Source organism: Malaclemys terrapin, chromosome 2 (genome assembly GCF_027887155.1).
Source record: "Malaclemys terrapin pileata isolate rMalTer1 chromosome 2, rMalTer1.hap1, whole genome shotgun sequence".
Lineage (NCBI taxonomy): Eukaryota > Metazoa > Chordata > Testudines > Emydidae > Malaclemys > Malaclemys terrapin.
Window position 1 is genome coordinate 75,467,405 of NC_071506.1, and position 144,179 is coordinate 75,611,583.

General features: G+C 41.1%; 2 protein-coding genes across 10 annotated transcripts; one reads left to right on the plus strand and one right to left on the minus strand.

The window, feature by feature from the left end:
- The first annotated feature begins 4,784 nt into the window (after window positions 1-4,784).
- Window positions 4,785-118,637, plus strand: TRAPPC8 (trafficking protein particle complex subunit 8). Of its 9 annotated transcripts, none has more exons than XM_054018457.1 (31): window positions 4,785-5,128; window positions 22,632-22,826; window positions 25,474-25,557; window positions 34,492-34,581; window positions 36,977-37,151; window positions 38,438-38,591; window positions 39,835-39,922; window positions 45,080-45,339; window positions 47,398-47,513; window positions 49,653-49,803; window positions 51,324-51,424; window positions 52,216-52,321; window positions 56,070-56,201; window positions 62,323-62,547; window positions 68,462-68,570; window positions 73,047-73,241; window positions 73,463-73,593; window positions 75,040-75,111; window positions 75,598-75,724; window positions 78,852-79,009; window positions 79,646-80,088; window positions 83,011-83,155; window positions 86,237-86,333; window positions 87,273-87,341; window positions 87,478-87,518; window positions 98,314-98,493; window positions 100,727-100,828; window positions 110,250-110,297; window positions 113,369-113,514; window positions 115,912-116,001; window positions 117,535-118,637. In XM_054018457.1, exons 1-31 carry the CDS (start codon window positions 4,972-4,974, stop codon window positions 117,767-117,769), a joined length of 4,422 nt encoding a protein of 1,473 aa, XP_053874432.1. In that variant the 5' UTR covers window positions 4,785-4,971; the 3' UTR covers window positions 117,770-118,637. The 9 variants fall into 9 exon arrangements, 8 of the variants coding, with proteins under 8 accessions (XP_053874432.1, XP_053874433.1, XP_053874434.1 ...); XM_054018458.1 differs by having other exon boundaries at window positions 45,083-45,339; XM_054018459.1 differs by lacking the exon at window positions 110,250-110,297.
- A 10,707-nt stretch (window positions 118,638-129,344) lies between these two features.
- On the minus strand, window positions 129,345-133,158 carry CATSPERD (cation channel sperm associated auxiliary subunit delta). Its single transcript, XM_054019149.1, has one exon. The coding sequence runs from the start codon at window positions 133,156-133,158 to the stop codon at window positions 130,771-130,773; it is 2,388 nt and encodes a 795-aa protein (XP_053875124.1). The 3' UTR covers window positions 129,345-130,770.
- Window positions 133,159-144,179: the final 11,021 nt, after the last annotated feature.

A 144,179-nucleotide genomic window follows, 5' to 3' on the forward strand; every position in this document is an offset into this window, starting at 1 on the left:
TGCCATGGAATTCACTATTTTGCTACAGTCAGGTGTCAGAAATTTTGTTTTCTATCTCCTTGCCCTGCTGGGTCCTGCTCACAGCTGCCTCTTGCTTGCTGCTATCACCACAGTCACAATGAGAGTAAACTGGATAAAGTGCATGTTCCCTGCACTATTCCATGGAGGTAGACAGCAAGTAGTTTGCCACCCAGAGATCGAGAACTGGAGTCCAGCTTCCAACCAGATAGGGGAGAAGAAAGAAATGTAGGCTGTGTAGTGATAATGTACAAACCAGGTAGCCTGGAGAACAGCACAACTGTTGAGCCTTGGGGAATCAGGGAGATAAGTGCTATAGCTGGCTACAAGAGCTGAGGCTCAAGAAGTTGAGTAGTGCTGCCTGGTGAGCAGAAAAATAATCCCATCCTCAAAAATAACCATAGTTGGAAACAATCACCAAAATATTGATGTCAGTGTTTTCACCTATGAGTGACACCTGTGTGTTTTTGAGGGACTGTGGGTGAGGGAAGATGGAAACAAAGGAACACTGCTGTTGAAAGTAAGGTTGCTGCTGTGAAATTTAGGCATGGTCTCAGGGGCGCCAGAACGGGGGACACCAAGGGGCTATGGCCCCCCCACTTTTTACTCTCCGTAAGGGCGAGCAATGGGGGAAGGGGGATCGGGGGAAGAGGAGCAAGTGGGGGACAAAGTCTTGGTGGGAGAGGCGGTGTGGGAACGGGGCCCTAGGGGGAGAGGCGGTTCAAGGGCAGAAGCTTGGGGAGAAGGGGCGGCACGAGGGCAAGCCCTCAGGAGAATGGGCAGTGCGGGGACAGGGCCTCGGAGGGAAGGGGCGGGGCAGTGGGGCCATGGTTTGGCTGCTGTTGGCCCCATGACTTCTAGGGACCTTCTGCCACTCGTGCCTGGTCTATATTTAAAACTTGGATTGAAGAAGCTACAGAAGCCAGGGAAGTGAAAAATCCACACCCCTGAGCATTGTAGCTATGCCAACCTCTGGTGTAGCTGTAGCTAGGTTAACAGAAGAATGCTTTTGTCGGCCTAACTACCATCACTCAGTGAGGTGGAGTTCCTACAGTGAAGGAAAAACCCCTTCTGTTGCTGTAGTCTGTGTTTACACAATGGGATTACACTGGCATAGCTAGAGCACCATAGCTATGCCGCTGTAGCGTCCATAGTGTAGACATGGCCTTTGGAAGTTGAGATTCTCATGTAATCATATGACTCCAGTAGTGGAGTTTATGGAAAAACATGAAATATCATGTGACTTGCAATAAAATCATGAGAGTTGGCATCACTACCATGGAGTACCTCTCTCCCACAAAAGAGAAAACCTCCCCTGTGAGTCTTTGTTTCTGAAGCTCTTAATAAAGCCAGGTGAGTAACAGAAGTTTTGGTACTCTGGCAATTCAAGTCAAACAGAAAACAATTTTTAATTATTCCCCCCAACCCCCCGCAAATTGAAAAGTTTTAAAAAAATGTTTCTGGTTGACTGAAAAGTTTTGTTTAGACAAAACTGAAATGTTTTGTTTTGATGTTGACCATTTAAAAACATTTTTGATTTTCTAAAAATAAAATTCAAGGAAATTTTGAAACAAAAAGTTGTTTTAAACCAAACTATCAAAATCTTTAGGTTTTGAGGTTTTTCTAACTGAAACCAGTTGACAAAATCAACACAAATTTGCAAAATGTTTTGATGTCGCCAAATGTACATTATTTGCCAAAAAAGCATCAGTGAATAATTTCACTAAGCTCTCGCAGTCAGCATTGTGGGTCACAGTGCTTAATTTTGCCTTGTGCCTCTGGAGCCAATCATCTCTGTTGATGTTCTGTTTGGTTCAGTGTGGTGTCCTGTTAAACCCACATATTCTGTGGGATTTCCTGGTTTGCTCTCGGTGTGCTGTCCGCTGGGGGCTGGGTACTGTGTGATGCTTGGCGTAGCATGAATCACGTTGGGAATCCCCTGTATGCGTCTCGGGAATTATGTTCCTTGGCACAGGAACTGTACACAACTGGCTGTTTCCCTGAACCCTGGGAGCTGGGGTTAGTGTGTTTGGCTGGGCATGGAGTCAGTGCTAGGTTTACAATGGCGCCATGGAGCCGGGCTATGCTCAGAAGGGGCCTCAGCCTGCTCTGCTTGCACTGTGCCCTGAGACCCAGCGAGTCCACTGGCTCTCCTCCCCCTGCCTTCCGCCCACCACTTGATCCTCTCAGCCTGCCTGCTGGCCAGCTGAGGGCTCCTCTCCACCTCTTGGCCACACCCACCGGCTTCTCTCTGTCTCCTGGATGGACCCCAGTACATCTTCAGCTCCAGGCAGTCTCTGCTTCCTATCACCTGTGGGGCTCCACCTGGCTCCGTGGAGTTGAGCTGCCTGGCATAGGTGCAGAAGCCTGACCAGTCTCGGCCAGTTTGTTGGGGACGACAGTGTGAGGGGCTTGGCTGAGTCCCTCAGGCAAGTGGGTCCTGAGGGAGCCCGACAAGGGCAGTCCTTGGCCTGGATGATTGTGGCACTCCTGAGGGGCAGGAGCAATTCACCGCCCTGGGACCTGCACTGGCAGCGCAGCCCAGCTGTGACGGGTTGGATCACAGAAACCCCCTTGGGAGCTGCCACCCGCTGTGCAAAGACTACCCCTGCTTCTGCTTTCCCTGCCAGCTCAGGACTCCAGCACCCTGTCTTGCTGAGCCAGACACTCCTGTCTGGCTCCAGACACAGATCCAGGGTCTGAATCACCTGTCCCAAAGCTGCAAGTTTACCTGAAAACAGCTCACAGTAGTGTGCTTGTCTTTAGCACTCAGATGCCCAACTCCCAATGGGGTCTAAACCCAGATAAATCCGTTTTACCCTTCATACAGCTTATGCAGGGCAAACTCATAAATTGTTCGCCCTCTATAACACTGATAGAGAGATATGCACAGTTGTTTGCTCCTTCAGGTATTAATACATACTCTGAGTAAATTACTAAATAAAAAGTGATTTTATTAAATACAGACAGTAGGATTTAAGTGGTTCAAAGTAGTAACAGACAGAACAAAGTAAGTCACCAAGCAAAATAAAATAAAATGCGCAAATCTATGCCTAATCAAACTAAATACAGATAATCTCGCCCTCAGAGATGCTTCAGTAAGTTTTTCTCAGACTGGACATCTTCCAGGCCTGGGCACAATTCTTTCCCCTGGTACAGCTCTTGTTGCAGCTCAGGTGGTAGCTAGGGGATTCTTCATGATTGCTCCCCCCCCCTCTGTTGTCTTCCCCCCTTTATATATCTTTTGCATAAGGCGGGAACTCTTTGTCTCTCTGGTTTCCCACCCCCTCTCACTGGAAAAGCACCAGGTTAAAGATGGATTCCAGTTCAGGTGACATGATCACATGTCACTGCAAGACTTCATTACTCACTTGCCAGCACACACATATACAGGAAGACTCACAGGTAAATACAGCCATCTGCAGACAATGGGAGTCATCAAGATTCCAAACCATCATTAATGGTCCACACTTTACACAATTACAATAGGCCCTCAGAGTTACATTTTATATTTCTAGTTTTAGATACAAGAGTGGTACATTTATACAAATCAGATGATCATACTCAGTAGATTACAAGCTTTTCAATGATACCTTACAAGAGACCGTTTACATGAAGCATATCCCAGTTACGTTACATTCACTTATTACCGTATTTTCTCTAAAACTATCTCAGTTACATTATATTGACTTATTATCAAGTTTTTATAAAACCATATAGACTGCACAACGTCACAACTGGCAGCGCAGCCCAGCAGACAGTCGCCTCGCGGAGGGCCAATGAGTCTGGCCAGGAGTGGATCTCTGGAGGGCTGAGTGGGGGTGCCAGGCTGTGAGAGGGTGGGAAAGATCTGTGTGTGCTGGGGTACTAGGGAATGGGGGTTCTGTGTGGGATGCTGGGCAATTGCTGTGGGGCTTTGGGCAGGGGGGCGCTAGGCAGAAGTGGTGGTGTGTAGGGCGCTGTGCATTTGTGGCAGGGCCTGGGGTGGCCCTGGCCATAGGAAATCCTGGGGGTGTTCTGGTGTTGGGTGGGGGGATGTGTGGCACAGCATGGGCCCACCCCTGAGGGGAAGGAGCAGGCTGGTAGCACAGGGCTGGGCGGGCCATGTGCATCTGGCAACTGCCGATTTGTAAATAGTGCCTTCGCACTGGGCTGGGTGGAGCGGGGCTGCCCCTTGCTACGGAGACCAATCTCCCCATGTCACACTCCACTGCCCCCATGGGAGCCCACAAATCTGTTTGGCACAGGGCCTACAAAAAGTTAAGCCAGCCCCGCATGCAGTCCCCTGGGTGGCTGAGGGCTGTGCCTTTGGTCGAACATGATGCCCCCCAGCAGGTTGGGGTTTGCACATTTGGCTGGGCAGGTGCCCCCTGGCACGTTAGAAGCTGTGCATTTGGGTGGGCACTGTGCCCGCCCCGGCTGGTTGGGGCTGGACACGGTGCACCCGGGACCGAGCGCTGTATAAGGAGGTAACGCGCCCTCCGGGGTCGGTGGGGGACGGGGAGCTCAGACGGGGGTGACAGAGGAGGGCGCGCACGAGCACTCAGCCGCGCTCGTGCTGGCACCCCGACAACGAACGCGCGCGGCGTCTGACTGTGACGCGTGGCCCCAGAGCGGCGAGAAGTTTCGCTTTGCGCGCGGGTCCCCCGCCGTTCCACTTCCGACCCCAGCCTTCCGCTCAGCTGACGGCCCCAGCCCCGCCCCTACCTTCCACCTCATCACGTGAGCGGTCGCGGAGGCTGCCGGGATCGGGCTGTAGTCTCGGTTCAGGCTCAATATGGCGGCTCTGGGCGAGCGCTGAGGAGCAGGCGGGGTAGATTTGGTGGCGCTGGGGGTGCGTGTGGCCCTGTCCCGGCCGGAGCGCTTTAGCCGGTTCGGGGCTGAGGGAGCAGGAGGCGGCGGCGGCCGGGCGGGAGAGCGGCTGCGGAGCGGCGCGGGGCCTGCGGCGGGGAGATGGCCCAGTGCGTGCAGTCGGTGCAGGAGTTCATCCAGGACTCGTTCGTGCCCTTGGTGGCCGCGCTGTGCAGCGAGGAGGCGGAGAGACTCACCCGCAAGAACAACCTGGGCTTCTCCGAGCTGGTGAAGCCCTTCTGCCGCCTCACCTCGGAAGGTCTGTGCCGGCAGCGGGTGGGACGGGGCTTGTTTACATGGCAGCCGGCGGGGCGGGGCAGGAGAGGGGAGCTGTCACTTGCACCCTAGGCCTGGGGAGGGTATTGGGGGCGTCCTGCTGCCGCGGGCCCGGCCGAATTGTACTTGTCCTGCTCGCCACACCGCCGTGCGCCCCCGGGCCGGGGCCAGGAGATGCGAGCCCCTCCCTGTCCTTGGCCTTAGCGGTTGCCGCGGAACAGATGCAGATCGGGGCAGGTATCCCCGAGCCCGGCTACCGTGTCACGCCGGGGGAAGGGGCGACTCGCTTTTGAGGGACGATTTCCAGTCAGTCTTATTTGACCTGGGAGGTGGGGGGAGGAGACCTCCTGGATGTGGGGCTGCTCCGGGGAGTAGCAGTACACGCAGTTTAGAAGTGACTCTCTTTTCGCGGGGGGGAATTAACCCGTGAAGTTCTTTATTTTAAATACCAATATAGTGAAATCTCGCTTGTTCAGGTTTTCCCCAGAACGTTTGACATCCCACTTACTGCAGTATATGCCTGCAAACTTCTGGCAAGGCCCGTTTTAAAGGAACAGTGATTTTAAACTGAATGTCTTTTTAAAGTTCAGCTCATGAGGCAAATTATAGGTAGCTCTGCAGCATTTAATATTGGTTTGTTTTCTAAGCAGCATCAACTGGACTGAGTTTTATGTCAGTTTCTTATGGTGGGAAAAAATTACAGAAGTTCAGGCAAGTCAAGTTCCTCAAAATACTTCTTGAATTGCATCTGAGTTACTTTATAAAACGTTTCAGTGGATTCTACCAACTTGAAATCTAAACAATTTAAAATGTTAAATGTAGTTCCATGCGTTACACCTGCCCTGAATTCACCTGCCAGTCTTTGTTTGCAACCATATTTTTCTGCTTTCAGAAATATTTCCTCCCTCTTTTTGTTGCAATATGGAAAAAACTCTCAAATTACAGAGGAATCTGGTTGATTGGAAGATGACAAACAAAATGTGCATAGCAAACACAATGTGCGAAATATATTTTTTTTCTACTGTCCTTTAGTTGTAGCCATCTTAGGTGTTGTAATAGTAGTAGGTTAAAAAGTGTGTACTTTTTTTTAAGGAGAGGAGCAGCAAATGTTGGCCTCCTCCAACCCACTGCTATCCTTTGAATTTCTCACAATTGCCAGTAAGCAAAATTGAAAGTCAAACTTGTATCAGATAAATTTACATTTAATTTTTCTAAACTAAATGATCATGCTGGACCTTATTTGCTCTTGGGTTTGAGACATCCTGGTCTATAATGACAAAACTGTCTGATACATATCACATAATTTCTAGTACTTCTTGCTCTATACTTCAAGACCAAACTGTGTATCCAAATGTGTTAGCATTTTTATTATAGATACAATTCTTGCCAACCTTTCATTAAAATAAAAATCATGCCAACTTTCCAGGTTTAATTGAATACTCAGATTGTTGCTTAAGAAAGCCAAAAGAAATATGTGCAGTTTAAGGCTCAACCTCCATCTCTGTATAAACAATCTGTGGGGTTACACAGGTCATAGAAATGTAGGACTGAAATGGACCTCAAGAAATCATCTAGTCTGGTTCCCCCAGGCTGAGGCAGGCCCAAGTAAACCTAGACCATTCCTGGCAGGGGTTTATCTAACCTGTTTTTAAAATCTCTAAGATGGGAATTCCAGAACCTCCCTTTGAACCCTATTCTAGTATTTGGTTAGGTTAGATAGAGGGAAGAACTTTCTAACTCTCCCTTGCTGCAGATTAGGCTGATACTACTTGTCCTATCTTCACTGGGCATGGAGAACAATTGATCGTTGTCCCCTTTATAATAGACCTTAGCATAGGCATCTATACTTGGAGCTGGGGGCTGTGATTCTTGGCGCAGGTAGGCGTGCTCATGCTAGCTCTTTTTGAGCTATCTTGCTAAAAATAGTAATATAGCCGAAGTGGCAATGGCGAGCAGCAAGGAGGGCTAGCTTCCCCGAAATCGTATGCAAAGGTCCAGATGGATTTGTACTCAGGGTGACTAGCCTGTGTCGCTGCCTGCCACTGTCCATTCTACAGTGTCTACGCTACTGTTTTTAGCATGCTAGCTTGATGAGAGCTAACATGAGTGTATGTAATCGAGCTCAGAATCACATTCCAAGCTCCAAATGTAGATGGAGCCATAGTTGAAGATTATCAGGTTTTCCCTCAGTCGTCTTTTCTCTAGACTAAACATGCACAGTTTTTTAACCTTTCCTCATAGGTTAGGCTTCTTAAACCTTTTATCATTTTTTGTTGCTGTCTTTTTGGACTCTCTCCAGTTTGTCTGCATCCTTCTTAAAGCGTTGTGCAGAAAACCAGACATAGGACTGTGTGGGACAGTTACCTCCTGTGTTTTAAATATGTCAGGAAAGTTTCAGGAAAAGTTGTAGTGGACAACTAGGGAAAAACTTTGCTAGAGGAGAAGTTTCTTCCCAATGTCTATCTGGTTACACTTGTCAGAGGCAGAAAGATTTAATTTCTTAACTTTCTGCAGCCTGTTAATAGATCCCAGGATATTAGCCATATTGACAGTAGCATCACATGGTTGGCTTATAGTCAACTTGTAATGCCCTTTAGCCCCTAGTTTTTTTTTGTTTTTTTTTAAATGGAGGTATCCTATCTCCTAGAACTGGAAGGGACCTTGAAAGGTCATCGAGTCAAGTTGAGTCCAGCCCCCTGCCTTCACTAGCAGGACCAAGTACTAATTTTGCCCCAGATCCCTAAGTAGCCCCCTCAAGGATTGAACTCACAATCCTGGGTTTAGCAGGCCAATGCTCCAACCACTGAGCTATTCCTCCCCCTCATTACCAGCAGTACTATTTTGCCTTGCCAACTATTCTCCATTTTGTATCTATTTGATTTTTTTCTTAAGTGTAGTACTTCGTACTCTTTTGAATTTCATCTTGTTGATTTTAGACCAATTTTCCAATTTCAGTTATTTTGAATTCTAATCCTGTCCTCCTTAAGTGCTTGCAACTCCTCCCAACTTGGTATCCTCTGCAGATTTTATAAGCATACTCTCCATTCCGTTATCCAAGTCATTGATGAAATTGTTGAATAATAGTGGTCCCAGGACAGACTACTCCAAGACCCCACTAGATACATCCTCCCAGTTTGACAGCGAACCATTGATAGCTACTGTTTTGAGTACAGTCTTTCAGCCAGTTATACATCCATATTATAGTAATTTAATCTAGATCACATTTCCCTAGTTTGCTTATGAGAGTGTCATGTAGGCCTGTGTCAAAAGGCTTACTAAAATGAAGATATATCACATCTACTGCTTCCCTCATCCAGTAGGCCAGTCAAGGAAGGAAGCAGTGCTGGTTTGACGTGATTTGGTTCCCTCTTGTACCAGTTGTAAATGTTCCATATTTTTCTAAATGACAGCTATTAACTTATTCTGTAGTCAGTGACGTAAAGATGCTGTGTTTGTGACTTCAGTTACTACCTGCTACTTTTGTTGGTGTCTATATAAACATCCCTATTTACTCCATGGCAAGGTGGAACTGAATTCCAAAGCAATGTTTATTTTTATCTGAATAAAATATCTTCAATGCTCCGTCAAAACACATAAAATTATGGCTCATAGTTGAAGACTTATTTGATGACTTTTGAGGATGTTTTCTCCAGGCACCTTGGCTCCATTGTCCAGGCTGCCTGATTCCAAACTTCCTGTGTGTGTCAGGGAAGTGAAGAGTTTGTAGCCACTTCCTGTGGCTTGGCTCTCTGGGCTTTGGCTGCTGTATCTTAATTCAGCTGACCACACACTCTGGCTGCAAGTTGACTCCTGCTTTAGTTGCATGGAAAATACAGGGAGTACACACTATAGTTAACTCCCTCTTGTGGGGAACGCTGGAGAGCAAGAGGCAACTGCAAATCAGGGAGCAGAAAATGTGATACTTGATACTTAGCTGTGGCCAAATGGAGAGTTCTGTCTATGCTATGGCATAGCTATGCCTCCTGTATCTATGCTATCTTCATGGTCCTAGCCCAGGTGGCTATCCTGAGCCATTTCCTCAGTGTCCATACTGCTAGTTTTAGCACCCCAGCATGAGGGAGCCTGTCTGCTAGTGTTGAGAGGCTAGTTCCCAGCTGCAATCTAGGCACACCCTTATTGGCAGTTAAATTGATGCAGCCAATTTGTAGCTTGATTCTTTTTAAGATTAATTTATTTACTGAAAAAGTGTATTCCTACTTTACAAGGGCTTGTCTAGATGGGGAAATAGCCCACAATAGCTATTCCTCAGTAGCTACCTGTGTGAATATTCTTATTCTGAATTGGTTTAAAACCACACAAAGGCACTCTTAGTGTGGAATAAGTGTCAACTTGGGGAGTTAATGTGGAATAGCTGTTGTGCTTTGGATTCACACTATAGCTTATTTTGCAACAGCTTTACCCTGTGAACAAGCCCTTGTATAATAGGAAGATATGAACTGCCATACTGGACCAGATTAGTGGTTCTTCTAGTGCAGGGATCGGCAACATATGCCATGCGTGCCAAACATGGCACGCAAGCCGATTTTGAGTGGCATGCTGCCGAGGTCCCGGCCCTCAGCCCCCCCCCCCCCCCCGCCCACTGCTCTCCCCTGCTGGGGCAGGAGGCAGACGCTTGGTCCTGTGGTGGCCAAGCTTCCCCCCTCCCCCGCTTCTTCTCCCAGCGTGGTGCTTTCCTGCCCCTCCTTCTCCTTCCTGTGCCGATCAGCTAATCGCCATGGGGAGGGGGAGCGGAGCCGAGCAGAGCCGAGTGGCAGCGTGCTCCCTGCTCCATAGAGGAGGCAGAGAAGAGGTAGGGACAGGACCTTGGGGAAGGGGGTGGAACAGGGCATATCCCTTCCAGCCCCCTGCCATGAGCCGCTTAGGGCAGGGGGCTGGGAGCATCCCCACGAGCCGAGCACCCCAGCCCTCTGCCCTGAATCCCCCCCCCACACACACCCAGCCTTCTGCCTTGCACCTCCACACATCCCCATCTCCCTGCCCTGACCCCTGAACCCCCCCCCAGCTCTGGGTCCCGGCTGCTGGCCCCTTGCCAGCTGGCGTCCCGGCCGCAGGCCCCGCTCAGCCCGCTGCCAGCATAGGTGAACAGAACCCCAGGCTGGCAGCAGGCTGAGCAGGCTGGTGGCGTAAGATCAGCATTTTAATTTAATTGTAAATTAAGCCTCTTAAACATTTTGAAAACCTTGTTTACTTTACATACAACAATAGTTTAATTATATAATATAGACTTATAGAGAGAGACTTTCTAAAAAACGTTAAAATGTATTACTGGCACGCGAAACATTAAATTAGAGTGCATAAATGAAGACTTGGCACACCACTTCTGAAAGGTTGCCTACCCCTGTTCTAGTGCCATATGCTGTTTCTGACATCAGCCTGTACTAAGTACTTAAGAGAAAGTTTCAGGAAAACTTGTAGTGGACAACTAGGGAATAATTTTGCTATGGGGAAAGTTTCTTCCTAGTGTCCATCAAATTAGCACCTTGCAGAGACGGGAAGAAGTGATCCCTTAACTTTTTGTATCCTGTGTAATTTATACTCTTGTATATATAAATGTCTATTCCTCTTTTGAATCTTGCAAAGCTATTGGTTTCAGTGATGATTTGTGGAACTCATGAGCACAAGTTAATTATTCATTGTCTTTATATAAAAAAAAAGTTTTCTTTAATCAAGTTTAAATTTGTCACCTTTGAATTTCATCAAATATCCCATTTTATTATGGAAAAGAGTAAATATCAGTAGGAGTCCTCAGATTATTTTCCGTATCCGATTCAATATTTTGTATATCTCTATCGTGTCCCCTCATAATTGTTTCCTAACTGAACTGTTGCAATTTCTTCAATCTTCATTTGGAAGCTTTTTCATGCCTCTGATTGTTGCCGGTGGCTGTCTCTGAACCCCTGATTTCTGCTGTATCTTTTTTTGAGCAAGAGTAGCCAGAGCTGAATATAGTATTTCAGGAATTAATATGAAAGTTATTGGCTATTTCATGCCATGTGTCATTTCAACTTATGGGTTGTTGAACACTTCTACATTCTGAGCGGAAGTTTTAATTGACCTTTTATTTTTATTTAATTTAATTGACCTCTGATTATTGCCTGATAATCAAAAAGTCACCTAGAACAGTGACATCTTAGGGTACATCTACACTACAGGGGGGAGTCGATTTAAGATACGCAAATTCAGCTACATGAATAGCGTAGCTGAATTCGACGTATCGCAGCCGACTTACCCCGTTGTGAGGATGGCGGCAAAATCGACTTCTGCGGCTTTCTGTCGGCGGCACTTACTAGCACCTCCGCTGGTGGAGTAAGAGCGCCGATTCGGGGATCGATTGTCGCGTCCCGATGGGACGCGATAAATTGATCCCCGAGAGGTCGATTTCTACCCGCCGATTCAGGCGGGTAGTATAGACCTAGCCTTAGCTACCTGCTCCAAAGAGTTTACTATCTATCATCATGTTATCTGTTTGTACTGTGCCTAGCACAATGGGACCCTGATCCATGTAATACAAATAATACCTTTCATAGAAGTATGGCTTTACTTATAAGATAAAATTATGAAGAATAAGTCTTATATATTTGATGGTTCTAAATCGCTGAATTAGAGAGGGAAATCTAAAAGGGAATCTTAAATCTCTCAGGTCCATTATTTTGAGTTTTTGGTATTTTTGCACAAGAGCTCTCTCTTTGTATGTGTATAAAGCTCTTTTACAGTGAGGGCCAATACTGTTTGAGATTCTTGAGGTGCTACTGCAATACAAATAACTTTTATACAAAGAAATGACAGATTTAGATACTACTCATTTAGTTTTACTTTGTCTTGTACTGTCTTTATTCTGGACTCTGGCACCCCCAATTAACCACCTGCCGAGGATTAACTACTCTAATGTGAAATCTCTACAACATGTATAGTCACTTATTTAATATACGGTAAATTTGTAGTATGGATTTTTGTCTATAATTAACATAACCCATAACAACAGGCCTATCAGAAAATAGGCTCTGAGAAATAGTCAGATTTGCGATGGTAGAAAATCTTAAGCATGGGTTCAAAGCATTTTTTACAAATGCTTAAAATCTTGGAAAAATCCTTAAAAATCCTAATTCAGGGTTTGATCCCATGGACAAGTTTTACATGAAGGAATTGATTTTGTTGCCCCAATTATCACATATTACCTTAAAAAAAAAAACCCTAATATTCTGCAATAACTAGAAGATTTAATGAAAGTGTGACTTTTTAAAAAATCTTCCTGAGATAAGACATTGAAAACATGCCATGGCTTTATATTTGTTGCTTTCAGGCTTATTGTTAAAGAACCTTATAAGAGGTATGGATAACAGCTACAAAATGTGTTTTGGTAATGTTTCTGTGTGTTTTGGTAATGATCAACACAGACTTGTTTTGTAAAGCAAATGAAGGTGTATCGTTTAGATAAATGGCACTGTAGGTTCTTCTTCGAGTGCTTGCTCATATCCATTCCATTAGGTGTGTGCGCGCCGCGTGCACGATCGTCGGAAGATTTTCTACCCTAGCAACACCGGCGGGTCGGCTGTGGAGCCCCCTAGAGTGGCGCCTTCATGGCGCTGAATATATACCCCAGCCGACCCGGCGCCCCCTCAGTTCCTTCTTACCGCCCCTGACGGTCGTTGGAACTGTGGAGCGCTGCTTAGCTGTTCTCCACTCTCCCTAGCTTAGTTTGTTGTATCACAGTTATAGTTATAGTTATAGTTCTAGTGTTTATAGTTAAATAGTTAAATAGTTTAAAAGTTGTTTTAGTTGTTCTAAGTAGTTCAGGGGATTAAGGGGGTCGTCTCCCCCTTTCTCCCCCGGCCGCGGGGCCGGGCTCATGCCCAACGCTCCCGGCTTCAAGCAGTGCGCCTCCTGCGCTAAGCCTATGCCCACGAGCGACCCGCACGACTCCTGTCTGAAGTGCCTGGGAGAGTCCCATCAAACAGATAAGTGCAAGATCTGTAAGGCCTTCAGACCAAGGACCAAGAAGGAGCGGGACTTTCGGCTCCGGCAACTCCTGATGGAGGCGGCACTTAGTCCGGACGCTCCATCTACAAGTCAGGCCCCGGCACCTAGCACCTCGGTGCGCAGTGCCCCGGCGGCACCGGCTATGACGACCACGCGAGTGGCGTCAGACAAGCCTCCCCGGCACCGGACCTCGTCGGCACCGCAAGAAGTGCCTCGGCGCCGGTCATTATCCCCGGGGCATAAAAAAGCCCATAAGACGGGGACATCCGTGCCGAAGACGCCGGCTCCCCAAGTGCCGGGGGTAGAGCCGCGTCCGCCGGTGGAGCACCGGAAACAGGTGCCTCCAGCACCGTCGACTCCGGCGCCGAGGCCGTTGAGTCCGGTCCAGATAGCGTCTCCACCGAGACCGGCGGTGATACAGTGCCTCCCGTCGACTCCAGAGACCTTCGCGGCGGCGAGAGACTTAATAGCTCTCACGGAGCCGGCACCGCCTCAACCACCGGCACCGACTGCACCGTTGACTCGCCCGGTCCAGTCGAGGGGGAAACCTGCCTTGATGCGCCCTCCATCGCAAGGGCTGGAACCTCGGCACCGATCCAGGTCCCGAAGCAGGTCCCCACGCCGCTCGCAGTCCCGGCACCGAATATCGCCTCGGCACCGGTCGTACTCGCGGCCAAGATCATCTTCGCGGCACTGCTCTACGTCTCGGCACCGATATGATCGTCGGCACCGATCAACGTCGAGACGTAGTTCTCGGCACCGCTACGGTCGACGCTCGACGTCGAGAGGCCGCTCCCGGCACCGGGCATACTCCAGGTCCTCGTCGAGGTCCAGATCCGGCTCCCGGCACCGACGAGGTCATCGGCACCGATCGATGGTCCCGGCACCGTTCGCCGGCACCGCGCAGAGATAGATCATCTCCGGACCGGTACCGTGCGGCACCACAGCACACGGGGATCGTTTCATCTCTCTCGGAACCGCCATGGCCGTCAAGATCGGTGTCTCGCTCCTCGGAGGAGCTGTCGAGATCGGCATACCCCCCTCAAGGGCAAGCCGAGGAACGGAACTTGGGCCATTGGCAGGAGTTGGCAGAGGACCACTCCCATGGACCATCTCACTGGTCATTTTGGACCCCGTGGGCGTACCACCAGGAGCAAGGGGCTCCAATACCATCGACCTCTCGCTCGGGTCACTCGGTTAGAAGGGCCCCAGAATCCACCATCTCTCGACCTCCGCCAGGGGGCATGGAGGCTTCCGTGTCCACGCCACCTGACACCATAGACCCGAGTACAGGTGATGCTCCGGCCCAAGAGCAGGGGGATCAGGACCCCCCCTTGGATCCAGTACCACCGGAGGCGTCTTCCTCCTCCTCTCCGGATGAGGCAGTGGCGGGCACTTCATGTACGGGTCCCCCTCCGATAGATCTTCGGGCTCACCAGGATCTCCTGCGTAGGATGGCCCGTACTATGGACCTGCAGGCGGAGGAGATAGTGGAAGTACAGGACCCTATCGTGAACATCCTCGGAGCGGATGCCCCATCGAGGGTGGCGCTACCCCTGATCCGCACGATACAAACCAATGCGGATACGATATGGCAAACTCCTGCCTCTATCCCACCCACAGCGAGAGGGGTGGAAAGGAAGTACTTTGTCCAGTATAAGGACTACGGGTACTTGTATACCCACCCCCAACCGTGTTCACTGGTGGTGGCATCAGTGAACGCACGAGAGCGCCACGGCCAGCAGGCTGCAGCGCCTAAATCAAAAGAGGCTAAGCGGCTCGATTTGTTTGGCCGTAAGGTTTACTCAGCCGGAGGGCTGCAACTTAGAGCGGCGAACCAACAGGCGCTATTGAGCCGTTACAATTTTAACTCCTGGAACTCTATGGGGAAGTTTAAGGAGTTGATTCCCCAAGAGTCCAGGGAAGAGTTTGGAGCCATGGTAGAGGAGATTAAGAAGGTGGCTCGGACCTCCTTGCAGGCCTCCTTGGACATAGCAGACTCAGCTGCGAGGACCCTGGCTTCGGGTATCGCTATGCGGAGGATCTCCTGGCTTCAGGTTTCGGATTTGCCTCCGGAGCTGCAGCAAACCCTACAGGATCTGCCCTTTGAGGGACATGGATTGTTCTCGGACAAGACGGACTCTCGCCTGCAGAGCCTCAAGGACTCGAGAACAATCATGCGCTCCCTGGGGATGCATGTTGTGGGCCCTCAGCGCAGACCATTTAGGCCGCAGCCTCAGCGCTTCTACCCCCCCCCCCGCCTCGTCAGAGACAGGACTCGACCCGGAGGCGAGGGCGAGGTGGTAGAAGAAGGTGGGCCGGCCCTCAACCCGGCCAGAACCAGGGGCCACCTAGACCACCTTCAGGCCCCAGGCAGAACTTTTGAAGGTGCGGTCGAGGACGGCGCCCCAGTCATCCCCCAGGATCCAGCCCCCTCCTTTCAGGATCGTCTCTCCCACTTCCACCGCGCTTGGTCCCTTATAACTTCGGACTGTTGGGTCCTCCGCACGGTGGAGAGGGGATACGCTATCCAGTTTTCTTCTATCCCCCCCTCCCACCCCCTTCCCCGTCCCTCTTCAGGGACCCTTCTCACGAGCAACTTCTTATACAGGAGGTTTCTATGCTCCTGGCCATGGGGGCCATAGAGGAGGTTCCGATAGAGTTAAGGGGCAGGGGATTTTATTCCCGTTACTTCCTGATCCCCAAGTCCAAAGGAGGTCTGCGGCCCATCTTGGACTTGCGCGGACTCAACAAATTCGTAGTAAAGTTGAAGTTCCGCATGGTCTCTTTGGGGGCCATTATCCCTTCCCTCGATCCTGGAGACTGGTTCGCCGCCCTCGACATGAAAGACACATACTTTCACATCTCAATTTACCCACCTCACAGACGTTTCCTGCGATTCGTGGTAAACGCGGTGCACTACCAATTTGCAGTCCTTCCCTTCGGCCTATCCTCGGCCCCAAGAGTGTTCACGAAATGTATGGCTGTCGTGGCAGCGTACCTTCGTCGGCAAGGGATACAGGTGTTCCCGTACCTAGACGACTGGCTGGTACGCGGTCGCACCAAGGAGCAAGTTCAAGCTCACGTCCACGAGTGGTCTATCCGTCCGGACATCATACATTCCATCTTCCAAAAGTGGGGGTTTCCCCAGATAGACCTGTTTGCATCTCGAGACAACAGGAAGTGCCACGTGTTCTGCTCCCTACAAGGTCGAGCTCCGGGCTCCCTCTCGGATGCGTTTCTCCTTCCCTGGAAAGACCACCTGTTTTATGCCTTCCCTCCGTTTCCTCTGGTCCACAAGGTACTGCTCAAATTGTGCAGAGACCAGGCACAGGTAATTCTGGTCGCTCCAGCGTGGCCGAGACAACATTGGTACACCACACTGTTGGAACTCTCGGTTCAGACACCGATCCCGCTTCCGTTGTGTCCGGATCTCATCTCTCAGGACCACGGCCGGCTGCGTCACCCCGACCTGCAATCACTCCACCTCACGGCGTGGCTGCTCCATGGTTCACCCAGGCAGAGCAGCAATGCTCGCACTCTGTCCAACAGATTCTGCTGAGCAGTAGGAAGCCCTCAACACGCACCACATACCTGGCCAAGTGGAAGCGGTTCTCCTGTTGGTGCGAACAACGAGCCATGTCCCCGTTGCAGGCACCCATTCCTCTCATTTTGGAATATCTCCTCTCCCTAAAACAGCAGGGGTTGGCGATATCTTCAATTAGAGTTCACCTGGCCGCTATATCGGCCTTTCACTCAGGGGAACTCGCGTCCTCGGTATTCTCTAACCCGATGGTCGTTAGATTCCTCAAGGGCTTAGACCGGATGTACCCACAACAACGTCAGCCCGTTCAGACGTGGGACCTCAACCTGGTTCTCTCCAAGCTCACAGGTCCTCCATTCGAGCCACTGGCCACCTGTTCACTTTTGTACCTATCCTGGAAGACAGCCTTCCTTGTAGCCATCACCTCAGCAAGGCGCGTTTCTGAATTCAGGGCGCTTACATCCGAGCCCCCTTATACAGTTTTCCATAAGGATAAAGTGCAGCTTCGTCCACATCCTGCCTTTCTCCCTAAGGTGGTTTCTCCTTTTCATATCAACCAGGACATCTTTCTCCCGGTCTTTCATCCCAAACCACATGCCACTCGCCAGGATCAACGTTTGCATTCCCTGGACGTACGAAGGGCCCTGGCCTTCTATATTGACCGCACAAAGCACTTTAGAAAGACGACGCAACTCTTCGTTGCAGTGGCCGACCGAATGAAAGGCTCACCGGTCTCCTCACAACGCCTATCCTCCTGGATTACGTCTTGCATCCGGACTTGCTATGACCTGGCAGGTGTCTCAGCACCGCACCTCACCACTCACTCCACGAGGGCCCAGGCTTCCTCGACGGCTTTCCTGGCACAAGTTCCGATCCAGGACATTTTGTAGAGCAGCGGTTTGGTCATCAGTCCACACATTTACAGCTCACTATGCACTAGTGCAGCAGTCCAGAGACGATGCTGCTTTCGGATCAGCGGTTTTGCACACAGCAATGTCTCACTCCGACCCCACCACCTAAGTTGGGCTTGGGAGTCACCTAATGGAATGGATATGAGCAAGCACTCGAAGAAGAAAAGACGGTTACTCACCGTTGTAACTGTTGTTCTTCGAGATGTGTTGCTCATATCCATTCCAAACCAGCCCCCCGTCCCCACTGTCGGAGTAGCCGGCAAGAAGGAACTGAGGGGGCGCCGGGTCGGCTGGGGTATATATTCAGCGCCATGAAGGCGCCACTCTAGGGGGCTCCACAGCCGACCCGCCGGTGTTGCTAGGGTAGAAAATCTTCCGACGATCGTGCACGCGGCGCGCACACACCTAATGGAATGGATATGAGCAACACATCTCGAAGAACAACAGTTACAACGGTGAGTAACCGTCTTTTCTAAGAGACCAGCGAAAAGGTGTTACTTAGTTTCTTCCATTTTGAAAGATTCTGTTGCTTTGCTGGTACTAATAATACCTTTAAAAACAGAGGCGAGACGAAGTAGGTGAGATAATCTTTTTCTTGGACCAACTTCTGTTGATGAGAGAGACAAGCTTTTGAGTCACAGAGAGCTCTGCTTCAAGTCTGGGAAGGGTAGTCCCAGCATTATAGGAGCTCTGTGTAGCTTGAAAGCTTGCCTCTCTCATCAACAGAAGTTGGTCCAAGAAAAGATATTATCTCACCTACCTTATCCCTATAATATCCTGGGACAGACACGGCTACAACTACACTGCATTTGAAAACAGAAGAAATGTTTAAAGTGCAGTCATTGTGTATATATTCTCCAACTCCTGGGAATTTTGCCAAGTTCTCCTTAAAGGAGACACTTTGGTTCTGGGGTGAACAGAGTTGAGCTAACTAAAGGAGGAAGACTCTTTTGACAACTATATACCCATTTCTCCCCTGTGCCTGCTCCTCCGCTCCAAATTAACTTCACTAAGTGTGGAAAATATAATGGATTGTCACATTTCTAAGGCACTTGCATTGTAGTGCACTGTACTCTGAACATGGAATTTCTTGTTCAAGGAATGCCCACAAAGGAAGAATAGCTGTCTTCCATTATCAACATTTAACTGGAAGGATCAGACTCCAAGTGGTGCAGGGGCAGTCCATTAACTTGGGAAGGAATATAAAACCTTATGTTTCATGGTTTAAACCAATCTTTAATGATTAGGGCAAGGTCTTCATGGGGGCAGCTTACTCCACGTATTAATTATTGCCAGTGTTCTTGCACAGTCTTTTGGAGTATCTGATGCTGACTGCTGTTGGAGACAGGATACTGGGGTAAATGGACCACGGATCTGATCCTTTGTGGCAGTTCCTGTGTTCCTATGCAATGTGTCCTTAAGATGCCAAGATTTGGCTTTAGGGAGTGAGTTCCTCAATGATTCCACAGACAAAGCTCTGCACTTGGGTCCTATGATGTATACCCTAGGTTCAATCAGCCTATTCCTGTTGATTGCATCTCCAAAGTAGGGTTCAGAGAGCTGGTCTCTGAGATTACCAGGCCTCAGCCAATTTAGGGTTTAATGGAAGGGACTGAGGAGCCGAACTTTAAATTGTCTTCCAAGCCAGTGCTGGATCCAATGTAGAGTACAGAGTGCTGGTGAATGTGTCCTTGTCTCTGTCCTTGACAACTAAAGATGTTTGTTTGAGGCATTCTGAAAAATCATGAACAATTATTTGCTTCTTTAAAATGACACAAAAAACCCCATGTTTTCTTCACAGCAGGTTTTTTGAAGTCCTGCTTATGGTAATGCCTTTGGGGTGATGGGAGGGAATTGTAACAGCTATATTCTATCTTTGGGGTTCTCAAACTGGGGGTCATAAGGTTATTACTTGGGGGATCACAAGCTGTCCGCCTCCACCCCAAACCGTGCTTTGCCTCCTGCATTTATAATGGTGTTAAATATGTACAAAGTGTTTTTAATTAATAAGGGGGGGAGGGTCACACAGAGAGGCTTGCTACGTGAAAGGGGTCACCAGTGCAAAAGTTTGAGAACCACTATTCTAGCTCTTGTAATTGAAACTGGTAAATATAGGATCGATGGCAATTACCTTCACTCTTGTTCACTTTCTTGAGATGGTGCCTACAGTGAATGCATAATATAGTGGTTCTCCTCTCCATTCTGAGGTCTTAATGGATTTGAGTGTTGCTAATGGCCTCAAGTTAAGAATAGACAAGAGTTCAAGAACCATTTTTCTTGGTCATGATGAACTCTAATTCACATCTAGTAACTTTTTTTTTTTTTTTTTTCTTTTCTGGCTGTCCTAAAGTGAGGGGGGTTAGCTTTAATGTTAAGAGACTCTTTAATCTGAAGTAGTCACACATGGAAAAGATAGCATAAACCCACCTGTGTTGGTAGCATGAACTTCTGCTTTCATAAACCACATTGCTTAAAATGTAATTTTTTCACGTGGACACTTAAAACTTATCTACAACTTTCTTTCCCTTCTACCCATCTTTTCTTTAAATAGTAGGATAGTTATCTAGTGAACATAGACTTTTAATGTCTAACACCTTTTTTAATTAACTATTCTCTTGTTTGTAGTATGTCAGTTTAACGTGGAATGGTTTGCTAATCAGTAACTATCTTATTTTCTTTGACATATAGCCCCTTTGATTTCTCTGTCAGTTGTCAATTTACCTATTACTAAGTCATTCCATGACCAAAATTTCCTGGGAGCTCTTGAAAATTTTCTTATTCTGTTAGGGATTAAGGCAGCACATAACATCCTAGATTCTCTTAATCATTTAAGAAATCTAGTTACAAAAGTAGAATCTCCCACAGAAAGGTTTTAATTAAGACATTTAGACATTGTTTTTGACTGCCAGTTTACAAATCTTGCTTTTAACCATGTTTGATTCTTGGAAATTAAAAAAAAAAAATCTGAAAATGACTTTTTTGCATCTGCAAAATCTTTCAGGGGAACACAATTTAAGCGATTTTAAAAATGACTTGGTTTATTTTATTTATGAAGTAGGTTTTGTGCAATTTGAGAACTAAAATTGTTAGATTCAGAACCATAGGCCATGCATTTGTTAAAGCTGCGTAGGAAGTTGGAATTAAAACTGGGTATTGAACAGAATCTATATTTTACAAAGGAGCAATGTAAAACATCTAATGTTAATATATTTTTACTGTTGCAATTTTAATGGTCAAAATTTAATTTTGGTTAAATAATGGATCTTGGTTTTAAATAAATAAATAAAAAAAAACTAATGGGAAGCCGACGAATATGCCATGGTTTGTCACAGCATTTATAAGAGATCTATTCCTGTCAAGAATCATTTGAGAGAAATCCTGACTTTATCAAACTACATGATTAAAAAATGATTGGTGGTATTTTTGACACTTGCAGTTTGTCATCTTAGTATTTTTGACAAACTGTTGAGTGAAACTTCTTGGGAGTTTGCTATGCTTGTCTCTTTAAAATCCAGCTAAGACAGCCAAGTTTCTGGGCTTTGGTTAAAAGAAATCTAATTAGTTCATAAAGACATTAAAAATGAACATTACTTTGTCATAGTTAATCTTCAGCCATTGAAGGTAAGCTAATTGTCTATCCTATTGTCAAGGTATTGCAGCATGTCTGGTATGTAACAGGAGACAGTAATTAGAGGCTGAGAGAGTTTGTAGGCATAACAACAGAAGTGTGATAGTCTTACCTCTGAATTATTTTATTCTGGTTTGTGAAAATACTAGTTTTGTGAAACAACTCTCTGGATAGTCACCTCTGATGGCTTTGCTATTAGAGCTTCCACTGAAATAATTCTGAGAGCTTCATAACAAGCCTCTCAGAGCCTTTTTGGTTGGCTTTTACTGAGGATTCTTTTGTAACTTGGGTTATTGACTGTTGGCTTCTGTGTAACTATTGTGCTCGCTCATTACAACTGACATGCACATGCCCAACGTTTTCTTTGAGTTGTGGGAATAAAATGAATTGAGGTGTCTGAATCCAGGTCCTTAAATGTATTTGACTGTTGCTCTGCTCATCATTACAACACCTAACCCCTAGGTGGCCTGCTTCTAAGTGGAATTTTTAGCTTCAAGCTAGGTGCCTATCTTTTCCATATAATGCCTGGGGAGAGCTCAGTGCCTGATTAAGGGATTTTCAGAAGATGGACAGTTGAATGGGGAGCTTCTTGAGCTAACCAGGAGTAATGCTGAGGAGCGTCTGACTTGGTGCACCTGTCTGATGGGCCTGAGATAGGCAACTCCTTCCACTTGGGATCCTCAACTGTGAACACTCTCATAGAGTTAGGTACCGAAGCCAGGTCAACTGATCCAGTATTCCATATCCTTGCAGCTGAAACCATATGTCTGTCTCCTACTCATGCCTGATTCCACTCTTGTGTTTGCTCTACATTTTTCTGTGCCCTCCTGTGTCTTTTGTGCAGGTCTCTGCTGCTTTTCCATCTATTGATGGCCTGCATCTGGGCTTCCTGAAGTGGGGGCTGGCAGGCAACAGTGTTAGGCATATTTAGAGCACACTTTTGAGATTGTTTAGTTTGAGAATCCAACTTTGGGGCCACCAGAGTCTTGGCTTGTTAACTGTGGGGTGGTATAAGTGCTAGTATCGGACTGGTGGGGGCTTAAGCATCTATGGATTTAGATAATAGCTGAACAGTGGCTTTGAAAGTGTCAATGGTGCCTAAATGATGGACTTAGCCAACTAAAGAGTCAGACACGGGTCTAAGTCCATTTAAGGATTGGGGTCCTAGCCTATATATTTTCATTTAATACTTTGGTATTAAGGACTATCTTATTCCAGCATGAAACTAGGGTGGCCTGGAGAAAATTGTAATTTAACCCAAGAACAATCTTTTTAGTTATGTAAGTTCTCTTTAAATTTTGAATATGTTTTGTCAAAGTTGATACATCCAGTACTAAAATACAGGTGTTGCAATAAAATATTCAGTTTAAGAAAATCCATTTTCTTTTCTTTTCTTTTTTTTTAGTTCACATGAGAGATCCTAACAACCAGCTTCACGTAATTAAAAACTTGAAAATTGCTGTCAACAACATTATTACCCACTCACCTCAGCCAGGAGGCATTCGGAAACTTCTAAATGATGTTGTATCTGTCAGTCAACCGGCTGAAGGATTAGTAACTAATGTGATTACTGCAGGAGATTATGATCTCAACATTAGTGGTATGTAACAAGATTTATTCTGTGTATTTTTTTTTTATATTTTTCCACTGTATCTTAAATTGGAGTTTTCTACATTTTCAAAACATTTGCAGTGGTAGCTTATTTTTTACTTAATACAGTTTCCTTGACAATTGAGTACTACTGCTAAATTATTAATATTGTGATGCTTATTTAAAGTACTTGGGAGGTACACATTAGAATTTTTACTCAATAACTTGTTTCATCATATGTAACTTGATTCCAAATGTTAATGTAATACAGAAAACACTTGTTGATCAGATTTAATATATTAATTCCGTTGTGAATTGTCAATGGTGACAAAAGTTTTATCTATATTAAAAAAAACTTCCAATTATTTTGGGCAAATACTCTTCCATCAGATTTTATTGCCACCTTTCAAGTTTATAAAGCTGCCAACTACATTCTGAAATCAAATATTTAAGGCATTATGCACTGTTGTATTATAGAAAATTAATTTTTTTACTAAGTAATTGTAACCATATAGTGTACTTGATCTGGGGCATCTAAATCTGTGAAAATAAGTCCATAACACTGCCACCATAGTACTGTCATATTTTGAAGCTGTACCTAACTTTTTTTTTTTTCTATACTCATCCTCACTAGATTGCCAACCCCAAGCTCTTAAACTCATGATTTTAAAAATAAACTTGGGAAGCCAGGGGAATATTTGCTTGCCTTCTTGTTTTTGAGCCTTTGAGATTGACATGTGTAAATTCTTAGCTGCAGCTCTGATGGTTAGAAACAGTTTTAAATGAAAGTTAAAACTTTTTATATCATTGCCCAAAATTTCAGGAACTGAAGCATTAAGGAAAATACCAAATATCATGAGATGTGATTGGCAATTCTGAACTCCTCCAAGTTAAGGCCATAATCCAGGAAAGCATTTGCTTAACTGCAAGCATGTTAGTATGAATATCCTATTGAACTATTTGTGTGCTTAAAAAGTTCAGCATACACTGAAGTCCTTTGCTGGATTTAGGACCTTAGTGAGCCATTAATAGCTTCTGATATCTCCTTGTTACTGCTTGTTGTTGTGGCGTGTTTCTTTAGAATATCTGAAAATCACATTAATATTATAGGGTGTCTTTCAGTTTTAAAGAACTAAACCCTGTAACATGATATGAAATGTTGGTGATTAATCTCTTAAATTTCAGTGTTCAGGGGTAGTTTCTTGCAGAAACAGTTTGTAGAGACACTTTCACAGTTTCCATGTCTCTAGCTGCCTATGTAAGATGTTGCTTAAGTCTTCCTTACATAGTGAAAATCTTCAGAAATATGGAGATTTAGATGCATATGGAATTCCCATCTTGCATGTACCATAGTGCATTATTCATGAGGAAGTCTCCCATAATCTTCTTCCAAACACTGCAGTTTTTCAGGTTGAGTATATTTGAATGCAACGTTGGAATATCTGTTTTTACCGTAATGCTGTAAATAGTGACCTGGGTCTAGTTATGTACGATTTTGAATACCTGTTTTATCTCTCACACACCACACTCACTCCGCGCTCCCCCCCCTCCCCCGTTCTTCCTGTCAAAACTTAGTTTCTTGTTTCTAATCATCCTTGTCAGGAAGCCCCCTGACAATATATAGGGAGAGCCATATATTCTGGATGCATGAATCTGCCTCCCCTAGAATACTATCTTTAAACTGAATTTTATTAGTTTTCTGTGCTTTTGTGCTCTTCTGTTTTAGGGCACTCTGGGGAGCTAGCAGTATACTGCCAGGATATATCTGCTCTTGCTGGCCAATGTAACTCTGTTGTATTGTGTTAGGGCATGACAGACTCCCTGATCTCTGCGCTGAAAGCTGTTAAGAAAAGTACTCAAAGTGGTGTTGCACAACCTTCTCCCTCAACAAGTAATATGAATGTTGTTTTTTTTAATATTGCTGTGAGTTTAATTGCAAACCTGTGAGAGCCTGTGAAACTGCTTCTCATGGCCATAGTAACTATTTTTGGTGTGATAACCATAAAGTACTTTAGCCTCTTTTTTTAATTAAGTCACTGTTCTTATTTGTAGTAGATGAAACTGTTCTTTATCAGTTTACCACAAGGTATGAAATCTCAATTATGTGGTGTTTTTAAAATCTTTTTATTAATAGCAAAGAACAAGGAAATGACCATCGGCTGCATTACAGCTTAAAAATTAAGAAACTATCCTGGAGAACTGTGATGCATTATACAATTTAGCTGACTTGTAACTAGTTCTGTTCATTACTCTTACTTAATCCATTTCTGTTACAGCTGTCGTCTTCATAATCTGAGAAATTTGGCAAAGGTTTAGCTGGTTAAGGTTATAGTCTCCTCTCTCTGGAAAAACTGACAAATAGAAATGTTTAATCCTTTCAGTGTATGGTTCTGATTCTTCACGTGCAAACCTCAATGTCCATTGAAATCCATGGGAGTTTGGGGTGCACAAGAAATGAAGATCTCTGATAGCATATGGTCAAATGTCTAACTTTTTTGTAGTATGAAATACTTAGTTTTCAGGAGACAAATTGTTTCAGGCCCTGATGGTGGATGTGGTACAGTACTTTACTCTTTCACATTACCAAAACCTAAGAGCAGATAGTATATATGCACCTGACACTGGTTAGCTTAATAATATCGTGTTTTCTCTATCAGATCGCTCAGTTAAAGCTAGTGTTCCTTGGTACAATAATTGGAAAGACACACTGATGGAACTGAACACATCCACGTTTTATTCAGGTATTTTTTTTTTGCGATTGGTGCGGGTTTGCCAAATTGCCCTTTATCTATTCTTTTCCGTGTGCCTCGTCCGCCTTTCCTTACCATCCTGCTGTAGCTGTTCAGCACTTTCTTTGGCATAGATGTGTGTATTCCTCATTTTTTTTCCAAAAATAAAAATTGTTGGTGATGGTTGTATGATTTTTCTTCTTTTATTATCCATATTTCTACTCTTGCTGCTAATTAACAAATTATTTGTGGTCATTCCATAGGGTCAAACTAAGTGCAGAGTGAACAGAGAGATTTCTGATACACAAAAATTGGTTCCCCCTCCCTTGTTTGGCCACATGGAATTGTACATTGTCAGACTGTTCTAGTATTTCAAATGAAAATACTTCCCTCTTTTATTCTCAATTATTCTATGTGAATAGTAGTATTGCTCATTTTATAACCTTAATACTAATATTGATCTACAGTAAAAGTTCCTTTATCCTATTGAAGTTTTCTGTGTGGATTTGATTCATTCTCAAGAGTACAAAACTTTATAAGAGCTCTTCTGTCTTAGTTAATTGTTGCAAAGAAATTAGGTGGTTTTTACTTAGTTTGCTAATTTATAACATGACATGCTGTTATAACTAAGTCTAAGGTTTTGTCAGGGATATTTTTAGTAAAAGTCATGGGCAGTAAAGAAAAATTCACAGAAGCCTGTGACCTGTCCATTTTACTAAAAATATCCCTGACAAAATGGGGAGCCCAGCTGCAGGGTCTCCACACAGTCTGCAGAGGTTGGGCAGCTGCGGGGTGCCCTTCCAAGATCTGGGGGCCCCCACTGCCTTTGGGGACTTGGAGCTCTAGGGTACCCCTCTCCATCCACGCCGTACGGGAGCTTTGAAGGTGGCTCGGAACTCCGGGGGCCCAGCTGCCCTCGGTGGCTCAGAGCTTTGGGGTACCCCTGCAGTGGCTCCTGGGTCTCCCACGGCAGCCAGGAGCTCCGGGGGCCCCCACCATCTGCAGTGGCCAGGAGCTGCGGGGGAGCCCCACTGCCCAAGGTGGCCAGGAGCTATGGCCACACCACTTGTGGTGGCTGGGAGCTCCGGGGAACGGGACCGCCACCCCGGGACCCTGCAGCTCCTGGCTGACCTGGCTGAATTCATGGAGGTCATTGGAAGTCACGGATTCCGTGACCTCCATGAAAAAATCGTGGCCTTCATTATAATCTATAAAAATAACTAGATCTGTGATCTTAAATATTTAGCTTAAAGATTGTACACAATGAAGTTACACCTGCAATTTAAAAAATCAGGTTTGCTATTGAAGTTTCCTTTTCAGAGGGTGCTAAATGCCTTCTCCTGAATGTGCCAGAACATCACGTATATGTACTTTTTGATTATATGCGCTTTCCTTTTACTCAATGAGCAAACTGTATGTAAGACTTGGATAAATTAAACTCTCATTTCTGTGGCTTCTAATAGAAAGTAAATGACTTATTTCCATATGGAAAATGTTTGCTGTTGAGCAGTGTTTGCTACCTTAATTAAATTTTCAGGTATGCTTATTACTGGTACTCTAAACCTCATGCACTGTAGTGAAGATTGGACAGGGTTGGTGCTGCATTTTAAATGCAACACTGGGCAATATTGCGTACATCTAGACAGATGCAATGTCAGTTTTTTTTCTAAAACCATGGCTAGAGTTCTACATAAAATCAGTTTAAAAAAAATCAATAACTTCCTTGCAGTATTTGGTTTTAGAGAGAGATTTGTGGTATTTACTACGCCAGTTATCATGGCTTTGTAAATGCTTTTTGATGCTCAGCGCTCTGTGTATTCGTGCATACAGTATATTGTGATTAAACAGCTGGAATATCCTTGCTTTGTCCACGGTTTCCTGGGGGGAATGGGAGAGAACTCAGTTATGGGTGTCAGTGTCCTAATCTGAGATGCTGTCAAGTGTCTTCCCTTTCCATTATGCTTGTTACACTAGTACCTGCTACACTGTACTTGAGAACTGAAGGCTCTTGAAATTCAAAGTATAATTTGAAATGAAATGTGATACACAGACTCTCTTGACCTTTAAGTCTATTTATACCTGAGTTGGTTTGTATACTACAAAACTATATTAGAATTGTGGAGTGTGTGTGTGTGTGTGTGTGTGTACAAAGTATGGAAAGGAAACGAGTCATGCAAGAATCAGCATTTCCTCATCCTTTCTTTTAATAACAAACTATGTTTAACCTGAGGTGAAATCAAAAATATTATCTGGCTTCATATACCAGTTTTTCCTCAAACCATAAACTGTGTGCAAATATCTAGATTTTAATAAGAAATCTGTATATTACAGATGGCTGCTTAAATTACATGTACATAGTTTTCTACATTATGGTACAATTTGAAGGTTCCCGGTTTAATATGTACAACAAATAGGTATAAGGCATATTGTTGGACTTCAGGCTAAACCATAGTAGCTTAAAATTAGTACAGTATGTTAACAGGTTTTTTTGTAATTAAAAATAAAGCTACCTTAATTGGTTGAGGTGGCATAAAGGTACATGAATATAATGTTCATTTGAAAGGTTGATTAAAATGCTTTACAAGTTGTTTATTATATACAGTTTCTTATCACTTTCGTTCCAGGCCCCAAGGAGGAGGGTGGGTGGGTTGAAGAGAGAAGGAGGTAGAATATGGCTGTGTTGTCAATAACATTACACGGGTTACTTTTTGGGAGCTGGATAATGATGGAAGAACTGTTCTTCACTCCCCTGCCATTTGAAAGTAAAGGAGGAATTCTAGGTACACTGAATATATTGTACTTAATTGTATACAACTCAAATTACCATAGAAATATACGTATCTTCCTTTATCCCCAGTGATGAAAAAAACCACATAGTTCAGCTGTTTTTGTATTAGATTGTGAGACAATGCTGCAGCCTCATTAAAACTTTCTAATTCTTTTGGTTCTTTACCCAGTAAGTAATCATCTATATATCAGAACTGGTGGTTAGTCAACGTGACAACCTTTTGATTCTCTGACTGATTCATATGAGAGCTTTGAATGGAGCTACATATGAAGTCTGTATTTATCTCTGTGCTCCTGCCACCTCTAGTAAAACTGTGAGAAACTAATATCAAGTGTATAAGTCAGAATAGAGTTGTATTCATCTTGGCAATTAAGTTGGGATTCCTTTATTGACCCAACTTTGGCAAATGCCTTGCAAAATTATCACTCTTCCTTGAAGTTGATAAAACTTGAACCAGTTGCAGCACCATACATCTTTACAGAGCTTGGTCCCAATCCTGCAGTTGACAGCATATAGAAATCTATCTATGTTGTGCAGATCCCTATTGACTACAGGGGGCACAACAGTTCATCTATGCACTGTCAATTATAGGATCAGGGCTTTAGTCTTCCAGGAATTTCATTAATTTTTAATAGATGTGCCAAAAGCATATTGCTGCAAGGATATGAATACAATTGAAATTTTTTTTATAAAGGCCACCTAGGCTGGCTAAAAGAATGTAATTCTAGAGTAATTTATTGTTTGTTAGCATACTGAATACACTAGTGATCTTCCTGGTCTCCTGTTCACCAGTGGTGGCAAACACTAACCACAAGATGTAAGCACAGAGGCATGGTCTTGTTTGCTAGGGACCTGGGCAACACTCAATCTGCTTTTTAAAAATTCACATTTAGATTATCAAAATCTGAGAGAGAAATACATATGTAGTGTTAAGAACATAAGAATTACCATATTGGGTCAGACCAGTGGTAGATATAGCCCAATATCCTGTTTTCTGACTGTGGCCAGTACAGATGCTTCGGGGGGAGTGAACAGAACAAGGCAATTTCGAGTGATCCATCCTGTTATCCAATCCTGACTTCTGGCAGTCAGAGGTTTCGGGACACCCAGAGCATGGGGTTGCGTCTCTGACCATCTTGGCTAATAGTCATTGATGGACCTATCCTCCATGAATTTATCTAGTTGTTTTTTGAACTCAGTTATACTCTTGGCCTTCACATCATCCCCTGCCATAAAGTTCCACTGGTGGACTGAATGTTGTGGAAAGAAGTACTTCTTTGTATGTTTTTTAACCCTGCTGCATATTAGTATAGTTGGATGACCCCTAGTTCTTGTGTAATGTGAAAGAATCAAGAACACTTCCCTATTCACTTTCTCTATACCATCCATGATGTTATGGACCTCGATCATATGTCCCCTTAGTTTTCTTTCTTGTAAAAATAAACAGTCCCAATCTCTTTAATCTCTCATATGGAAGATGTTCCATACCTCTAATCATTTTTGTTGCTCTTCTCTGCATCTTTTACAATTCTAATATATCTTTTTTGAAATGGGGCGAGTTGAACTGCATGCAGTATTCAAGGTGTGGGCGAGCCATGGATTTATGTAGCGACATATTATTATTTTCTGTTTTAGTGATCCCATTCCTAATAGTTTCTAACGTTGTTAGCTTTTTCGACTGCTGCTGCACATTGAGTGAATGTTTTCAAAGAACTATTCCTGATGACTCCAAGATCTTTCTTGAGTGGTAACAGCTAATTTAGACCCCATCATTTTGTGTGGATAGTTGGGATTATTTTTTCCAATGTGCATTACTTTGCACATATCAATGTTGAATTTTGTCTGCCATTGTGTTATCCAGGTACCCAGTTTAGTGTGATCCTTTTGTAAATCTTTGCTGTCAGCTTTGGACTTAACTATCTTGAATAATTTGGTATTTTCTGCAAATTTTGTCACCTCACTGTTTGCCCCTTTTTCCAGATCATTTATGAATATGGTGAACAGTACTGGTCCTAGTACAGATCCTTGGGGGATTCTGCTATTTACTTTTCTCCACTGTCAAAACTGACTATTCCTACCCTTTTGTTTCCTATCTTTTAACCAGTTATTGATCCATAAGATGACCTTACCACTTATTCCATGACTGCTTAGTTTACTTAAGACCTTCTGGTAAGGGACCTTGTCAAAGGCTTTCTGAAAGTCCAAGTACACTATATCCCCTGGGTCACCCTTTTCCACTGCTTGTTGACACCCTCAAAGAAATAGTGTGGTGAGACATAATTTCTCTTTACAAGAAGCTTGATACCCCCCCACATATAATATTTATCTATGCATCTGTTTTTCTTTCATGTAGTTTCAACCAATTTGCCTGGTACTGAAATGAGGCTTACTGGCCTAATTGCCAGGATTGCCTCGGTAGCCTTTTTTGATGTTAAATTAGCTATTCTCCAGTTATCTGATACAGAGGCTGATTGTAAGAGAGTGGTTACATATCACAGTTAGTAGTTCTTCAATTTCATATTTGAGTTCCTTCAGAACTCTTGGGTAAATACCATCTGGTCCTGGTGACTTATTACTGTTTAGTTTTATTAATTTGTTCCAGCACCACCTCTATTGACACCTCAATCTGGGACAGTTCCTTAGATTTATCAGCTAACAAGAATGGCATGGGTGTGGGGATCTCTCCAACATCCTCAACAGTGAAGATGGAAGCTAAATGAATTCTTTGCATCTCTGCAAGTGTTTGGTCTTTCTTAAGAGCTCCTTTTAACATCTTGATTTTTTTCCAGTGGCTCCAGTTGACTGCTCGGCAGTTTTCCTGCTTCTGATGTGGTGGGTTTTTTTTAAGTTGCTGTTAGTTTTTGTCTTTAGCTTCAAATTCTTTCTTGGTCTGCTTAATTATAGTTTTACATTTGACTTGGCAGAGTTTATGCTGCTTACTATTTTGATCACTAGGATCTGACTTCCAATTTCTAAAGGAGACCTCTAACTGCCTCTTTTACTTTGCTGGTCAACCATGGTGGCACTTTTTTTGGTTCTTACTGTTTTTTATTTGGGGTATACGGTTAGTTTAAGCCTCTGTTATGCTGTTTTCAAATAGTCCCCAGGCAGTTTGCAGGCATTTCACCCTTGTGACTGTTCCTTTTAATTTCCATTTAACTAGCTTCCTCATTTTTGTTTGGTTCCTTTTTTGAAGATAAAATGCACTGTGGTGGGTTTCTTCAGTATCTTTCCCCCTGATATTAAGTGTTAAATTTAATTACCTTATGATGACTATACTGAGTGGTTCAGCTGTATTCACTTCTTGGACCAGATCCTGTGCCCCACCTAGAACTTAATCATGAATTGCCTCTTCTTTTCTGGGTTCCAGGACTAGCTGCTCCAAGAAGCAGTCACTAATGGTGTCTAAGAAGTTTCTCTGCATTCCTTCTTGAGGTGATAAATACCCAGTCAATATGAGGATAGGGTGAAATCCTCCATTATAATAGCTTTTTCTGTCTTTATAGCCTTTGTAATCTTGCTAAGCTTTTCAGTCACCATCACCGTCCTGGTCAGGAGGTTGGTAGTATATTCTTACTGCTTTACTTTGGTTGTTTAAGCATGGAATTTCTATTCATAGAGATTCTATGGTACAGTTTAATTCTCAAGATTTTTATTTTAATTGACTTTGATTTCCTTGGCATATGGTGCAACTCTGCCACCAGCAAGACGTACTGTCATTCCTCTATATTTTGTTCCTCGATATTACCGCACCCAGTTGATTTTCCTCATTCCACCAAGTTTCCACAATGCTGCTTCTATCAATATCCTCATTTAATGCCAAGCACTCTAGTTCACCCATCTTAGTATTTAGGCTTCTGGCATTAGTATATAACCCTTTGTACCTTTTGCAATATTGAGTTGCTTGCCATCATGTGTTGTATTTAAATTAGACTCTTTAACATTTGACGGTTCCTCACTAGCTCCTACCTGCATGCTACCAGCTTCTTTCCTATCCTGTTTCCTGACATAACATAGTGAAAAGAACTTCAGCTATATTGACAGGTTTCAGAGTAACAGCCGTGTTAGTCTGTATCCGCAAAAAGAACAGGAGTACTTGTGGCACCTTAGAGACTAACAAATTTATTCAGCTATATTGATATCACTGGAAAAGCTAATGGATCATGGACATCTCAGCATATACTTATTGGAAGTGGGGAGAAAGAAGCTTGCAGAATAATTTATTCACTGTGAGGAAATAAGATACTCCGTGCACCTCTATGGCAAATATAATGTTATCTATGAAATACTAGTAATATTTACAAAGAAAACATAACAGCCGTACTGGGTCAGGCCAATGGTCCATCTAGCCTAGTATCCTGTCTCTGACAGTGCCCAGTACCAGAGCTTCAGGTGAAGGGTACAGAATAGGGCAACTGGAACGATTCACCCTCTCTTCCCCTTCTGGCAGTCAGAGGTTTAGGGTTGTCGCAAGCATTGGGTTGCTGACCATCTTGGCCAATAGCCATTGATGGACCTATCCTCTGTGAACTTTTATAGGTCTTTTTTGAAACCAGTTATATTTCAAGTGATCACAACATCCCATGGCAATGAGAAAAAATATTTATCCTGTTTTGAATCACTGTTCACTAAAATAAGTATGATTTGTTTCCTATGGGCTTTTTTCATATTTAACTTCAAGTCACTTTAGAGAAAGTGTTCTCAATTAAAGTATCGGTAACTTGTTTGAGATTTAATAACTGTTTGAAAAATTGATCTGGTATTCTGACATAATCTGAAGATCACTCTTTAGTTCTTTCTAACTTTTCATTTATGGAATTTAGGAAATTCCTTTTTACTACAGTACTTGTAAGTATTTGTTAGATTAGAATTTAAACAAGGCTAATATCTCCATGGAAATAAACGTGATTATTCTTTTTGTACATAAGGCATGAGTTCTCAATCTGGGATTTGTGAAAGTCCGGGGAAGTGGCAACCATCCTTTCATCTATGCCTAGATATGAGTGGGGAAAGTCCCTAAACTTGTGTGTGATTATATGAGGTGGAAAAGTTTGAGAAACACTGAAGTAAAGGATTCACTTTGTGTCATTGTCTTTGTATAAAGTCCTACTTAATATGTGAAATTGGGAGTATTGCAAAACTTGGAAATTACTGGAACCATACACTTGAAGCTGTAGCTGGAAACTTAACTAAAATGTAACAATTTTTCTATTTTCATGATCTTTCACTGTCAACATATTTCCTTATTCCTGGGTCAGCTTTGTTTTTTTCTGACTTATAAATTGCAACTTTTGTTTCTTTGCTCTAGTTTCCCTTTTAGAATTTACTGTACTGCGTAATAATGTCAGGAATAGATTACCACTATACTGCTCCATATTTTCAGCCCTGGAGAAATATTTATTCCCCACTCCTGGGGGACAAGCAAGTATTATTCTTGCAGTAAAATGGGGAAACTGAACCAAAGAGGTTAATTGACATGTTCAACATCTCACAGTCAATGGTAGAGCTAGATTTAGAATTCAAGAATTCTTGGCTTCCAGCTCTGTGAACTAGGCTGTCTCTTTGTAGAAGTTTTGAGGGATGCCTAAATTGCAGTCACAATATTTGAAAAGACTTTAGACAAGGATTCAGTAATCCAAGTTCCCCCCACCCTCCCTCTCTCTATATTCCAAAATCAGTTTGGTTTCCAATTCTATGCAAGATGGCTATAGCAGATGTACTACATTCTAATTTAGGCACATCTGACCACTTGTGCTAAGGGAATCAGAGTCTTGACTATAAGTGATGCTGAAGAGGGGTTATAGTAGTCTTGGCCGAGTCCACATGACCCGAAAATATGGAAGATGTTAATGTTTAAAAATACTTCAAAAAAGTGGTGAGGATGCAGATTAAACCCACTTTCCCTCAGTGCCCATGACCCCTGTTCTAAGGTTGACAACCTAACTGGAAAAAGTCTCTGCAATCTTAATTTTTGCTTCTTCAATAAATTAAATGAGATCTAGAGTTAAATAGGGTTTAAAAACAAATCAGAAGAGGACAGTTGCATATTCATATCTAGCCTCTATTAATTGTTAGAATTTGCCAAGTTGTTATTTCATTCTTCCTGTATATTTTCCAGTCTCATTAAGACTTGTATAAACTTTGTTTGTATCTTTCAGCTACTACTCCATGGTTTGAGTCTTACAGAGAGAGCTTTCTTCAGTCCATGCCTGCATCAGATCATGAATTCCTAAACCACTATGTCGCATGTATCCTTCCAGTCTTAATTATGGACTATGGCTCTCTAAAATTAAATGAGGCAGAATGTTACAGCTGACTCTTCATTGTAGAAACATAGTATATAAGGAATTTGGGGGTTTTGAGTGTAACTTTAAAGCTATTGATATTACCGCTATGCTTTTACTTCTGTATAAATTCCTCTTCCTCAATCCCTCTAGCACATATAATTACACACACTTGCTAAAGGAAGAAACTCTCTACATTATGTAGGAGAGTTATAAATTATTACTGTAAATAAGTGCTCTTGGTATATATAACCAGATAATCAAATCTGTTATTCACAGTACAAAAGATGGGAAAGTCCTGTTCCACTCTCAAGTGGAAGTGGCTAGGTCAGATGCACTCTGCTCTTCTCACCCCACAGCTGAGGAAGGCGTGTGTTCTGAGATTTCTATTGGGGAGTTATCCCTGAGCCCTGCTTCACAATTCTATTGTCATACAAAATTCTGGTGATAGGTATCTGAAGCCACAGTCCCTCCCCAAAAGTCCCTCACGCTGGTAAGAGCAAGAAGTGTTTTTTGGGTTATTTTGTTTTTTTCCAGTTCCAGAGCTCCCTGCTGCTACAACAGTGGGTTTTGACGCTGCTACTCTATCCTGATCCAGTGAAAAGTCTCTCTCTCTTCAGTGAAAACTAGTACACTGTGGTATTTGGTAAACAGCAGCAGTGATATTGACCTGATTGTGTCCATATCACTGTTGTTTACAGGGTTCTGAATAGCAGTGGTAAAAAACTAGCAATGCTGGCCATTTTCATTCTGTAGCTGGAAGACAGTACTGCATAAGGTAACTTAACACTTGGAAGGTTAACTGAACTACAGCAACTAACAACTTTCTTGTCTAGCTTATTGTGAAGTTGATGGCTTTTGTCTAAGTTTTGTACTCTTCCTGGATGACACATTTTTTTCACGTCCTCCAAATACTAACATACATATACAACTAACCTAGTTAGTAAAGCACTAAACTTTCCTCTTGACATACTGTTACAAATATCTAGTAACTCCTTTCCTTCCCCAAGCTATATGTTTTAAGTAAGATTGCCAATTATCTTCGTAGAACTGAGACGCTACAAAAGTTTAGGGTATTACCCCACTGTCCAGTATGATTTTATGTTGAGCTATTAAACAGATTTCATACTTGATGGGATAAACTCCAAAATCTTTTTCATCTTTACTTTCGGTTTGAATGGGAGTTAACAGGATGCACAGTGAGGATTCTATGATGATTTCTGATATCACTTTTTAGAAGTCTGTAGGTGGTTTTAAAAAGTCTGCACCTGTCCTAGTAAAGAGGTTTTAATTGCTGTAGAAATTATTCTTTAGTATGTGTCTGTGACAAAAGGCAAGAATTTCAAAGCTGTATTTGTATGCGTTGCATGATTCTTTTAAAATGCCACAAACAAAATCTTGTTTTTTCTCAAACAGCCCCACGTAGAAGGCATTGGTATTGATAATATTCTGTGCTATATTTAACTTGGACTTTATGGTTATGTGTAGGCCTTGTTTAAACTTGAAAGTTCAGATATTCTGTTTGAATTTGCCAATGTAATGCTGGATTAATAATATTGGAAACTGAAGGAAATATTTTCAAAATTAAGAGTAGAAAGTTATGCTCCTAAAATACAGCACTTCTGAAAATCAGATGATATGTTTAGGCAACTAAATTTAGGGTACTTTTTAAAAAATAATTCAGGATTCCTTGGCATGTTTACTAAGACTAGCATTGGGACACTCTCTCGGGCAATCTTTTTTTTTTTAAACTAACCAAGCTTCTCTTTTTCTCATTCCTACCTCTAAGACAAATTATATATTTCTTTGGAATATAGTTCAGTTATTACTGTGTCATGCATGTGGACAAACACATGTTCACCTTAATCACTTGTTGTTGGCTTTACTTGTGAACTGGTTCTTTCCTCAAAATACCAGTGATTAGGTCATTTTCTTTGCATAGTTATATTAATAAGTGGCACCTGGATGCCATTACAAAAGTCATGAGTTCGACAAGTTTAAATTAAGCTCCTACCAATTCTCCCCTCTCCTCCCCCCGTTTATAATTATGGAATCATAGAACTGGAAGGGACCTTGAGAAGTCATCTAGTCCAGTTCCCTGCATTCATGGCAGGAATAAGTATTATCCAGGATTATAATGTACCATTGATTCAGCTGACTTTTTTTAAAGTTATAAATATCCACTTGTTCAAATTGCTTGGCCAAATTTCTGCTGCAAATACACTTTTGCAGCAATCAAAAATGGATAATTATATAGCCATTAATAAAGATGTAACCTTAAATGTAGTGAAGAAAGCCGGCTATGATACCATGAATTGATGGTATTTGTGATAAGATCATATCCTTAATGTGAATTCAGGTATGCTTGTAGTTTCTTCTGGTGAGCCTGAACCTGTGGAGCAATTTCTGAAGCTGTCACAAGAGCAGCATAGAATTCAGCACAGCAGTGAATATGCATATCCAAAATGGTTTATACCAAACACACTCAAATATTATGTATTGCTACATGATGTAAGTGCAGGAGAGGAACAAAGGTGGGTTTTTGTCTTTTACCTTGTGATTTTACTGAACATTCAGAAAAGCTTGTTTTGCTGAAATGCTGACTCTGGAAATTAACATGTGTGCATGTGCGCGCATGTAAAAAAAAATTGTTGCCTATTTTAATATAATTAACCAGTATGAAGACTGGTCCAGGCAGATTTACTTATTTAATATTTCTTTTTGTATGTGCATGTGAAATACACACAGAACTAATTCCAGTTTTATGAAGTAGGCAATATCTAGTGTCTTTAATTTCTTTCTAAAGTGAATTATCTTAAAATCATCTGCATCTTGTATTACAACCTGTTAAATTTTTTTGTTTCGAAAAAACAAATCACCACTCCCCCAATATACACGTTAGCATCAATTAAAGTAGCTTTAAAAATTAAAATCTTTGTAGATTGCTAGATTATACTGTAAATATCTTGGGCATATTGGGCATCTCAGACTTTAATACCACTTACCCTATTATATATTATTTCTAGCATGTTTAAGAAAGAAAAATGTCTAATTAGTTAGAACAGTGTCTCAAATTTAGAGTGATTAAAGGTGTTGGCTACAATGGTGCTAGGAAATAAGGAGATGTTACCATTGTTAGGGTGGTATGAGCCCATCTCTGTCCTCTTGTTTTTCAGCTATGGATTCCTAAATGCTTTATCATAAACAAATTGTTTCATGTGGTAATCCAGTGGGTTACTATAATACATTTGGTAGTTTTCTCCTAAATTTTTCTACAGGTCAATAGAAATGCCATCATTAGGACTACTCTTATCTTAATCCTATCAGTTTATCTCTTCCTTCATACTTTTTTCTCTTCTGCTTGTTTTAGTCTGTTACTGTCATGTCGCTTTCCTTTCTGATCTCTTCTCTAGCTTCTAACTTTTCTTGTTGCCTTCCTTTCTCCCACCTCCTTCTTAATAGAGAATAAGCAGTTAATGCCAAATAGTAGCAGTTGGATCTAGTCAGTTTCCCTTTACACACCTTCCAGGGGTAAAGTGTTTTTGCACTGGAGTTCTGCTGTGTTGGCTTCCTCTCTGTCTCTTCTGCGAACTGCTATACAAAGTGTGCCTGGGAAAGTAGCAGACACAGTGTTGGGAAGAGTTTTGTAGATGCTGATGTGAGATTTGCAAGCAATACAGTAGAAAACTTGCCAACTACACTTCTTTTCTACAACTCTTGTCTGACAGGAAATCTGTGAACACTGTTTTTAAGAAAGTGCTTCAAGAAAGCTACTTCCAGTTTGAGACAAACTGACTATATTTGAGATGTTCCGTTTCAGAGCTGACTCAGTATATGAAGAAATGAAACAGAGATATGGAACTCAGGGTTGCTATTTACTTAAAATAAATTCTCGAGGATCTAACAGGGGTGCAGATGAACAAATACCAGATCCTTGGAGTCAGTATCTCCAGAAAAACAGTATCCAAAACCAGGTATGTGTTCAAAAATGTTTGAAACCTACAGTGTAATGACTATTGTAATCATGTTGGCTAACTTTGTTTCTGCAATTGTCATGGCTCTGTATTAGCAGTGCTATTCCTGTGGAATTGTGCCATGATGGATCATTCACCAACGTATTCCCAAACACAATAGCATAAGATTGTCCGTCTCTCCCCCCCCCCGCCCCCCCCCCCCTCACACATAAACACACTATTTTTGTTTCTGAGGGCACTAGGTCAATCTTCATTTAGAGGACTTTTGCTTATGTACCACTTAAATATATAAAATCTATTATTGGAATAGTAGAATCCTTGAGCACCAAGAGAAATAACCTCTATGCTTTGTGAATTTATCCAGTTATTCTTGCCCTCCAGCTCCAGGTAGTTAACAGCGTAAGCACTTTACACATGCTTGTTTTCTTGAAGCTTCCTCAGGCTAACTTTCTTCCCCTCAGTTGAAGATTTGAAAGTGTTTTAGGAAATGAGTGAACAAAAAGAGGCCAAGAGGAAACAAGTAAGTGCTTCTTTAGTGATGAGGTCTTGCAACCAGTCTGATAGGGGCTATCTGCCTTTGATGTCAGGACTTTAATAGCGGTGCATGTCAGTCTCTGAAGTATTTAGCATCCTCTTCATCACAAGTTTGTTGAGAAGTAGATCTCTACAGCCAAAGAACCTCTGATGCAGAGGGATCCCTGCACTGAAAACAGCTCCTCTCCTTTGGGAATGTGACACCTCTTTTCCTGCTTTATCTTCACTGTTAGAAAGTCTTTGACTAAAGTGTATTGGGGAGTCCCTCCTCCATTCCTGGTAAATATATGGTGGCACCTGAAATTTAACGGAATCGTTGTCAAAGCCACTCTGCCACTGAAGGCTGAAGTTGTCTCTACCTCCTCTGCTCTATTTGATATAACATCTCTAAAATATCTGATGATTTTCTAATGAGCTAACTTGGAGAGGTCCAGCTGTCATGAATTGACCTTTTCTGAACCTCTCATCTGCCCCTGATTCTCTGACTTTTGTTTCATACTTCCAGGCAATTTCTCAAAGCTTTAAGAGTTAGCTGTTAAAAAGCTAACTTGTAAGAGGAGCATCCATTTAAAATATGGTTTGACACTGCTTCCTAAAATGTAATATCTGAAGAATCAAACTTCTGTGGGAAGAATTGACCGAAATTGCTAATGATTTGCAAACAGCTTTTTAAAAACTGGCTGTGCTAATGCTCTGTTTTTCCTGGTAGGAATCTTATGATGATGGTCCATATACTGTAATTTCAAATAAGAATGCTGACCACTTAATATCAGATGGCTTAGATAATGACATCCAAGGTATTTTTGTAACTTTAATTTTTGTTCAAAATTGTAATGTTAATGTAGGCATGTAAAGTAAAATGTAAATGTCATTTGTCTTGTCTCAATATAAAACAAAACATTATGTTGCACAAGGAATGGGATGGTAAAGAATATGAAGAATATATTATGCCTTTGGTGGTGTGGCCTCATCTGGACTACTGTATGCCTTACTGGTCACCCCATCTTAAAAAGAACATTGCAGATCTAGAGGGATGTCAGAAGTGTTGAATGACAAAGAGCATTGGGGAAAAAACTCACATCAGAAGAGTGAAAAGTTTGGGATTGTTTACCTTAGAAAGGAGACAAGTAAGAGGGGACATGAAATTACATACAATAATGCCTAGTCTGGAAAAGATAGATTGAGAACTTCTGCTCTCCTTGTCTCATAACACAACAAGGGGGCATTTAGTGAAATTAAAAGGTGAGAAATTTAAAACCGATAAAATACTTTTTTCATACAATATGAAATTAAACTGGAACACACTGTTTCAGGAAGCTGTGGAGCTCAAGAATGGGAGGGACGGACTCCCCCTAAACCAAAATGGAACTAGATGGTTGGCAGGTAAAATTAAAAAGGTTATATTGGAGTCTTTAACAAGTTTTCCCTAGCCTAATGGGGAAAGCTGACATGTGGAGAAGCACACAGTTTGGACAGAGGCATCCCTTAGGGAGAATTTATTGAAGTGGGTACTCTATATCCTAGTAAAAAAGAGGATAGAAGTTAACGAAATGAGTCTCATTCAATTAGGTCACATGAAGCCAGACAACTAAATATTGACAGATTTTTATAAGTGATTGTATACAAATGTGAGAAGTCTAAATACTGAGCTGGGTGAACTCAAGTGCCTGGTATTAGAGGGTATCAATATAATAAGCGTCACAGAAACTTGGTGGAATGATGATAATCAATGGAACATAATATCAGGGTACAAAATCTATAGGCATGAGAGAGTAGGTAATGCTGGTGGGGGATTGGCACTAGGTGGAAAAAAAACAGTCAAATACAGTAAAAATCTGAAATGAATCAAACTGTATTATAGTGTGTCTCTAGATAGATATTCCATGCTTGAATAATAAAAAAAAATAGCAGTAGGAATATACTGCCCACCACCTTACCAGGATGGTGATGGTAATTGTGAAATGCTCAGGGAGAGGAGAAGCTACAAAAACAGGAACACCAATAATAATAGGGGATATCAACTATCTCCATATTGACCAAGAACTTGTCACCTCAGGACAGGATGCAAAGATAAAATTTCTAGACACCATAAATGACTGCTTCTTGGAGAAATCAGTCCTGGAACTCACAAGGGAAGAGGCAATTCTTGAATTAGTCCTAAGTGGCACACAGGATCTTGTCCAAGAGGTCATTAGCTGAACCGCTTAGTAATAGCAACCATAGTGTAATTACATTTAACATCCTTGTAGGGGGAAAAGTGCCAAAGAAACCCACCACAGTAGCATTTAATTTCAAAAAGCGGAACTACAAAAAATGAGGAAGCTAGTTAAACAAAATTAAAAGGAACAGTCACAAGGTTGAAATGCCTGCAAACTGCATGGGGACTATTTAAAAACCCCATAACACAGGCTCAGACTAAATGTATACCCCAAATTAACAAAAACAAACAAAAGGACCAAAAAAATGCCACAATGGCCAAACAGAGTACAAGAGGTGCTTAGAGGAAAAAAAAAAAAAAAAAAAAATAAGCATCTTTTAAAAATTGGAGTCAAATCCTAGTGAAGAAAATAGAAAGCATAAATTCTGCCAGGTCAAGTGTAAAAGTTTTTTAATTAAGCTGACCAAAAAAGAATTTGAAGAGCAACTAGCAAACACCACACAAACTAACATCAAAAAAATTAAGTACCTCAGGAGCAGGAAGTCTGCCAAACAATCACTGGGGCCACTGAACGATCAAGATGCTAAAGGAAAGAAAACAAGGTTATTGGGGAAAAGCTAAATTAATTCTTTGCATAAGTCTTCACTGCAGAGGACATGAAGTAGATTCACATACCCTCAGTTTTGTTACCTAAACAGACTGGCTTGGAACTGTCCCAGATTGAGATTCCAGTAAAGGAGGTTTTGGAACAAATTGATACATTAAAAGAGTCATAAGTCACCAGGACCACATGGCATTCACCCAAGAGTTCTGAAGGAACTCAAATATGAAATTGTAGAACTACTAACTCTGGTATGTAACCTATCACTTAAATCAGCTTCTGTACCAGATGACTGGAGGATGGCTAATGTAACAACGATTTTAAAAAAAAGTGTCTCCAGCGGCTATCCTGGCAATTATAGGCTGTACCAGGCAAATTCGTTCAAACTATAGTAAAGAACAGAATTATCAGACACATAGATGAAAACATGTACGGCACAGTCCAATACAATGGCTCAGTCTCTGAGGCTTTCCAGATTCGTAGCGGAGTTAAGCAAGGTTGCATACTTGTCCCAACTCTCTTTGGGATTTTCTCCCTGCTACTGAAACAAGCTTTTGGTTCCTCAGCTGAGGGGGTCTACTTGCACACAAGATCGGATGGAAAGCTGTTCAATCTTGCAAGTCTCAGATCTAAAACAAAGACTTAAGAGGTCCTTATCCAACACCTCCTCTTTGCCAATGACACAGCAGTGACAACCCACGCAGAAGCTCATCTTCAAAGCCTAATGGACAGTTTTTCCAAAGACTGCCAAGACTTTGGGCTTACTATAAACCTAAAAAAGACTAACATAATGTACCAAGGAGTAGAGGAAGCACCGTCAATCAAGATCAACAATTCTGAACTTGAAGTGGTGAATGAGTTCACATACCTGAGGTCCTTTATCACAGTCAACCTTTCACTTGAAATGGAACTCAACATCTACTTTGGAAAAGTCACCGCAACAACGTCTAGACTGAACAAGAGGGTATGGCAGAGGAACAGATTGACAGAACACACAAAGATCTGTCTATCGTGCATTGTTATCAGCACACTTTTGTATGGGAGCTAGACGTGGACGTTATTCTCATCAGAAAAAGAGGCTCAACAGCTTTCATATACGTTGCCTTTGTTGAATCTTTGGAATCTCTTGGAGGGAGAGAGTGACCAACACTGAGGGGCTCAAACAGGCCAGCATACCCAGCATGCAAACACTCCTCAAACAGAGACACCTCCACTGGCTTGGGCATGTGTGCTGAATGAGTGAATGGCACATCCCAAAGGATTTCCTCTATGGCGAATTGGCATCTGGAAAAAGACCCAAAGGATGCCCGACATTGTGTTTCAAGGCTGTCTGCAAGGGAGACCTCAAAGAAATGGAAATGGATGTGGACAAATGGGAAGATCACACAAGACCGCAGCCTTTGGAAACAAGAGCTTACCAAAGGTCTCCGGAGTTATGAGAGGGAACAGTCCAGCTAAGCAGTGGAGAAAAGAGCTCGCAGAAGGCAGAGCCCAAAGTTTCGAAACATCGCCTTTAAATGTGACAGATGTGGCAGAGATTGTGGGTCTCTTCAGACACATTCGTGGCTGCAATAAAACCAATGGAGTAAATTCTTTACCTCTAAGGGCGCATATCCATGGTCTCTCGAGACTAAAGGATGCCTACTACTAGATGAATGCGATAGGTTGGGGAAGAGTAAACGTGACTTTTACAAAGGGAAATCATGCCTCACCAAACTACGAATATTCTCTGAGGGAGTCAAAAAGCATGTGGACAAGAATGATCCGGTCAGTATAGTGTACCTGGATATTTTGAAAGTCTTTGACAAGGTCCCTCACCAAAGGCTTTTGAACAAAGTAAAAAGCCACGGGATAAGGGACTGAAAAGTGAGGTGGAAGCATTTGCAGATAGAAAATTACTCAAGATAGTTAGTTAGTTAATTCCAAAGCTGATAGCAAAGCATTGCAAAGGAATCATCCTCACAAGCCTGGGTGACAAAATGGCAGATAAAATTCAATGATAAGTGCAAAGTGATGCAGATTGGAAAACATAATCCCAAGTATCCACACAAAATGAAACTTAAATTAGCTGTTACCATTCAAGAAAGAGATCTTTGTCATTGGGGATAGTTCTCTGAAAACATCTGCTCAGTGTGCAGTGGTGGTCAAAGTTAACGATGTTAGGAACCATTAAGAAAGATAAATAAGACAGAAAATATCATAATGCCACTATATAAATCCATGGCTCACCCACACCTTGAATAATATGTGCAGTTCAGTCTCCCTATCTCATAAAAGACATTATAATTGAAAAAATGTGTAGAGAAGGGCAACAAAATTATTAGGGGTGTGGAGTGGCTTCCATTTGAGGAGAGATTAAAGATAGGGACTTCTCAGCATAGAAGAGAGATGACTAAAGGACATATGATAGAGACAACCAAAGGGGCATATGATAGAGATCTATAAAATCGTGAATAATATGGAGAAAGTGAATGCGGAAGTTTACTCTTATTTACTCCCTCACATTGCACAAGAACTAGGGGTCATCCGATGAAATTAATAGGCAGCAGATTTAAAATAACCCAACATAATGCACAGTCAACCTTTGGAACTTGTTTCTAGGGGATGTTGTGAAGGCCAAGAGTATAACTGAGTTTTTAAAAAAATTAGATAAGTTCAGGGAGGTTAGGTCCATCAATGACTATTAGCCAAGACGGTCAGGCACACAACCCAAAGATGTCCCTAAATCTGACTCCTGAAAGCTGGGACTAGATTACAGGGGATGGATCATTCGATAATTGACTTGTTCTGTTCATTCCTTCTGAAGCATCTGACACTGACCCCTGTCAGAAGACAGGATACTGGGCTAGATGGTCTGACCCAGTGTGGACATTCTAATGTTCTTAAATCACTTTGCTCCTTCTCTTCCATCTTGGCCAGAGCTTTCAAGAGGGTCCTAGGTCTTTGTCAATAGAGCACATTGCACCATCTGGTCAATCCACAGTTTTAGGAGAACAGCTTTCATTTACAAGTTGGCACAACTAATTACGTGAATAACTAATCATACACATGCATTTAACAAAGCTTTGGATAGGGGAAGTTAGAGTATGTGTAACAAGCTATAACATAAGCTTGTAAAGATTAAGTAATCTAAATTTTTGTTTTCAGGAAATAACTGAATGCACAACTAGTGAAATAGAACCTTTTATTTTTCAGTAGATGGTTTATCAAATAACTTTAAGGCTCACCCTCTTCAACTGGATCATCTGAGTGATACTAGTAGCAGTTTTGATGGCACTGATTACATAAAGACTACTTCATCACTGCATGAATCAAAGAAGACAAGTTCTGGGACACCTCATGGTGCATGTTTAACGCTCACAGATCATGATCGAATTAGACAATTCATACAGGAGTTCACATTTAGGGGGCTTTTGCCACATATAGAGAAAACAATTCGACAGCTTAATGATCAGGTAAGTTGCTCAGTAAAACAATTTTTGCCGACTTAATAAAGGTGGTGCGCTGAATCTTTTGTCGCGTGGATCTGAATATCCAAAAGACTTTTTATCTAAAATAGGATTATGTCCCTCCATATCTGAATTATTTTAAAAATTTTTTGATTATTCAGTCTTATGTCCCCATCAAATTTGATTTATTAGTGGTTGGTGTGTATAACTAAAACATGAATATGAAAACACATTGTTTTCATAGTAATGTCAGGGTTTGGTACTTGCATGTTTGGAAAAAAATAATAAAAGTAGGCTTTTAAATATTTTAACTTATGACTTCCCATAGTCTGTTTAACTGTTTAGGTTAAAAACACTTTATCTGATTTTGGACTGTGCAGTGCATCACAGAGACATTATTTCCCCTCATCCAACTTGAACTGAAACTAAGTCCTGTAAATTTTAACCGTGACTCAACTTGTGGCATGGTGTAAAATCATGCCAAAACAGTTATTTGTACACCAGCAACTGTGGTGATAGCATAGCTGTAATATAATTTGGTTACTTGAGCAAAGCTAGTAACTTCTCCACTATCAAGGGCATATGCCTCAGCCGGGAGGTACTTTAAGACACTGAGGTATTTTTTTCCCTCAGCCTTGAGATACTTTGACTTCTCAATGCAAACGAATGCTCAATAGCAGTGATGACCAAAAAACATTTACTTTCATCCGTGACTGGCCAGAATATTGTGCCCCTTCCTGTTTGTTTTGATCTGGGCAGAGGTTTCCAGGCTTCCTTTCAACTCTTACTACTAGTGATTCCGCCTCTCTCAGAAATAGAGGGATATGTACAACTGACAAAGTGCAGCAGCTTTCTCACTTAAGATAAATTACAATAATCACATTTTTCAAGTGCTTCCTCTCTTCTCCTGATAATCTCCATGGGATTGGATCTAGCTACTTGAGAAGTTGCTTCTCCCTCAGCATCCATTACTTCCCATGATAGCACATGGGAAGTGTTGAACAACAGGAGGCAGCTCACGTGCAGGAGACGGAACTTCCACAGGAGCTGAACCTAGAGCTTGAAAGTTACTCTCAGAAATCAAAGTGACTAGATCTCACTGCCTTGAGAACGAAATGCACACCTCCTCTTTAGAATTCTTTCTCTGAAAGGAGCAAAGATATTATGGTGATGAAAACCATATGAATACCAAATAGATTAAGGTCTATATGCACAGTAATCAAGTTACCTATGTTGCTTCCTGAGAGGAAAGAAAGGGTTGCATTTTTGTTTTTTAGATACCTGCGATAAGGACCACAAGTTCTTGAGGATTCCTCCCACATAACCTAGGATACTGTTACATGAGCACAAACTACTTCACATGTAGCTAAAAGCCATAATGCATCTGCACAAGGAGTTGGAGTGTGCCTTTGTAACTTACCTCTGTAACTCCTGATGTGTCAGTGCTAAACCATGCCAGTGTATTAGTCTTTAAGTTTAATTTCTTTAGAAATATTGCTCCTGTCCAAACCCTTCTTTTGCACTCTGTAACCCTTTAAGTCCTGTGATTAAGCTCAAGAGTTAGTTCATGATACACAGAATGACCTCCCTGCACATTATGTGGTTGGGGACCTTTGGCAGGTTTAGCGGAGAAGGTGTGTTGCCCCCGTTAAGGGCGACTAGAGAGCCAGCCTGTTACCTGCAACATGGAGGCAGCCCTATTCCAGGTCAGCGGGGGGACGCTGACCCATCCCCTCTCCAGGTGACTGGAAGCAGGGAAGGGAGGGCTATTTGTGCCCATGTCCGGGCAATGAAAGCCATCTTTTCACTGGGGCAGGCTGAGCAGCACCCCCATTCCCAACCATGAAAGTAGTTGAAATACAGGGTTTTAATCACGATCTTCAGAGGACATTAAGGTAGTTGCTCCTTTCTCAGGGGTCGGGGAATGAATCTTTCTCCTCACCACCAGATTGGCCATGCTAAAGTGTACTGACAATTTTTACTGTTTCTATTAAAAAAGGAATTCATGCTTTATGTTGCAGTTAATTCAGTAACATCATTGTTTATTGTAATTTTCTCTTCCAGTTAATATCCAGGAAAGGTTTGAGTCGATCACTATTTTCTGCAACAAAAAAATGGTTTAGTGGCAGTAAAGTTCCAGAGAAAAGTATAAATGAGCTGAAAAATACATCTGGATTGTTGTAAGTAAAACTATTAATCTTCCGTTTTGTAAGTTTTAGTGAAAATACTAAACATTTTGATTTGGGGAAGCTCCCTAATTATAGGTTATATTTTCAGAATGGTCTTAGTTTAAAACTGACTTGACCAAATATTTGGTAACATGAATGTACTGTAGATAGCTTTCATCAACAAAATTTAGCAAAATTGCTGATGTATTTACTAAAAATTTATGAACTTGGGCAAAACAGAGCATAGCAGAATTTTATTTGGTCTTAAACTTTTTTCCTAACCTGAATTAATACAGAGGGTGAAAGAAGTTTTGTTTTTGAACAAATCAGCTTTACTAACGCAGCCTTTACACTTCCCTTATTTCAAATGCTTTTACAAAAAAAAGTCCATGGACAAGGAGGCAGGAACAAATCTTAAGAGAAAATAGATTAGCAATGGCCTTGTCAAAAAATTGCACTAGTTTAACTTAAATCAGTTTTTAAATAGTTTAGTTAAAATGGTGTAAACGCATTTGTGGACATAGTTATTTTAGTGTAAGTGTCTTATTCCATTTTATCTTAAACCTGTTCCTAATCAACATGGAAGCTAAACCAAAATAAGCCTGGCTTGGGCTGAAATGAATGTCCACACAGCCTGTTTTTGGACTTAAAAGAGTGATAAGGTAAACCAGAGCAACTTTTTTGAGCATTATAACATGAAACTAATGCATGAGGGCAGATAATCCTCGCAAGCGGAAATTTAGGGACAAGCGTTGCCCTGTAAACACCTGTCCCTAGCCACAGAGCTTGAAGCTGTTACTGGATGCCAACTAGCCAAGATATAAAAAGAGAACCCAGTGCCAGGTTGGGTTCTCTACCTTCTCCCAGATTTTCTCCTCTTAATTCTCCCTCCCCAAAATATATTGGTCTCTCTAACACACTCACACTGGGACTTGGAAGTTTTACCAGAGGATCAAACATATTAGCCATAGACAGTTATGAGAGATGTAAAGCCTTGCTGTCCAGTAATGCCTGTGACCTGAAATTGAGAAAGGAGCTGTGAATGTACCGGAATTCTTACTACCATGCTCTGTGTGGATGCTGCTCAGGGCTGCTCTTTCATATGCCTCTATTCGTAGTAGAATTTGCACTGGTTTAAAAACTGGCATGGTCAAATGCATTTTTTTTCTAACTGGCTATTGGTTTAACTTGGGCCTGTAAATGTACTGATGCAGGCCAAACTGATAAGAGTGGGAATGGTGTTAGGCACAGCGCAGAATAGAGACTGGACTCTCTGATGTCACCTCTTTGAGCTTTGGTCAACAGCTGGAGTAGTAGACGTATTTGGTTTTCATGGCACCCCCCTAGTTAGGACAGGTGTAGGGGAGGAAAGGCTATGGAGTCATTGGTGTGCAGCCTTGCTACTTTAATTGGACAGTGGGGAATTACAGGGAGCTGCCATTCCCTTTATTGTTGCTGGTCCAGAGTAAAGCCATTTGGCATTACAATGCTAATGTATCTTGGTGACTAATTGCAATTTCAGCTACTTAACATTTTGCATTGTTTAGGCCAGCTTCATAGTATAAAAGAAACTTCCTTGGCCTGGCTGTTGACCTAAGCTGTGTCTGCTCTACAAGTGCTACAGTAGCACATCTGCAGCATATACACTTGCTACAGCAACGGAAAAGGTTTTTCCATTGCTGTAGTAAATCTATCCCCTTGAGAGGTGATAGTTAGTCTAACAGAATTGTTCCATCAATCTAGGTGCGTCTACAAGTGGGGATTAGGTTGACCTAACTTTCGAACAGAGTGCAACGTTTTTCACAGCTCAGAGTGGCATAGCTAGGTCGATGTAAGTTTCAGGTGTAGACCAGGCCCTTTCAGCTGGTGAATGATAGGTTTGAAGGAAGTCTCATACAGTCCACAGCCAGAAGGATGGTGGCTTCACTGTGTTTGAGTAGGTGTACTAAAATGTGCAAACATGGAAGTAATATAAACATCCAGCCAACTCATTCCTCCCAGGCTGGGGTTGAGTGGCAGGGAATGACTCTTCCTTTAATGTTTCAGTTTTTCTTTTTATACTGGCATCTATCTTGTTTGTGTCTTGAAAATTGGCACTTAAAATGTAAATGGTATTTTTGTTACAAATTGTTTGTTTTTGTGTATTTATAGGTATCCCCCAGAAGCACCAGAGCTTCAAATCAGGAAAATGGCAGATTTGTGTTTCTTGGTCCAACACTATGAACTGGCGTATAGCTGCTATCATACAGCAAAGAAAGACTTTTTGAATGATCAAGCAATGCTTTATGCAGCTGGAGCACTGGTTGGTACATTACAGCAATATAACCATTCTGTGCATTGCTTATAGTAATCTGTTTAACATTAACACTTTTTCTAGATAACAGCAAAAAGAAACTACAATTAAAAAAAAAAAATCCTTATTGGCTCCAAATATGAAAACATAGCCAATTTTTTTGTGGATGCCAATATCTAACAAAATCCCATCACACTCCTTAATATTTGTCATAGTTGTGTGTAGAGAATAGTTACTGTTGCTACTTAAATGTGTAGGAAAAAGCTTGAAACACTTATGAGGGAGAGCCTCCTTTTGGTATAGGTTAAATTTAAATAGTTCTCTTATGGTAATGTGCAAAATAGTTCTTTTAATTATTTTGAAACAGATAAAAAAGATTAAATATTGTAGTATTTTTTTTACTTTGTAAGTTTTCAAATTGACAGAATATTTAGTGATCTGGAGCTTTTAGTAAATATATTATTACTATCAATGTACTAGTATAGCAAATATACTGGCATTTCCTATTAAGACTCTTGAGGGCTTTACTCTGTTAATGCCTATATAAATCCCTTAGGCAATTTCTGTTATTGCCTATTAGCTTCATGTGTAAATTCATGCTCCTACAATAGAAGAATACAGACCTAAATATTTAGTAACAAATGGGATTACTAAAAAAAAAATGTTTTTGTGCTCACATTTGCTGTTTTTTTTAAAGCTGTTGCCTAATTTGAGTCACTAATTTCCAGCAAGCATAAGTGTTTAATAGGTTTACTTGTAGCATGCGTACATACATATAATAACTTGTACTTGAAAAGTTCACTTAGATAACCTCAAACATTTCAGTAATATAAAGTAGCTTAAATTTACATGGCATCTTTCTTTCAACTGCAAGGGTTCCAAACTGTTAAAAGTGCATATTTATAAACTATACATAGGAGTCTGTTCAGCTCCCATGGAAATGAACATATTTTGGGAGAGGTGCAAGGTGGGAGTTAAAACAACTGGAATTGTAGAGGAGGTGGTTGTGTAGGAAGAACCTACCATAACTGGAATTTCCCCAAGATGCTGACATTAACCTCCAATTTTGCGTTTACAAAAAAACAAAGACTTAAGTACCACAAATGGAGAGAACCGCTGTATTGTGGGGAAGAGTGCATCTCCAGTAGGATAGTGACACTTGGATCTATGCTACAGTAGTGATTCAGTACTGACTTGGAGGGAAGGATACTGTCTACTGAATCATCAGCCCCATTTCCTGCAGCATCTGAATCTTCCTTGGAAGTTTCCCAGAGTAGTGAGAAGGATTGTGCCTGTTCAATTTATAACTCTTTAGTTATAACACAACCCTAAGTGGTATGGCGGGTGGCAAATAAACCAGCAAATGAAGTTCACTGCCACCTTACTGTAAATTAGGGTGTTATTGTTTAAACATCCAATCTCCCAAAACCTGAGAGTCAGTTCAGGTAAAGATTCTTTATGGCTGATGTTCGAAAATATCATTTTGGCAGCATTAAATTACATTTTTTTTTTTTTTTTTTATCCTGCAGGAAATGGCAGCAGTATCCGCTTTTCTTCAGCCTGGGGCGCCTAGACCGTACCCTGCTCATTATATGGATACAGCAATTCAAACATATAGGGATATCTGCAAGTAGGTGATGGCTTACCTTCCATTTCATCCAGTGAATGATGATATTCAGTACTATGGCCTAAGTTTGCTTTCACTACACTGTAGTGCAAATTTAACATCACTTGCCTACCCTGTGTTCTAGCAGGTATATAACAGCTACACCAAGGAAGTAAAACTGTGATAGTTAGAATTTATTCAGACTTTAGTTAACCTATTTACCTGTACGGTTGTGGGGTGGAGGAACACCTTGTTCTTGGCAGAATACAAGTTATTGGCAGAGATGTAATTAAAACTTGTGACTCTGGTTCTCAGACTTGTATTCAGTCTATTAGACCACTTTGTTGCTTTGCAAAAGTTTATTTTAAGAACTTTACAGGGATGTTTTCCTAAGGAAAAAGTATTGTAACAGCTTTTGATTTAATATTATCTAGATTAAAACATTTTTTTGTCACAGGGAATTATTTTATCAGATTTTATCAGATAGCTCAGTGGTTTGTGCATTGGCCTGCTAAACCCAGGGTTGTGAGTTCAATCCTTGAGGGGGCCATTTAAGAAACCGGGGTAAAAATCTGTCTGAGGATTGGTCCTGTTTTGAGCAGGGGGTTGGACTAGATGACCTCCTGAGGTCCCTTCCAACCTGATATTCTATGAAGAAACAGATACATGCATTCATACATATAACAAAATAATATATGCTAGTCAAGTACTACACAGCTAGATTTAAAGGTTTGTCAGGCAGATTTAAAGGTTTTCTACAATTTACTCCAAAATTTTTGTGTTTAATGCACGTAATTAATTTCTTGTTCTCTTAGGAACATGGTGCTGGCTGAGAGATGTGTGCTGCTTAGTGCTGAAATTTTAAAAAGCCAGAGCAAATATTCAGATGCTGCTGCTCTTCTGATACGTTTAACCAGTGAGGTAGAGAAAACTTAATCTTTGTTTTCCCCACAGTAAATGGCTTTAAATAATAGTGCTAATTTTTAAAACCAAATAGACTTCTTGTACATGGGTTCCTTTCAAAGGTGGAGATTTTCAGGGGCAGAAGCTAGCTGGAATAAAGTTTATGTTGGGGTATAGCTCAACTGTAAACCAAGGAAAGTCATTTTTATATGCTTTTGTGCAACTTGTTACATAAATGTACCTAGTATACCCTGTGTTCAACCTTCCTCTTTCACTTGAAGTGATGTACATTATTTTTTATTTTAAAAAAAAAAAAAAAGCCTGACTGAATCATACATTTGTTAGTCCCTATCTTCATAATCTATTCTTTATGCTTGACCTCTCTGTTAGTATTTGAGAGGGATTAGATTTTAAAACGCAGCACTATAAAAAGTTAGCATGTTATTCACAAGCCATCTGTGTTGTAGGTGGGTGACATGGTGTCAGTAGAGGCTGTAAAACTAAAGAAATAAAGTTCTGTTTCACTTAAGGTATCTTCAGTAATTACTTGTTAGGGTCATTTTAGCTAAGTATTCAGTGTCACTTTCAGTTCTGATAAGTCTTTCTCTTAGCTGTAGAAGCTCGATAAACTGTAAGATGGGAAGTAGTCTACCTCACTGTGTGCACATGGCACAGCTCGAGATAAAGAAGTACAAAGGTGGTGTGCAGTTCACCCTTGTGCTTGCCTGCTCTGATTCTTGGTTGCAAGTTAGAGAAACTTGTTGGCTGCCAATGACCCCAAAAGTGGTGGTGTGGCATTCTTGCCACGCTCACTAACCTAGCTTTGATAGCAGGGTGGAGGTTTGACATAGTCCTAGTGTCTTCTATGCTGCTGGAGGATATTGTCTCTTCCCCACTACCCCTGAACTAGGGTGACTAGATGTCCCGGTATTATTGTCCTGATATTAAGAGCTTTATGTTATATAGACAAATATCTCCCCTCCTCCCCTGGAAAAAGGTGTCCTGATTTTTTCATGCTTGCTATCTGGACACCTGGGTTGATTTACCTGTGGGTGGCTATGCTGTCCCCATGGCCAGGTTGCACTGGCACTGTGGCGTGAAATGGCCATACCACACACTAGCATTTTGATTATACATACTTTTCAGTTCAGACTTTGGACAAGTTTCTCTAAATTTGTCCTCAGTGCTTATTTAACAACAAATTGTGTTGGTAATTCTGTATTTCCTTAATAGCTAATAAAACATCTATTCATTCATACCTCTTGATTTTTTTTACTATCTTAACTTAAATAATGGGGAAGATGTAATGACAAGTAGACATTGAAATTTGCATAAGGAAATTGAGTGCTGCTGACTGTGCTGAAGGTTTATTGTCTTTCTTTCACATCATGAATGATAGTCTTTGGATGTTTTCAGTTGCACAAGATCTCTGTGATGGATGTAGTTACTCTAGTTATGATAAAGCCTAGTGACAGCCCAGAAAAATATTTTTAAAAAGTAGACTTGTGTATCTAATGTAATAAGGAAAAATGTCCATGTGTATTTTAAAATAACAAGGTAGAGAACTACTCCATTTAGTAATAGCCTCATTGATTTTAATATATGTGGTGGTCAGAATCCTTTTGTAATTCCCAAATCACTAATCTTTCTGGGATTGGTTGGTTTTGCCACACAAATTATCTGTTTGACTCCATTTCATGCATCTAATTAGGTGAAATTCAGTTAATGTAATTGTGTGCTCTTGGGTATATGATTTATGACTGTACCCACAATATGCAATGGGTGCTGTTTATCAGATATCTGATTTTCTTGCTAGCTTTAAAAACAATGACAACTCGGGTGTCAAAATGAAGTGGAACTAATGACTTTAAACAAAGGGGTTGGGAAATTTACTGCCAACTTTTTCAGATAAATTCAGTGCCACAATTGCATCTTATATATCTATACTTGTTCTTATGTTAAAATAAAATGTATTAAAGCTGACATTCTTGTTTTTAATTTTTCTGGGGGAAAAAATGGCAGCAGCTCACTTGGATGGGAATGGTAAGTGTTAGAAATTTCTGCCTGAGTAGCTGAAGGCTTTGGGAGTGTTGAAATAAACGTGTTCTGTCAATCCTTTGTATATCAATCTGTTTCAGTATTTTCTAGGTCACTGATAAAGTAACAGGCTGCATATAAGGTAGAATTTACCCATGCTAGTGGATTTGTGTAGTTTTGAAGAGAGTCTCTAAAGCATAGCTGTACTCACCCTGAAATAACTTTATAAAAATGAGGCTCAGATGAAGAGAACAATTTTAGTATTTCTTAATAAAACAGTTTTTCATGTTTATAATTTAAATCTATTTAACAGGTATAATATCTATAACAAATATAGGGATGAAAATAACTCCATTATATCTGTATAAGGAAGGCCTCTCAACTTCCTTATTTATTATAGGTAACATTCTTTGGCTGTTGATCCAGTTCCATTTTGATTCCTTCTATAAGCATTTGTGATGGGGCCATGTCCACTGTTGTATACAGTTATTCCTTGGCTATGGAAGCCAGGACAGTACTAATAAGAGAGACGCTGCTGTTTCGGATTACAGTAAATTTTTATTTTACTTCCAGAGTGGGATTCAGGAATTGGGTCTACCAGTGGTTCTCTTGAAGAATACAGGGAGTCCTCGGACTTATGACACAATTCATTCCTCAGAATTGCGTTGTAAGTTGATATGTTGTAAGTCGAAACTGCTTTTCCCATAGAAATCAATGGTATGAAGGGGGGATTGGTTCCTGAACCAAGGCTTGATGCACTATTTTCACCACAATAACCCAGATTTTTGTACTAAATGAATTATAGATGACTAATGTTGCAACATCAATGTATTTACTATACACAGTATTTTGTAAATAGCATTCCAATAAACATGTAAACTCTCGTATGCTGCTCAGAATGCCAGCAACACAAGCTCAGGAAGCCAGGGAGAAGGGCACACATGCTGAGCCTCAGGCAATCATTGTTTAAGCTTTCTAATTGGCTGAGGCTCAGCCTATTACTGTTCAAGCTTTCTGATTGGCTCCCAGCCCCCGGCTCAGCCAATCAAAAACAAGCAGCAACCATACCCAACAACGAGCTACCCTGCTGCCTTGATGTCAATCAAAAGCAACCCATTCCAGCTCCATATCAGTATAATGCAACCAGGAAGTGATTTCAAGTGAACTTTATGCAAATCAAGCGTCGTAGGGGTGAAATGTGGAGTCAATTGAAAAGTGTCGTAATTGGCGTCTGACGTAAGTGGCGTCCGACGCAAATCTGATGACTCCCTGTATTTGATTGTGTCACAAGATTCAGAAAACCAATAGGTTAAAATTTTAATGGCTCCATCTTTAATGCACTCCCATTCTGCAAATAAAATACAGAAAACAATCATCAGGTATACCATTTTTTCATAATGGCCTGTCTTCAAAACTGTGTGTGTGTGTGTGTGTGTGTGTGTGTGTGTGCCCACATAGGTGTGTAGGACAGGGAACCTGATCACATTGTAAATGCTTGCAGGAGGGATCAAAGTGCGGCTGGATCAACAGGCTGGAACATGTTGCCTATAAGTATTCCACTGAGCAGTAATGTGATTTTTATTTTTTTACTGTTTAAAAGTCTTGTTCAGCTGAGCCTTATCTCTTATAAGAGTTTGTATTGGTGAGTATAGCTACACTTTGTTATTACTGAAGTTTCATTTGTATATTTTAAATTTGAGATTAATGATTTTTTTTCCCCTTTAAATAGGATTCTGACCTTCGCAGTGCCCTTCTGTTGGAGCAGGCTGCACATTGCTTTATAAACATGAAAAGTCCTATGGTTAGAAAGTTTGCCTTTCATATGATATTGGCTGGCCATAGGTATAGCAAAGCAGGACAGGTAAGTGTATTTCATATTCTGAAAAGGTATGGACTGTAGGTTTTATTTAATCTGAACTGTGTTAAAAACAGCAAATTCCATGTCATGCTTTTGGGTAAAAATAACTTGTTACTTTGTAGTCCACTGTGGATGATATTCTGTATCAGAAAAATCATATAATATTGATCTCATTGCCCTTCTTGATTATCAAATTAATTCCTACCTTGAACAAAGTGATCTCTTACATCCATGTCTAAAGTGATGTTGATCATTACCCTGAATGAAATTTAAATGGTAATCCTCATTTCTATAGCGCTTTCCATCAGATCTTCAAATGCTTCTTAAACAATGAATTAAGACTATTCCTATTTCACAGATGGAGAAACTGAGTTACAGAGGTTAAAGATTTACTGTATCATAGCAGTTAGTAAAAGAGCTAGGCATGGAGACCCAGTTACCTTGACTGTGGCCTGTGTTTTAATCACTAGATAATACTTCCTCTTTTAAATCTGTTGAACTAATTGGCAATTAGTTAAATTCACAGGTGCAATTTTATACCATTTGCACTTTAACATGTATTTTTTCAATTCCAGCTTCTTGTAATTGTATTTACCTTAAGCTTAGGTTAATATAATACACTTGACTTCTTAAAGTTGAAACATTATTGTGGAAATCCCAATCCTGCAACTGGCTCTGTGTAGATGGATACACGTGGAGCCTCATTGAAGTCCAACGGGGCTGCCTGCAGGCTCCGGCTCTGCCTGCATGCAGCCAGTTTTATGATTAGGGCTTTAAAGGTAAACTGAAATTGTTTTTAAAAATGTAAAAAAATATATACCCCTCTACCCCGATATAATGCAACCCGATATAACACGAATTCAGATAGAACGCGGTAAAGCAGCGCTCCGGGGGGGCGGGGCTGCGCGCTCCGGCGGATCAAAGCAAGTTCAATATGACACGGTAAGACTTTTTTTTGGCTTCTGAGGACAGCGTTATATCGGGGTAGAGGTGTATATATAATTTCTTTTCACAAGTCTTAAAACTGTATTTAAAACCAAAGTTTGAAGATGAACTCCTCCTTCATATTATCTGCCAAGACAGAGTTTGGGGTTCTGCTCCTCCATGTAGTGACTTATTGTTGAACACTTAGAACCTAGAATGTTAGCTCTTGGTTTTGTTATTGTAGTGAACTGTTGAAAGGAAAATGGAGCCCTGAACTCAGCACTTGTTAGAATTTTTTTTAAAAAGCTGCTCCGTTCTGTTTGTTTAAACGAATGAAAAATGTACAAAATACTTGATAGTGGTAGGGTCATCTTAAATGAGGAGGGAAAATTTGTCTCAATACAATATTAAGAGCAGCAGCTGTTTCTGCACTTGGTATATGTATGTATAAATACAAAATGAAACTGTTTCCCCTCTTGTCTGCATATCTTTAACTTGTTTTTGGTCCTGCTTCAGCTGAAGATATGAAGGAAAGTTAGTCTTGACTACCCTCCACCTTTGTAATATAAAACTGTATGTTTGAAATATCTTTCAATGTGGGTTTGAGCGACTCAGAATCTTTCTTTCTTTCATAGCAAGGTTCTCTTCCTATTGTAGGTTTTCCCCTCTGTGTTGATTAGCAATAGGACCAGACTGTTACCACAATAGTGTTTTTTTTATTTTTAAATCTCAGTAGTTCTACCACCTGAAATGCTCTTTATGTGACTGCCTGTGTGACCCTTTTTTGGGCTGAGCTTAATGAAACCCACAGCTTTTTTATTTCTCTAATCAGTGTGACTCCAGCTTGCTTGGGCTTTATATTTTCTAGGATCTGACTCTCCAATAGAGGTTTGCTGCTCCACACCTAATGGCAGATTGATGCATAAGCTTCTGTGGAGAGAACAGAGAGGCCCTCCAGCTGCACAGTATACTAACTACTACAGTTCTAAACGGACAACAGCATGGCTTGTTAGGATTCCTCCATCCGCCAGTACAATGTCCCCTCCCTAAATATATTAAAAAATCAGTCCTATTATTTCAGTCCAAACTATCGTAGTTAAAATGTCAGGTAAATGGAGTTTACTGTCATTTTTGCATGACTTTATGCAGTCATACTTATGCAATATTATCTATAGTTCTTAGTTTTTAGTGCACCAGCTGTTGTTTACTTTAATCAACATTTTAAAGAAGCCAACTTGAAAAATCACATTTGTTTGATTTATAACTATAATACTTTTCCCCTCCCCATACCTTATTCACGTTATGTACTTGCACACTGTGTATAACCAGTGTGCATTTTGGTTGCTGTTCAGTTGCTCTTTCAGTGTCATGTACTAGCAGTTTAGGTAGGAGGTGCTCTTGAGTCCTCTCTTGTACTCTCTCTAGCAGGGGAAAAAACCTTTATAAACTTCAATAGGGGAGTAGAAAAACCCCTTCTTAAAAATAATCAGTTCCAGGGCAAACTATTTAAAGATGTGCTATCAAACTTGATTTATTTTAAACTGATTAGTATTACAAAGTTAAGTTGACCTTCTCTTGAACAGATTTTGGAATAAGCTTAAAATATTGGTTGATTCACTCTGTACAATAGCATCATCCTCTTTTGGGACTTCTGTTATGGAAAGCTAGGATTCAGTTTGTGACTAGGACTTCATAGGAACCCCTCTAGCAGAAGTTGTCATCTAAAGAGCTGCCAATTCTCTAAATTGGTAGAGCTGCTGGAAGGCAATTGGTCTTCTTCCTGTGGGGATTGTGTTCACCTTTCTATTGCTAGGGATCAATTCCCACAGTTCTACTGGAAGAAGGTGGTAAAATTTGGGAATCAATCTAGCTCAGCACATAGTTGTGTAGCTTTTTCCAAAGGGTGTATTTTTCTGTTGGTCTGTAGATGGAGCTGCAGGTCTAAATTTGTGCTTTGACATGTATTGGTATTTCAAGATTTTTACATTTTATGTATTCAAGTATGTATACTTAACCTAACTTTATTTGCAGTGTAATGGAAACCAGCCCAACCCGAAACATTTATTTTTGGCTGATTGCTGTATGTGCTATCAGAGCTAATGAAACTGCATCATTTGGACTTCCATGTCATTTACAATAGCCAGCAAAATATACTTATTGTAATCAACTTTACAAGAAGTTGTCAGATCCTTGGACTGCAAATAAAAGCACGAATTAATCAGAACTCTCCATATCTGTTTAGGAAATTTAATAAAACTGTCGTTTCTCTAAGATCAGAATTTATACAAAATAGTGAAGGACAACTAAACCAATAAAATTTGGAGTGACCGTTTCATTAGTGTTCTAGTGGCTGCAGTGACATTCACATTGAATTTTGCAGTAGCCTTACTTCTGCTCTCTCACTCGTATAAATCTGTAGTCACTCCACTGAACTGAAAGCTAGTGTGGGATAAGAATCAAGCCCCTAGTGTTAATGGTAGTGTCATGTTTTGTAGTGACCTCCCCAGGAACTCTGAGCCTAATGAAAGTATCTCAGCTTTCATGTTTGTAAAGTAAAACATTAAAAAAAATAATTTTTTAAATCCCATTTGTGGTACTGGCCTATTAGGTGAAAAGCAGGGTGTAACAATTTGTGTTGATGCAGCCAAGAAATGGCCACAAATCGATGATCACTACTTTAAAGACGTGTTCATGATTTAAGATCATTAGACACATTGATCAGCTGTGTTTTTTGTTATCTACTCTGAATCTTAATTGGCAGTTGAATCAATCCTAAATAGGTCCATAGTATGTGGGATTTCCTGACTTTGATGTGGGATCATGTAGAAGCCGGAAGTCTGCAGTAGGGTGACAGAAATTAATGGCTTACAATACCAATGTTTCACAATTTTTTCATTGTCACTTTTTAGTTAACATAAGATATCCCAGAATTATGCCCTGGGGAGAATTTCAGAAAGGTTGGTTAGCTTATTGGAGTACTGAATTCCACTGATAGCCTTGTTATTTAAGGGTGTTACAATTTAGTTTACCTTAGTTTTAGCATTGTAGTTCATCTTTAAGGCTCATATTCTTTCTTTCGCATCCCAGTGCATCTAGGTGTGTATTTTAGGGCACTTGAAAATTTTTCTTGCATACAGAGAGGAATTCCAGTGGGAAAGCTTGGGAGACCTGGGTTGAATTCTTGCTCTGCCATAGACTTCCTTTGTGACTGTGGGCAAATTACTGGGAACCGGTCTACACTGAGGGGGATGGGGGAGGGAGAATTGATCTAAGTGATGCAACTTCAGCTACGTGAATGACGTAACTGAAGTCGACGTACGTAGATTGACTTACCGTGGTGTCTTCACTGCGGTGAGTCGACTGCTGCCGGTCCCCCGTCGACTCCGCCTGCGCTTCTCACTGAGCTGGAGTACAGGAATCGACGGGAGAGCGCTCGGGGGTTGATTTATCGCATCTAGTCTAGATGCGATAAATCGATCCCCACTGGATCAATCGCTGCCCACCAATCCGGCGGGTAGTGTAGACATACCCTAGAAAATAGTATTACTGGTGTAGCTAGGTCTGTTAGAGGTGTGAAAAAATTACACAGCTGGCAAAAGCTGTAGTGTAGATGCAGTTATACTAGCAAAAAAGTCCTTTGGTCATTCTATCTTATTTGGTTTGGTGTATAAGCTGAGTCTCCACTAGGGGGTTTGCCAGTATAGCTTTACCAGGGGTGTGTGTGTATACTTTTCAAGTGCAGACAAGGCCTTAGGCCCTCTGAGCCTCATTTCCCACTTGTAAAATGGAGATAATACATCACAGGGGTATTGAGAGGATAAATATATTAGTTGTGAGGCACTTAGGGTCATGAGAGAGGAGAGACGTTTACTTGACCTTTAGGCATATGTACAATTCCTGGAGTATTTGTTTCAGTATTTTAGCACTTCTGAGTGCTTGCATGCTTCAAGATAGTAGCCATTACTGAATATTTTAAAATGTATTGCCTTAGAGTTTAGATTTAATAGTGAGTACTGCTGTGCTAATTTAGATGGAAAAGGCCAGAGGGGTTACTATAAACCAGTCATTGTCCAACATTAAACATTGTTAAATGAGGCCCAGGGTTTGGTACACAGAGAGCCCAGTCTGCTTAATACCATGGCAAACATAATTAAAAATCTTTTAAAACATTTTATTAAAGATCTAGTAAAGGAGAATCAGTTCAAGCATTTGAAATGTAAAGTATTAAGGCTTTCATTTTAACAACATCCCTTGTTCTTTCCTTTTCGCTGGACAGGGTTTTTAAAGGAAAACACCGCCTTGTTTGACAGTCTCTCTTAGATGCTACTGAAGGTGGCAATAACTGTCCTTTGTGGGGGAAGAAGTTAATTGAGATGAGCTGCTATTGAAGTCCTTTAATCCCAGGAGGTGTTGGGGATTCAGCTGGGGCTGGTGAAGTCATCTGGCTCCCTCTCTCTGGTCTGTTCTAGTCAGGACACTTCTCAGGATCAGGATGATGGAAGTCCTGGGGTCCCAGGAAATAGTGGGGATGGCAGCCATCATGGTGACATTTGCTCCAGTAGCCTTCATCTCTTCTTCTCTGATCTTTTTGTTCTTTCGAGAGTTCTTCTCTTCCCCTCCCCCCCCATCTTTTTTTTTTTTTTTTTTAAGGACTCCTAAAGGGAGCTATGGGTGGAATACCCCATCCCCTCATATATATATTTTTTTCGACAATTAGGCCTGATATCCAACACACCAATTTTAGTTTATTAATTTTTGGCTCTATGTCATCTGTCTAACAAACATAATTTCAACAGTCCTTGGATTATATCAATATGGCCTTTTTGGTTTAGACTAATCCAGTTTCTCTGTCTGGTTTTCTTGCATCTTTTCCCATTCACATTTGTTGTTGTACATTATTGTGACATGTTATGAATTTACACTCACTTTTTACAGTTTATAGGCCCAGTTGTCATAACAGTACTGTTATAGCAACAATCTTTCCATTCACCTCTGGGTTAATGCTGACTGGATATTGTGTTGTACCCCCTTGCTTGCATTGCTCTCCCACCTTCAATAACAATTAAAAAAAAATTATTGAACTAAAATCTTCATTGATGTAAATGATTTCTCTATTTGACTCTGCTAATTTTAAAATTGAATTGGTTCAATCACAGAGTAATAATATTTGAGGAACAGTTTCAATTTCATTTTCTTGCAGAAGAAACATGCCTTGCGTTGTTATTGTCAAGCCATGCAAGTTTACAAAGGGAAAGGTTGGTCTCTTGCAGAGGATCATATTAACTTCACAATTGGTCGTCAGTCTTTTACACTTCGTCAGCTTGATAATGCTGTGTCTGCCTTCCGGCATATTTTGATCAATGACAGCAAACAACCTGCTGCTCAACAAGGGACCTTCCTCAGAGAATACCTTTATGTTTACAAGGTAAGATGTACATTTTTTTTATTCTTAAAGATTAGTTTAAATTCTGTTAACTAATAATCGTCTTACATAAAAACAGAATTCAGTGACTTAGCATTTACAATATCTTTTCGATTCTAATGTTATTCTTCAGTTTCCAAGCTGAATTTTACTATGTATTTGCATAATTAAAATACTATATTTACTTTCACTGCACCAATCTTATGCGTATTACAGCAGGGGTTCTAAACTTTTGTTCTGAGGTTCCCCCTCACCCCACATGCAACAAAAACTCCACGGCCCACCTGTGCCACAACTACTGCTTTTCTGCATACTTAAACGCCAGGACCGGCGTTGGGGAGATAGCAAGCAGGGCAGTTGCCTGGGGCCCCAATCCACAGGGGCCCCCACAAAGCTATATTGCTCAGGCTTCGACTATGTCAGCCAGGTCAACATGGGAAATGGAAATATTGGCATCTGCAGCTAACTCAGTTGTCCTCACCTTCATTTTTCCTCTTTGTAATCTGGAAAAGAAAAACAAGCTTTCCTGCTTTTTCAGGTCCCAAACGATTTCTCAGTTTGGAATGAATTAGTCCAAAAGAAAATATTCTTTCTACACCGGCAGAAGAAGCTACTGCTGTTAAAAGTGAGATTATCTCTTCAACTGTCTCTGAATCCAAGTGCTTAAGTGACTTCCACCAGTTCACTGGTGTGACTTTCTTTAAAACATCATTAGCAAACATATATTTCTTGAATGGTTCACCCTTAGATCTGAAGTTTATTATAGTTGGCATTATGGAGGGATGGTTGCTGAATGTCCATATCATAGCCAACTCCTCTTATTCAGCAGTTAAGATTTGACCCTGGTACCAAGTATTGAGAGTATTTGCAAGAAAATAAGCTGGAGATAGTGTTGCCCCATTTGTTTTTTAATGCTTGTAATTTAACTCTGTCATTGCATATTTCTCTTTTTAAGATTTCAGTCAGTTCCTTCCAAATTGCAACAGCGTCAGCAATAAAGCAGCTATTTCCCTGTATTTTGTTCAAGGCTACAGAAATAGGCTTCTGGGTACTCGGCATGTGTTCAACATTTCTCTTAAGCCCAATGTTGAGAACTTTGGCTGTGACAGTGCTATCTATTTTTTCATGATTTTGTTCACAAACTGTTATCAGATTAGGCCAGTTCTTGATATAGTGCTCAAAACAGTCCACTACTGAGTTCCATCACACACCTTATGGGAGAGTTAGCTTGGTTCCTCCCACCTTTTTCAACGCAGCTGCTGCAAAGTGGTTGTTACGGAAGTATTTTGCAATTTCAACAACATTTGCCTTTATTTCTGGAATAATGAAGTCTTTTGCTAGGAGGTGCATCAAATGAGCACTGCAACCGTATTTTATTCGCTTGGGACTCTCTTCTAAATTTCTTCTCATCTTGGATACATTTGCAGCATTGTCTGTGACCAAGCTGCGTACTAGACATTTGAATTTTTTCCCCACAGTTTGCTGCTACTTGTAAATATTCTGCTGTGTGTGTGTGTGTGTGTGTGTGTGTAAGGAAGACATTCCCTTCTTCTTCTGTTGTCACACAAGCACATACAACCGGCTCATTATGGGCAAGCCTCAGGGTAACAATTTTACCCTCTAGACCTTTTGCACACTGCTCAATTTCTCTTTCATACACTTTATCTAGCAATTTGCCTGCGACATCTGCTCTGTTGGGTGGACTGTATCCTGGCCTTAATGACTGAACCATGTTAATGAAGTGTGCGTTCTCAATCATACAGAAAGGAAAGTTTGTTGCATAAATAAACTGGGCAATTTTTTCATCAATTATCTCTTTTTGTAATCTGAAGTTTGTGATAAGAACCATATCTATGGTTGTTTCTGGATGATAGAGAGTTTTTTCTTTTTGCTGCAGGTGATATACTGTGGCTATGTGACATACATGATGTAACTGAATCACTTATCATTGGCTGATAATGCTGAAACTATAGAAAATGATGGTGTCTTGAAGGTGGATAGTCTTCAGAATCCTGTATATTGAGGATGGATTGTCCTAAACAAAATAAGTCAATGCAGTTATTCAATTATTATTACCATACTGCTCATTTAGTATTACTCATTGCATTTATTGACACTCAGTACTACTTTAAAGATGAAATTGTAAAAGGAAGATCTGCCTATTTCAGTTATTTATTTTATTTTTTATCACAACATCTAAAATGATAGTACCATAGAGTAACAACTATATTTTTTGCTCCAACATGAGAATTCAAGAATAGTCCAGAAGGAAGACAGGCAGTCCTTAAGAAAAAAGTATGAAATAAAAACGTTTACCAACTTGAAGATCCTGCGTGTTCAGACATGTTCCTTTCATCATCTTCAAAGCAGCTTCCTCCTGGGAAGGAACACTTCTCATTCGGGCAACCAGGCCTTGCATTTCTTTGTTACACTGTTTGCATTTTGCACACATGCCTGTCTTACCCACAGGTAGAGGAACTTCATTAAAATATTCCCAAACTTGGTCTCTTTTATGGCCTGCTGCCATTATAGGTTTTCTCTTCTAGTGAGAGAATGTTATGGTAGATCTCAAATCAATGAAGGCTACACTCAGAAAGACCTCAAGACTTCTGGAATATGCTGCTCAAACAGTTTCACTTTTGTTTCTATTGCCTGTCCCTCCCTTCTCACATTTCTCTCCAGACTTCTTCTTGTCCAAATCTGTTGCGCCACCAACAATCTTCTATTCATTGAAATTTTTGAAACTTTGCACTTATAGAGAGAGGTAAGGGATTGACACTCTGTACACAAATTTGCAGAGGGACAATAGGGTTGAGGTCTGTTATTTTTCACCTCAATATTTATTTAGTTATTTATTTATTTATTTAAAAACATTTTTGCTGTTAACAAGCCTGTTATCTCTGGAGACACAAATCCTCAGTTTGAGAACTGCAAAACTAAGCATCTCTGGTTGCTTCTAGACTGAGCACTGAGTCCCATTGGGTAGATAGAAAGATTAACCTAAATAATCTATATAGAAGCCCCTGGAGCCCCATAATATTGGGTCCCTAATCCATGAGCTATTGGAAATCATTTACAAAACCTATCTTAAACATTACAAGAATTTATTGTCGCATACTGTAGAATTAGAATTTATAATCCATATTCCATGTTGATATCTTTGAGCTATAAAGTATCTTAATTAAAGCTTTGTTTACATAGCTTTTTTCCTCAAAGCATTTTATCAAAAAAAATCCAAATTTATTGATTTTATTTTTAATCATTTATTTTTATCCACCCTGGTAACCATTAAAGTTAATTGGCAACCTTACTTAACTCTTATTCCATCAAATTTTAAAAAAGTACCTGATCAGTTATAAAAGTATTACTAATGTGTGTACCCTTGGGTATTTCAAACATCTGTCAGAGAGAGTAGTGAATAGAGTTCATGTTAGTGAATGGGTTTTTATCTCCAAATCTACTTAGTATTTACTTCTAGTTCAGTGGCAATATGCTTAAAAGAATGCCCCAACTGCAGAAAATCACCATGGATTAAATTAATGTATGCTTTAGGGGATTCTAGACTCTAATTTCCAGCCAGCAATGGGTTAAAGTAATTCTAAGATGATGTATTGCATCTACTTGATAGTAGAGTGTACCTGACTCTGAAACATAGTACACCATATACTCCTGGGGGAATTCTGCACTATTGTGCATGTGCAGAATTCATCTCTGGTCACAGAATTTTTTTCCCACTCAAAATACATTCTGCCCAAGAAATGCTTCAGTTCCGCCTTTCACCCACTAAAGGCTGCTGTGGTGCGAGAACAGCCAGCTGCATTCATGCTGCTCTTCTGGTGCCACAGTGGCATCTGGTGGGCAAAAGGCAGAACTGCAGCACTTCTTGGGCAGAATGTATTTTCTTTGGGGGGAAAAGTAATATTGTGTGCAGTGGCCCAGAATTCCCCCAGGAGTAGAAGTTCATCACAGCACCCTGCCTGCAGAGGCAGGTTAGGACGAACAGAGTGGGGCACACCGGTCTGCTAGTTGCAGGGGGGTGAGGGAGGATTTGCACAAACTCCAGTTCAGAATGACTAGTGAGGGGGATAGGTTGGGGGTGTGGGCTCAGGAGCTAGAGGGGTGACAGCATTAAGCCAGGGGCTGAATGGGAGTAGTGCTGCAGGGATACATGAGGGTGGGTGGTTGGGGCAGATGTGCCTGACTGAATGGGAGAGGCTTGGGGTCAGCCAGGGTCTGCATGGGGGAGCTCCCCAACTCTCGAACAGTCCCGCCCCTCCCCCCCCCCCCCAAAAAACAACCCCACCCTGTTCCGTACTTCTCCCACACACATCCAACAACCACAAAGTTCACTCAAGGCTCCTTCCCTCATCCTCAGCTCCTCTGTTACCCCTGACTCCCCCAAGCCTTTGCACTGCTTCTGACAGGTGCAGGAAATATGTTTCTGTATTGTAGTCTAAATGAATTACTCAAAGTTCTGTATTAATATGCCTGGTAAGAAATAAACAAACAAATTGTCAAAAAAAATTACCAGAATCTTTTTTTGTGTGTCTCTCTATTGTTACAGACATATTTGCTGACCGGTATTTTGAAATAAATTACCAAAATAATTGAAACTGGAATGATTATATTGTGTTATTTTAACAAATAAAATATGCAGAATTTTCAAATATTGTGCACAGAATTTTAAATTTTTTGGTGCAGAATTCCCGCAGGAGTAACCATAGAATGAATGTACAGTGCACACAGTATCACTTTCTGCACACAAATTAAATGTCAATTTGAAAAGCTTATTTTAAAAAAGAACAAGTTAGCAAATTGTATATGTAGACTTTAGTATTAGAAATGAACACTTTGTACCTTAAATATTTTAAAATTAGTATCTTCTTTACCCAGGATCCTGAATTAATGAATTCTTTGCAACCGTTGAACTAAAATCCTCCAAAAAAGCATAGGAGAGAAGCTGATGTCCACATGTTTTGCTTATAATTGCTTTTGAATTTCCAGCTATATTATTGCCGTAAGCTTACAAATATTAAGTTAATATTTGAGAGCGTTGCAGATTCAAAATCATTAATATACCTGGAGACTTAATTAGGAATGATTCCACCTTAACCCGGATTTTAGAAATATATCATACATACATACATAGTTTTGTTTTTCCAAAACATCTTTGCACTATAGCAACCTATTTTGAAGGGGCCTACTTAGAGGGCTGTTAGATTTACTCTTGTCCCTACTACCTGTGTAGAGAAGATTAAATTCAGTGAGCTGGATCTTGGTGTCTTTGCGTATGATTGGGATTTGGAACTTGTATGCAACAACAAACTTTTCTTGTTTAGTGGGAAAGATTAATTTGAGAAATAGTCTCTTAATTTAAAATATAAAAAAGGATGAAAAGTACAATAGATACCCAATTATTGCTAATTAAAATAAAGAATGTGAGCTTACATATCACATAGTCAGAGTACAGTATAAAAGATGGGTATCATTAAAATTACCCAGTAATACAGAACCAATGTATTTTGTTACTAAATATTGAAACAAAGGACAGAGCTTTACAACTTAATGTGTTTATCAGAAACCTGTTGACAAAGTTAAGATTAGAGTGGTGAACTAAAATGTTGATTCTTTTATTTACGAATCTTTTCATAGATTCCCCACTCTTAAAATAGGGAGCTATGTCCACTCCTTTCATTTCACTGTTTAATTTTTGAGGTTTTTTGAACTATTTTGGCAATTTGTGCAAAGAAATGGATAAAGCATAGCATAAATACAGTAGATTTCATTTTTTTGCCTTTTATCAATGCATAGCAACCGAACTAGTAAGTTGGTCTCCAGTTTTTAAACATGGATTGTAGAAAGCATATTTATGTAGGGGCAATGCATTTACGAAAAAAATTCCCTCTTCTCATTCCAGAATGTAACTCAGTTATCACCTGATGGCCCTTTACCACAACTTCCTTTACCATATATTAACAATTCTGCAACACGAGTATTCTTTGGACATGATAGACGACCAGCAGAAGGTTAGTGAATTTTCAGTGATTGTTTGATACAACTGTTTTATGATGGACCAAAAGAGATATGAATAAGGTAACCTACAAGAAACTTAAATATTTCTTCAGCCTAATCAGTTTTATTCTTTTCCCTTCTTTAAGTCATCTCAGCTTTATTTATCTCATAAGCTAGTTTCATAGGTCAAACTTATTTATCTTGTTGCTGATTACTAAATTATATTAAATTTCCCTCAATCAGGGGAGAATCTTGGATTTGAAATGCTTTCACCTCCGAAGTTAGGACCTTATCCCTGAGGTACAATCAGTACCCATTTCTAGTGCCTTACCAAATTTACAGTCCATTTTGATCAATTTCATGGTCAGGCGTTTAAAAAATTGGTCAATTTCATATTTTCAGCCGTTCACATCTGAAATTGCATGGGGGGTCCAACCGAAAAGACACCCAGAAGTGAGTCTGATCTCCCCTGCTCTTCCCCCAGCTGCCATGCAAGGGAAGGACAAGTCCTGTCTCACCCCAGCCCAGCAGGGACTCTCAGCTAGGAGCTCCCTGGTTGGGGCACTTCCAGTAGCTGGGGGATATCGGACCCACCTCCACAAGTCTCCTCCAGCTGCAGGAATCTCCAGTGCTGGGCAGGGAGCTACCTGCAGCAGGGAGATGCACTCGGAGGTGGGTGTGATCTCTCTCTCACACCCCAGCATGGCCGTGCAAGGGAAGGACAAATCCTGTCCCTTCCCAGCCCAGCAGGGACTTGCAGCTAAGAGCCCCCCTTAGCTGGGGCACTGCCAGTAGCCAATGGGAGATCAGATTTCACGGGGAAAGGCTTATTTTATGGTCTGAGACACATTTTTCACGGCTGTGGAATTGGAAGGACCCTACCAATTACCCTCTATTTTGATTGCTTTTAATAGCTTGGGAGTAGCTACTGGGTATTCTAATGTGAGTCCATATAAACATCATGAAATGGGTCCTTAAATAATTACACCTTAAGGAAACTTGGAAATGAACATATATATTTTTTTTTAAAGGATATTTACACATAAAATGAAAAGTTTTGTTACTAATACTTAATCATCTGCTCCTTATTCTCCAGTATGCCACAACTATTTCCAAGCCAAATAGTTATGTCAGGAGCAAAAGGTTCTGATGCCATCACAAGCAGAATTGGCAGCTGGGGAATTTGCCCAAACCAGAGATTTGTATTTCTCTGGGGGCCTTTGTACATTCTGACTCCTGTCCTCAGCTATTCAGTATTATTATTAGTAGTAGTACTATTATTAATAATAATACTAATGTAAGGGGTAACTAGAGTTATTTCTAAAATGTGTCAAGGAATTCATAAAGGGTAGGTGCACGTTTTTTAATGGAATGCAGATAAATCAGTATAAATTAATAGATTACCTGAAGCATATTTCTCCAGTTCTGTATCCATAATCCTTAGGATATTGGTCCTCTTAGCTTGGATCGCTCAGTCTGTGGGTTCCTTCCTGGGTCCCTTTAAAGTTCTATCTTAGGATCCCCCTTTGACATTTTATATTCATAGATCACTTAGATCCTTAACCTTATTGATCAATGTGGGCACAGCAGACAATTACAGGCGATTGTAAGAAATTCCAGAAGGGGTAACCTGCTAAACTAGTTTGTTGGTGTACTCTCGTTCTCCCAGCTGATGACTTCAAACTTTTGATTGGCTGGAGTGATGGACCTAGAGTTCGTGGGAACTGGAAAGTCCCACTGTTTTAGACATCCAGTCAAATCAACTCAGTCAAGTGGCTCTTTTTGGTGACACCAACAAAAGAGAACTCTGACTGACCCCTTGTATTGTCCTTTTTAATTTCCAAAAGGGAAAGTTGATCCTGCAATGTCTCTCCAAGGCAGTCTGAACACTTCTACATCTGTCTAGTGCCAGGCTTGGTTAGTCTCAGCCAGTGAAATGCTGATCCACCATGATCTGTGATCGTCCATTCACTGAAAGTATGGAACTGTTGACCAATAAGGGGAGGCTCTTGAGTGTGCGAGAGAGCTTTCAAAGGAGCTGGACTTGGACTGTACAGAGCAGTCCTTCATTAGGCAAGAACAGCTATGGATCTAGAAGTTTCAGAAATAATTTGACTTTGCTTTTCTTCAGTAAGTTTTGCACACACAATCATACATACAAAAGAAGTCCTGGGCTGGATCTTTTTTATACACGTTGCATATAAAGCTTGGCTCTTATGGATAGGATTTTCAAAAGTGTCCAAATGACCGCGCAAGTCCCTCTGAAACAGTAGCCTTTAACTTGCTGAGCACATCTACATGCCTTGTCTATACTAGACTTTTTAAAAACACATTAGCCATGTGTTAACTAACAGTGCTAACATCACACTTTAAATCATACTCTACACACGGTCAACAAGCATGTGGAGTTTATATATTTGGCAGTTAAAGGTGCTGTTACTGAAACTTTTTTGCCAACCACCACACGGTTACACCAAAAACTGAAAAAAGTTTGAAAGATAAATGCATAATGTCCAAATACTTTTCACTCTTTAGTGTACATAACTTTCCAATGTTAGTGAGTTATGTACATATACTAAGGGAGAACATATTTCCTGTCACTTGAGGGAATTTTAAAGTTTAAATGTTAGGAAACCTCCATTTAATAGTTCTAGAGGATTTTCTTTCAGAATTAACTTATTGGCATAAAATTTACAGAAGAAAGATTTGCCTAGCCTTCTACACAGCTGTATAAATTATTTTACTTGATTCTTTTTTGTAAATAAGTGAAACATGCTTAATGTAGTGATTGTGTCTGAACAAAATGTAATGTATTTATTGTAGAGTAGTAATGACTAAATTTTACTGTGTATTTATGATCCTTGGAGGAAATATGTTAAATAGGCTAGGAAAAGAGCACCCAGAGACACACTGAAAAAGATGAGTGTGATTTATATGGATCCAAGCCATTTAAGAAGTAACAAAGTCTTAATGAAAACAACTTTAACTGAGGAAATGTGAAAAAAAAAAAAAAAAAAAACTGTCTTGATGCTTTTATATATGCTATGTGGTAGTATGTTAAAGAATAAATTAGCCTGAAAAGTAAGAGAACATAAGAAGATCCAAAAAAGTCTCTATTTTGCAGTAACGTAGAGGAGTGTTAACATGAGCACGATTTTTATGAATAATTGAATGATCTGTACTAAGTTACTGAGCAAGGATAGAAATATCTATATTTGACAGTTAATAGCAACGATTAAAATTATTTTAGTTAACAAGGTAATCACTTTTTGGATTAGGTGTTATGTAGCATTCTGAACTTTTAAAAATATTAAAATTCAGTTATACAAAATTTTATAACCAGAATATCTTCTTTGTAATGGGGTTTATTACAAGCCCATTTTTAGATGCATATAATGAGTAAGAGTATGTGCTGGTCTAGATTGGCATAGAGTGTTTTACTTTGAGAGCCAATTTGCTTTAATAAATTTCCAAGAGGTGTGGGTTGGAAGGTACAACACTTGCCAAGGTTGACCCTCAGATCTGCTATTGGAGTAGTTCCACATGTTCTGAAAGCATTTTCTCCACCCTCTGCTATTTGTAGTTGAAGGCCTACACATTAATGTATAAATCTTCCATGTCCTCCCACCCCCATTAGGTCATCACTAAACCAACTTTGGGAAACATTAGTGTAGATCTTCATAATATAATAGTTGCTTGTGTTTCTTACATGTTTTATTGCACAATGGAATTCTTTATATCGGCATTAACTGTCATTGGCATTTGAGTTAGCTCCCATTACAATTATTTGGGTAGTCAGCATCTCAGAGCTATTGATTCAGGCCCAAGCAACCGTTACTGCATTAGTTACATGCTTCACCTTTTGAAGATTTTTTTCACAACCATAACAGATTTCACTTTTTAAAAGTAAAAGCTAAGACTCTGGTGAACAGTTGAGAGGTCTGTCTGTACTATACATGTTGGGAAACACTGATCATAATCTTCAACTGGTTCTGTTTATCTGTGTGCCAAATAGCCATAATACTTACCTGCCTCCTCAGGTAAAATGTCTGAAGTGTTTTGAAATTCTCAGATAAAATGCTGAGTGCAAATTAGTATATCTTTTTCTGTATTTTAGTGTAGACTTTTAGTCTATTTTTAGTTTATAAACTGAACTTTTGCTGTCGTAAATTAGTTTAGCTTTTATTCCGCTTTCACACTTAAGTGTGTGTATTTAAAAAGATTGTGAAACTCTTGAAGATTATCTGCACCTATGTTTTAAAATCAAATGGTTTGAGAAAATGTGAATACATTTTGTGAGTGTATTCACGTGCACTTGTGAAGTGCAATAAAGTATCTCACATGACCCGCTTGGGAAGTGTTATCAAATGAATCAGATATAAAACTTGATTATGATCCTTGGGTCTCTGGTAAGCTGCCAATACAGCTCTTTGTTATAACTGTTGTGCACCACTCTCTTATGCCACTTAATTTTATTTGTTCTCTACTAGGTGAAAAGCAGGCAGCCACACATATAAGTCTTGATCAGGAATATGATTGTGAATCTTCTCACCAATGGAAGGAGCTTGAAGAACAGGTTGTGGCTGTGGTTAACAAAGGAATAATACCTTCAAACTTTCAACCGACGCAGTATTGTTTGAACAGCTATTCAGATAACTCCAAGTTTCCACTTGCTGTAGTAGAAGGTAAATTTATAGCGTATGGATTCTTTAAAAATCATAAGTCTTTAAATGTAATCTGCAGGAAGTTTTCCATTGCTGTTGTGGAACTAACAAAGCTACTTTTTGTGATATGGCTTGTTTGAGGTGACTATTGAGTTTCAGCTCATATTAGGAATATATAGCCTGTAATCACTTATTGAAATACGTACTCCTATGTAAAGTACATAATAGCTTTTTCTTAATAGAACCAGTAACAGTGGAAGTAGCCTTTAGAAATCCATTGAAGGTTCCACTTTTGTTGACTGATTTATCGTTGCTTTGGAAATTCCAACCTAAAGATTTCAGTGCAAAGCATAATGGAGCAACAAAAGAGTTGGTGAGTAATTAAGAATGTTTAACTGTTGCCGAACTATTTTTTACAATTTAAACAATTTTATTCTTAAACTTACTCTTCTGTGGCATAATATTGAGATGTTGCTTTTATTAAAAAGGCAACATTTGTCTGCAAATATGAGAGTTACTACAGTTATTTTCTGCTGTAACTGTTTTTTTTGGGGGGAGGGACTGTTAAAAGCTGGCAAATGCTTAGTCTTTTGATGGCAAATAGTGTAAAAGTTTGAAGCACAGATATTATGTAAAGTATTTCTAATCTCTGATTTTAATAAGATTATTTAAATTACACACCCTTTAAAGTCATTTGAGTCATCTGTTCTCAGATAGTTGAAGCTTGATATAACAGCAGCAGGGTGAAACTTTTTATGCATTCTTAACCTTTGCATCAATACCTATTTTTTCTTACTAATTAGGTAGGATCACTTAATCTGCATATTTATAATAAATATCAGCTATGTTTATAATCAATTAATATAACTCTGTTACCAGTTGATTCCTTATGTTACATTTGAGTTAGTTTGCTTAGATTTTCAGTTCTCATTGGCTTTTTTAACATAAATTGTTTCATGTAGTCTTTTACGTAACAGGGATATTTTTTGATACCTTTCATTATTATTTTAGTAGCTTCATAATCAACCCTTTGCTATTTAAAATAACCTATACTTATCATGCCACTTTGGATCATGTCTCTTTTTGGCAGAATTTCCTCTTATAATGACCTTTGTTATTCAAAGAGGTCTATCATAAAGTTTGTTATTCTGAAACGTTTAGTACATTTCTTTCATATCAAGTTGATTTCCTGTGAAAAGGTGTTGTTTAGACCACTTTCTTAATCTCTCAACTGACTACTGTTTTTTACAGAATAATGTAGTCCCTCAGTATTAATGACTGGTTTATTTCTAGCCAACCATAGAAAGAGGCAACTTCATACTTGTGGTTTGGCTAACTTTCTCCTTCAGAAGACTCCCTTTTATTTGCTGTGTGAGTGGTGCAAGTCTGTATAACCTTCTGTAATTCTCAATGAAATCCATAGTTTAGAGCTGATCATCTCACAACATACGGTGAATCTCAGATGCACTGTCATGATGTAAACAACAGAATTGGTCTTTGGAACTCTGTTCATTAATGAAGTGGCTCACTAGGCCTGGAAGGTTGATCAGTGCTTAAAAATTACCTTGGTCAGTGCTTAAAAATTACCTATCTACCTTAGAAGAGGCAATAAAGGGAGTGTGCTGGCACTGGTCGCATTTCTGCAGGTCCCTGTTTACTGTTTCAAATTGTGCATGCTTTTGCTTGTTTGAAGTGCCCCAAAACAACACACTGTTGCAAGAACTAGTATTTGTAGCAATTTAGTTCAGAAGAACATTGTTAATAAGGAAATAAAAACAGCTCTTCAACCAATTGCCTTTTTCCCTCCCTTCCTCCCCAGGCATGTGGAAATGACATGATAGGAGCTGAAGTAATAGCTGAATTCTTAATTAATAGCGAAGAGACAAAAATGGTAAGTAGGCAAATGTTTATATTTACACTTTGAATGCACATTATCCAATATTGTATATTTAGATACAGTTTTTTTTTCTTAGAATATCTAAACTTGTCTTTCATTTCTATCAGACAGAAGGTAGTTCTACTTGGAATAATTTCCTTTTACTGCAGTACTTGGTACATCAGTATTATCCTTTGTTTTTAAGATCTCTAACAGGCTAATTCCAGATTAGAAATTTTTCTTTCTGAAGAGATTTTTTTCCCTATGTGCTTGATAATTTCTCTACTGATGTGCAAATGAACTATTCTGCAAAAATGAAAAATCTTGTAGATATTGAGTTAGTTACAATTAACACTTTTCTGATTTAATTTGTGTAATATACAGTTGCAGCTGATACATGATTATATAATGAATGCTATGAATTTTTGTAAAAATGGGACATTGAATGTAAAAAAAATTTTCTTAGTAGCAACAACAACAAAATTTAACGTATCTCCACAGGCAAGACTAAAGCTCTTTCCCCATCAAACAGGGGAGCTACATATTCTGGGAGTCGTTTACAATCTTGGCACTATTCAGGGTACTATGATGTTAGATGGGATTGATCCTTCTATTGGATTGCAAGCAGGTAAGGATATGGCATTCCCCTGAGAAATGGCAGAGAATATTAGTTTGTACCACAGAATAGAACTGAAGTCTGCCAGGTAAACAGTGGCAGCTGGTGGTGGTGGAGGGGTAATGTCTAAAGAAAGAAGGAGAGACTGATGAAGTAAGTGGACACAAGTGGCAGACTGAAGCAGCACGTAGAAAGAGGATGTAAGGGAAGTAGAGGTTTACCGTTGCCTAAACTACTTTCCCTTCAGCATTTGTATCCTGGGTTTAAGGAAAAAAAAAACAGGAACATTAAAAATCAAATCTAAGTCCAAACAAATTCACATTTACTATGTTTTGCCTTCTTTAGCCTTTGCAACTTTCTTCTTCTCTAGAGTCCCTCTCCATTTACTTCTCTTCTAGCTGTCTCCTCCTATCTCAGTGCCACTTGCAGTTCTCAGGCATAGTTTGTTGTCAAGCTATAATTTAATCAGATTTGATATGACATTAAAAATTTCTTCAGCCAAGGACATCTTAAATGTTTCAGTTGTTATCCCTTTCTCCTTTCCTAAAACATGCTATTCCTTTAGATACATACTTTGTATGGAGCAGGGGTCGGCAGCCTTTCAGAAGTGGTGTGCCGAGTCTTCATTTATTCACTCTAATTTAAGTTTTCGCGTGCCAGCAATACATTTTAACGTTTTAGAAGGTCTCTTTCTATAAGTCTATATTATATAACTAAACTATTGTATGTAAAGTAAACAAGGTTTTCAAAATGTTTAAGTGTCATTTAAAATTAAATTAAAATGCTGATCTTATGCCACCAGCCTGCTCAGCTCGCTGCCAGCCTGGAGTTCTGTTCACCTAGGCCAGCAGCGGGCTGATCAGGGCTGCGGCCGGGACCCCAGACTTGGGGGGGGGGAGGGTGTTTCGGGGGTCAGGGCAGAGGGCTAGGGGAGTGGATTCAAGGCAGAAGGCTGGTGTGTGTGTGTGTGTGGGGGGGGGGGTTCAGAGATCAGGGCAGAAGGCTGGGTGTGTGTTGGGGTGGGGGTGGGTTCAGGGCTGGGGGGGTGTGTGCAGGTGCAGGGCAGAAGGCTGGGTGTATGGGGGGGGAGGTTCAGGGCAGAGGGATGGGGGGTGCTGGGCTTGTGGGGGTGCTCCCAGCCCCCTTCCCTGAGCGGCTCATGGCAGGGGGCTGGAAGGGCTATGCCCTGTTGCACCCCCTTTCCCCAGGCTCCGTCCCTATCTCTCTGCGTCCTCTACGGAGCTGTGTGCATGCTGCCGCTCTTCCCCTCTCCCCCCCCCCCCCCTCGCTAGGACCATCAGCTGATTGGGTGCAGGGAAGGAGAGGAGGAGGGACAGGAAAGCACCATGCTGGGGGAAGAAGTGGGGGAGGGGGGAAGCTTGCCTGCCGCAGAACCAAGCTTCTGCCTCCTGCCCCGGCAGGGAAGAGCAGTGGGCAGGGGGGCTGAGTGGGGCTGGGGGCCGGGACCGCGGCAGGGAGCTGCGTGCCATAGGTTGCTGACTCCTAGTATACAGGAAGCTGGATGGCTCTACTTATGATCCTCCCCCCGCCCCCCCATCCCTCCCCCCCGGTTAGTGTCTCTTACTTTTAGTCTTTCAAAATGACCACATTTAGTGATTTCTATCTATCATGTTTTACACTCCTTTTTAATTTTCTTTGACCAGTGTGGGTGAAGGGGGGCACATTCTGAACTTGCTTTCATAAAATTTTTAACTTCATTTCAAAATAGGTCTGTATCTTTCCCTCTTCTTCCTTCTAAACCATCTTCCAGGAAAGATCTTGTTCTCTAACTTTATACAGAAGTTCAACTAAGGTTAGGAATGAAACAAAAATATTTTAGGTTTCAGAGTAGCAGCCATGTTAGTCTGTATCCGCAAAAAGAACAGGAGTACTTGTGGCACCTTAGAGACTAACAAATTTATTAGAGCATAAGCTTTCGTGAAGAAGTGGGCTGTAGCCCACGAAAGCTTATGCTCTAATAAATTTGTTAGTCTCTAAGGTGCTAAAAATATTTTACTATCTATGCCTGTGTGATTGGTCTCAATCCAGTCCCTAGTTAAGAACTGTCAGAAGACCCATCTAATTGGGTTTTCTGACATTTCTGCGAGGATAAGACTTGATAGTTCAGTTTTTACCTAATCTTCTTTTGGTCCTTCCAAAACAGTTGAGGCATGGCTTCTATGCAGGTGCAGAGTGCACTGCCAGTGCAGTTCCTGTTCCATGAGTACTAGTCTCTAAGGGTGCTATTTAATCTTTAATAATTAGGGCCCTACTAAATTCAGTCCATTTTGGTGAAATTTACAGTCACAGGATTTTAAAATAATAAATTTCATGATTTCAGATATTTAAATCTGAAATTTCACTGTTGTAACTGTAGAGGTCCTGACCCAAAAGGGGGATGTGGAGGTATCACAAGATTATTGTAGGAGGGTCGTGGTATTGCCACCCTTACTTCTGCACTGCTGCTGCTGCTGCCGGCAGTGCTGCCTTCAGAGGTGGGTGGTTGGAGAACAGCAGCTGCCGGCCGGGAGCCCAGCTCTGAAGGCAGCACCACCGCCAGTAGCAGTGCAGGAGTAAGGGTGACACGGTATGATATTGCTTCCCTTATTTCTGTACTGCTGCTTTCAGAGCTGGGCCCTCAGCTAGCAGCCACCATTCTCCGGATGCCCATTGCCGCCATTACTTTTGCACTGCTCCCGGCAGTGCTGCCTTTCAGAACTGGATGCGTGGCCAGCAGCCGATGCTTTCCGGCCACCCAGTTCTGAAGGCAGCTCAGAAGTAAGGGTGGCAATACCATGACCCCCCCTACAATAACTTTGCAACTTCCCATGAGCCCCTTTTGGATCAGGACTCCCAGTTTGAGAAATGCTAATCTCCCCTGTGAAATCTGTATAGTATAGAATAAAAGTACACAAAAGACCAGATTTCACGGCCATGATGTGTTTTTCGTAGCCGTGAATTTGGTAGGGCACTATTAATAATCATTGTATTCACACTTAAAATGAAAAATAGTAAATGGTTTTTAAGTATATCTTCTTTTTTAGAAAGCCATGAAATTGAAAGGATTTGAGGCTGAAAAAATAACAAACTATTTTGCTTATGTAACTTCATGGTTTCACACTGCTGGTTGTTATTTCAGGAAAATTGGTCTATAATGGGATGTCTGTACGAGGACGACAGGACTTAGAAATTCAGGGCCCTCGACTTAATAATACAAAAGAAGAAAAAACATCGATTAAATATGGACCAGATCGACGTTTAGATCCTATTATAACTGAGGAAATGCCCTTGTTGGAGGTATTTTATATTCTCCCCTGCTAATAATTTGAGCACATAGTCAAACGTTCAACTATACCTTTATAAAATAGTAATATTTTTTACTTTTGGTTTAACTTTATTTATAGCATTGCCATTTTGGATGTTAGGTCAAAAGATCGCAATCTTATAAAGGGGCAGAATGTAGTGGATTATGTAAGTCATTCTTTTACAGCTGTACAGTTTTTCCAAGTACTAAGTTTGTATCTAATTCAGGTGATACCTCAGAGAGTTACAGGTATCATCACAAATTTGTGCCCCTGTTGGAGTATATACACTTCTGCCAGAATTTGAGTTAACAAAACTTTATTCGTAAAAGCTGCAAGAAAAAAAATATAGCTGGCAAATTAGCATTTTGGTTTTCCTATCTCCAGTTGCAAAACCTAATTTCCCAAAGTAGGGCCTTATTTCCTGAGTATAAAAGGGGTCAGTGAAAGCAAAAATGAAATAGAAAAATTCCTTCATTTGCTAGGGTTCAGTATGATTCCCTTTACTTTTAAATTTAACATTGACAAATTAGAATTTTAGTTTATAAATACCGTGGTGGCTTCAAGTTATTTTCAGAAATCTGTTACTATTAAATTGTTAACCTTATAATTTTTCCCCCCCCCAATGCAGGTATTCTTTATAAATTTTCCTACAGGGCTGCTCTGTGGAGAAATCAGAAAAGCATATGTAGAATTTGTGAATGTGAGCAAGTGTCCTCTTACTGCACTGAAGGTTGTATCAAAACATCCAGAATTTTTTACTTTTGGTGGAAATACTGCTGTTCTAACACCACTGAGTCCATCAGCTTCTGAAAACTGTAGTGCTTACAAGACTGTTGTGACAGATTCTACCTCTGTATGCACAGCACTGATGTCATCAGCTTCTTCTGTAAACTTTGGGCTTGGCACAGGAAGTCAGCCAGAGGTGATACATGTCCCACTTCCTGACTCTGTCCTCCTCCCTGGGGCTTCAATCCAGCTGCCAATGTGGTTACATGGACCAGATGAAGAAGGGGTTCATGAAATAAACTTTTTGTTTTACTATGAAAGTATTAAAAAACACTCAAAAATGTGGTAAGTGTTTGTTTTTTTTAAACTAGCTTTTTCAAACTAAATTAGGTCTCACCTCGTAAACTACTTGACACTAAATGTATTTAGATATGTTAAATATTTCTGGACTTAAGTGACATAAAAATGAAAGCGGTGTCTAATTGGTGCTTAACTTTGCTGTAGTAGTATAGCAAAGCATAAACATCAGTGGCTATATAGATGACACTGAACTCACCGCTTGCTAGATTAACTTTCTGGTTAAATTGTCAAACTGTTGGAAAATTGCTCAGTCCAAAATATATGCAAAGTACTACACTCATGAATGAAAGAAATCTCCATGAATTCTTAGCAAAGGACAATGTATGTGAAGTCAGGCTTTTGCCATGGAAGCATATTTAGTTCTTGCTCGTGGGTTGCCTTGTTTCCATAGGGGAAGAGAGAGTGGAGTGGTTGCTATTGGATACTATAAAAGGGAAGCTCTGTCCACATCAGAGCCTCAAGGAAGTTTGCTTTCTGCTCAGAACTTGGCCAGCAGTTCCAACTTATTAATTTCTTCAACCAGTATTCAAAAACAAATAGCTTTTTTACAAATACAAAATCAGAGTAATATCTTTTCACTTTCTTACTCAAGATACTTGTTTTGCTACTCATCTGGAGAGAAGGTGGCCTTACCATTTGTGGTGTTTTTCTGTGCCTTTTTTTTTTCTTGTTACCACCTACAAAATAGCAGCTAATCCGGTTGACATAGGCAAGAAGAGATTGTCCACACTGAAAGAACGACAGGAGGCCATGGATGTGGGTTAATTAGGCTGCACCTTTATTTCCTTTTAATAGCTGGGAATATCTGGAAACAAATTGTACAGTGCAGGGAGGAGGGGGTCAGCTCCCTGCTGTTCAAGACGTGGGGGCGCCAAGCCCTTTTCCGCAGCTCCTATAAGGAGTGCCTTCCTTTTAAATCCTTTTCCAATCCATATTACTTGATAACTGTATCCCTTCCATACAGAGTTCCTGCATTGGATATCCGCCACAAGGAGCCACCAACACAATGCTTGGCTGCTTCACCCCTCCAGATTCCCAAATATCCACAGGTTCCTTCTTCCTTTTTTCCCTTATAACAGAGGTGAACCACATTTGCATCCAGTGTCCACTCCCAAGCTTCCAAAGAGTGTACAAGATGCATCAGCTGTTCCCATAACATGCCCTTCCTTATTGTGCCTTTCTCCTATGGTTCTACAGAGAGCCTTGTACTGCTTCTTAGGTTCAGTCCCTGTCCTGGCTAATACAGTTTAGGAGTAGCAGCAGATAGGGGCTCAGTGTTTTGTAAACAGCATGGTTCTTTAGAGCCTATCAGTTGATCAAGCATCAGTTGTCCAGACAGTGGAGGAGTGAGCCTTCAGGAGACTAGTGAACCAATACATTCACCTAATGTTTTAATTTCTATCTGCTCATAGATCAGAGTGGAGAATTCAGTGTTTTCAATCCCTCTTTCTTCTCTGCCTTTCATTTTTTCCCCCTTCATAATTTATGTCCTGGCTGGTTCTTACACTTTCAAATCAGTGCAGGGATGATGTTCATATTTTTGGCTTGCTGCATCTTCTCAACCTCTAGCTTTACCTAGATTAAGTCACTGGGACTTGGGAGATCTGAGTTCTGTTCCTAGTTGTATCAATACTTCCTATGTGACCTTGGACGACTTACTTAGTCTTTTTCACTGTTCCCCATCTGTAAAGTGAGAATATTTCACTATCTCAAATAGATGTTGAAGAATTAATGAGGCTAAGCTACTTGTATATTATAGTGATGTAGTCCATAAAAAGCACCTAGCTACAGTTCAGTTTACTTGCCAAATCTAACAGGAGAAGAGCTCTGTGGAGCTCAAAAGTTTGTGTCTCTCACCAACAGAAGTTGGTCTAATAAAAGATATTACCTCTCCCACCTCATCTCTCTCAAGTCTAAGAGAAGTGAATTCTGTAAACTGGACTGAAGAATTCTTTGTCGTTTAGCTCCCTATAAATACCTATCCTACAGGCTTAAGTGGGTTGTGTCCTTAGAGCATATAATGTAACTGGATACACACTATCAAATACTGATTGACTTTGCTATGAGCATATTATACTTGTGCTCTGTGAATTTCACAGGCCTCCTGTCATCTTCCAAGTGCAGAGTGTCTCAGTAAAAGGTCTGCAGAACTCACTTTCTGATGTATTGCAGACTACAGGCAGGCCTGCCTGTAGACCTTCAGAAAATTGGTCAAGTTGTATCTTTTGTCAGGTACTTGCTAGCTAGAAAAATATAAAGCTCACAATAGTTGACTTGCTCTTGCACTGCTAACAGGATTAGAAATAAGCCTTTTTTGCTGGAGTAAGTAGTTAAGATTCTGGATGCGCACAGGTATCAGATGTTTTTGAATGTGGTGCCATTTTTAGTCTTTTTGGACTAAAATCACACTTTAAAGTGCTCAAATACTCAGCATATGTGTGTGTGACTGTAGCTAATTGAAAGTTGTACTTTTCAAAATACAGACTGATATATGGGAACTTTGGGCACTAAAGGAATTAACATATTTTGTTTATCAGCACTGAAGTACTCACTAGACTAACACGTTTAAAATTTAGGACCAGCAGCCATAAACTTTTTTTTTTTCCCCTGCAACTGGCTATATCTGAACCTGTGTCAGTATTGTGGTTCTTGTATTGACATTCTCCAGAACCTTGAGCCTAATCAGTAGTACAGGTTTTCAAACACCTACAAACAGGAGTGTCAACTTGCTATATCTTTTATCTTGGAGTGGAAGATGCTATATAGCAAAGGATGTCTTCTCAGCGGGAGCTGGAAACAAATTTATGGCCTGATTACATCTGCCTTTAAATGTAAAAGCATACTTGTTAATGAGAATTTCTCTGATAAACCAGTATTGCAATTTAGAACCTGATTCTTTCTTTCTAGTCATAGAGTATTAAGACACACTGCAGTGATTTGTACCAGCCGATCTTTGAATGTTCGAGCTACTGTCTGCAGAAGTAATGCCCTTGAGGATGAAGGCAAAGGGGACAATATGCTGGTGTTTGTGGATGTGGAAAATATCAATACTGTAAGTTGGTTTAGAAAAGGGGATTTTATTTTGTCTTTCTACTCTTTTACCAGGGTTTACTCTCATGGCTGCATGTCTGGATGTGTTTCTGTAAGCATGTGCTTGGTCTGTTGATAGGCAAGTTTCTCTTTAATGTGCTAATTAAGACAAACTATTTTGCAAAACAGATGTATTATAAACATGAAGTTCTAAGTGAAACTTGCTCAATAAAATGCATTGAAGCAATTTAGGACTCTTCAACTACAAGTGGAATTTCACTAAATCAAAGTTCAGTGTAGACAAGTTCCACTGTAATTCCTCCCTCCCCCCAAATATATTTTAGGAACTATGATAGGTGTCAGGTTTTATTTGACTTGAAAGGGTATGCATTGTAAGTTACATTTGAAGCATTCTTCATGCCCATTAGTTGCAAAGCATGGACAACTAACTGTGAATGGCATATCTAAGCCTTTCATTCCATCACACAAGTTTTGTTGCTAACTGCAAATGAAAAAATGATTCAGTTCAACATTATGAACTTGGAATCTGAGTCTTTGACTCTTGCTTACACCTACTAGCCAAACTCTCAACCTGGTAGGTCCCCCTAATTGAAGTAATGGGTGCTGCTGGTGCAATAGCTTGGCATGATCTGTAGCGCTGGTTCGCAATCTTTTTCCACACTACACCCAAAAACCCAAATGTACTTGTTACAAGCCAAGTTTAGAGATTGGTTCATAAGAAATGACAGATGAGTTTTTTGTGTGAGGCTCTGTCATTGTAGGTCTGTTATATGGGCACTTGTAAGCGTGCTTCTCACTGAACATATTGCATTTAACTCTTGTTCACTGTAACACTGTTTCTGGTGCTGTGCTGGTATTCGTTATAAAGAGGGAGGGGGGCAGCAGGTAGGAGTCCGGGATAGCTGCTCTTTTGCTTTGTACCCTTACTAGGTCCTAGGATTTGCAGAATTTTGCTGCTTTATTGCCCTCAACCAGCTGAGTACAACCCAGGGTATGAACCAATTGCAGGTTGCATTCTATTCATTCTGAAATCCTGATCTTAGGAGTCAATAAGTGCCTTTTTTGCTTCATTTTTTTTTAAAGATGTTCTACCACCAAGATATAAACTATTGTAAACTAATATACAAGATAGTGTTTAAATTTTAACAATGGGGTGGGGGAGGAGGGAGGGACTTTGAGGCCAGCTGTGTAATTTGGCAGAATTCTTCTAGTAATGTGGTATCACCAGTGTAGCCATGGTTGGCTGCCACAGCAGAGCTGGCTGGAAGACAAGATCAAAGAAAAATGTTCAGTAGTTCTCTAACCTGGCTGTCGGAGGGAATTCCACATGTAATGCTAAATTTAATGAGCTTTTCACTATTATCTTTGGCTCATTAAACCTATTGATATTGTAACTTGAATATTTCTTAATTTGTAATATTTGGGTAGCACTAGAAATTGATACTGGTAGGTAACTTTTTAAAAACAGATTAAATATTTATCACAACATTCCTTTGAAGGAGAGAGAGATTTTTATGCTGATAAAGTGAGGCAGAAAGGTTAAATGACTGTCTAAAGCTTTTTAAGGAGTTTGTCAGATACAACTAGAAACCAGGCTCCTGGCTTCCATTTCTGAGTTCAGACCACTAGACTATTCCATTTCACTAGAAATTATTAGCATAGCCTATAGTGGAATTATGCATATTTAGGAGTTTCCATGCTCCAGAATGGTGAAGCTACAGTGTCTGCACTAAACAGCAGAATAATGTAACTGAATCCTTACCGATGATTTTTTTTTTTTTAAACAGTTGGGGGCTAGTTGAATCACTGAACTGAGCCAATATTTCAGTGGTTCTCAAACTTTTGTACTGGTGACCCCTTTCACATAGTAAGCCTCTGAGTGAGATCCCCCCAATAAATTAAAAACACTTTTTTTATATATTTATCACCATTATAAATGCTGGAGGCAAAGTGGGGCTTGGGGTGGAGGCTGACAGATCACAACCCCCCATGTAATAACCTCGCGACCCTCTGAGGGGTCCTTACCCCCAGTTTGAATACCCCTGCAATATTTCATATGCACAGGCACATTGTGTTACCGTTCTTTTGGCTGGTTTTTAAAGTTAATGTTTCTTGAGCAGTTGTCAATGAGAGGATGTGTGAGGCAGGAATTCTGACCTCAGTAGGCTTCAACAGTCTCAGATAAAACATTTTAAATTAGTGTTTTAGATGCATCTGAATTGTGCAGAATGTTTTTATCATTCTTGGAAATGTTAAGAAAAACAGGAGTTGTTAGGCAACATTAAGTCTTAACGTTGATTTAAAACATAGGTTTTGTGCTTCTGGCCCACGTGATGTGAAATATTTACCTAAGTAATTTTAGACATAGTGATATGGATAGAGTCAAAGGGTAAGTCCAGACTAGCCGCCGAATCGGCGTGTAGTAATCGATCTATCGGGGATCGATGTATCACGTCTTGTCTAGACACAATATATTGATCCCCGAATGCGCTCCCGTCGACTCCGGAACTCCACCAGGGCGAGCGGCGGTAGTGGAGTCAACAGGGGAGCCGCTGCTGTCGAACCTCGGGTCCTCACGGCGTGGGAAAGTCGAAATAAGATACTTCGACTTCAGCTATGCTATTCCCGTAGCTGAAGTTGCATATCTTACATCGAAACCCCCCCCCCCCCCCCCCCCCCCCCGAGTGTAGACCAGCCCAAAGTGTCCTAGTGGATAGAAAACTGGACTGAGAATCAGGCAGCCTGGGTTCTATTCAAACTCTGCTGCTGTCTTGCTGTGTGACACGTCACCTCTCCATGCCTCTGTTTTTCTTCCATTCTTTTTCTTGACTGATTATTTAATTTGAAGGCTCGTCAGGCTAGGGACTTTCTTGTTGTCTTTGTACAATGCCTAGCACAAAGGGACTCCAATCTATTGTGGCCTCTGGATATACCTGTATTACAAATAATATGGATTAGGGCTTTCCCAAAGATGCCAGATCTCATAGGTTTTGAAATAGGGCTCTTCATTTCTAGAATAAAAATTTGCTCCTTTTGTCAGTTGGTTTAGATTGGCATAATTAACTTTCTCATTCTTATTTAGAGTGAAGCTGGTGTTAAAGAATTTCATATAGTACAAGTATCAAGTAACAGCAAACACTGGAAGTTACAAAAAGCTGTAAATCTCTCTGAAGACAAAGGTTTGTATTTTTATCAAGTATAAGTTAGTCACTGTTCTGTTTTGGCAAAGAACAGTTAATCTTATGCGAGAAGTCATCAGATTATACTGTTTAAATCTACTTGTTTTCTCTTGTCTTTTTTTTTTTTTAATTTCTTGTAAATTCTGTTTTTTACCATTTCAGAAACTAATTTGTCATTATCATTAAAAGACATTTCTGCTCTACCAATAAACTAAAAATCCATCAGTATACTGAGAGTTCAACCTAACTGTTTGGATTGGTTGACTAGTGGAGTTTACTTCTCAGATTCTGCCGATTTCCATCGCCTTGCTTCCTCTGTTATATTACATCTGTTTATTTTTATAGCAGTAGAATGATACTTAACTTATTCGGTTATCTATTTCCTTTATGTATTTTTAATTTAATCTACTTCAGTTTACACAAATTTACTTTATCCATACCTGTAAAATTGGCTCTTTGCTTATTTGAACATGAGTCCAAACACGTGGGCTTCCTGTTGCACTAGAATTGATGGCCAGACCAGTCAGACACTACTATGCTGTAATTGTTTCCTTTCCCACACCTGCTCCTTCTTTCTCTACTCCAACACGTTCTACTCCAAGTTAGAAATAATTAGAGGTGCAAATGGAAGTCTTTCATTCACTGACTGATATCATTATCTGTATACCAGATAATTATAGCAAGATGGATTCTTTGTATCTATTAGCAAATAAGATATAGAATCCAAGTTAAGTAAATTCTATTATAGTCAGTTTTTGAGACAAGTAACTTGTACAATATTGGTTCATGAGCAGTTTCTAAATACTTAGTCTCCTATGTGCATCAGGCTTACAGATTGCAAATACTGGTTTTGGGAGGTCCTCAGGTGCTATGGGTGGAGACCATATAATCATCTAGGTCAATGGGAAATACATTTTTTTTTCAACATCTTTCTTTCAGATTATAAACTTGCCAGTAGAGAGAGAGGAAAGCTATGCTTTAAAGCAGTAAGATGCAAAAACTCTGGAGGTATGTTCACTTAACTTTATTGGACATTGGGTTTGGGTGGGATTTTCAAAAGTGTTTGACTTCTATGAAACTTAAGTCCTCATGTTGTGACTTTGCATGCAGATGAAGTGACACTTCCTTTCTTTCTGTCCTTTAGAAAATTACACATTTGCAGACATTGTCTTTGGAAATGAGCAGGTATGTAAATTGATACAACTTAATACTTTGTCAATATTCTTTCAGTGTTAAATACCTGTCTTGTGCATATGACCCAATCAAAGCCTTTATTGCCCAAGAAATACCTCCATATGTGGCATACAATTATCTTCATGTTTGTGCTAGTATTTTAAAAACACAAATTCTTGTACCCTGAAGTCCTTTCTCCTTGCTTCCTCAGTGTACATAGACATAATAAACAATATGGACATTGACAATATGGGAGCATGATCCAATGGATAGGGTCTTGGGTAATCTGGAGACCTAAGTTCTATTTCTGGCCCTGCCACTGCTTTGTGGCACTGAGCAGTTCACTTCACCTCTTTCCCTTCCTACCCTTTCAGTTTTTTCTGTTTAGATCATAAGTAGTTCAGTACCTAGGATAGGGAAAACCTAATCTGTTGTGGCCTCTAGATGTTACTGTAATAGAAATAATAAAAATAACTATTAAATTTGTTGATGGTTTTTAACATTTGTTCTGCTCTCACATGTTACTGTAAAAAGTATATGGGTGAGGGGAGGAGGGGTTCCATGAGTGTCTCAGTGAATTCCAGATCTGCTTGTTGTGTTGCAAGTAGACCTCTTCCCTAATTGCCAGTCCTACAAACCCCACCTATCCCCCAAAAGTCATTTGTCTTGTGCATAATCATTAATAATAAAGATTTCACAGTCAGACATACCTGTGGAACTTTTTGTTTTCAATGGGATTGTGTAGGTATATTTGGAAGAATCCATATTCTTTCATAGCCATTGAATGCTTATAGCAGAGGGGAGAGTTGGGGGGGGGGGGGGGGAAACTGTGACTGAAGTAGCCCGCTGACTCTGAATGCAAATGGAGAGTAGGTCTGTTGAGTTAAAGGTGCTAGTTTTATGTACACCTCTACCCCGATATAATGCGACCCGATATAACGCGGTAAAGCAGCGCTCTGGGGGGCGGGGCGGGGCTGCACACTCCGGCGGATCAAAGCAAGTTCGATATAATGCGGTTTCACCTATAATGCGGTAAGATTTTTTTTTTTGGCTCCCGAAGACAGCTTTATATTGGGGTAGAGGTGTATTTACAATATGGTATTGTCCGGATGATGATTGGGGCTTGCTATGTTAGGTGCAGTATAGAGAAGGTAATGTCTGTCTTCAAAATCACTTTTCAGCATAGACTTTTGCTTCAAATGTGACCACTATAACTAAATTTTTAAACTGTTGTGCCTTCTTACATTTTTTTTTACTAGCTTGTATACCTGACACTTCCCCAAGTTGAGATTTCACTGATATTGCTTGTTAGATGCAAAAATACCGTGTGTGTGTGTGTGTGTGTGTGTGTAACATTGGTTTAATCTTGCTTTAAATGCACAGTATATCTGACCCTTTCTGTTTCTGATATTACTGAGCTAAGAGTGTATCTGATGCCTTCAGTCAAATTGACCATAGACGAGCCTAATTTGCTCCCACTGAAGTTGGTGGAGGTCTTGATGATGACTTCAGTAGAAACAAGATTGAACACTGATACAAAGCTTTAGAGTATCTGTGTCAAAACCAATAACAGTTCATACTGAGACTTCATAGAGCAGTTAATATTTGCATGTGTATATAAAATAAGATTTGTTTGACTTTGTATGTAGTTGAAAGGCAGCACATTCTATAGAAGTAACTGTAAATGTGACTTTGAAACTTGAAGATGAGAGCACTGGTAGACATAAAGTTGTTCTTTTGTAATTTCATATGATCACCAGTGGGGAAACTCATAAAGTGCCTTTGTTTTTTTTTTCTTTACTTACACATTATAATTCCAGTTAGTAATTTTCTCTGCCCATCAGATAACACCTAGCTTAATCTGTATCACCTGATCCTGAAGTAGCACTTTCTCTTGGTGTCTGCTAATTTAGTAGATCATCTTTGATTGCATCTGATTACAGATGAAACAAGATGCTGATTCTGATCTTGAAATAAGGGTTAGTCAGTTTCTCTGCATTTTAATATTTTCAACTAATCTGTTACAGGGAACACTGAGATTTCTCTTTGAAAACATGCTGATATAGTTGAAAGTTTTTTATTCTCTTAGGAACGTGGGTAGGCTTGGCTTTCATCTATAGCAAACTGTTCCAGTTCAATGGCATTTTTGTAGATTTAAAATACTTAATCATAAAACTTAAACTATTAAGACTCTCTCAGTCTTTCACAATCAAAGAATGGAGGGCTTGCAGTGTATATTCTGGAACAGAATTTTGTACCATTTACTTGTCATTCACAGCAGGTAAAACACAAGCATCTAATTGTATTTACAATCTTAGATATCAGTTATTCTGCTATAATAAGTAAAAATTAAGTTAACATTTAGTCAGTTCTCAATGTATAGATGAGCATTCATGGAAGATAAGCACATGCACTTAAATTGTTGCTTTTTAGAATTTTGGCAAACTAATGCTACTATCCCAGGTATGCAAGAAAGGAAAATGAGTTCAAAACTGCACAAGATATAGATTCTGCATCGCCACTAAGTTTTGTGCAGTTCCATGTGACGTTATGTGAACTAACTTACATATTTGCCATAGGATCATAAACTTCGTCTTATGGTCAATACCATACCTGCCCCTTCCCCAAAGTCCCCGCCCTGACTCCACCCCCTCCCCTGAATGCTCCACCCCCCTGCTCCTCACGAATCAAATGTTCGGAGAACGGAGTGGTCTCTAGTAGTCAAAGACCCTTCTTCCCTGTTCCCTCCAGTCTGTCTATCCTATTGCTGTCTAACCCGCCCCAGCTCCTCATCTGATTTCAACTGCCCCCCACTACCGCTCTGGATTCCTTGTCCCAGTTTCCTGGTCCTGTCTCACTCTCCTCTCTCTGCGCCCCCATCCCTCAGATGGGATGTTTGTTCCAGACTGGCAAAATTATAAGGCTTCCCAACATTTCAACACTTCCCATTCTAAATTTTCGGTAGCTTAACTATAGGCTAGTTCTGCCTACAACAAAGCATATTCAGAACTTCTGATTAAAGGGATTATAAGTGTAGCAACCTCCATCATAGCTAGTCACCAAAGATTGAACCCGAGCCATCCAGACTTAAAAGCATGAGCTTCTACTATTTGAGTTCAAGGTATAATTCCTTTAGCTAGTAGCTATACAGTTATCCTCTAAAAATCCACCAGAGGAGGGCACAAAACACATGTTGGACAGTGAATTACAAAAGTGCCAAATATTATTATTAGACCTGCAGTACTTTTCACAATGAACATCAGCGGGGGATAAACTGGGAGTTTAAGAATATTTGGAAAACAATTTTAGAATAACATTCAGTGCTGTGGTTTAAAAGGGGGGAAAAAAACTGTTAAAACTCTAACTTAGCAGCATTCAGTGTTTGGAAAAAAACAACTTCTAGGAGGGATACAAGTTAAGAATGTTGAAACAGGAAAACGTTATGCTTAGTTACCACTTGGGCAAGGCGGTGTGCTATGTAATACTTGCAAGATTTCACTGTAATATTTTACAATATATAGCAGCACAATGCTGTTTCCATTGATACTGTTGAGCAATTCATGCTGATTTTATTTCAGCCCACATCTTAATAGTTTTGAATATAAGATCACAATTTTCAGCTCAGTTGGTCTGAACATGCGGAGCTTTAAAATTGCTATGCTCTAAACTGTATATTAACTACAGTTTTATAAACCTGCATGTCAGAGAACTGTGTGCCACTACTACTAGACAGTAGCACAAGGCAATTCAGTGTGAATCACAGAAATGTAGGACTGGAAGGGACATCAACAGGTCATCTAGTCAAACCCCTGCACTGAGGCAGGACTGAGTAATAACAACTAGACCATCCTTGACAGGTGTTTGTCTAACCTCTTAAAAAACTCCAATGACTGCTATTCCATAACCTCTCTAGATAATTTGTCCAGTGCTTAACTACCTTTACAGTTAGGAAGCTTTTCCTAATGTCTAACCTAAATCTCCCTTGCTACAATTTAAGCCCATTGCTTCTTTTTCATGCATGTCCTGAGTGGGACGGGGGTGGGTCCAGGAAGTGGGATTGGGGGGAGGGAGGTCAAGGGAATCAGTGGGTGTGTGCGGACGGACCGGGGGAAGCAGGGTGGACGAACTGAGCGGGACAGGACTGGGACTGGGGAAATCTGAGGGGGATGGGACTGGACTGGGATGGGGGGAGTAGGGTAGGGGCTGAGGGGAGCATGAATGGGACAGGGTAGAGAGAGCTGTGTAGAGTGGGGTGGGGGAGACAATGGGGCTGGGGAGGGTCGGGGGGGTTGGGGAGAGGGACAGGGTCTGGAGGGGATGACGGGAGCAGGACTGGAATGGGGGGAAGTTGAGGCGGTGGGATGACGGGGGAGGCTGAAGAAGAGATTTGGAGTAGGGCAAGGCTGGGGGCAGTGGGTTGGGGGTGGGAGGTACGGGGGAACTGCAGGGAGGCTGGGGGAACAGTCAGGGTGGGGGCTGAGGGCAGTGGGTTGGGTCTACACTGGCACCTCTTAGCATTGCTGTGCCGAGTGGCAGACCTGCACCAGCGGTACCCTGGCGATGGAAGAGTCCTCAGTGGAAATGCAGACTTCATGACACGGACCCTCCTCATCACTTCAAACCTGGCGCTGCTCTGGTCAGTCGCTAGGCTCTTGTCGCTTTCAAACCCATGCAGGGTATCTGGCTCTTTTTCAGTTCTCAGGTTAAGAAAAGCCTCTGCATTTTGTGAGGGCTTCAGCATTCACTTCCTACTTGACAAACTGTCTGCCTGACACAGTGCTCCCAGGGCATTCATCTTTATTCATATTCGGCAGGTCCAACGGATTAATGAGCAACACAAGGGGAAGCAACACAATGGTGTCATGGATTTTTAATTTTTCAAATCACTTTGGCCTCAACAGGGATAACAGCAAATCTGGACAGAGCAGATGGGTGTCAGGATGGGTTTGTGGGATTTTTTTTTTTTTTTTTTTTTTTAAGTGAAAATGTTTGGGTCTGAGCAAAGGCTGCAAACTTCCCTTTGATCTTTTGCACCAGGGGCTAACGACAGCCTGGAATCCGGGACAGATTTCCACATCCATGCAGGGTGAGATGATCGGGGGGAGGGGAGGGACTGTGGGGGAGGCAGAGGGAACAGGGTCAGGGGGGCTGAGGGCAGTAGATTGAGGGTTGGGGGCACAGGGGGGACTGCGGGGGAGGCTGAGGGAACAGGTCAGGGTGGGGGCTGAGGGCAGTGGGTCTGAGGGGGTCTCTCCCCCAGAGGGACCTGCCCGGGGGCCAGGTGAGCTCAGCAGTGCTTACCTGGAGCGGCTCCCAGGAAGCATCCAGCAGGCAGGTCCCTCCAGTGCGGCTGCCCTGTCAGCCCTTTTGGGTCTTTAAATAGCCGTCCAGGGGGAAATCCCGGACATTTTTAGCTTTTTACAAATTCCCCCCGGACAGCTATTTAAAGACCCGAAACCCGGACATATGGTAACCCTAATGAAGGTTCTTATTTGAAAATTTAGCAAATGGATGATTGGCATCATGGTCCGACTGAAGGTGGGAGTTGACCTTACAGTGAATGAGATATGATACGTAGAGTTGTGATAGGTTGTATAGAGCTTTAAAAGTGAAGACAAGCAGCTGTTGGATGTGATAGAGAAAAGGGGAGCCAGTGGAGGGATGCAAAGAGAGAGGTGACATGAAGAAAGCAACATGCAAGGAAAATTCTCTTTGCAGAAGCATTGAATAGATATCCTTGGGACAAGATTGCACTTGTCCAGACCAGAGAACAGTGTGTTGCCGTAATTGAGATGTGAAATGAGACCCTGGATAGGGATTTTAGCTGGATGGATGGAGAGGAAAGTCATGTCTTAAGTCTTATTTCTCAAGTCTTATGCAGAAAGAATCAGCAAGAGTTAGACATAATTTGGAAGTCAGGTCCTAGAGAGAGATCAGAGCCTAAGGTGAGGCAAGATTATGTATCTGAATGACAAGCAGAAGTATTGGGCTGGGGAGAGGGCAACTGCAGATGGAGGTTCAGGCTGGGGAGTTACTGGGGGAGTTTTGGGATTCTGCCCCGGGGGTCAGTTTGGGGGAGAAGATGGGGACAGCTGGGAGTGTGGGGAAATTTAAGGGGGAAAATGTAAAAGAGGAGTTTGATGGGGAGTAGTTGGGGAGAGAGGTATCTGGGAGGTAGCTGTAGAGGGGCCCTGTTGGAGGATTTCAGAGGCTGGTGGATGTAAGTGTCTGATAAGCTATCTCGATGCTGGCCGGATAGGGGTGGAGCCTGGGACTAGTTTGGGATCCCAATAATTTTCTGTCACTGCTTTGTTATACCCTTCCAGGCTGTTCTCCCCCTGGACTCTCTGTGGAGGAGGGGAGGGGAAAGAGGTCACAAGGCAGAGGCTACTTACTCAACAGGCACTATAGTGGCTTCTTTTGGCCATGAGCCGCAATTGCAACTCGCTTGCAATATAGCTCACTGCATAGATGTGAAAGGGTTGTTTAAATGTACGTGTCACAGATCCATGGCACTTTGTAGCCCTGACATTGGTGGTATGAATGGTATTGTTTGAACTTGTTTGTAAGGAATTTATGAAAATACAGTAATGTTGGGATATTTTCACAGAAAAACACTAAATTGCTTTTAGCTAAGTGTTTGTGGAAGACAATAGATCTAAATAAGAATGAATTGGTCCACTTTTTAAAAGGGCATCGCTTCCAACATTTTTGTATTCTACATTGTTTTTCTGAGCCTCAAATTCCTAATGGTTGGGCTTGCTCCCTGCTGCTCAAGCATAGCAGATCCAATCAGTGGCTGAAGATTTTAACTGTTTGTTTTGCCAATTTCCTGTGGACTTCAGCTCTCTTCTGTGTTTGAGACACAGCATGCCATGTGTTCAGGTTCCTTTGTATTTACTTGAATGGCTGAACACTCATGAGACTGGGACAAAAATGCCCCAAATGCAAAGCCTTGCTAATTTCCCCCCATTTTAGCACTGATCTGCTCAGTATGCAGGTATTTAGAGTTCTCCAAAAGGTGGCTTTTTTGTCAAATTCTCCTGTGCCTGCCTTATCATGCACCAAATGACACTCTCTATAAAATTTAGGAGACTGACCATTCCCACCAGGCTGGAACTATGCCTTATCCCAGCATGAGCTTGGGTGGCTGAGTAGCAATAGAATTGCGGGTACATCTGATCACCACAATAGAGTAGGGGACCAGGAGATATAAGCAGCAGTAAGATAGTCTCTGTCATATTTACTCAATTGTTTGTGTATCTTGTCCATTGTTGGCACGGGTTTAAATGGCAGTCTTTAATCCGGGCTTTCAGTTATGTGAATACAAGTATTAAAATGTAAAAATCCTGGGCAGTTTCATAAAGTAGGGCCTGCAAAAATGGCAGGGCAGTATTTCTTCTGTCTGTGGTGTTTCAAATTTAGTATAGTCCTTGAGTCTCATCAGTCTCCTTTACAGGAAAACATTCTAGAAAGACCGTTCTCCCATAGACCATTACTTCCCCAAGCCCAGGGGGATCATTACTCACTCTCCCATGGTGTGAGTAATCTGCCAATACACAACAGCTAACAGCTTTGCACAAGGTAATATAGTTTGGGCATTTTGACAGACCTCTGAAGGGTGGGGATGAAGGAGTAGGAAGGCATACCAAATATTGCCACCACCTCCTTGTCCAGTCTTCTCCCAAGGACAGACTCCTTAGCTGCTACTTCATTCTCTGAAATTTGGTTGAAAACGTTCTGGAGTAAGTGATGGAATGACTATATAATGTGTGTGCATGTGTGTGAATGAATATACACATACACATATATTCTATCCAACAACTTAAGATTCCCCTCATAATGACCCAGACCAGGGTTTGGGCCACTCTCTCCATCAAAAAGAACAGGAGTACTTGTGGCACCTTAGAGACTAACAAATTTATTAGAGCATAATAAATACAGCCCACTTCTTTGGATGCAGAAGTGGGCTGTAGTCCACAAAAGCTTATGCTCTAATAAATTTGTTAGTCTCTAAGGTGCCACAAGTACTCCTGTTCTTTTTGCGGATACAGACTAACACGGCTACTACTCTGAAATCTCTCCATCAAAGTTCAAGCCTCAATTTGGGTATCATTAAGGGCAATGCAAGTGTTTTTCTTGGTTAAATTGATTGGGTCTGCAGAATGAAATTCGAGATGTTATTACCCCATATATAGACTTTGCAGCCTTAATATTTTTAATGGTGTTTTGTTTTTTTTAAGGTTGCTATTTTAAACATATAGGAAGTTGTATCCTGATTTCATCATTGGAACCATAGTATTGCTATCACCAAGAGCTCATGTCAAGGCTGGATCCCCACTTTGAACTTTAGGGTACAAATGTAGGGGCCTGCATGAAAACTTCTAAGCTTAACTACCAGCTTAGCTCTGGTTCTGCTGCCACCATTTCAATGGATTCCATTCCTCGGAAACCTTGAAAAACCTTCACCAATTCCCTGGTGAATACAGATCCAAACCCCTTGGATTTTAAAACAAGGAGAAATTAACCATCCCCCCTCCTTCCTCCCACCAACTCCTGGTGAATACAGTTCCAACCCCCCTGGGATCTTAAAACAAGGAAAAATCAATCAGGTTCTAAAAAGAAAGCTTTTAATTAAAGAAAAAAAGGTAAAAATCATCTCTGTAAAATCAGTATGGAAATTAACCTTACAGGGTAATCAAACTTAAAGAGCTCAGAGGACTCCCCTCTAGTCTCAGGTTCAAAGTACAGCAAACAAAGATAAACACTCTAGTAAAAGGTACATTTACAAGTTGAGAAAAACAAAGGAAAACTAACACGCCTTGCCTGGCTATTTACTTACAAGTTTGAAATAGGAGAGACTTGTTTAGAAAGATGTGGAGAACCTGGATTGATGTCTGGTCCCTCTCAGTCCCGAGAACGAACACACTCCCAAACAAAGAACACAAACAAAAACCTTCCTCTCTCTCCCCCCCCCCCCCCCCCCCCCCAAGATTTGAAAGTATCTTGTCCCCTTATTGGTCCTTTAGGTCAGATGCCAGCCAGGCTACCTGAGCTTCTTAACCCTTTACAGGGAAAAGGATTTTGGAATCTCTGGCCAGGAGGCATTTTATAGTACTGTACACAGGACAGCTATTACCCTTCCCTTTATAGTTATGACAGCTCAAAAATAAGACTGGCCTGGGGGGGGGGGGGGGGAATCAGGAGGCCCAATTTTTTGGTTTTCTTTGCTTCTGGTTTCTAATTTTTTAATGTGTACTTGGGCCATAATTTCAAACTCTTCTCTAACAATGAGGGCTAAATGTTTTTTTTGTTTTGTTTTGTTTTTTATGAAAATTGAGATTTTCATGTAGTCAGGACTGCAGAATTCGGAAACCTTAAGGAAAACATCAAATGCAACCTTTTAACCATTTTGATGCCCTTGAGTCATCAGCAGGGCTGGAACCTTTAGCACTACAACACAGGCCTGTCTCTCTTGAGCAATGAAGTAACAAATAGGAGTAGTTAGTAGTTTGTCTTCCTCTTGAGAGCCTGGGAGGGAGGGCGAGCAGCAGTGCGCGAGCGGCAGCAGCGGAGATGAGCTAGGGCTGCCGGGGCACATTTTTAGGGGCGGCATTCTGGCGCCGGCCATGCCGCTCCTAAAAATGTGCCGCCCCAAGCACCAGCTTGTTTTGCTGGTGCCTAGAGCCGGCCCTGTGAGATCCATGGACCGGTCATTGAGGAAGCACTGCTCTATATGGACCAGCCACTAGAGAGGGATGAGACCTAGATTTTACCAGTGGGTTTCACTGTGATTTGCAGATAACTGTAGAACCCTGGATTCAATTCAAGGTTTGAGAGGGATGTGTTGTCCAGTGGCTACAAATTCTATGTCTCCTTTCCCAGTCTTTCACCTAACGTTTCTGCATGCCAGTCAGGCTCCTTTTCTTATCTGGACTGTTTGTTTGGGTTCCAGCAGCGATGGCATTGAGAGCACAGGAGTGTCTCTGGTCTCCGTTCTGGTGTCTGGACCCCAGGAAACAATTGGTGTCCTGCTCAGCTCCTGCTGCCCAGACATTGAGTCTGCTCATTCATTCTGTGGGGATGATGTGTGCATAGTCTAGTGACCACATAGAAGATCTCTGGGGATGGAGCATGTTCATTGCTGATCGAATCTTTGGAGAAATTAGCTGACAAACTCTAACAAACCTCTAATGAGCATGAGTGAACTGTGATATTCAGGCTTATAACTTGTTCAGATTTTCCTGGGGATAGCAAACAGCACATCCTTATCAAAATTCATGTTTTTCTCCAAATCATAGGAGTGCTAGAGCTTCCCATAAAAATGGCTGAAATAATGTAATAAGGGTAAAATATGGGTATGCACTACAACAAAAGGGATGTTCTTAATTCTGGTTAGCTAACTAGAGTTGGTTAACTTGAGGTAAAAGCCTAGTGAAGGCAGAGCAGTTGTAATGTTTACATGAGTTAGCAGGTAGTTAAAGCCTGTTGGGGAGTCCCAAACCATAATCAGTTCAATAGGGCAGGCTATCATTTGCAAGAGTGGCCACAGCCCCTCAGTTCCCACTTGGTCATGGGATAGAACTGGACCATCTCCATTCCTCTTTTCTACTCTGGCTTATTTAGAGCTGGTATGGAGTTAACTTCTGTGACACAGAAGGTGTGCAAAAGCCCACATGCATGACTGTTTTGCTTACCAGGGAGTTAGTACCGAGAAGCTCCACAATGGAGGAAATTCCACCTTCATAGAATAAACTTGAATCCGTTTGACATGTACTGAAAGCAAAATGTGTTGTTTTTCTTACAGATAATCAGTTCAGCTAGTCCATGTGCAGACTTTTTTTTCCGAAGCTTATCCTCCGAATTAAAAAGAACACATGCACAATCAAATATGTTTCAAGGAGCTGCGAAACAGTCATTTGATGAGGCAGTCAGATTGATACAAAAATGTAGTGAGGTGGATTTGAATATTGTTGTTCTCTGGAAGGTATGTATGGTCTGTTTTCAGTTATCCATATAAGAGCATTATTAGTAGAAAATGAGAGCAAATGAGATTGTTTGTTTATATCTAACATAGTGTTGAGATGTACGCCTAATTTTCCAGACAAATGTTAGGTTTTGTTTTCATTAAACTTTAGTTTGTCTGAAAACAGGAAATTAAGTTAATTGAAACCACAGTTGGGACAGTACTGAAAGTTATTACTATAACAATGAGTAATCAGGAACCATTTTTTGAAACATGTCTAGGTTTAAATGTGATTGGCTTAATACTTGAGAGATCCTGTCCCCTCCATATGTGCCTATGTTTCCTCATGGTGAATGAGGCTTTTTTTTTTAAAAAGAGAGAGTAAATCAAGTTCTGACCCCTTTGAACCTTACACAGCCAGCGTCTTTAACTCTCTGAACACACAGGTAGACTCTCCCACACTTTGCTCACATTCTTAGAGGGTTTATTTGAAGTAATGCTCCCACTCACTCTTTAAAGGGGTGGCTCCAATTATCAAGTATAAACACTAAAAATGTATCAACATAACAAATTACAGTGAATCTAAATACTGTGTTTGGCAATATAAAATTCCAGCATTTGTTCGGGAGTCTGCATGTTAACTTTTGTATATTTTTTTCACCTCCATAAAGCACCAGACTGTTTGCACTTCGGTTATGGGAGAAATTGTTGAGGGTGAAAGCCTGCTGTTTTCCTCAGTGGACTAGCCCATACATGCAAGACATGTTAGACAGCAGTAGAACACTGCTGGATTCCTGCTTTAGGGTTTCTCTTCCTAGCTCTAGGGGCAGATTGTGGTTACAAACAGTATAGCTAAATGTAACAATGGCCCCCATTAGGGATTGTCTTCAGGGATTGAACCTGATGCCTCTGGGTGTAAAAACTATCACCTCTACCATTTGAGCTACAAAAACATGACCTGTCACTACAGAAGCAATAGCAGAGCCATAAAAATCCTTATATGGTCTAGCCATTTACAGATAAACAGCTCCTACTCACTGTTCGTGTGTAAGATCATTATCACTTCTAAAGTTTGTATTATAAAAGAAGTGTTATTCGATAACCTTTTCTAGGAGTGTTGTTTTTGAAAGACAAAATAGATGACTTCATTATATTAGACCTGAGGTCTAGAACCAGCTCTATCTCCAGTGACCTTCTGCAAACTGTTACCCCTCTGTACAGTGGGGGAATAAATGTCCCTCCCAAGGTAGTAGTAAGAGACCTTGATTCATAATGAGAGTTGTGAAGAGTTCCTATAGAGGGAGTTGTCTACACTAAAAAACATGTTGCCTCTTGTCACTGCTGACATGCATGGTGTTCCAAATGAAGAGTAATTGCAAAAACAGTAAGATTCAAAATTCCCTTTATTTGAAATGAAATAAGTACTGACTTCCCCTGAAGTTCACAATGTGTTCATCTAAGATCTGACTTCAGTGGGAGTCTTGCACTCTGAGGCTGTAGAATGGTGTAAACAGTGGAAAATAAATTTTCCTCCCACCCATGATAGCAGCTTAGAAGCTGCCAGGAGACCTGCATAAAATCTCCCTTAAAATATGTAATACAACAAATTTGTGAGGCTTTGCTGATTGTGAACAAGGCATCAAGCATTAGACAGCTCTGTGAACTTAAACTGTGCTGAACAGTTCTGTGACTCGTGCCGCAGGGCTGTACTGAATTCTACAATTAAACCAGGAATTTATGCTGCAATATTAACTAAGCACTAACTCACTTGGTAATCTTTAGTAGTGTTGAAAAAATTCTAAAAATATACCACAATGCCAGAGTGGAGCAAAACTGATTTAAATAAGTGTATCTTCAATGTATCCTAAGATTTTACATAATTCATCTGAGATTTTGTTTAATTATTTTTGTGAAATACACTGCATACCCAACTCTTCACCATTCCTTGAATTAGAAACGTTAAGGCAACACAGAGGACTGTTATAGATGGAGTTTATTAATTAGCTCCTTAGCTTTCTACTGCAAAGTAATTGCACTTTATTGAAAGTTGAAGCGATTCCTTTATTCATAATTTTGTAAATCTGTTGGTAAAGATTATGGTGTACTTCGGAATATTTCTAAATAAAAGATGGTATAAATGTAAAATCATTATCACTTCTAAAGTTTGTATTATGAAAGAGAAGTGTTATTTGATAACCTTTTGAGGTTTGCAGCAAATTAAGAAATATTAAATGTCTTTTATCTTTGTATTTAGGCATATGTTGTGGAAGACAACAAGCAGCTTATTTTAGAAGGCCAGCATCATGTTGTTCTTCATACAGTAGGGAAGGAGGCTTTTTCCTTTCCTCAAAAGCAGGTAATCCTAATACTTTTTTGTATTTAAAAACCTCTTGCTTTACAAAAGCCTTTCCAAAGTGTTCGGTATATTTCCAAAATGTGTTTATCTAAATGAATGAATGAGATTACCTTGTAAAGCTCTTGTAAGTATACATCTTGTAAGTTAAAAGGAATCTGCTAATTTTAGACTAATTTCGGCAACGTACTTTCAAGTCTGTTAAATGAGACAACTATAAAAACAAAATTTTCAATGGAAGACTTAAATACATCTAAGGTCTTAGAGCAGTGGTTCTCAACCTATTTACCATTTTGGGCTGCATATGCAGCTCTCTGTGTTATGTGGGCCACATCATACAATATTATATACCACCTGTATGGCCCTGAGAATGTCACATGGAGCGTAGTGGTGTGCTGATTGGACCACAAGTGGTCCGCAGACCATGGGCTGAGAACCACTGTCTTAGAGGTTTTCTGCAGCTGCAGTGTAACACAATAAATGTTAAAGGGAGTTAACGTGTAATATTGGCCAAGTGTTTTTAACATATAGAAGTGTAAGCAACAGAAGAGAGTGTTTGGAAAAGACATGAATAAAATTTTAATTTTAGATACTGTCATATGGCATAGTTCCTGATTATACTTTGATATAGGCACTGAGGATTCTCTAAAAACATGTTTACATATTGGATCTGAATAATGTCTTGGAAGTTGTTAGTGTACTTCAGTGATCTGCTGATAATGGGAACGTCACGTACATGGAAGAGTATCGTTGAATGTGCAAGCTTTTTAGTATGTAGAAGCATAATTAAACAAACATATTCAGACAAATCAATTAAGAGCTAAAGTTCAGTGTTTTAACACTTATTGGCTTTACTTAATTTTTAGTAGCATTAATTGCTGGACCTCAAAATGGTTAACTTAAGTTCATGTTAAAGGAAAAAAGGCAGTAAGCCCATGACCCATGTAGATGAGATGTAACTGCATAATTGTCTTAAACAAATTACTTCCTTAGTTTTGTTGCAAGATTAAAATCAAACTGGATGAATTGCATTCAGAGCTCTTAATACAATATTAAGTTAGTACAAATCTTATACTAACATGCTGACTTCTCTATTGCCTCTTAATACAGTATTACCTGGTAATATAGTAGTAGTGAAACTTGGGTGAGTTCTTTCTGGCACAAAAAAACCCCAATCAACTTGGGATAAAATAAAATAAGTTGACTCCAAAATAAGGATCTTGAGTTTTGCTGCACTAAGGGATTAAATAAAAACACTTGACTCTTTTGTATTCTGATGTATTTTGTGCACTAGTGTAGCTTTCCCTGTGAAACTTAGCAGAGTTATAAAAATTAATAGAATTATCAGAGGAAATAACTTGAGAAATCGACAAACTGAATTGTGAGAGATCAATCAATAAAATCTTTCTACCATTGTAATTAACTTTTAAAATATCTGTTCTCACTGATATCACAAAAACAGCTATAGAGGAAAATGAATAATTTGGGTCTGCAACAAACCAGTGAATATCTGAGTATGGGTATGTGCAGCATTGGTAATCATAAGAATTAGTAGTATACAAAACTGTATTAATTCAAAGTGTAATACTGAACACATGAATAGTCCAATGTATTTGTGAATGTGAAGAAGAATTTAAAACAAGTAATGTGCAAGGTAAAGGTAGGCGAGTCTCAGTAACTAAAAGTTAAGTAATACTATCCTGCCCATTTTTGTTTACGTGTTAGCTATCTTAATTCTGTTTTTCCCTTAAATCTGTATTGTATGTATTTCCTGCGAGCTCTTCTGCAAAAATGTATTGCAAACTTGACTATATTTATACCGTTAGCTTGCTAGGACAATAACTCTTTTTTTTCCTAATTGCATCTGAAGGCAGATATGGTTATCTATCTAGATATGTACATAGCCCCTGTCAGTGCAGCATCTGAAGCTGTAATGAATTGTCCTCACAACCCTTCTATGGGATGTATTAACTCCATTTTATAGATGGGGGGGGGGGGGAAAATGAGGCCTAAAGTGGCTTGCCTTGTGTCTTGCAGCAAGTCTGTGACAAATGTGGAAGTTGAACCCAGGTCTCCCTGGGTTCCAGTCCAGTGCCTCACCTATAAGAGCATCTTTCCTCTGTGGTATCCAAATTCCATTTATGCTTAAGAGGCAGGCTTCCGAGTTCTTAACCATTTCATATCAAAATGCTTACATTTTTGTCATTAGTGTCTTGTAACCAGTCAGCACTTTTAAAAATGCTATTATATAGATATTTCACAATTCTTATCTAAAATTGTACACATTATAACATCTTTCATTCTTGTGTAATCCTCATACCATGAAACTGATTTATACGATGGATTTTTGTGACTACTAAAACAAACCTCTGCCATGCTGAAAAGTAGCTTTGTTTTGAGAAATGGCTGAACCATTTTTTACTGAATCTTACCCCCCAAAAATTCAGCCCTGAGCAGACACCTGGCATGGAAAACTGTCAAATTTAAGCTATTTTGACTTAAGTTCGCACCTGAAACCAATGGCTTACAAGTGTTGGGAAACGTTAACTATAGGCCTCACTGTATGTAACTGAACAGAACAGATTATAAGTTAGAACCATGCTGCTCAGGGAGAAATTATTCAGCTATAGTTCTAGGGGGTCTCAGAGGAATTGAGCTACAGTAAAGCAGTCATGGTGCCATTTTATTTGTGGTTTGTGTTGGGGTTTTTTCAATTACCCAGTGCTGCTTTAACTGAGAACATATAATTGCCTTTCCAGCAGTTGCCAGCAGGAGATTATCATCCACAACTGACTGAACCACAGTAATTTTCAAGGAGACTGTAAAACCAAGATGCTGACAACATGGAGTCCATAATAATTCCAGCAGAATTCTAAAAAACTTAGTGTTATCCTGGACTTGATCAAATTCCAGTACGAATAATTGCACATTACCTGACTGATTAAATTGCACATGTAACATCAAATGGATACATTTCCTTCCCTAAACTTTTGACCTTTAAAATTAGGAATTCTAAATCACTTTTCTTCGCTATCCTAGCTAGCACAAGAGTAATAAAATCATATGCTTCAGGGCATAGTTTGTTCCCTGTGGAAATCAAAGATTTCCCCCCCCTATATGTACAGTATTTTACCGCTGTCTATATATGCATTACAATGAGACGGGATTTTCACTTTCATATTCTACATTAGGTTTTGGTTACTGTTGGATGCAGAATATTGCACTAGATGGATCAGCTATCTGTTTTGGCACATCTTAGTCTTAATATTTTGTTCTAATAAGTTATAAATAGAAATTATAACTGACAGTGCTGCTACATCCATGTGCTGTGCTCTGACTCATCTAATGTTGCTAAGCAACATTGCTTTTTAAAAACTTGATTCACGTGCAGTAGTGTAGCAGTCTCTTTAATGAACAGACAGTTTTGAATCTGTTTATCCCCTTGGCTTTCCCCATTCCTCCAAGTCTACACGTGAGAAACTGCTCTTGAGATAAAATTAGAATCAAAGAATGCCAAATATAGCTTATTCCTTTGAGCAGCCCAAAAAATAGAGGCGGGGGTGGAAAAAAAAGGAAACTAGGCCAGGTGTAACGGAGTTCTTAAAGAACTAAGTGATACAATACAGTTTCTAGCAATAATATGAAGCAGAAATTAGAAATAGAAACTTATGAATATAAACTGAGGCTTGGGTTTTTATTTATAAAACGGAATCAATTCAAGCAAACAACTAATACAGCCAAATATGTGAATAGAGATGTTACGGTAAAAGCTGTCTGGCCTACAAAATTACAAGCTTTGGCAATAAACCTAGCATTTGTGTACACACTTTATTTTTTTTATATATATTTTTAATATATATAATATTAAAAGTGTTCATGCTCTACAGTTACCTTAGACATCCTAATACTGAACCAGCTATGCCCACTAATATGTAACATTTTTGGACAAAGGTCCATCTATGAAGATACTCATAGGATAGGAATTATTGCAATTCAGTGGAAAATTAATTAGGTATTTGTGGGAACCTTCCTTTCCACTGCCTCTAACACTGCCATACTGAAGCTCTTTTTAGCACTTGTAGTCTTACCTGTTGTCTTCATCTGCAGTGACCAATTAGCTTTAGCTAGCCAAAGCTCAAAATGCGGCTACTCCCAATCTATAATTGCCCTGGCTCACTTCAGTTTTCAACAGCTTCATCCTCCTCCTTCTTTGTTTCCCAACCTACAGTAACCTGAAATCCTTTACTTTTTAATTTTCCACATTCAAGTTCAGCCACTTCTCCATATTATAATATTCCTTACTGTTTGTCTAAGCATTTTTCTCTTGAGCACATGGGTAGACATTCAAGCTAAAGGAATCTCAAGGCCCCCCCCCCCCCCCCCCCCCCAAAAGAAAAAAAAGACTGGAAAGGGATTGGGCTGGATAATGTTGCAATTTTAATTAAAAGTAGGGCTCTCGATCATAGTCAGTTCAAGCAATTAATTAAAAAAAATAACTTAATTAAAAAAATTAACTTGATTAAAAAATTAATCACGATTAATCAGTTTTATTCACATAGTTAATAGAATACCAATTTAAATTTATTATATAAATATTTTTGGCTGTTTTTCTACATTTTCAAATATATTGATTTCAGTTACAACACAGAATACAAAGTGTACAGTGCTCAATTTATATTTTTATTACAAATATTTGCAATATAAGAGAAATGTTTTTCAGTTCACCTCATATTAATACTGTAATGTAGTCTTTTTTGTGAAAATGCAACTTACAAACGTAGATTTTTTTTTTGTAACATAACTGCACTCAAAAACAAACAATGTAAAACTTTAGCGCCTACAAGTCCATTTAATCCTACTTCTTGTTCAGCCAATTGCGAAGACAAACAAATTTTGTTTACATTTACGGGAGCTGCCTGCTTCTTATTTACAAGGTCACCTGAAAGTGAGAATAGGTATTTACATGGCTTTTTTGTAGCCAGCATTGCAAGGTATTTATGCACATTCATGCTTTCGCCACCATTCCAGAAGACATGCTTCCATGCTGATGACAGGTTCTGCACGATAACGATCCAAAGGTTTAGCATTTCAAGCCTCTGCCATAAACTTGAATACAGGTGGTATCTCAGACTGTGGCCTTGTCTAGGCTTGGATTTAAAGATGTGGTTCTTAGCTCTCCACCAGGCTTTAATTCTGCCAGGTTAGCACAAGTTAAAGGTAGTGTGCCTTATCTATAGTAGACTCTTAAAATGTGTCAACACATGTTAGCTAACACATGCTAATATCACCTCTTTAAATCCAAGTCTAAACAAGACCAAAGACTGGGTTGGAGAAATTTGGTTAGAGAAGGGAACCTTGGGGCAAAAGCTGGTAGCTATGAAGTGACTATTCGTAAGTTATCAGAGGGAGGAGGTAGCTTGTGCCAGTGAAGCTTCATATATGGGATAGGAAATTAGAGGATGAAATTGGGTATCAATGATGGGGTGTTCAGGCTAAACATAATTTATAAGAAAGAAGATGTTACAAATCAACACTTTTGGTTTACGTCCTCAGTCGCTACGGAAAGAACGCAGGAGATCTACCCCTCTAGTACCCATTTCGAGACACATACTTTGAGGTTGCCATTTTTATATTGTGGGTATTCGTATACTAATATACCAATGTTTATTAGAGGGTTCTTTACAACATGGGCACACCAGTAAAATGGGTTCCTCTGAGTTTGGTTTTTAATAGTTTAAAAAAATGCACTTTTCAGAGTCCAATCGTTCTCATAATCTCACACTGAAGGCATACAGCTGAATTTGACACACCAATCCTGTCTGTGTTTACTCTTCCAGATAAATAATGTAAAAAGTATTCATTTTAAATTAGGATTGAGCAAAGTACACAATGCAATCTTGTAGAACACCGTTCACAGAGCCTTTATTTCCTATGAATAGTACTTAAAGTTAACACAGGAGAGCAAAAAAGTAGGCCCAGGGATCAGGGGAGGAATAGCTTTAATCTGAGGTTTGAAATGAGAGCTCACTGATTCTAATCAGATTCTCCGGATATTTCCAGTTTCTTCAGATCCCTTTATTTTTGTTCTCACTGGCACTTTGTCACTTAAAATCTGGGATTTTTTCCTTTCCTCTCTAGCTCTTGCTTCCTCTGTCCCACTGTACAGCCGTAGTCAGCTGGCTCAAGAGTCTTCTCTTTGCAGCCCTTGCAGCCTTCCTATTTATCTCAATCTTTCAAACTCCGCTAAAAGCATGTATTTTTCTCCTTGGAACTGCATGAGACTTGTGTAAACTTATATTGAGTATTCTTTTTGCTAAATACATCAGTTAATTTTAAAAACAAGTATTTTTAACATTATCTGGAAAAGGTGTAAATAGCACATAGACATCGCCAAGTGACTGGGAGGCATTGCCATTGAGATCTATAGACTTGAAGGTGCCCAACACCTCTTGAGATCATGTTCATTGAACAAAAACTTCAAACTGATTTAAATAGTTGAAGGTGAATGTGCTTTTTAAAAAAAGATTCTACCTCCTTTTGGCACCCATCTTGTTGAAAAGCTGCACCTTGTGACACTTGGGAGACCTTTACAAGTGTACCAAGTCTGCTTTAATGCTGACTTAACAATTAAAACTTGGTTTGAACACACTAATTCTTAGACTTTGTATAAGCCAATATTCAATGTAGGATGGAGATTGTAGTGTGATTGCAAAAAACATTCTAAAACCACGCTGAAGAAACCAGCACAAGGTACATGGTCATTAGTAGTACAGGTGAGGGTAAACTCATTTGAAATACAAGCAACGGAGATCAGGTATTAGCAAAGTTCTTTACATTTTTCTCAGTAAAATTAAAAATGTGTTTTTCAGTTAATCTGAAGTTGAATGGTAACAATGTTTCCAATGTTAATTATATGAATCCTTTTTCAGGCTAACATTCATGGATGGGGTTTCCCAATTTTTGTGATTCATTTGCCTAACAAAGGGATTTCTTAGCTTCATCGTTCTGATGCAGCAGTTATTTTCACAGTTAATAAGAGGAATAGTAGTTGTTTTATATTTGAATGTTCCCATTCTCATTGGTTTTTAGGAGGGTAATTGTGGGAGGTAATGTAATTGGTTCCTTTAGTGCTGGCTTGTAATATTGAACAACTCATTTTCAAAAACTGTAATTTAGAACAAGTCAAATGATCCTGATTCTCCACATCTTCTTTGACTCCCACCATTCATATCATTTATGGTAAAAACCCATTCTGCCTGCTTCTTCAGAAGATGCTTACGCACTAGTTCTGGAGTGGACAGTTACGATTTAAAGTTCAAAACATTTGTGAGGTTTTTTTAAGTCAGTAGCAAGAACTTATTTAAGCTGGGTATGAATCTGTTTTTATCAAATTTACATGAAAGGGATTACATGAGAAAGTTAGTGCAATTAGCACTAGAGTATATTTTAGCCATAATATTTTGTTTTGAAGATTTTTTGAGTTTATACAAAGGTTCTCGTTGTTTTAACAGAATTATTGATATTCATTCCAAGTATCAGAGCGGTAGCTGTGTTAGTCTGTATCCACAAAAACAATGAGGAGTCTGGTGGCACCTTAAAGACTAACAGATTTATTTGGACATAAGCTTTCGTGGGTAAAAAACCCCACTTCTTCAGATGCATGGAGTGAAAATTACAGATACAGGGACAAACATACTGGCACATGAAGAGAAGGGAGTTACCTTACAAGTGGAGAACCAGTTTCCATCCAGGACACATCACACGATCCATCGTCTACAGCCAAGCCCTAAGATACAACCACATTTGCTCCAATCCCTCAGACAGAGACAAACACCTACAAGATCTTTATCAAGCATTCTTAAAATGACAATACCCACCTGGGGAAGTGAGGGAACAGATTGACAGAGCAAGCCGGGTACCCAGAAGTCACCTACCATAGGACAGGCTCAACAAGGCAAATAACAGAACACCACTGGCCATCACATAGAACCTCCAGTTAAAACCGCTCCAACACATCAACTATCTACAACCTATCCTGGAAAATGATCCCTAACTCTCACAGACCTTGGGAGGCAGGCCAGTCCTTGCTTACAGACAGCCCCCCCAACCTGAAGCAAATACTCACCAACAGCTACACACTACACAATAGAAACACTAACTTGTAACAAACCCCGTTGCCTACTCTGTCCCCATATCTACTCTAGCAACACCATCAGAGGACCCAACCACATCACCTGCACATCTACTAATGTGATATATGCCATTGTGTGTCAGCGGTGCCCGTCTGCCATGTACATTTGCTAAACCTGACAGTCTCTACATAAATGGACACAAATCAGACATCCGCAATGGTAACACAAAAGCCAGTAGGAGAACACTTCAGTCTCCCTGGACATTCAAAAACAGATTTAAAAGTAGCCATCCTTCAACAAAAAAACAGACTTCAGGGAGAAACTGCAGAGCTACAATTCATTTGTAAACTTAACACCATTAATTTGGGTTTGAATAGGGACTGGGAGTGACTGGCTCAGTACAAAAGTAATTTTTCCTGTCGGTATTGACACCTTCTCATCAATTATTGGGAGTGGACCACATCCACCCGTGACTGAATTGGCCTTGTCAACACTGGTTCTCCACTTGTAACGTAACTCCCTTCTCTTCATGTGCCAGTATGTTTATGCCTGCATCTGTAATTTTCACTCCATGCATCTGAAGAAGTGGGGGTTTTTTACCCACGAAAGCTTATGCCCAAATAAATCTTAGTCTTTAAGGTGCCACTTTTTCTTACAAGCTGACAATTGTGTGGTTTATGCAGTGTTGTTTGTAGCCTTGTTTGTCCCAAGATATTAGAAAGACAAGGTGGGTGAGGTAATATCTTTTAATTGGACTAACAGAAGTTGGTCTTGTAAAAGATATTACCTCACCCACCTTGTGTCTCTAATTGTCTGGTTTCTTATCTAGATTTTCCTAAACTCTCCAGGTTGCTTAAAAAGGAAACTCAGTGAGATGTTGTTAGTGTAGAGCAGCACTCTGAGTGCTTGTGTTTTGAAAGCCTTTCTGCCCAAATATAAAAAGTATGGGTGGAATCCAGGCCCTATTGAAGTCAATGGGAGTTTTGCCATGACTTCAGGGTAGCCAGTACTCCATTCTCTGGGTACAAAGAGGGTTGTCAAAGTGATGTTTTATTTAGGAACCAAAAGACTAATCTTAAATCTGGGGTGTTAAATTGTCCAATTTCTATCTGTTGCCAGTCCTTCAGCACCAAGGTAATGTTGCTTTGAACTAAGGGTTTCAAACATGTTAAATTAATCAAATAATGAAATGTAAGGATGCCAGACTTACTTTGTCTACCTGTTTTTCTGTAACTTATCCTATTGATTTTTGTCTGTCTGTTCAGATAAATTTTGATATTTGTTTTTTGTAGGGTTTTAAAAAAATACTCGGGAATTCTGATTGGGAGGACTTGGAACAGGTAACTGACTTTAGGGGGAAGAGCAATTTCTAGGGTGTTGATATATGCTATCCAAGATAGTATTGAATATTCCCCAATTAGATCAATCTTCTAACCTTCCGTCCCCACCCTCCCTGGAGTCGTATAGTCTCTAAATATAGCTAGTGTTACACATGGTGTCACCTTTCAGCAAGATGGATTCCATTACAGCAGGACCAGAAATGCCAACTGAATTAAAAAGATAGTTTCCAACTATATTCCATTGTTAATAAGAGTATTCTTCTTGAGCATTTAGGTTGCTGGTCTGAGTGCAGTGAATTAGTTTTGGTTTAAAGGGCATATTCTTAAATTTTTTCAAGCATATGCTGTCATCTGATGACCTATGCCTAGTACAACCAGACCTGGGGATGCTACTATAATGCAAATAATTAATAATTATTTAAATTTCCTGATTGAAATTCTAACACCATTGAAGTCAGTGGCAAAGCTCCCATTAACTTCAGTGGGGGCTGGGATTTTCCCTGCTATCTTTTATTGACACAAGTCACAATCTCAATGTGTTTCTCATAGTGTTTTGTCTTCAGTATTTTAAGAAAATATTGTAATATAAGTTGTTGACACAAGCGCAGCAATAAGCTAAGAATACTGTAACTGTTTCTAAGTGTAGTGCAGAAATGGGATTCATCAATCAACTCCTTATATTTAGCAGCTGCCTACGTTCATTACTGTGAATGCATTTTATGTCACTAATTATCGACTCTGCATCAACGGTTCATAAGTGAATGAGGAAAGCTAACCCCTCATAAGTAACTTTTTGATTGCAGTAGATAACAGACTGGATGGTGTTGGACAAGTACCATATCATCTAGATCAGGGGTCGACAACCTATGGCACGCGTGCCAAAGACAGCATGCGAGCCAATTTTTAATGGCATGCTGGTGCCTGCCAGGGTCCTGGCAGGCAGCCACGTGCCATTAAAAATCCTGCCTAGCCCAGCCTGGCCCGGCCTGCTCTTCTCCACCCTCCGCCCCCTCCTGTGGGGGCAGGGGGCAGAAGATTGGTCCTGCTGGCTCCCCTGGGTCTTCCCAGAGTGTGCTGGGTTCCTGCCCCTCCTCCTTCCTTCCCTCCCTGCCAGCCGATCAGCTGATGGCCCTTTCAAGGGAGGGGGTGGGGGAGGAGCGGAGTCAGTGTGCTCGCTGCTCCCCGCAGAGGCAGAGAAGAAGCGGGGGCAGGGCCTTGGGGAAGGGGAGGGGATGGAAGCGGGGCATATCCCCTCCAGCCCCCTGCTGTGATCACCCCATGACCCCAGCCCACACCCCCAGCCCTCTGTCCTGACCCCCCCCACACACACACACACACCCAGCCCTCTGCCCTGAGCCCTGCAGCCCTGTTCTTCCCCCCCCAACCCCCTGCCCTGAGCCCTGTACCCCCCTCACACACACCCAGTCCTCTGCTTGACTCCTTCACCCCCCCCACGACCCCAGCCCTGACTCTGGCACCCCCACACATACCCAGGCCCCCCCTGCCCTGCCACCTGCACCCCCTCACATGCCCCCAGCCCTCTGCCCTGACTCTTGCACGCCCCCCATACCCCATGCACCCCCCACATCCCCACCCCCACCCTGAGCACCAAACAGGAGCACCTGCACACATACCCCACATTCCCACCTGCACCCCTCGCACCAAATGGGAGCTGCCCAGGTAAGCACTCCACACCCAAACCTCCTGCCCCAACCATGAGCCCTCTCCCTCATTCTAGCTCCCGGCCAGACCCTACACCCCCACCCCCAGCCCTGTGCTCAGTGCACTCCCACTCTCAGCTCAGTGCAGAGAGAGAGAGGAAGAGAATGGGCCAAAACCAGGGAGAAGTTAGGTACCCACTGTATGTCGTCAGGGCCGGGACCCCAAACCTGCAGCAGACTGAGCAGGTACGGCAGCCGGGAGCCCAGCTGGCAGGAACCGGCGGATGGAACCCTTGAGTGGCAGCAGGCTGAGCTGCTTAGCCCATTGCCGGACTGGGTTCCTGGCCGCTGGCCCCTCACAGCCCGCTGCTAGTCTGGGGTTCTGGCTACCGGCCCCTTGCCAGCCGGGGTCCCAGCCGCAGGCCCCGCTCAGCCCATTGCCAGCCTAGGTGAACAGAACCCCAGACCAGCAGCGGGCTGAGCGGGCCAGTGGCGTAAGATCAACATTCTAATTTAATTTTAAATGAAGCTTCTTAAACATTTTGAAAACCTTGTTTATTTTACAATACAACAATAGCTTAGTTATATAATATATAGACTTATAGAGAGACCTTCTAAAAAGCATTAAAATGTATTACTGGCACGTGAAACCTATAATTAAAGTGAATAAATGAAGACTCGGCACACCGCTTCAGAAAGGTTGCCGACCCCTGATCTAGATTCTGGACCAGATGCAGTCAGGGTGATGCACTGAAGTTACATCTTTCCACATCATCTAATCCCCTCTCTCCTGGAGGTTGTACTTCACCACCTGCCTTCCCTTGGGCTTTCCACTCTTTGGAGGGGAAGGTAGTTTTCATTTTTGAAGGAGCTTACTAGTCTCCAGTTTGAGATGTACTGTATTAGCACATGTTCCCTTCCCACCCAGTGCCACCCACTTTTGGGGTTTTCCTGGCTACCTACAGTTCCTTGGTGGCAACCTCCCCATGGTAGACTTTTCACTGTATCTGCTTGGATTTTTATGAAAACCCAAGATGAACTTGGTGCAGTCTAAACATTGTTCTATTTTTATTTTACCAGTAATACATATTTGCAGAACTCTTAACACATTGGTTTAAAAAAGCAGTTTTGGGAGAAGAAAATTTAATAGTTTGCCTGTGATATAGCACCCCCATCATAAGAATTGAGGAAGTGGTGCACCTAAAACAGTAAGACACAGTAATTTCCTTAATTGCCTCCTGTAAACATTGTGACACAGTAGTGTAATCTGTTGGAAGCTACAGTTCTTAAGAGAAAATGGTACCTGCAAGTTAACATCTGTCTGGTTAATCTCTTGTTATACAGTGTGTCGTGTTAGTGTATTTATAAGAGTATTTTAAATGAAGTTGTCTGAATATTTGTGTGTTCCAGGAATCATCAGAAATGGTTCTCTTAAAGTTTTTTCGACCAGAAAACACTTCACTACCCACAAGACCAACACCAGAACAGCTTTCTAACCTTATCAAGACTAGTCTTCATTATCCAGAGTCCTTTAATCACTCATTTCATCAGAAAAGGTTTGATTAATGTTTGTTTCAAGATTCCTTTAGGAAACTATTTTTTTCCCCCATTTCTTTAATAAAAATCCTTTTTAGATTTTGCTCTGTGGAAGGATGAAATAAAGTGATAAAACAAGGAAAAATTGCCATGAGCAAGGAAAAATTCAACACAAACATTTTATATAACTATAAAACAAAAACATGATTTTTTTTTTGTAAATGTATTGGTAAAATTGCAACACAATAGCATTTTCTAGCAGTTGAAGATGGGACACATGAAATGAAAATGAAGTACTATTGATCAGAAAGGTCAATTACTTTTTATCAAGATCCAGGTTTCTTGGTCAAGGTCCAGACTCCAGAGAAAATAATAATAAAAAAAACAATAATGATAAAATTAAAAGGTTTGGGGGTCCGTTCAAACGCATCTGGTAGTCCGAATTTGGCCCGTGGTCTGCCTGTTGACTACCCCTGCTATAGATAATTTAGTTTTAAAAATGAATGGGAATGTTAAGTTAGATAACTCATTAAGAAAGTAATGATGAAGAAATCTATAATATCTTTGTCTTCACAGCCTGAGAAAATCACAGCATAAACAATCATTAAGTGGGTTGAAAATGAATACTATATGCTGCAAAATGACAATATTTGAATGAATAAATAATTTCTTGCTCTAGTTATTAATTTTTATTTATTATGTCAGTAGCATATCCATATCCAAATTTTCTAAATGTTAACATGGGTTAGGTATAAACTATTGCAGGAAGAGGATGTTTAACATGGCTGAAATTGGAGACTTAGTGTAGTAACAATGAACTAAAGCACTTGTACACAAGATTTTTCATTTTGATAATTGTGTTCCTGTAGCTTCTACTTTGTGGTTATGCAGTCTTGTCAATTTTTTTGGTGAGCATTACACTACAAAAATAAAGGGAACTAGTTTAAGTTTCAAATTTATATTGCTTTGAAATTTTATTTACAAAATTTGATATTAATAATTTAATTGTAGCAAAAAATGTTTCGTTTTTAGAATGTATACATTTCCTTGTTGTGCTTTGACAACTTAACTATTACATTCTTATACTAGTACAATAGATATTGAAGTGAAACTAACTAGCATAAGCGGAATGATGTGCAAAAATGATTGTTTTAATTATGAGAGCCTCCACATATTCAAATAGGGTCTAATTCTGGTCATATTCCAATTTGAGTTATGTGCTTATTACCTAAATTCCCCCTGCAGTGGTCAATCTTGAAGGCACTCTTTACTTCCTGTCTTAAAGTGTTTACTGCTAAGCAATCCCAGTGATGCATTTCAGTGGTGAAGTGATACTGCTAGTTCATGGTCCCCAAACTATGGGGCGCGACCCTCTAGGTGGTTGCCGAGGAACGTTCGGAGGTACGGCGGGACCCAGGCCATTCCCCATACGGGGGTTGGGGAGGGAGCCACCATCCAGTCCCACTCCTCCCCCAACTGTGCTCCAGCCCGCCCCCCAGTTGTGATCCCGGCCCTGCCCCAGCTCCCCGGCTCTGCTCCTGGCCCCATCTCCGGCCAAGCTCCATTCCTGACCCAGCCTCAGCTCCCTTACCCTTCCCGGGGGCCAGGGGGAACAGACAGGAGTAAGGGGGGGGGCACGACCCTGAAAAGTTTGTGTATAAAGGTGCTGTGGGATCCTTCTGGAAGGAGTGTTCTGTATAAAAGCATTAGTGTTAATAAGCGTATTTGGGTAGAATTCTTCAGGATATTAAATACAAAGCAATGCCTACATTTTAAAAAACATGCAATAAGTTGGACTCGAATGTCCATATTTCTTCAGCTTTAGCTGAGCATTGTACACCTGCCCTGGCTAAAATGCCTGTATTTCTTCAGGCCACTAAAACAAATAGTTTAAATAGCCCTTTTAGTCAACGATATGCAGAAGGGCATAGAAGTATATGGAGAGAAAGTGTAAAGATGATATTGCAGCAAGTCAAAATTTAGACCAGCATGTTGGATCAAATGTTTTCACATTCTAAAATTTTGTATTAATGCACCTTGTTGTACATGATTTTATAGAAAGCTTGCAAAAATCAAGCTATGCTCTGAAGTATTGCTTTACCAGGTCTCATTTAGACAAACTGAGGAGATCGTTTCAACACTGACTTATAATTTTTTTCTCTGAGGTCACAATCATAAATATACTTCAATGAATTTCCTTTTTCAGAAGTCAAAATGATTATCTGACAGCATGTAAGAGCTGATATTAGACTGTAATAATGTCATACAAAATATCGCTATGTATTTTAATGTTTATATGATTGAGTAATTAAGGACATAAGAATTTTTTTTAAATAGATTTGTTACATTTTGTAATTCTCAAGACTGACCAGTGATGTGTATAAATCTTGCATTGTAAAACAATTTTTCTCTTGCAGCCTTTGTTTAGTACCTGTCACTCTTCTACTTTCCAATTGTTCTGAGGCTGATGTTGATGTAATAATTGACTTGCGGCATAAAACAACAAGGTAGTAAACTTCTAAATGTTAAATTAAAACCAATTTGATGTTTCTTGTGAGCACTTACTGCTACTGAGATCTCTTAATCTGATTTTATTTACATCATTTTATCAAATGTGTATTAAATGTATCAAATATTTAGGATAGGACTTTCATCCTCACTGTGTTCCCATTGATGTCAGTGGGAGTTTCTCCTCATCTCAATGGGAGCATAATTAAATCAATTTGAGTATTTTTCAAAAACCCATGTTCATTTGGAAGTAAAACAGAAATTGATTGTATTGCCAAGCGGGCTGGGAGTAATGACTGGATTATAAAGAAAAGTGAGACAACAATATTTATTTTTTGCTGTTTAAATCTCCTTGTTTTGGGGAAATGTTTCCTACAATGAAAGTTTCTGCAAAATGAGAGGAACATCAACAATGGATGCTGTTTTCATTAAAAAATTTATTTTGTTTGACACAGTTTCTCAATGGTAACAAAAGTTATCTTTTGAAATCCTAAAATATAGTTACTTTCATCTAAAATTCTTTTAAAATGTTGTACAGTAAGAGTGCATTGTTTCTAAAATGTGTAGATAATTGCTACGTTTGTTAGAATTACTGTGTAGAAATCCATATTCTAGGATAAGCAATACAAAATTTGACAAATTACTTCTCATCCTAACAAAAAGTATAACTTCTTTAACAGCACTTATCACAAGTTCTTAGATTTTATCCACTGCTGCACATGACTATAGTTTTTACTTGGAAGTATAGCAATTCATCTGTGTTCAAAATTATCAGTAACATTGAGGAAAAACATTTAAAAACAAATAATGAGATTTTTAAAATAAAAGTTGCATAAAAAGAGGCAAACATCAGATACCTTTGCACTACGTATAGTAGAGCTGGTTGAATTCTGTATATAATTTTCTCTTGGAATATCTTATTCCACAATCTGTGTAAGTGGTTGAATACCAAAAAATATTCAAGTCTGATTGTCATCAAACTTGACTTAGTGTAATTAAATAGCTGAATAGTATTCTCAGTAACGGTCCCAATTAGGCATTTTTAGAAGTTTCTCAGAGATGGATTTCGAAGGGCAATAATTGGGACAGATTTAGCAAAACTCAATGTAATCAGAATGCATTTGCCCAGTGCCAAGGGGTTGCCCGGTGTATTTAACCAGATGGGTATGAAACTCAGTGTGCCAGGCTTTTAATACAAATGTTGACAGATAGAAGATAGTAAGGACAGTAGTCCGCCAGGAAATCGCAATTAAACAATTTGTAAAGAACTAATCTATAAATGAGTTAATAGAATTAATGTAGAGCTGAGCACTAGTCAGCTCATCTGGTCACTTTTCAAAAACATCAGACAGCCAAAACACCAGAGATGCAGTGCATTTGCATGCCACTTAATACAGGAAACATATTACACAGTGAAGTAAAATTTTTCATAGGATTGTCATTTTGAATGGGTGCATGTTTGGTAGACACTTAAGCATAAGAGGATCAAAAGTAGATATCTGATTTATTCCCCCCCCCCCTCTCTCTTTCAGTCCAGAAGCACTAGAAATCCATGGTTCTTTCACGTGGCTTGGGCAAACACAGTACAAACTTCAGCTTAAAAGCCAGGAGGTCTACAGCTTGCCGTTGAAAGCTTGCTTTGTTCGTACAGGAGTCTATAATCTTGGAACTCACAGAGTATTTGCCAAGTTAGCCGACCAAGTTACTTTGTTTGAAACAAGTCAGCAGAACTCCATGCCAGCACTGATCATCATCAGTAACATTTGACCACTTACTAAAAGATCATACTAAAAACCAAAAGAATCTGATTTTTCTTATTCTGCGGATTGACATTTATTCCAGTTTTGGAATGTTACCCCAACATCTAACTTGTTACAAAAGATTGTGTAGGAGACAATAGCAAAATATCCAGACTACTTGCCATTTTGTTTCTTAAGGCAAAGCACGTTGGACAGAAAATGCATATATTCTTTTTGATGTCTCTCGCATCTCTGGTAATTTATACTCATAACACTGAACTAAAATACCCCTTATAAAACCGTTTGAATTAACTTGTGTATCCCAGGCTCTGTCCAAATAATAATAAAAAAGCAGCTTGACTGCTGTTACAACTTCCAGCATGATGTTTTAAATATATTTTGTGGCTATATTAAAAGACAGTTCAGAAGACAACCCTTGTTGTCTTTTTTCCTGACTTAAGCCATTATTCATCAGAAATGCCAGCCTTACTGTGAAGTTTGATAGGTTGTTAAATACAATTTATGCTGGGGGTTTTTTTGTTTGGGTTTTTTTTTTCGCTTTTCAGTTTTTAAAATTAGTTTGGGGCTTTGTTATTGTGTCCTCATGTTCTGATAGCCAGTGAGCCTTATGGCTTACACACAACTTCACCGAAGATGTTCTGAAAATAATTTTGAAACCAGTTTGTGTTTTCTCATTCATCTCGATACAGAATGCACTATTACACAACCATGAGATTGTCATTCAAATTGTCATTCACTTTATTATGTAACTATAACAACTGAGTTGATCTGTTTTAAAAAAAATCTACTCAAGTTAATTAAGCTTTTCAAGAAATGTATTATATTTATAACAAATGTACTGTAAATAGAATAAAACATACACCATATTCACTGAATAGACTTCCGTTGCATACTTTTCTCATATCTTATCTACAGCAGTAGCCTGTCAACAAAGATTGCCTTAATTAGAAGCTGTTTGCTAGTGTAAATAACAGTGGTGCAATGCATCCACAGTAGACAGGCTGGTTTAGGTGCAGTTCCAGCCCACATACGCATACAGAGTTCTACTCAAAAGTTGCAGTTGCTGTTTGTCAGAACCCTGCTTGGAGTCCTCTTGCAGCAGGCCACGGTACAAATATGTACCTACCTTTGTTTCCTCTTCTATTTTACCATGAAAGGATCAGTCTCTATTTTCAATACAAAGTTTCATCTCTGGTCATAATTTATTTCCCTAAAATCCTTGTAGTAAAACAATTATCAGCAAACTTACAGTAAACGTGAAGGTGCATAGAAATCTCCAGGGACGTCATTCAGAGACACCCACCTTGGAGTTCACCAGCACTCAGTTCCCAGTTCTTTCTGCTTTTGTTCCAGGGTCCCACTCTCCAGGCCCTTCCCCCTGAGAGTGACCAATTTCATGACTCACCTATTCAGACACAGTCCAACAGGTCACATCTCTTTTCATCCTCATGGTATTGACTCTTTGGCTCAGGAAGATCTGCAGGGTAGGTCATCTGCTGGCTTGTAGCCTTTAGCCCTTCTGACCTTCCCTCCACAGGTTCTCTGACTAAGGCCATCAGCAAACTAGCCTGTTCGCCAGCCTCTAGGCCAATCCCTCACTCTTCCCAGGGAGGGCTTGCAGAGCTTTCTGCACTTTGCAGATTGTCTCTCAGAAGTGGCTTTCACCAGCCTGTTTTCTTTGCTCCTCCAGTCTGTGGTTTCAGGCAGCCCTGACTAACCAGGTCTCTCCTCAGATTTTCCCTGATCTTTTAAAGCCCCAGGTGCTCCCCCGCCTCCCCAGTTGGCTAAACTGGAAGCACATGTTCATAGATTCTAAGGCCAGAAGGGACCATTGTGATCATCTGGTCTGACCTGTATGATACAGGCCATAGACATTCTGCAAAATAATTCCTTGGGTATATCTTTTAGAAAAACAGCGCATCTTGATTTAAAAATTTCCAGTGATGGGAGACTCCACCATGGCCCTGGGTACATTGTTTCAATGTTTAATTACTTTTACCATTAAAAATTTAGACCTTTTTTTCAATCTGAATTTGGCTAGCTTCAACTTTTGGTAGAGGAGAACTGGACATGCTGGACACTTAAGAAGAACATAAGAACAGCCATACTGGATCAAACCAAAGGTCCATCAAGCCCAGTATCCTGTCCTCTGACAGTGACCAATGGCAGGTGCCCCAAAGGGAATGTACAGAGAGGTTATCAAGTGATCCATGCCCTGTCACCCAATCCCAACTTATGGCAAACAGAGGCTAGGGACAACATTCCTGCCAAGCCAATAGGGACCAGCTACCCTGTGACATCAGTGTTCTGCTCTGAGTCCCCTGGTTCTTGGCACAACTCTCTGAATCCAATGGGATGGCAAAGCTCAAGTAGCTGCCATGTGCTAGGGATTTCTGTCCTTACTTGGAATGAAGATCATGCAGTGGAACCTGGAGGAGTTTATGGAAAGGGCCACCAAATGTCAGTCAAGTGGAGCCAAACCAAGTGCAAGAAGGAGGGAGCTGCCATTGATTGTGGAAGCTGGGTTGGGAAGGAAAGGATCTTAAGGAGGTAGGGGAAAGTCTACACTTCTGCCCTCATGTGAGGCTGCATCCACCAGTCTTCCAATAACGAAGGTACCTACATAAATGCAGAAGACTCTCCGTCCAACCCCAGACATGCAAGTCCTGCTCCAATTTTTTTTTTAAAGCCAGTGTTTTCCACCTTCACCAAAACCAGCTTTCCTGCTTGTCTCCAGGGCTGAAGAGACTGAAAAAGTCTTGGAATCTTTGCATATCATCTGACATCTCTGGTCCTCTGCTTCATCCATGGTCTCCAACTGGGTTACACTAGATGTGTCATTGTTTTCTTTGTAATTTGCCAGATGGATGCTATCCAGTAGCATCCGGGGCTCTGTGGCTGGGGAAAAGCCAAGAATATGCTCCAATTCATTAAAAAATGGATAGGGTTTCCTCCCTGCCAATGAGGTGGCTATTGGCATCCTAGCCTTGTTACATAGCATCTTCAGTCCTCTTATTTTCTCCTGGCGCTGTTTACTGAAGTGACTGATACCATGTTCAACAAGGCATTTGGATATCCAGTCAGAGGCCAGGGTGTTTCAAATTAGGGTTTAGCTATAACTGAATCGTTCTCACTTCATATAAGTGTGCAGATGTCAGCCTTTGGCCAGTTGGCACATGATGCTCTTCAGACACATGTTTTGAAATCTGCTTTCTTTAAACACACTGATTGCAAAGAATTGGCAAGAAATAGGACTCAGTGCTATTGTACAGGGTAAGGGGGCTTATGGCAAACTTGACCCTGCTAAGCTGGGTACAGAAACTGCTCGACAGGCCACGTATACAATGAGTGGTGTACTGTGGGACCGTAGTCAGAGGACTCTTTGAACCCCTCAGGTTAATAAGCCAGCACTTGCCAGTGTGAACTCCCATGCACTGCTGGGAGCATGTTATATGTGGTGAGTTAATGGTATGCTAGGAGTCTAAACAATGGCTAGCATACTAAACTTCTGTAGTGTAGACGGACTTGCAGCTGCCATTGGTACATGATGCATCAACATGGATGCTTCCATGTTCTCACTCTATCTAGGAGTCCAATGAATATATCTTTTGAATGAATGCCGGGTCTTTAGATGGAAAAGCTGACTAATATTAAGCTCTGCAATATTTACTCATAGATCTGATTTATAGGGCTAGGACCTCCTCATTAGCGGAGAGAAATTTTTTTCAGTATATTACTACATAGTTAAAAGGAAATGTGCTGATTGTTTTTGCTCAGCTCAGTTGTATGAAAGGTCCTATTGAGAAGCACTTTTTGCAATATTTTAACTGAAAAGGATAAAAGATTTTAATTCTGAGCTAACTGCTCATGACAACAGCTTTGCTCAAAAGCAATACTTGTGTTTCTAGCAGTATGGGATCCCGGTACTTTAGATTATGAAAATTGTTTGCCTCTGTTCTGTAGATGTCCACCAGTGAGGACCCACATGATGATTAAATTATTAAAGTTCAAATGCTAATTTAAATTGAACTTTATCTGCCGGTAGATTTCACAGTTTATGGCAATACTGTTCATTTTCAGACTGCCGTGTTAAGCAGAAGAGTTGCAGCTTTCTTCTAAAATTAAAAAATAAATCATGCTAAGGTTACACAATTGAATAGCAAAGTTATTACAGGATACAAACTGGGGGTTGGGATCACTGTCGTGCTGATATGTTAATGAATTGCCAGAGAATGCAATGCGAGTGCAAGCAGCTGCTGACAAAGGCAGTTCTTAAATGTTGGCAGTGCTCATTAGGAAACTATATTTCAGTATAAGCAGTGGGTATTGTTGCAGAGATGGTAACTTTTAGGTTCTGCAGCCGTGCCAGTTGCAGAATAACATCTTTGCCTGTTCATCTATAAACTCAACCTCTTTTTTGGGCTATCACTTTTCTCTTTCTTTGACCAGCCATGAGTTTTTAATTGCAGTGTAGAAATACCCACAGAGTTTGAGAAGCGAGGTGGCCAAGTGCATGGATGTGACAGAATATACCCTGTGTTCACATCCTCCATACTATTGTAATAATTTTGTACAAGGCATGTCCTGTAAGGTATCATTTGAAAAGTCATAATTAGCTGGTCAGTATCATCCTGCTAAAATGTGTGGCAGCATTGTATGTAAAGTTATAACATTCCCCTGCATGGAGTTAACACATGTTCCAAACCCCACAGTCCTGCCCAAACAGAAGTTGGCAAACAGTTCTATCCTAAATAAAGGAATGTGTGTGCTGCTTAATTTGCATTTAAGCAGTAAACAGTCATCAAGCAGGAAGGGAAACACAGACAGCTCAAACAGGTGAGAAAAAGCCAGCAGGGAACATCCTTCCACATAGACCTTGTGGCCTAGTGCCCAGCTGGACATGTTTTTCAAGAGGGGGACTGAAACTATAAAAAGGAGGGATAAACAACCCAAGGGTCAGCTCTCTTCCCCTGCCCATCACATTCATGGCACTTGAAGGACAAAGGAAGCATTTGTTAAACTCTGGGGAAGGGGTGCTGACCTATAAGGTTTGGTCAGTAAGACTGCTGAAAGCATGTGGGGAGAAACCTTGCTTGAATCTGATATAGTTTAAGTATTAGTGAATGTCTTATCTTTTATTTTTCTTGTAATCATTTTTTACTCTTCTGCCTCGTTACTTGTACTTACTTCAAATTGCTCTGTAGTTAATAAACTGTTTTATCTAATCCAGCGTGTTTAAATTGAAGTGTCTGAATATTTGAGATAATAAGATGGCATATTATTCCCTTTAAGGATTAATGGACTTTAAATATTTGTACTATCTAGGAGAGGGCTGGACAGTACAGGACATACATTTCTGGGTGAAATCTGAGACTGGGGTGTGTGTTGGGGTCACCCTGCAGTATAACCAAGACTAGTGAGAACCAGACTGTAACCCGTGTGTGGCTGGCAGGCTGCAATTATACACAGACACTCAGGGTCTGGCATGCATGCTGGAAGGCTGTTTGTGAGTGGCCCAGGTAGGAGCTGCTTCAGCAAGGCATTGTAAGGCACCCAAGGTTGCAGGGCAGGAGTAACACAGCCCCTCACTGGTCTGGATTGCAGCCTGGTATATGTCAATGGATTAATTTTACATATTCAACAAAACTAAGGGTTTTTTTGGGGGGCGGGGGGGAGTTGTGGAAAAGTTTAAATTACAGTAAGAGTATGAAATTAGAAAGTCATCTGGTCTCTCTAAAAATACATTGGTGCTTTTTTCCTTGGAGATTTATATTAAAAATTGCTATTAACTTGAGACCGTGTTTTGGATATCAGCCTGCAGTCAATTGTTACAGCCAAGTTGTAAATTTTCTCAGAATAGATATGATGAAAATAGATAACAAAAATTCCAAGAGGACTTGAAAGTTATATATTAAAGTATTGCTTAATACCTATTTAGTTGTCCTAGTTTTTACTTAATTAGGAAGTCAATATTTGTCAAAATCCGGAGTTAGATGCATCTGATGCAGATGAAGTTTTATGTGACTGCAGGTGAAATCCTTATCAATTATTAAGTGAATAAGTCTGTAGAAATTCTTACTTGCGTGCTGTCTAATAATTATAGATATGAGTAGCTCTTACCAGACGGAGGAAGGTAACAATTAAGCAGACACTTAAGGCTAGGTTTTATTTCAGTTACACTGGTGTAAGTTGTCAAATTTTTGCGGGTGGTTGGGACCACAACCATCTTCAGCCCTTCTTTGTACATACAATAGATACTGCTAACTAAAGATTCCAAACCTGTGTGTGTGTAATTCCCAAGTACATAGATCCGTATAGGAAATCATCAGATAGGAAAGAGTCAATTACTATGGTAAATAACAGGGCTTTATATAGCTCTTCCTTTACCAGATAATTTACAGTAATGTCAGCTGAGCAAAGCAGCAAACTTGTGTGAATTCACACTAAAGGTTCTAACATGAACTTTGTGGGATCCTGCAAACCAAACAGTGGGGAAATAATTATTTTCTTAGCCGAGAACTCTTCATCCCAATGCATATCAATTAGGCTTTTTAAGAACATAGATTCCAGTTTAAAGGAATTTTGATCAGAAGATGGCTAATAGTATTCAGTGTTACAGAAATGAATTTCAATGCAGCTAGCTTTCAGCAATAGCATCCCTATAAAAACAAAGCTTTTCACACATTCTTCGGTCTTCATTTTAATCTGTGTGATTAAGATAAAAGAATAGTAAGCAATTAGTTAAATGTTGCTTGAAATTTTGAGAGAGAATTCCAAGAGAAATAAAAAGTGATTGGTGTCCGTTATTTCTTGTTTGCTTTCAAAGCTATCTTGAGTTTTTGATAGTACCAAATAAGCATGTGTTGCATAATGAATTGGTTTAAAGGCCCAGAAATCAAATACTTCAGGGAAATTCCTAAGTAAATATTTCTGAATAATAGCAATCTAGCCAATGGCCCATATTGATAGACTGCATGGTTTTCGAAGTTGGATTGACATTCACTGGTCTGTAATGCTGAAATGAGAGTAAACAAAATTCCTTGGCCAGTTTCCTCAGAATAGACTAAAACTTGATCAAAGTGAAAATGTATTGAGTTTTGAAGTCGGTGCTTTAGTTTAAAATGCACTGTCAAATGGCAAATCCAGAGCTTTCGTGAATTTGCTGTAGGGCAGTTTTTAAATGGCTCAATTTGCTTATGAAGTGTAAAGAAAATAGCTTTTTCTTTCCAAGCTTTAGACATTCTGGTTAGAAGGACAAAAGGATTAACTAATTGTGAAGACAAAAAAATCTCATTCTGAGATGTAGAAAAATAATTTTGGAGTGTTAAACCACTACTGATAGTAATCCACTATCCTTGTGATTTTGTATGCTAGGAATCATTCAGTTAGAGGGGGTTTTCCCCCAATGTGATCTCTTTTCAAATAACCTACTGTTGCATCTAAAGTAGAGGGATTGTGGGAACAACTCCCTTAAGTAATTTACACAGGCAACATAAGGGTTTGGTTACTCTTTAGAGAGAACCTGTTAGTTCCTTTGTTACAACTGGTTTACAACTAAAAGTTTTTCTTGCTGCCCTACTTATTTTCCCTTGCTTTTAAAATTCTCCAATGATTTTAATTAAAGTTGCCTTAGACTTGCAAATTTGGTACACTTGCATCACTTAGGTCTTCACTTAGTTAAGTTAGGTTTTCTAAGTCCTGAGAACTCCTAATATGGATGTTCTTTCTCTTGCTTACATATATATTTTCTAAGAGACAGAGAAACAAAAAACTCCAAAAAGTATTATGGTAAGCTGCAGTTAAGGTTGAAGGGTAAAAAACCATAAGAACGTTGTAATTATTCCAATAGAAGCATTACAAACCCAGGCAAAATTAATTTTTAAAATTTAAAATATAATAAGGTATGGAAAAACACAAAGCATCTAAATGACCTTACCTATGGCCTGTAGTTCTATCACAAGTGGGGAAAAGCACCGTTATATTTTTTTAATTTTAATTTTTTTGTATATTTTCAGCTGTATCCAATTTGGGTCTTTAAACACTAAAATACCAACATAATTGTATGGTTATGGTATGGTGTCACTATCAGGCAGAGTTAAGATTATTTGGGTGCCGAAATGTGTATTACCATACCTTAACACATCTGTATTTCATTTAAAATTAACTCGAATGCTGAATTTGTAATTTTTTTGATTTTCTATTCTTGAAAAACAACCCCCTTCCTCCCCAAGAAACAGAAACAACCAACCCAGAAAGAAAAGGGAAAAAAAGTACCTCACACCAAGCAAACAAAAACAACCCGGCAACCTGGGAAATTCCATGCAAAACACTGGTGAGAATGTGAAGTTGCACAATTAATCTCTCAAAAGTCCAGAAATGCCAAAGTTGAAGTTGCATGCCTAAGCTTAACTTTGCTCTGTTTATATGCATTACAATACAGTCCTTAATGAATTTCTCAAAACAACAGCATATGTTTTGTTCTTTTGTGACAGTGCTTATATTATTTTTGAACTTAATGTCATCTTACGTTAGGTACAAAGTTGTTGCTATTATAAACCTGACACTAGAACACAATGGATGTCCATGCTTTGCTATAATTACTATATCCTCATATCATCATAATGGTAATTGAATTGTGTACTGATGAAAAATGTCCTTGATTCTTTGGATTCCCCCCTGGGGAAGTGGATTTATAATAAAATTCTGTTTCACAGTAGGAAGTGGTGAAAATAGTTTGAGTCAAAAATAATTGTTTAGACTTCACTTTGATTCAGTTATTTAGATTATTGGCTTCAGAGACATTTTGAAACTAATTTTAGATCCTGGAGAAGATACTTATGAATACTTTATTTTTTATTTGTAGTTTGGCATTGCCTGTTATGTTTGTGTAGTATGGCCACAATTTCACTTAGCCTTAACCTGCTCCTGTTAAAGTAGATGAGATTTAACAGATATTGGGGCATGCTCTACTTCACTACCACTGACCTCAAGGGTAAGAAAATGGGAGAGCTATGGCAGGTCAGCCAGTCTTGTGCTAAGAAGCATAGCACTCATGAGTGAGAATCCTCCATGGGTAGCACTGTATGTTTAGCGAAAAAGTATAACCAAGAGTAACATTTGGTGCAATTGGATGAAAAATTCTGGAATCTTCACTGAATATTTTAAGCCTTAAATATCCAATAATATGAAACCGGTTCAACTGAATGTGGGTCAGAATGGCTGTGATGTTAAGGAAAGTTAGTGTACCTGAAAATGGATGGAGCTAAATGGCCTTCATTATATGGTTACCAATTCCTTTCTGTTTACCTGTAACTTTTACACTGGTCCCAATAGTTCAGCCAGCTTGTCCAATAATTGCATACTCTCATACGTCCCTCAGAGGAGGTTTTTCTTCCTGGCTTTGGAGTTTGTAGTTTTGTTATTCACATGCTAAGTGAATTGGGATAATATTCCACACATTATTTTGCCATTTGAATTTGTCTAGAAACCATTGTGTGGTAACCAGGGGGTTTTATATAGCAAATAAGGATTTGGGGGCAAATCCATCATGGAGCTGTGACCGTTTATCTTCTCTGAGAGTCCTGTTTTGTGATCAGTTTAGGCCATAAGCTCTTTAGAAGAATCAAGGGGCTGACCAGTAGCTGAAGTAATCACCCATCGGGAATAGAGGAGAGAATATAGTGTCAGGTTATGGGTTAGGTCAGTTGTCCCCAACCTTTTTGTGGCCAGTAGCAATTCATGTTTTCAGAAGAGTGTGGCGGGTGCCAACAATTTTGCAAGGTTTATTTTGTATTTGTACATTAAATAATACGAAAATCATATTTAATATTACATAATATATGAATCCAGAGAGAAGCCAAAGAGAAGCCGTGAGGACAGAGAACACCAGCACCCGCAGCCCCAGAGTACTCTGTCCCCAGCAGGAGCGGGGCCCCGGCTTCTCTCCCCTGCTGGGCACTAGGCGGGCCCTGTGCCTGCTGGGGACAGAGAACACCAGCACCCGCAGCCTGAGTTCTCTGCCCCTGTCAGGCATGGGGCCTCAGCTTCTCTCCCCTGCTGGACACTAGGCAGGCGCACATAAATGCCCCGGGGGGCACCATGTTGGGGACCACTGGGTTAGGTGGTGCACAATATGCAACATGTTATTTCTTAGTTTGCTTTCAAAGTATGTGGTAAGGGAAGGATTTTTGAGGAAGGAGTTGAAAGAGCAGGAGTTGTCAGGTGTACAGGATCAAAGGGAACATTCTAGGTTTGGGGCAGGGGAGGTGAAAACGGATACTTGTGGAAGGGAAAAGTGGGAAGAAAAAAAAAAGGCATGGAGGGAGGCAAAAGTGCTAGAGCACATGGCCTGAACAGAGGGAGTGGTAGGAAAAATGAGAGTTGTAGACAAGGGCAGAGTTGGGAGGAGCCTTGCAAGCAAAAATGAAGGGGTTAAAATAATTAAAAGGATATAAAACTAGTAAAGAGATGTGTCAAGATGGTTGATGTAGTCAGAGGAGTGGGTGAGGGAAATGAATTTGGTGGCATTTTGAATAGACTGGAGGGGAGCAAGGTGACCACTGAGAAGATGGTTACTCTATCCTAGGTGGAGATTATCAAGGGACAGTTGTGGGATTTGACAGTAGAGTTGAAAAGTAATGGATGGGTTCTGAAAAAATGTTGTACACCAAAAAGATGTAGAATTTAGCAACAGTCTGAATGTGAGAGGTAAAGGAAAGAGAGCCCAGTAGGGCAAGTCTGAAGATCAGAATTATTCATAATAAATTGTTTAAAAATCTGTTTGCCAGAATATAAAACATCCATTTAGCTGTTATCCAGTAGCTGATGCATAATTGCCTCTAGAGTTCCAAGGTAGCTATTGATTGGTTATTGTTGACTTAGAAGTGATTAAATCTTGGACTTGTAAGTAGGTTTGTGCTGGTTATTAAAATAAGCTTGATTCTACATCATTTAAGGATAATCAAATGTGTTTGATTAATCTTATGCAATCATTTGATTCTGCCAGTTTATTTAAAGGGATACCTCTCAAAATATGTCAACATTTTTTTTCATCAATCCAGAGACAGGTTGTATTTTGTGCTTTAATTATCATATTCGCCTTCTGGGAGGGGAGGTCTTAATTCCTGCCCTTACTGCATCCTATTGATTTAGTTTTGTGACACAATTTGCCACTCCTTGCAGTCTGTGGAGTCCTTTTTTCTTGTGTGTTTTTTTTTTTCTCAATTACCTTTCCAACAACAGGTGAAAACTCAGCCCAACAGAACACTTTCCTTCCTTCACTTGCCAACACACGAGTCTCTTCACTTGCCAACACACGAGTCTCTTCACTTGCCAACACACGAGTCTCTTCACTTGCCAACACACGAGTCTCTTCACTTGCCAACACACGAGCCTCTTCCAGGTTGTTGATCTAAACAGATGGATTCCCACCATGGAAACCATGACGGGGATGGATTTTACAGAAGTGGTAATCATGAGGGAACTCACTTTTAACTATTCATCTTGCATTCCACAGTCACAGAACAAACTATTACCATTTTTGTAAACTGACAAATTTTTATTTTTAAATCTAAACATCCATATAATATGCAGGTAAAAAAAGCAAAAGTTCTGTCTTTATAAGCATAACACTTCTAAAGCACCTTATTTGAAGAAACTATATTGTTTCTTCACTTGCTCTAGGCCTAATAAATACAAGAAATCCACAAATGAGCCCTCAGTTAACAACAAATAAAAATGAACAATTTTACTACAAAGTTGTAAAGACAGTTGTCTAAAATACTTTTGCTATATTAAAATGTTAATTAACATTAAAATTCTTTCTATAGTCAAGACCATATGAAATGTGTAGACAAAAACCCAGTTTGTTTCTTAAATGATGAATGTCATGGTTTTGGGTTTGTTTCTGCTGCATGCCACTGTCGTGTTAGCCCATACATTGTACCTACCAGTAAAGTTTTTTAAAAATCTATTAATACAGATTTGAAAGGTCCTTGCAAGTGTGTGTGTGTGTGTGTGTGTGTGTGAGAGAGAGAGAGAGAGAGAGAGAGAGAGCAGAGGGATGAGAATCTCAATGGTGAAGAGTATGAATTGATCACGGCAGAGGACCACAACCAAGTTTCATGGTACATACATTAAATAGGTAATACTTGGTTGACCACATGACCCAACAGGAAACCCAGGGGCCACATTCTGCAACCTTTATTCATGTTAAATTGTATATACTCAGGCTAGTAATCCCATTGAAGCCAAGTGCTATTCAACCTCAATAATGTTTTCAGAATCCATTCAATTCTCTCATATTGGAAAATAATTGTATTTCACTGTTTTGATGGAGAGTTCTTTAGAACCCAATAGAAATGTCAGTATTCTGCCATCCAGCAAATGAAATGGAATTGGATATAAACTAAAATTAATATTGCAAATGGTGGGAGAGGAGGAAAATCACAACAGGAATACAAACTAGAGGAAACAGAGGAATCTCTTGGATTTCCATTGACATACTGTCCATCGAACAAGCACTAGTCATGCTCCAAAGGAAGCCTTTTTTGAGGAAAGGATCAGCTGGATTAGAAGATCCAGCTCTTGAATAGGTTAATATAGTTGACTACATCAACAAAAGGTGATACACTTAAAAGCTATATATTAGCAATAAAATAGCAGGCAGTAAGGATTGTTCACATAAGCCAAGAGACGGAAGATTACTGCATGAAAATGAGAAAAAGAATTGGGGAAGATAAATTAGTATGTTAAAATAGATCTAAGGGAACGTCCACCCTTTAAAGATCTAATAGCTTGGAGTAAGAACATCACCCCTCCAACATCTATAAAGTTAGAAAACATACAACAGTTGCTTTTATCATTTCCTCTTTCATACATAGGCATTCCTTATTTTAATCAGCCTGCCTCAATTGGGCTTATTTAATAAAAAAACTAGCCTATGAGAATTCTTAACGCTACCCCCATTAATTTCCCTAAACACCATACTAGGTTTCTAAATGATTATGCTCAAAATACTTTAACTTTTGGGGATTTTTTCATAAGTGATAGTTTATGTAAGAAATATCCCATCAAAATTGCAATCAGAATGATAGTTAGAAAAGCCATCAGCATTGTCCAAGCATGTATGTAAGACTTTGGGAGGGCACCAGTGACATATACACTGACAGTTGCAGACAATTCACAGTGACTATATAATTTGTCTACCACAATGGCTTTAAAGATATAAAAGCCATTATAGTGGGAAAAAACAATCCTGTTCTTTTCATTTTGACCAAGAATTTGATACTTGGCTGAGGGTGATACTAATTTAGGTCCATCGTGGTTCTTACAGCTTTCATAGTTCATTCTGCTCCATGCAGTGGATGGATTTGGAGAATCTTGCTTTTGCATCAAAGCAGTCCAGTTCTGAGGTTGAGAGATACAATTGGCTTCAGCAGCTGTCAAGAGATAATCATAATTATACATTCCATTGACTTCAAACACAACAAAGTCAGCAGCAACATACTCCACAAATGCATCATTTTCCCACAGCTCAAGGATTGGCAGCCAAGGAGTATCATAATACAGCAGAAGAGGACATCCCAGCTCGTTATACTCATATAGAACTTCAAGATCACTTTGACCTAACTGTGGTGTGGCAAGAAAATTTGGGTCATATAAATTGTGGCTGATAGTATAAGTGAAGTTATCTTGCAGTGTGCCTTGATTAAACAGGCCTTTGCTGCATGCTGTTGTGTTTTTTAAAACTTTAATGTGTTTAGTAGGTGGGCAACCTACATTGATAAGTGCAGACAAAGGATGCATATCAATGCAGCTGGGGCCTTTGTTGGGGATGTCCACAGTAAGGACAGACATCCCGCCAGAGAGGAAGGTGTCACTGAAATGAGGTTCTGCCATGCCAGAGAAGCACTGCTGCAGCATCTGCATGTGCAAGCTGTACTTGGTGTTCCCGTCATATGTGTACCCATCCTCTGTTATATATGCCTGGAACCCTAGCACATGGGGGTTGCTCACAGTCACCATTGGAAAAGCCCCAGTGCCTGGCTTTGGCACAAATGTGGCACTAAAGTTCAGCTTCTGGTGCATGTCGATATAATGGATCTTGTTGTGGAAATGGCCCTTGAGGATCTCAACTGGGCAGTCTTGCAGAGGTGGCCAAAGCTCCATGAGCAGCAACTGTATGTTCAAGGTGCATTTCTGGAAGTTATAGGCCCAGGAATTACTGGTAGGTTCAGGGCTCAATATGGTGAGCATCCCTACTTTGTCAAACATCAGCACAGCATTGCACAGGCCTTTCTCGCTGCTGTTGCGCTCTCTAATCTGCACGATAGTTGTGGAGACCATGTCTAGGCTGCCATGGAAGAGCCGATGGTCCCGGGTCAGGGCTGCAATCTCAGTGTTGCTGGTGGCCACATGGCAGAGGCCGTCGCCAGGGAAAGGACGGGAGGTTCTGGGAAACGCCTTTGTCTGCACAGTCACTGGCTCCACAAGCAAGCCATTATTGGGGGAGATCAGCAGAGTGTCTTTGGTCCAGAGGATGGTGAAGCCCCACAGGAAAGGGTTCTGGATACCCCAGACATCAGGGCCCCCTGTGGACTTCAGGTGGAAGCCCAGGGAGATGTGACTGTACATGTGGCTCATGTTGCCCCCGGTGTATGAGAAATAGGCTCCTCCTCCTTTCCCTTCCCCATCACTGTGGGTGCGGTTGATGAGCAACCCAGTCTGGGAGAGGGAAACAAAATTGTAGACACCAAGCAGCACCCCTTGCAGTTCTGGGCTCAGCTTCAGAGCGGTGAAAATGTAGCCCCCATCCTCTGACAGGAAGATGTTGCTTTCGGAGGCTGAATGCCCAGTCTCATAGGCAAAAATAGTCAGACTGGTGTCCTGGCAGGCTGGGTCCTGCCCTGGGTAGCAGCAGTGGGTGTTGGAGAGCTCAGTGACCAAGGAATCGATCCCCTGTACTGGGAGCCATTCCTTCTCCCCAGCTATGAAGAGGTAGAGATAGACCTGTCCATTTATCACCATTACTAACCGATCCTTCTTCACAAAGGCTGCAGCACTGACTGAGGCATTTGAGGTCTCTAGCTCAGAAGGGATGGTCAGTGGCAGGAGGCTGGTTTCAAATCCATCTGTGCTGAGGAAAACCTTTTGTCCCAGGTACAGGGCTGGACTGGGGCGTCCCCAAGGGTCACCACCATTACATGGGTACTGTAGAAGGGAAGGTTCAGTGCGGGTGAAACTCAAGACAGTGCCTGACACCTTGTCCCGTGCACTGAAGGACCGACCTGAGTACACTAGCCTCTCATTAGTGCATGACCAGGAATCAGTGTTTCCTATTGCAAAACGCAGCCACAGCCAGAGTTCAGCTAGTGAGAATGGCCAGGAGTAGGGCATTTGTTGTGCTGTTATCAGAATATCTCCTCCTACCAACTTAGGTTGGAGGTTGATACCTCATGCTCCTTGTGGACAACAGCTCAAAATGGCTCCTGGCTCTGCTCCCGCCCTGCTGTAAAATAGAAGGAAGTTCCGAGAGGCAGTTGGTGGTTGGGCTGGGCTGGGCTGGGCTATGGGTTGAGTGTGGCTGTTGTTCCGAGTGTTTCCTATACAGTCTCTGTCATGTGTAAATGATGTCTGAGGCTTGCAGTTTTGTGGCTGATTCTACACTACCACTGTGTCAGCGTGTGTTTTATGGGCTGTTGTGTCTTATGTATTGTTATCCTTTTTTGCTGGCATACATAGTTGAAGAGCAAGAGCCTCCTATTTTATATGTCAAGGGTGCACATTTTATTCCTCTGGGAGTCTGCTTGTCTGCTCTTAAAGTGCCCCCATGCTTACCTGAAAAGAGTTTTTTTTCTTTGTTAGACTCTTGCTTTCCTGTTCATTTGTATAGCAAGATGCTCTTGTACTTGTATGAAACAGTTTGTGGAGGACACAATCAAGTAGTCAGATGTGATTTTTCACTAAGCTTCATAAAACTGTCTCAAGAGCATCAACATTGTTGCTGTCTTTGTTATTGTCAATAGAGGAAGTAAAGTCTTAAGATTGCCCCAAAACAAATTTTTATGGCTACAGCGTCTTTGGGCCATTGAGAGAGAAAGCAATTATGAGAATGACTCTGTAGCCTGGTAGTTAGTGCACTACCCTGGGAGGTGGAAGACCCAGGAACCAGTCCCCCTGCACCAGTAACTTTTTTGATTATTTCTCCACAGTGGAACAGCTTCAAAAGGAGAGATTGAGGAATTCCTTACATCAGATTATCCCATAGCCCAGTGGTTAGGGCCCTTGCCTCAGAATTGGCTGATCCCAGTTCAAAGATCTAGATAATACTTAGTCCTGCCATGAGTACAGGGGATGGGACTAGATGACCTCTCGAGGTCCCTTCCAGTCCTATGATTCTATGAAAGCCTTTCTTCCCCTCGGGGGAAGGGAGGGACGGGGGAGAATCTGGTGTTGGCCACATCCCAGCTAAGTACCCTAACCACTAGGTTAGAAGTTATGAAGGAAGAAGTCCTCCCCCACCTCAGCATTTAATATAAGTTTATCTATAGGGGCTGCAGTGTGCATAGACAGAAACAGAAACATAGCTCAGCAACTTTTACTGCTAAAATACAGGTGCCAGGTGAGATTAGATGCCTTAAGGGCTCAACGGCAGCTGAATGGGGGCCTTGTGAATCCCAGTTGGGCCTGAATCTGGGATTTAGTTGTTAAAGTGCCAATTAAGTGCCTAGGTCTTTTTGTGAATCCAACCGTTAGTTTTAGAAAATTTGTATTTGTGCACTGATGAACAGACATATGGTTGCTTTCTTGCTTGTTCCAGTTAAGCCAATTCATTATTCTTAAATATTGCTACCATCCTGTGAGGGTTGCCAACTTTCTAATTGCAGAAAACTGAACACCTTTGCCCTGCCCCTTCCATGAGGCCCCACCCACACCTTCTCGAAGGCCCTGCCTCCCACTTGCTCCATCTCGCCTCCCTCCATCTCTTGCTTTCTCCCACCCTTGCTCATTCGATCATTTTCATAGGGCTGGGGCAGGAAGTTGAGGTGCGTGGCGGGGGGGGGTGAGGGTTCTGGGTGAGGGTGTGGACTCTGGGGTGGGGCTGGGGATAAAGGGTTTGGGCTGCAGGAGGAGGTTGTGGGTTGGGACCAAGGGGTTTGGAGTGCAGGAGGGGGCCCAGGGTTGGGGCAGGGGTTTGAGGCATGGGCTCTGGAAGGGAATTTGGGTGCAGGAGGGGGCTTAGGGCTGGGGCAGGGAGTTGGGGCACAGGAGAGGGTGTGGGATCTGGGAGGGAATTGAGGTGTGGGAGGGGATTTAGTGCTAGGGCAAGGGGTTGGGGTGCAGGAGGGAGTTCGGGGTTCAGCCTCAGCGGTGCTTATGTCAGGCGGCTCCCAGGAAGCAGCCGGCATGTCCCTCTGGCTCTTAGGGGAAGGGGCGTCCATGGTGGCTTAGCGCGCTTCCCCCACCCACAGGCGCCACCCCTGCAGCTGACACTGGCTGTGATTCCCGGCCAATGAGAGCTGCGGAGCCAGCGCTCAGAGTGAGGGCAGCATGCGGAGCCCCCTGCCGCCCCTACGCCTAGGAGCCAGAGGGACATGTCTTCACTTCCTGGGAGCTGAGCGGAGCCGGGTAGAAAACCTGCCAGCCCCGCTGCGCCACCAACAATTTCTTACTCTAAATACCTCTGGAGGTCTGTGTAGTCCAATGGTGAATGTGTGTTACATCTGCTGTCAGAAAGCTGGTCACTCAGCTGTCATCCCCAAGGGCAAAACATGGAAACATCTGTTTGCACCAACCAAACTCTGTCCTGGTAAACAAAAGAGAGTGAAAACAGCCCTTTCTCTCTGGAATGTGCTCTCTGGCAAGGTGCCAATGTGGATGGACCATTATCTGCTACTATTTATTCATGCCACTGTTGGACTCGTATGCTTTCTTGATTTAGCTTATTTCTGTTTAAAAATATATATGCATTGTAAAATCTCAGTAACAAATAAAAGTATGAGCTTTCACTCTCTGATATGAATTAAACCATGAAATTAAAGGTTTCATTGTCTTTCTGGTGGAAATTTGGACATGATTTTGCTTCACTGAAATTATTTGAAAAGACCGAAAAGAATGAAAATGCAATCTCCGTCTATGAGAATATTCAAGGGAGTACGACTCACCAAACACAAAGACTTCAGTGGGGCCCGGATTCCACCCAAAATGTATTCTTTCCAAAGAAGGTATTGAAATGTAGGCCCAGGGATTGCTACTAAAAAGCTATAGTCATAAAGCTTTTCCTCTAATAAAGCCTCCACTATGATAAAGCTCTTCCTGAGACAAAGATTAATCTAGCCCATATATCTAAGAAAAACTTCTCGGATTTACTATAGCTATCTCAGATACTGACTGCTAGACATTTCTCTTCTCCACTTGCCACTGTGCCAATCAATCTGGAGTTTACCCAGTAGGATTTAGATGAAAGATTATTTTTGAATATTTTAAAAACAGAAGTGTCTGCTATAAATGTCTCTGAGGAAATTCACTGAGAGAAATTAAATTATTTCTCATATGTACATTCCCAAGTTCTTTGGAATGCTAGCTAGAGTTAACCCTATAATGTACATTGCTTCCACTAGAAATCTCAATGTGCTAATATATTTTCCAACTGCTCGCTACTTGTGCCATCAAATTATTTTCAGGGACAGCAGTATTTCTGGGAGCTATAAATTAGGGAACGAGAGGAAAAATCACAGCATTGTTTTCTACATCTTTTTCTCACCAGGAAGTAGGGATCAGACCCATACCAGAATTTATACCAAAATTTCTTTCTTGAAGAAACATTTAAATAAAGATTTAATTATGTGTTTATACAATTTTACAAGAATAAACTTACTAATTTCTAATACATAACTTGGATGTTGAGCTCCCCTTATTAGATTAGTATTAGTTGATACCCCAGTTGAACAACTATAAATGACAAAGAGGCTGATTATAAACAACTGCAATGTTATATCTAAATTCAATTGATGTTAATGATTGTGTGACGGTATCCAATGGGTTTTACTTTTTCAGACTAGAACAGCGGAGTTATCCTCCCACTGCAATCCATTGCCTAGACCCTTTTAGCATATTTCATGCCTGACAAAGTGGGAAAGTTCATCTTTCATCTTTATTATTCTGACTAATAAATCTGAGCTGTAGATTTTCATTTATTGAATGAGCTAATCTAGATACATAATTTAAATGTTGTGTTGAGAGAACCTTTCAAACACGTGAATAGCACGGTAGAGCTGAATACATCTGAGTGATTGTAAATACTCAGAGCAGCATTGTTATGCTTACAGTACTCTGTTTACTGAAACACATGGCATATGTAATGATTATAATTCATTTGCAGCAAGTGTTTTTAGTTGTTTTTAACATAGTTAAAGAAAGAACTCATTTCTTTAAGAAACAGTATGAAGTTGTAGAAAGGGAGCAATACACCTAAACAACGGCATTAACATATATCACAGATTGAAAACTAGAATGGGCCAGGTTCTCAGCTGCTGTAAATTTGCACTGCTGAGAGTTGTATCCGAAGTTTCTAACTGATTTCTGCAATTACATTGCTACATAGATAGTTGTATCTTTCAGACACAAATGCCTTCTGAGCTATATTGAAAATAGTAGCATAGGAAACATTTATATTTGCTGTTGCCTTCCCCTCACTCTCCAATAATAGCAACCATTTAAAACCATGAGAAGTTTCCAGTTTCATGTCAAATTCACAATCATACAAAAACAGTATTTAAAATAAGTGTTTCCAAATCCAGAACAGCATCTGAATCCACTCTCAGCATCTCACAGGATTAGACCTTCTTTTGCATTTGTTTAATTTGTAGTTGATGAACACCGGTAAGCAAAAGCTTTAGCTTTTCTGAGCAACTGGCCTGAATTTGTTTTTGCACTGTTCTTTCTGAGGGTGTTAAAATTCAAATGAGAAATGACTATCAAAAAGACTATTATAAGAGTGGCTTAGTACTCAGAATCTTCTATTTAAAACAGGATGTCTGCACTCCTTGCTCTGGATGACTTTACACAGTGATATATTCTTTCCTTTGCTGCCCAGTGCACAGGAGAATATATGCAACAGGATAAGGGCAGAAAGGCAGCTACGTGATAGAAAAATCCTTCACCGCAATGCCACCTCCCTCCTTTATGTGGCTGGTTGGCTCTAATGGCAGGAGCAGAGGAGCAGCACATTTTCCTCTCTTAAACCTCTCTCAGAACATTTACAATGCAAAACTAATAATGAATTACTGCTGTCCTGAAACAGCTGTTGCTCCGCCTCTCTGTCTTGGGGTATGTCTACACTACGAAATTAGTTTGAATTTATAGAAGCCGGTTTTATTGAAATCGGTTGTATACAGCCGATTGTGTGTGTCCACACAATAAAATGCTCTAGGTGCTCTAGTCGGCTGACCGCGTCCACAGTACGAGGCTAGCGTCGACTTCCGGAGCATTGCACTATGGGTAGCTATCCCACAGCTATCCCACAGTTCCCGCAGTCTCTGCCGCCCCTTGGAATTCTGGGTTGAGATCCCAATGCCCGGATGATGCAAAACAGTGTCGCGGGCGGTTCTGGGTACATGTCGTCAGGCCCCTCCCTCCCCCGTCAGAGCAACGGCAGACAATAGATTCGCGCCTTTTTACCTGGGTTACCTGGCTTACCTGTGCAGACAACATGGAGCCCGCTCAGCTCAGCTGAGCTCACCATCACCATATGTCCTCTGGGTGCCGGCAGACGTGGGACTGCATTGCTACACAGCAGCAGCTGCTAACTGCCTTTTGGCGGTAGACGGTGCAGTAGACTGGTAGCCTTCATCGGCGATCTGGGTGCTGGCAGCCGTGGGGCTTGCCTTTTGACAGTAAATGGTGTATTACGACTGTTAGCCATCCTATTACAAGTCGGGTCATCGTACGTTAGCAGAGTCTTCCCTGAGCAGCCGATTGTGCAATAGGCCTGAAGACCATCGTCATACACCGCCCCGTATTTGCTGCCAAGCACCCAGAAAGATGCCGAGGGCTATCAGTCACGCTGCACCGTCGTCTTAAGATGTAAAAAAATAGATTTGCTCTGTATTCATTTGCTTCCCTTTGCTCTGTATTCATTTGCTTCCCCCTCCCTCCGTCAAATCAACGGCCTGCTAAACCCAGGGTTTTCAGTTTAATCTTTGGGGGGGACCAGTCTGTGACAGTTGTTTGTGTCTCTCCCTGATGCACAGCCACCGTTCTTTATTTTAATTCCCTGTGCCTGTACACCATGTCGTCACTCGGCCCCCCTCCCTCCTTCCCCTAGTCCGTCAGATACTACGTTTGCGCCACAGCTCAGAGAGCCGAGAAGCGGTTCGCGCCTTTTCTTTGAATTCTGGGTTGAGATCCCAATGCCCGGATGATGCAAAACAGTGTCGCGGGCGGTGCTGGGTACATGTCGTCAGGCCCCTCCCCCCTCGTCACAGCAACGGCAGACAATACATTCGCGCCTTTTTACCTGGGTTACCTGTGCAGACAACATACCACGGCAAGCATGGAGCCCGCTCAGCTCAGCTGAGCTCACCGTCACCATATGTCCTCTGGGTGCCGGCAGACGTGGGACTGCATTGCTACACAGCAGCAGCTGCTAACTGCCTTTTGGCGGTAGACGGTGTAGCATGAGTGATAGCCGTGGGGCTGGCAGCCGTAGGGCTGCATTGCACCAGCCCCTTGCAGGCGATGGTATATTATGACTGGTACCCGTCATCGTCATACTGGTATGGCTGTCAATCATGGCCACCTGGGCAGACATGCTACTGTTTTGATGATGATGGTTACCAGTCGTAATATACTATTTTCTGCCAATTGCCCAGTATTGTCTGCTAAGCACCCAGAAGAGGCCGAGGGCGATGCTGGGTGCTGGCGGACGTGGGGCTGGCAGACGTGGGGCTGCATTGCTACACAGCAGCAGCCCCTTGCCTTTTGGCAGATGATGGTATATTATGATTGGTACCCATCGTTGTCATACTGGTATGGCTGTCACTCATGCTGCACCGTTGGCTGCCACCTTAAGATGTAAAAAATAGATTTGTTCTGTGTTCATTTGCTTCCCCTTCCTCCGTGAAATCAACGGCCTGCTAAGCCCAGGGTTTCCAGTTTAATCTTTGGGGGGACCATTCTGTGTGACAGTTGTTTGTGTTTCTCCCTGTTCCTGTACGCCATGTCGTCACTCGGTCCTCCCTCCCTCCCTCCCGCCCTCCTTCTCCTGGTCCATCAGATACTACTTTCGCGCCTTTTTTCTGACCAGGCGCCATAGCTAGCACTGGGATCATGGAGCCCGCTCAGATCACCGCGGCAATTATGAGCACTATGAACACCACGCGCATTGTCCTGGAGTATATGCAGAGCCAGAACATGCCAAGGCAAAACCCGGACCAGGCGAGGAGGCGATTGCAGCGCGGCGACGAGAGTGATGAGGAAATTGACATGGACATAGACCTCTCACAAGGCACAGGCCCCAGCAATGTGGAAATCATGGTGTCACTGGGGCAGGTTGATGCCGTGGAACGCCGATTCTGGGCCCGGGAAACAAGCACAGACTGGTGGGATGGCATCGTGCTGCAGGTCTGGGACGATTCCCAGTGGCTGCGAAACTTTCGCATGCGTAAGGCCACTTTCATGGAACTTTGTGACTTGCTTTCCCCTGCCCTGAAACGCCAGGATACCAAGATGAGAGCAGCCCTCACAGTTGAGAAGCGAGTGGCGATAGCCCTGTGGAAGCTTGCAACCCCAGACAGCTACCGGTCAGTCAGGAATCAATTTGGAGTGGGCAAATCTACGGTGGGGGCTGCTGTGATCCAATTTGCCAGGGCAATGAAAGACCTGGTGATAGCAAGGGTAGTGACTCTGGGAAACGTGCAGTCAATAGTGGATGGTTTTGCTGAAATGGGATTCCCAAACTGTGGCGGGGCCATAGACGGAACCCATATCCCTATCTTGTCACCGGAGCACCAAGCCACCGACTACGTAAACCGCAAGGGGTACTTTTCAATGCTGCTGCAAGCCCTGGTGGATCACAAGGGACGTTTCACCAACATCAACGTGGGATGGCCGGGAAAGGTACATGATGCTCGCGTCTTCAGGAACTCTGCTCTGTTTCGAAAGCTGGAGGAAGGGACTTTCTTCCCGGACCAGAAAGTGACCATTGGGGATGTTGAAATGCCTATCGTGATCCTTGGGGACCCAGCCTACCCCTTAATGCCATGGCTCGTGAAGCCGAACACAGGCAGCCTGGACAGTAGTCAGGACCTGTTCAACTGCAGGCTGAGCAAGTGCCAAATGGTGGTGGAATGTGCATTTGGACGTTTAAAAGCGCGCTGGCGCAGCTTACTGACTCGCTCAGACCTCAGCGAAAAGAATATCCCCATTGTTATTGCTGCTTGCTGTGCGCTCCACAATATCTGTGAGAGTAAGGGGGAGACATTTATGGCGGGGTGGGAGGTTGAGGCAACTCGCCTGGCCGCTGATTACGCGTAGCCAGACACCAGGGCGGTTAGAGGAGCACAGCAGGGCGCGGTGCGCATCAGAGAAGCTTTGAAAACGAGTTTTGTGACTGGCCAGGCTACTGTGTGAAACTTCTGTTTGTTTCTCCTTGATAAACCCTCCAACCCCCCCCCCCCCCCCGACCCGGTTCACTCTACTTCCCTGTAAACCAACCATCCCACCCCACCCTCCCCTCCCGCTTGCAGAGGCAATAAAGTCCTTGTTTTTTCACATTCATGCATTCTTTATTAGTTCCTTACAGAGGTAGGGGGATAATTGCCAAGGTAGCCTGGGATGGGTGGGGGAGGAGGGATGGAAAAGGACACACTGCATTTTAAAACTTTAACTCTTATTGAGGGCCAGCCTTCTGATGCTTGGGCGATCATCTGGGGTGGAGTGACTGGGTGGACGGAGGCCCCCCCACCGTGTTCTTGGGCATCTTGGTGAGGAGGCTATGGAACTTGGGGAGGAGGGCTGTTGGTTACACAGGGGCTGTAGCGGTGGTCTCTGCTCCTGCTGCCTTTCCTGCAACTCAACCATACGCTCGAGCATATCAGTTTGATGCTCCAGCAGACGGAGCATTGCCTCTTGCCGTCTGTCTGCAAGCTGACGCCACCTATCGTCTTCAGCCCGCCACTTGCTCTGTTCTTCCCGCGATTCAGCCCGCCACCTCTCCTCTCGTTCATATTGGGCTTTTCTCATCTCCGACATTGACTGCCTCCACGCATTCTGCTGTGCTCTATCAGCCTGGGTGGACATCTGCAGCTCCGTGAACATCTCGTCCCTCGTCTTACGTTTTCTCTTTCTAATGTTCACGAGCCTCTGCGAAGGAGAAACATTTGCAGCTGGCGGAGGAGAAGGGAGAGGTGGTTAAAAAAGACACATTTTAGGGAACAATGGGTACACTCTTTCATTACAAGGTCGCATATTTCGACTTGCAGGCAGCCATCGTAGGCCACAGTGTTTTGGCTTTTTTAACCTTCTTAACATGCGGGAAAGGTTGCAAACAGCAGCGCATTTCCCATATCAAGGATGAATTGGGTTGTCCATTTAAAATGGGGTTTCAATGTAAAAGGAGGGGGCTGCGGTTTCCCGGTTAACATGCGGCACAAACACAAGTAAACCACCCCTCCCCCCCCCCCCCACACACGATTCTCTGGGATGATCACTTCACCCCTCCCCCCACCGCGTGGTTAACAGCGGGGAACATTTCTGGTCAGAAGAGCAGGAACGGGCGCCTCTGAATGTCCCCCTTAATAAAATCACCCCATTTCAACCAGGAGAGCTTTCTGGAGATGTCCCTGGAGGATTTCCGCTCCATCCCCATACACGTTAACAGACTTGCTTGCTTTTTTTTTGTAATGCTTACAAATATTTACAAAGTTACACTCACCAGAGGTCTCCTGTGTGCCCTGAGGGTCTTGGGTGAGTTCGGGGGTTACTGGTTCCAGGTCCAGGGTCACAAACATATCCTGGCTGTTGGGGAAACCGGTTTCTCCGCTTCCTTGCTGCTGTGAGCTACCTACAGTACCTCCATCGTCATCTTCCTCGTTCCCCGAACCATCTTCCCTGTGTGTTTCTCCAGTGAGAGAGTCATAGCACACGGTTGGGGTAGTGGTGGCTGCACCCCCTAGGATCGCATGCAGCTCCGCGTAGTAGCGGCAAGTTTGCGGCTCTGCCCCGGACCTTCCTTTTGCTTCTCTGGCTTTGTGGTAAGCTTGCCGTAGCTCCTTAATTTTCACGCGGCACTGCTGTGTGTCCCTGTTATGGCCTCGGTCCTTCATGGCCTTGGAGATCTTTTCTAATACTTTTCCATTTCTTTTACTGCTATGGAGTTCAGCTATCACTGCTTCATCTCCCCATATGGCGAGCAGATCTTGTACCTCCCGTTCGGTCCATGCTGGAGCTCTTTTGCGATCCTGGGAGGACTCCATCACGGTTACCTGTGCTGATGAGCTCTGCGTGGTCACCTGTGCTCTCCACGCTGGGCAAACAGGAAATGAAATTCAAACCTTCGCGGGTCTTTTCCTGTCTACCTGGTCAGTGCATCTGAGTTGAGAGCGCTGTCCAGAGCGGTCACAATGAAGCACTGTGGGATAGCTCCCGGAGGCCAATAACATCGAATTCCGTCCACACTACCCCAATTCCAACCCGCAAAGGCCGGTTTTATCGCTAATCCCCTCGTCGGAGGTGGTGTAAAGAAACCGGTTTAAAGGGCCCTTTAAGTTGAAAGAAAGGGCTTCGTTGTGTGGACGTGTCCAGGCTTAATTCGGTTTAACGCTGCTAAAGTCGACCTAAACCCGTAGTGTAGACCAGGCCTTGAATAGCCATCAAAAGGGTGTGGGCAGCTGGATGGCATTTGCCAAGCTTCTGGAAAGACAGAGCCTGGGCAGTGTGAGACTCTTGGGACAAGGCTTTTGCTCCTGTGGATCTTGGTCCCCCACAACTATAAGCAGTCCCACTGCCAGCTGTTCTCCAACCAAGCTCAGCCTCCAGAGACAGAGATGGACCAGTGGTCCTGAAAAGAACACACTTCTTTGGAGGGCTGCACTCCCCTTCCACATGATGGTAAATGGAAAGATCAGAATCTGGACCATAATCTTCATTCAGACCTAGCACTTATATAGTAAATCCCCATAGCCAGCAAATATATGGCTTTCCTCATGGAAAATGCTCTGAATTAATGGTTTAAAGAAATCACTGGACTGCACTAGGCAATTTCTTTTGTTAAACAGGTCATTACGCCTGCCTGGTGTGTTTAGCTAGCTACCGATACTTAATGAGGATAGTGTTAATTCATCATGATGTTCCCTACTCAGCAGCTTCACAACATGCCTTAACCAATATATCATTTCCAAAGATCCTGGAAATTCACT

Coding starts and splice junctions, on each gene's coding strand:
- TRAPPC8 (XM_054018457.1), top strand. CDS start 4,972: ATGGCCCAGTGCGTGCAGTCGGTGCAGGAGTTCATCCAGGACTCGTTC. Junction 49,804..51,323: donor TTTATGCAGCTGGAGCACTG/GTTGGTACATTA, acceptor TTTATCCTGCAG/GAAATGGCAGCAGTATCCGC. Junction 75,725..78,851: donor TTCTATTGGATTGCAAGCAG/GTAAGGATATGG, acceptor TTGTTATTTCAG/GAAAATTGGTCTATAATGGG.
- CATSPERD (XM_054019149.1), bottom strand. CDS start 133,158: ATGCCCTACTCCTGGCCATTCTCACTAGCTGAACTCTGGCTGTGGCTG.